This window comes from Beta vulgaris, chromosome 9 (genome assembly GCF_026745355.1).
Source record: "Beta vulgaris subsp. vulgaris cultivar EL10 chromosome 9, EL10.2, whole genome shotgun sequence".
NCBI lineage: Eukaryota > Viridiplantae > Streptophyta > Magnoliopsida > Caryophyllales > Amaranthaceae > Beta > Beta vulgaris.
In genome coordinates this window covers 24,537,936-24,669,036 of record NC_079210.1, presented here as the reverse complement: position 1 = coordinate 24,669,036, position 131,101 = coordinate 24,537,936, and the positions used below count along the sequence as shown (strand labels likewise).

At 36.2% G+C, this 131,101-nt stretch overlaps 5 protein-coding genes across 25 annotated transcripts in view; 2 read left to right on the top strand and 3 right to left on the bottom strand.

Annotated features, from left to right (window-relative positions):
* Window positions 1-11,504: 11,504 nt before the first annotated feature.
* LOC125493342 (uncharacterized) lies at window positions 11,505-70,780 on the bottom strand. 16 transcript variants are annotated; one of them, XR_008967527.1, is made up of 6 exons: window positions 69,995-70,780; window positions 69,345-69,445; window positions 66,803-66,943; window positions 49,235-49,264; window positions 12,460-12,519; window positions 11,511-12,172 (listed from the first exon to the last, which is right to left on the bottom strand). XR_008967527.1 is itself a non-coding variant. In XM_057391713.1 (3 exons), exons 1-3 carry the CDS (start codon window positions 67,303-67,305, stop codon window positions 12,463-12,465), a joined length of 480 nt encoding a protein of 159 aa, XP_057247696.1. In that variant the 5' UTR covers window positions 67,306-68,040; the 3' UTR covers window positions 12,238-12,462. The 16 variants fall into 16 exon arrangements, 7 of the variants coding, with proteins under 7 accessions (XP_057247696.1, XP_057247695.1, XP_057247697.1 ...); XR_008967526.1 differs by lacking the exon at window positions 49,235-49,264 and having other exon boundaries at window positions 69,995-70,776; XR_008967525.1 differs by lacking the exon at window positions 11,511-12,172 and having other exon boundaries at window positions 12,238-12,519; window positions 69,995-70,772.
* On the top strand, window positions 56,896-58,001 carry LOC125493542 (uncharacterized). The gene is made up of 2 exons (XM_057391708.1): window positions 56,896-57,465; window positions 57,548-58,001. The coding sequence occupies exons 1-2, from the start codon at window positions 56,932-56,934 to the stop codon at window positions 57,959-57,961; spliced, it is 948 nt and encodes a 315-aa protein (XP_057247691.1). The 5' UTR covers window positions 56,896-56,931; the 3' UTR covers window positions 57,962-58,001.
* Window positions 70,781-93,438: 22,658 nt separating the features above from the next.
* On the top strand, window positions 93,439-106,433 carry LOC104902819 (wax ester synthase/diacylglycerol acyltransferase 4). The gene is made up of 5 exons (XM_010690722.4): window positions 93,439-94,002; window positions 94,110-94,685; window positions 104,532-104,885; window positions 105,246-105,383; window positions 106,065-106,433. Exons 1-5 carry the CDS (start codon window positions 93,790-93,792, stop codon window positions 106,206-106,208), a joined length of 1,425 nt encoding a protein of 474 aa, XP_010689024.2. The 5' UTR covers window positions 93,439-93,789; the 3' UTR covers window positions 106,209-106,433.
* A 6,198-nt stretch (window positions 106,434-112,631) lies between these two features.
* LOC104902817 (pentatricopeptide repeat-containing protein At5g61800) lies at window positions 112,632-117,352 on the bottom strand. 6 transcript variants are annotated; one of them, XR_008967564.1, is made up of 5 exons: window positions 116,338-117,352; window positions 114,978-115,518; window positions 114,217-114,874; window positions 112,752-114,123; window positions 112,632-112,669 (listed from the first exon to the last, which is right to left on the bottom strand). XR_008967564.1 is itself a non-coding variant. In XM_057391824.1 (5 exons), the coding sequence occupies exons 4-5, from the start codon at window positions 114,584-114,586 to the stop codon at window positions 113,000-113,002; spliced, it is 1,494 nt and encodes a 497-aa protein (XP_057247807.1). In that variant the 5' UTR covers window positions 114,587-114,874; window positions 114,978-115,184; window positions 115,252-115,518; window positions 116,338-117,352; the 3' UTR covers window positions 112,632-112,999. The 6 variants fall into 6 exon arrangements, 5 of the variants coding, with proteins under 5 accessions (XP_057247807.1, XP_048492223.1, XP_057247806.1 ...); XM_057391824.1 differs by having other exon boundaries at window positions 112,632-114,123; window positions 114,978-115,184; window positions 115,252-115,518; XM_048636266.2 differs by having other exon boundaries at window positions 112,632-114,123.
* A 4,906-nt stretch (window positions 117,353-122,258) lies between these two features.
* LOC104902815 (probable serine/threonine-protein kinase At1g54610) overlaps window positions 122,259-131,101 on the bottom strand; it is a 13,084-nt gene continuing 4,241 nt past the window's right edge. Inside the window, exons 4-8 of the mRNA XM_010690716.4 lie at window positions 130,071-130,298; window positions 127,219-127,319; window positions 124,865-124,979; window positions 122,999-123,430; window positions 122,259-122,756 (exon numbers count right to left, since the gene is read on the bottom strand). Coding sequence (XP_010689018.2) covers window positions 122,592-122,756; window positions 122,999-123,430; window positions 124,865-124,979; window positions 127,219-127,319; window positions 130,071-130,298 — 1,041 coding nt within the window. The 3' untranslated portion in view covers window positions 122,259-122,591. The remainder of the gene's footprint in view (window positions 122,757-122,998; window positions 123,431-124,864; window positions 124,980-127,218; window positions 127,320-130,070; window positions 130,299-131,101) is intronic.

Genomic DNA, 131,101 nt, shown 5'->3' with positions numbered 1-131,101 from the left:
TTTTTATGTATTTGTTATCTATATGTATAAATATTGTAATTATATAATGAAGGATGCAAAAACCATTGGCGGTTTCAAACTTAAATATGAGATACTCCCACTTCTTTTATTTAGTTGCTACATTGTTGGTGCGCGGTTTTCAAGACATTAACCCTTAATATCTTTTATTTCATTTAAGTTAAAATTAGAAAAATTTGATATTATGAATCTACACATCGAGATGAGTCTAACAAGACCACAATGACTATATTTTTATTTATAAAAGAATCAAAATAATCGGTCATAATTAGTGGTTCAATTTTTTTTTAAAAAAACAATGTAGCAACTAAATAAAAGCAGAGAGAGTATATAAATTGAACATTTTTTAAACTTAAATTTAAAAATTATGAAAAAAACTATAATAATGCCCATTAATTCGAAACTATCCTGGTCTATTTTAGACTTTTAGCTCATGTCAAACGCAGTCTCTCATTTTCTTATGTTTTAGGGTCAGAGAAGCTTAGTTAGTTTTGTAAATCATTCTATGCATAATTATAGTGGCACGCAAATATGCTCAAAGGTAAGAGGTTGTTTCCACTTTTTTTTTTTAACAGGAGGTTGTTTCCACTTTGTCCCAACAATTCATACTCCAATTATTAATTGTCACATAACACAACTAGAAAATAGCCAAGAGAAGAAAAAAAAAAATATATGAAAAGGCAACAATTTGCATTGCATATTTTTTAATAGTAGATAAAATAATATTAATAATAATAATAATAATAATAACAATAATAATTATGCATATAGATTGATTTAATATTATGAAGGACATTTGAATATCAATTTTTGTTATCATATATGTGACTATCATATATCTTTGCTACTATAAACTACAATACCAAAACATGTAAATAAGTCAAGGTCTTCTTTATGGGAGGTTGGCGTGTGAAAAGTTGTGTATGATATTAACTTTGTTCGATTTTTTTTTATCAAAAGATAAAGGAATCTTACTTGAAACAGAACATAGTAGACTAGTGGAAAAACACGCAAGGGTTCCGGTCAAAAGGGCCTTAAAGATTGTGTTTTTGGTTAGCAACCCTTCAGCAAAAGAGAAGGGTTGTGGTTTAGGGCAAAAAATCGTAGCCTTTCATTTGTCAAAAGGGCTACCGTTGAATAAAAACTGCAGCCCTTCGTTATCAAAGGGGTTGTAGTTTACGTTGTGGTCTAACTATTTTAAGTAAAAATAACTTTATATGATATAAATTTAAAGTGAGTTCTATTTAGATATATAAGTTCAGATATTACAAAATACTATAAGATAGAACAAGTTAAATTAAGGATAGATCAAATAATTCGAACAATACAATATTATTAAGGTTCAATAGATTCAGATAAGATGGGATAATATCAAGAAAATTAAAGTAAGTTAGATAATATAATTATAAAAGTTCATAATTAGATAGTGTAAGCTCGAATAAGATAAATTATTTCGGTTAAAAAAATGCCTGGGTGGAATTAAACATACCCCGAGTTCAAAAATTCACTTTAACAATTCATAGTTTTTTATTTACAAAATTTTGTACATCTAACCTGTTTCATATGTATAATTACTATTTACCAAATGAAATAAATATATATATGCCTTTTCAATCTTTTATGGAATTAAGAAAATATATATTCAATCTATGCATTTTAACGTGTCATCATCTTATTAAAACAAAAAATAATTGCATGTATGTATTAAACTGTAAGATAATTTCATTTGAAAATCATAAGATATATTTTTTTGGTATTTTTTGGTATTTTTTGATAACTAATCATAATTAGCAAACTAATTATATTATTAACAGCAAATTATATTAATAATGAAGGTTAGTGTGTTAATTATTTTTTAACTAACGACGTCTAAATGGTTAGATTTTACAGGTCATTTAACCCTTTAGGGTCAGATTTGAGGTCGGAATTTGCAAAAAAGACCTGATAAGCCCCAATTTGCGTGCACTGACCTACGTGTCATAAAAATAGCCCTCTCAACGTTTAACGGGTCATTTCAACCTTAAAGGATCAGATTCAAGGTCGGAATTTGTAAAAAAATGACTCGATTAGCCTCGTTTAACATTCCCGACCGGATTAGTCAAAGATAAAAAAAAAACAAATTAAACAATAAATCACATGCAAAGCACGTGACCAGAATTACCTACAATAACAGGTCATCCGGTAACCGGGTCCATTTTTGGAAGATCAGGTGCATAGTTGGGATCGTTCATGGATTATGCAAAGTTGGGACTGTTTTTGGAAGACCGGCCATAGTTCGGATTGTTTGTGTTAATTTTTCCTAATTTTTATTACTAATTTGGTTATTAAAAGACGTAAAATATATTAAAAGGATGGACGAATGGGTGATGAATTGGATGTAGCACCACCCAAATATAATCCAATGTGCCACCAGCTCCATCCATATTCTTTCCATCTATTTACTATGATTTTCATCCGCTTTAGAAATTTGGTTAAAATAGATAATCTATACAAATATATTAAAAGGTGTGCGTAACAACGTCGATGCGTCACATGTCACCCTCCTCCTGCCATCAGAATTTTGCCACGTGTCCGTTAACCAACAAAGTCAAGTGGTTATTATTTAAAAAATAAATATGCTGAAGCCTGGGTTTGAACCCCTGACCTTATGTAAGGGTTTTCAATGAATCACCATCTCATCTAACATCTTTTAGTGATCCATGTTTCCACAAAATTACAAATATGTGTTGTAATTAGTTAATGTTATTAAACATATCCCTTGCATCCTTAAAAATAAATAAATTTGCGTGTTCATTAAAATTAATTATGTATGCATGATACCATTTGAAGAGCAGTGTTGACCACTACAGTACTACCCCTAGGGAGTTTTAGTTCATGTAATCTATGTACAATAAAAAAATTAGAAATTGCGTAATATAGGGTTTTATCCCGAAACCTCAAGTATATATACTAAAGTTTTAACCACTATGCTAAGTTGTATTTATTGTCATTATCATAATGTATTATATTAATAAATGAAATTTTTTCTTACCCGGGGCATAGCCCGGGCCTTATAACTAGTTGAATATCAAAAATAGATTTCTCGTGCAAATTTGCACAGATCTAGAAGTTAGGAAATTGTTTAGATCTCCATGAGAAAAAAAAAGGCAACTATTAGGTTAAATAAATTTAGTAGGTGTTTATAATATTTCCTTTCTGCAATTATTAAAGAATAAAATAAATTAGGTAACTCTTTAGATTTCAATCAAGATCAATTTGATCATTAATGGGCATAATCACCTAGAACTAATATACAACCAAGATAACTAGGTTTATTCCGTCACACAAAATTTTCAAATGTATAGAAATCGTAAGATTACTTTATTGAAGTAGTAGCATATTAACTAAACTTGACATGCTAAATTTCTTTAAATATAAGTAATATTAAGATCATGATATTTGTATTGGAAGTAAATAATATCTTTAATACTCCATTTGTCCTAAAGATAGGCGATAGGTTATATCAGGGTATATCATAATTTAATTAATTAATAGATCTGATAGAAGATAGTGAGACATATTTGTTAGAATGAGAGAGTGTGTGAGACATTAAGATTTTAGTAGTGGTAAGAAGTTGTTTTGACATTGCCACAATTTAATATTCAATATACCTAGAGAACATGATAAATACAAAATGAAAATTAACATAATGCAAGATGATGAAAAACACGATGAAAATTCAAAAATATTTTAAATAGAAGGATCATTCATACATTAAAAGTGTAATTAATATTATGATGCGACAAAAGAAATTGCAAAGTGTTAAGATTGTTCTAAAGCAAAGGACGTATTAAAAATTATTTTACATTATTTTCAATTTAAAAGACCGCAAAACAAGTAAATATAACGAAAATAATATGATGTGACTTTTGTGACATATCATTGAATTCTCATTTTTGTACAATCATTCTCTTGAATGGTACAGTATAACAATATTATATTATGGATAATGCATGTTAGAATTTTTAGTACAAATAGTGGTGGCCTGGTGGGTGGTCTAGTGCAGTGTAGTGGTGGTGCAAGACAATAAGAGAGAAGAGTTAAGCGGGACTGCAAAAAGGGGGAGTAAAGTGGTTCATGATTCAATGTATGTAGCGGTGCAAATTATGATTTTATATGAGCCTCTAAATAAAGCAATGGGCAGAGTGAAATCTTCTTCAGTCTACTCTTTCTTAAAAAAAGCTGGTCACAACTCAAATATTTTACCATGACATTAGCTATATGAGTCACACAACGCATGAGTCATAAGCCTATTTAAATATATTCTTAATATAAGATAATATTATAAAAACTTTAAATCACGAGCTAATGTTCGAAAAAATTTCATGCATTTTGATGCATTTTTTTGTTTTATATACGTATTTATATATCATGATTACAAGGTTTTCAAACTTTAAAATATTGTAACAATAATTTTTTATAAATAATGGAAATTATTATTTTACACTTTATATTCTCTGAATTTTGAAGTTCAAACGCATGGATTAATAATTATGGATTCATAAAGTTGGAATAAAAAGAACTACTTATTAAAAAATAAATTCTCGTGTATTATGCATGGGTCCAAATCATATCTACATAAAAACTACTATATTAAAAAAACAATTGAAATCAACCTAATTGACCCAAACAACTCTTAATTACCCTAATTAATGATAATTAAATTAGAATTAACTAATTGATCAAATTCCCACACCACCCTACCCTTTTAAAGCATTTTAATAGAAAAAGTAGTTTTGGAAGGTCAAAGTGTCGCTTAATATCATCTTGAAACACTACTCGGATTAAAAGTCAAGATTTTGTATTGTTTTTTAAGATCACGCTCAAAAATTGGCCCAAAAATAAAGTATTGGTACTCATTTTGACAGGCTTCTCAAAATTCGGCCCAAAAATGGTGCACGATTGCTCCCGCTGAAGGCCAAAATCGGCCATATGTGGTTATCTCTAATCACATACCCAAATTTGATGTACGTAGTGGTGCTTATTTTTATAGGCTTCTCAAAATCCGCACCTCTTAAGGATGCTTGGAGGCGGATTTTCAAAAAAAAAATAATTTTAAAGGTCAAAAGTGTCGTTTAAAATTACCTTAAAACTTGTGCACAAAATTGTCGTTTGGTTACTTATTTTGATCGACTTTTTGAAATTCGCGTTCATAAAGAGAGCTCCATGGCGTCTGTTTTTAAAAAAAGTCGTTTTCAAAGTCAGTATCCCCTTGAAATATGTGTCTCAGATTGCATGAAAGGAAGGACTCACAAATAAGAAAAAAAAATTAGATTTTCCAACTGGAATATATATATATATATATATATATATATATATATATATATATATATATATATGTATATATAAAAGAGTAACTTTTCAAGAACATAGGGAGCTCTTCCAGATTTTGAGAGTATAGATTACGCGACGTATGATTGTCATGTCATCATTTTTTTTTATAAAAATAGAGTTGTACATATATTTAAATACATATAAGGAGCTTTAGATAAGCGAAAATTAAAGGTTGGTTTTGAGTGAACAACCTAAACTATTATATTATGTAAATTATGTATACTTTTTGCTACGTAATTCGGAATATTATAATTTTTGTACCATGGGATAGTGCTCAAAATATGCTTCGAAATAAGGTACATTTACAACATAGTTTTCACAACTTTTGAAGTATAGAGTGCCGCGTGGGATTGTCATTTTTTTTAAAAAAAAATAGAGTTCTACATATATTTAAATACATATAAGAAGTCTTGGATAAGTGGAAATTAGAGTTTCGTTTTGAATGCAAAATCTAAATTATTATATTATGTAAATTATGTATAATTTTTGTTACCTAATTCATAATATTATAATTTTTGTACTATTGGATAGTCAACATATGTTTTGAAATAAGATTCATATACAATAGTTTTACAATTCATGAAATAGAGAGTACAAGTATTTGAGATTGCCATAGCATTAGTTTATATTTTAATTATTTGAAAAAATAGAATTCTATAGATATTTAAATGCATAAAAGAGTTATGGATAGGGAAGGATTAGATTTTCTTTTGCATAAACAACCTAAATTATTATGTTATGTAAATTTTATTTAACTTTTTCTATCTAATTCAAAACATTATAATTTTTTTAATTTACCATTGAAAAGTGATGCTTGAAATATGCTTCAAAACAAGATCTATTTACAGCATAGTCTTATAACTCATGAAAATATATTAAATTTGATGAAATGTAAGACATTATTCAGTCTTTATATTATTTTGGATAAATATAATAATAGCTATAAGTATCAAGTATAGTATATTATATGTAATTATAACATGTGATTATAGGTCCCATTTACAAAATTAAACATATTATCTTTCAAAACCTCAACCTTACTCAACTAAACCAAAATAATATAGAATTGCAACAAAATTTATTAAGGAAACTCTATTGTTACAACAAAAACTAAATCTATAGCGATAAAGTTACATAAGCATGCCATGTCATTATTTTTAATTTTTTTAGAAAATAATATTCAACATAGATATAAATACATATAAGATTTTTTGTATAAGTGAAGATTATAACTTGATTTTAAATAAACAACCTTAAATATTATACTATTTAAATTGAATAAAACTTTTGCTACGTAATTCGCATTAGTATAACTTTTTTTTACCATTAGAGAGTGCTAGAAATATGCTTCGAAACAAGATCCATATACAATATAGTTTTACAATTATGAAAATATATTTATTTTGATGAACAGTAACATATTTTATTCTTTACTTTGAATACATATAAAAATAACTATTAAAGTAGCGTATTGTATGTGACAATAGTAATTATGTCTTTCAAAATCATAATTTTAAAATTGAGTTATAAAGATGAAAAATTCATATCTATAGATTTTAACGTATAGCATTCCATGATGGCATTACACAAAAAATCAAATGAAAGTTTGTCATCGAGATTGCAGAGTTATTATGCAATTGACTAATTATTGACTAACTATTTGGAAATCAAGGTTCGTGTTTCTAGACTATTTTAGGTCATATATCATAAAAAAGGGATAAGTTTGATAAGTCTTGATATGGTCATAATGAATGAAGAGATATTTTTTTTCTCTCTCAAATAGTATCTTCGATTATTAGTAGAGGTTAGTTTTATATGTAATTAATTTTATTCATGATAAATCATTATGATCTTCTTTTTGACTTTCTCATCTTCCATTCTATATGAGCTATTGTTTACATGCTATATTAAAAGTTGAAGTTATGGCTATCACTCATTTTTTTCTTTATTCTTTCGGTCCTGCATCTATTAAATTATTACCCTTTAATTTCTTAAAGTATCATTTGGGAATTATTCATGTTTAAACTGTGTTAGCTATTTTTAGATATACCTATTATTGGGATACCATTTAATAATATACTTAGCTATAATATTCAATTGAATATTAAAAATTATCAAATTTATATATCGCAATAAGAAATCTAGAAATTACAGTATAATGACAAATACTTTGTTCGTTCTTTTTCTACTGCAACAATTGTTATGAGCATGGTTTCTAAGGACATAAAAAATGGATAGTTTAGTATAGAGGTACCCATTTAGTTAACTAGAGTAGGGGATAAATAAATCCTTAATAAAGTAAATGCAACTTTATGACGTAATTTGGGTAATTAAGGGTGGTTTTACTAACAGAAAGTAAAGGCAATATTGTCAACCGTGGAATGGTTCCAAAAGACGAAACTACCCAAAGCGGTAATTATTGTTGTAATAGAAAGAGAACGGTGGAAGTATGTAAATACAAGATGTTGAAAAATCTCATGTGACAGCAACATAAAATCAACAATAATATTGAATTTTTTTTTGGAAAAGAATAAAATAAACAACAACCATAAAATACACGGGCTTCATAACTAGTGTTATTTTTATTAAAAAATAGATGTGATATGAGTTGTGGGGTATTTTTTTATCGATCACTGTAATATAAGGGAAGAGGGGATGAGTATGTGTCCACCTAAATTACAAATATACCATCAAATTAAAACAATCAAACTCATTTTTACGAATTTTTTTAAAGAAAACAAGGCCAAATTACGTGATTGCTCTATAAATATCAAGGCGTTTCTCAACTTTATTAATTTCTTTTGTTAGTTAAAAACAAAGACGTGGATAGATTAGTTTTGCGATTTAACTTTCTATTTAGTTTCGCATGCACCACTTCCACATAACACTAGTAGAGATAAAGAGTGGCTCAAAAGGATATAACTATATAAGAAAACTAATATAATCATAGTGGGATCATACCAAAAATGAATGTGCTCAAGATAATTAAGGAAATAGTTCATAATAGTCTAGCACGAAGAGAGTGCTCCCTAATAGTATGATAAACATTGTAATATTTATAAGGATCTTGTTAACGGACGCCTCGGAGCGCTAGATAAGAAATATATTATTGTACTTAATTACTCATATTTATACAAAATAATAGAATAATGTATGATTCCAATGCAAAGCATTTAATGTTTTTCAAAAGGAAAGGGGAAAATATTTAATTCAAATGCAAAGCATTTAAATGCATTGCATTGGAATTATACATTATTATATTATTATATATAAATATGAGTAGTTAAATATATCAATATGTTTCTTATCTAGCGCCCCCGGGGCGTCCGTTAGCTTTTGTCTGTTTATAATAGCTATGCACTGGGTATATCTAATAATGAAGGTAATGTTCTTAAATTATGAGAAAATATATTCAGCGATACCTTTTAAAATACACTTTTTTTTATAAGTACATTTTCAAATGTTATTTCTGGCTCACAAGTATCTTAACAGACATTCTGATTGTTAGGTGATACCTTACTTTGGTTTTCGAACCTTCATACTCTGACGACTTTCAATTTCATGTGCACTTTATATTTTATCATGAATGAAATACTTCCTCCGTTTCTTTTTACTTGCAGTAATTTGACTTTTGCACTATTTACAAACTCCACTTAGTTTATCTTTGGTGATTATAATTAAGGAGAAACATATCCAGGATCTTGTTAGCTTCGTCTCAATGTTTATTTTCCAAATATCTACTTGTTATAATTTTTAATTATCGGTAATCAAAAATATTGATGGTTGAAGTTATGCATTGACAGACGTGAAAGACAAACGATTGCAAGTAAAAAGAAACAAAGCAAGTATTAAGACATTAATTTCGAAAACTAATTGATCATGTCGTCGCACCACGAAACATCAACCTACATGATCCATCATAATAACGTAATACGAACTAGGAAAATTGACAGGCGTTGTCTAAACTAAGGATTATTTCTGAGCACTACTATCTTTGAGGTATGTTTTATGAAAATGGTCCCAGTTAATAGGTGTATACACAAATTTTGAGTCAAAATAAATAAGACAGTAGACAAAGTAACAAAGAAATTTATTTCAATAAATGTATTGAGTATAATCTCTGTAAATAGTTTATAATAAAATATAAACTAAGTTCTCTAATTTTGTTCCGTAGCTGGATAATGACATGTGTTGATGTCGGCGTGACGTTGAGTGTAGGATACATTTTGTCAACGTCAACTGAGTTTGAGTGTGGGATATGATGACGTTTTATCAATGTCAACCCGTGTTTGAGTCTATTCGAATGAGGGGTGACAAAGCTTGAATCTTAATCTAATATGTTTGAGTGTATCTGAATAGTTGGCACAAATATGTTGCGCTTGTTGACTATTTGTAGATAGAACTCCAAGAGAATTTTATGACCTCTTGAGAATAATGATTTTTGGGAAAATTCCTCAGGTACCCTTGAGGTTTGACGTAATTCTCAAATTATCCCTCACATTTGGGTCTAAAATACCCTTACTAATGACGGAAGGTTAACACCGTTAATTTTTTTCCTCTCCCCTCTCCATCTTCATCTTCTTCATCTCTCCTCCCATCTTCTTCACCACTCATATCCTCTTCTTCTCTGACTTTGTGCCACAAACGCCACCAGAAAACCACCACACCACCTAGGCACCCTCAACGGTGCACCGCCAGAACAACAGCACCCCCTTGGAGCACTGTTAGATCCCTGCTTGCCTCCTTCTTCTTTCTCTTTCGCCCTGCTTGCTTGAGGTTCTACGACTTGCAAGAGGGGCGATTCGCGGCGACGGCAGAATGACAAGGAGGAGGCAACAACTGCGAGAAGAGCTTAGTGGTGCTGGTGGTCTCCGAAGAGGAAAGAGAGTTCGGCGAGAGTGGTGGGAGATGACGGGATGAGCAGCAAAAAGGGGGGAGGTGGGGTGGCTAGTACTGCAACTTGGCGGCACTGTGGCAGTGTAGGTGGTGTTTACCGGTGGGGTTGCAGTTAGATGGTGGTACATGTGGTGAATGAGGTTGTTTTGGGTACCAAAAAAAAGAGAGGATTGTGGGAGGAGAAAGAAAAAATTCCGAGGTTTAGAATGTCACAAATGGAGGATGGTGGGAGGGTAGTGAGAAAATTGGGGAGAGAAGGGGGAAAACCTTAAGACGTTAGGGTTCCGTCCTTAATAAGGGTATTTTAGACCCAAACACAAACCTCAGGGTATCTGAGGAATTCCCCAAATATGAGGGGTAATTTGGGAATTACGCCAAACCTCAGGGGCACCTAAGGAATTTCCCATGATTTTTTAGTCCCCCATGAATAAAGGGAGTGAGGTCTATTTATAGGGAATGGAGATCCCCTCACGGACTTGGTAATTTATAGTTTGTGCCCGTTTATGACTTGGAAGTCTTTTTTTTTTTTTTACCTTTGCCATTTCACCATTCTATTTGGACGATAATATTGACTGAGCTAAATAGTTGACAACCCCAATTATATTTGTTTGATTTAATTTGGATATTTTATTTAGGTAGGCTAAATTAACTAAATGGGGCTAATTATACTTGTTTTAACTCAATAATAATCAATATATATTAATGTAAAATACTAATAAATTTTTAGTGTCTACAAATTACCGCCTTAAGATCAGTCATGAACACGACTTGTTGTGTATTAGTATGACGAGGTCTCGACAAATTTGAGTTCGGCTTGGTAACTAGGTGACAATCACCGTGTTGCAAGGATTTGTTGCCGAGAGTCACGAACTACCTACAAGTCTATTAAGTCTTAAACTTGGAAAAATAATCATAATCGAATAAGTAATAGGTTTTTTTTACCCAAGTGCATAAATACACATGACTTGTGTTTAATGTGCATATTAGCAGACAAATTTCCAGCTACCGTTTTCAATTCGTGGCAAAAAATTATCGAGAGCACCTCAATCTATTTGTCTTTGTTTACATACCAAGACGGCAAGACATTGGGTTTGATTTGCAGCATAGAAAATCAATTTCAACGAACTTTTGTAAATCAAGGTAATACACCTTATCTTCCTGTTTCTTTACTGCACAACTTTCGAACAATTTGATAGCAATAATAATTACCTTATAAATGATTTATTTAAATGGAAAGGTGTAGTGAATTAATTAAGACAGAGATAATACATCCATGAGTACATAAGGCGCAACTTGTGACGGAACATGACATTTCCATCGTTGCTCAACACCAAAAGGAATGACTCTCGCGAGGTGACGAGCCACACAATTGCCATCCCTACACACATGCAACCAATCCACAGAGACAAAATTTCTACTAATAAACAAGACATCCTCCAAAATCGAATCTAAGTCAGAAAAGTAAATGGCCCCTCTAGAAAGTCTGGAGACCAAGTTCTGACAAACAGTCTCAAATATAACCCGAGAGTGATGATGATTATGGGCTAATCTTGCTGCAAATAGGAGAGCCTTCCACTCAGCCACTTCAGGAGGCCACGAAGCAGACCACGTCGGGTAGCAGACCACAAGACATGTCTTGAGTTGTTCCTTGCCACTCCCCCAAGCCCAACCTAGTCGTCATCACCCACAATAGCATCAGAGTTAATTTTAATTACCCCTACGCTAGCCCCAAGCCCCCAACCATTTTCTCGAGCTCGTGGAACTTTTAGTACGAGCTGCTTCATAAATCCGCACATTATATGCCCCGTAATCTACAGCCAACTTGCGAGCTCTCTCAACTAGGACATTGTTTTCTATGGGATTATTGGCGAAGAGGCTTTGGTTCCTGCAATACCACAAAAACCAAGCCAAGAAACACATGCCTTTAACTCTCTCTGTAACACCCCAGAATTTCAAAGCGGAAAAGAAAGAAATAATAATAATAGAATTATAAGACGATGGCGGAAACATCGTCTTCTGGGAATATCACTACTATAAGAAATGCGTTTAAATATCTAAGGGATAGAACCAACATAAATAAATAGTAAAAATAAATTAACTTAATTAGATTGATAACCAAAAGAGAAAACAAACTCTTAAATTAAGTAAGAGTCTAGGCCTAAAACATCTAACATTTTAATGCTCGCATCTCAACCCGAGCCCAAAACCAAATAAGATTCTCATCAACATAACCTGCAAAAAAAAAAATACAACAATACAATCAGTAGGGGGTAACTAACAGCTCTCCCAGCTCAATTAGGATCCACGTAGGAGTTATCAAGTATTAATAAATAAGTCTCAATATAATCAACATAAAATATCAAATTGAACCAAATAACAGCCAAACAACAACTAACAGTTTAACATGCTTAGACGAAGTAAATCCTAAATATTAAACTTAATATAAGAATACAAGATCAATAACATAAGCCTCAAAAATAATAATACAAAATAATATAATAGGTTTTGAGAAAGAGCCGAATGCAAGTGGATCGCAACCCACTTCCTAAGGTTTGTTAGCTCAAAATCTCCAAACAGCCTATGGGCTTACGTTCTCTACAGCATGTGTCTAAGAATGGCCAAACTCCCGATGCAGGATAGCACCAGCTCAGTACTTCCCAACTTCTCAGATGACAATAATTAACCCAGGTAATACCCCTAAATCGCAACCTAGGTGGTTGGCATGTTCTTCACCGGGGACTACATCTATCCCACCGGATATCTTAATCTCAATAAAATATTTTCACAAATAAATACAATAATATATTCATCAAATATAAATAATAAGGATGCCCTTCAGGCCTTACACCCAAAATCAACAGAAACTAGGATATCAATTCAAGAGTCTCAATTCAACAATATTTATTCTTCTCAAAGTAATAGTAGTTATAATACTAACAAAAATCATTTCACCCAACTAAAAAGAATAAACCAACATTAAAACATACTTATACACCAAAAACACAATATAGTCAAATACTCCAACTACTACACTCTCGTTGTCTGAGTTTGGGTACAAGGTTAATTACAACGTTAGTTATAATACTCTCGGTACATAACTGTTGGCGAAACGGTATTAAAGACAATATTATTCTCCCTCGAGTACTGTAACGTCGACAACTTAGATATTGATTTATAGAAGTACAACATTATTATACTCTTAATACAATAACCAACAATAATACCATCATAATATAAGAAAGACACCAACAATGTAAATATGAGTAATATAGCATTTAACTCACGTAGGCATATAAGCATAGTTTTACATAATCATTACAAATTTTCATCTGCTAGTTGCTACTTATACCCGCAAAGATATTCAATAAGGTGAACTATGTTTTTATTTTAATAATAAGTAGAAGAAAAATAAAAAAATATATAAGTAGAATGTAGAACTCATAGCAGAACTTGATTCACATCCATTCTTCTTCATCACCAAGTGTAACACGTTAGAATACATAAAAATATGAAAAAAGCCAATCATGCTTCTAACAACTCTACTACACTATCATGTAATACACACATAGCTAGAGGAGCAAGGATACAATATCATCTCAAAACCAGCGATCCAAAGGAAGTAGAATGACAGCCTAGAAGTAATTGAGTTCCCTACACCTTGACTTAGTTTCTCCTATTAACACTTCACTTAAATAATAATTCTAGATACCAAAACTAGCCACGAAGATCATGTGTTTGCCTTACGAGTTATACTTCATGTAATATTTGTAATAACAATAATTGCTGCCAACTCTCAAATTACAGAGATAACAAAGTTGAACATACAAACCATACACACAAAGGAAACATGAACTCTACATGAACAATACCTATAACTTAAAATCATATGGTTATACATCATCGTATTTATCAAATTACAAAAAAAATAATATAATTCATAGAAAAAAATGACAACAACATATAACAACCCACCCAAGTTCCTAAGATGAACACTAACCCAACGTAGTATTAAAACTAGATAAATCCTAAGCAGAATCTAATCGTATTAGGATTCCCGTTAGTTACCTGGATTTTAGGTGAAAAACAAATACTAGAATGGTGGAGAAAGAAGAGAATAACATGGCTCCCGAAAACTCCAAGAAAACAGGATGACTCGTCTGCTTGAAATGCAAATGTTCTCCAACATCTATAAAAACTAATGACACCAGAAGCAAGATCTCTCCGAGTAGATGAATTTCAACTAGTCACACGTCCAATTCCGATAAGAGACGAAGGAGGCATGGGGCAAATAAGATGGGTGTGCAGAAATGGCCGAAAATGCGAGAAGGGAGAAAGTCTCTTTTGCATTCTCTCTAAGGTTGGCGTGAAGGGAGGTTTTTTTTTGGGCAACAATATAATGTGATTGATTATATCATTAAGCAAAGGTTCAATTGCATTAAGATGGGTTAATGGGGGATGACTCTTCACCTTTTGGTGGTTACAAAGAGGGATAGAAGATGCTAATACTACGCTTAATACTCCTCCTCTAAATTTTGGACAACATAATAAAGATATGGGCTTGCAAAATAATTCGTTACATTAGTTGACCCAAATTATATACAATGCTTAGAAACTAAAATCGAACGCTACTTAAATTTATAGAACTATTAGCTATATGATAAAATAAATACCCACATTATATATATAACTAATGAAATGACTAAATATATATATATATATATATAACTAATGAAATGACTAAATATATATATATATATATATATATATATATATATATATATATATATATATATATATATATATATTATATATATATATATATATATATATATATATATATATATATAAACTTTAAATTAATAATCACAACAACACAATACAATATAAATAATTATACACTTTCAAAATAGATTTTAATAACAAATTATTTTATTTTACCAGGAAATATCAGTTTAATGTAAACAACGCCAAAAGTTAAGAGTGAAAATTACGGGGTGTTACACTCTCTGTATCCTCTTTGTCCCAGCCTTCCAGCACTTCTAACTAGGAGACTTGACTAGTAGCAGGGACCAGGTCAGCAAGGCCATTGCTCTCCCACACCTCGTGAGCAGCACATGCTGTTGTTTCAAATTCAGTGTGGCAGATAGGATACATGAAATCTTCAATTAAGTGACGAGACTTTAGGAGAGATCGGACTGGAAGTGTTGAAGTGCAAATTCGCCAACAGAAGTGACGAATTTTAGGTGACACATCTAAGCTCCATAGTTTAACCCATGATTGATGGAAATTATCAAAAATGCAAGCTTTACCCACCATATATGCTGTCTTAATAGAGTAATTCCCATCTTTTGTAAACACCCATGAAATTTTATCTCTAAGCAAACGCTCACAAATGGGGATAGCTAGTATAGCTTGCGCATCGTTCTCCTCAAAATTGTTTAAAATCAAATCTTCCCTCCACATCTTAGTCTCTCTGTCATCCAGATCACTCGCATATACAACATCAGCCACTAGAGCACCCTGAAAAAATAGCTACCATCCTTAAGACCCAAGGTTCTTCCCAGACTCTAATTTTCGACCCATCACCAACACACTAAAGGATCCCTTCTTTCAAAAGAGATTTAGTACCCCAAATGCTTCTCCACGCATAGCTACCAATTGCACCTAAGGAAGAGGAGAGAAAGGACGAGTTCGAGAAATACGTTGCACACATCACCCTACTAAAGAGAGATTCGATGGATTGAACTAGTCTCCAAGCCTGCCGCTCTAAGAGGGCTTCATTAAACACACCAAGATTGCGAAATAACCCAGGCCCCCTAAACACTTCGGAGTGCATAGGGAATCCCAACTCTTCCAATGCATCTTACGTTTAGTACCCGTCTGTCCCCACCATAATCTAGCCATGGTTGAATGGATCGACTGCATAACATTGCCAGGAACTTTATACACACCCTTCAAATAAGTAGGAATAGCTTGGTCAGCAACTTTGAGTAGTACCTCCTTACCATCACAAGAGAGTACTTTTTCTTTCCAACCCTGCAGCTTTTTCCAGACACGATCCTTCATATCCGCAAAGAAGACTTTCTTCGAACGACCAGCAACAGTAGGCACCCCCAAGAATTTTCGATGTCTGTCTACATGTCTTATCTTTAAAAACTCCGTCAGCTCCTATTTCTGCACATCACATACACCTTTGCTAAAGGAAATATCAGAGTTTTCAATATTGATTTTTTGCCCGGATGTAGCTTCATATTTATTGAGAATATCAACTATAGTTTTGCATTCCTGTTGGGTGGCTCTAGCAAAAAGCAAACTGTCATCAACGAACAATAGATGAGAAATTCCAGGACCATTCTGAGTAGCTCTGACCCCATGAATTTGTTTTCTAAAGAAGCTTTAGTCAATAGAGAAGAAAGGGCATCAGCAACCAGAACAAATAAGTAGGGGAATATAGGGTCCCCTTGTTTGAGACCCCGAGAAGTGATAATAGACCCTCAAACATTACCATTCACCACAAAGAAGTACCTAACTGAAGACACGCACTCCATCATCACCTCAACCCAAGCCTTCGCAAACCCCATCTTCAGCAAAAGAGACTTAAAATCCTCCACTCCACTTTGTCATACGCCTTACTTATATCTAATTTTATGGCAACTGAATCCCTACGACCCCGAAATTTATGCTTCATAGAATAAAAGATCTCAAGAGCAATAAGAGCGTTGTCTGTAATCAGGCTCTCGGGAACAAAAGCACTCTGGTTCTCCGAGACAATCTCAAGTAAAATTATTTTGAGCCTATTAACCAATACTTTTGAAGCAAGCTTATAAATAATATTACAGAGACTAAGGGGACAGAATTCAGAGGCAAGAGTAGGAGATTTAACCTTTGGGATCAAGGCCACATTTTTAGAATTGATACCATCCGAAGGACGGGTCCCATGAATAATACCAAGCACCGCAACCATGACATCATCCTCGACAATGTGCCATAATTTTTGGTAGAAAATAGCATGCATTTCGTCAAGGCCCAGGGTCTTGCACATATGCATCTGATTAAGAGCATTCCAGACCTCCTCCTTCGTACCATTTCGAACTAACAAATCTTCATCTCATTTGTAACCCTCGTGTCCAAAGAATGGAGCACCTCGTTAATACTAGTCACTTGAGGGAAACAATAGCAACAAGGACCCATAATAGTCACAAATTACCGGCTCCATGTCATCCTCATCTTTTTTTGACACACCGTTGCTGTCATATAAACCATGGATGTAATCATGACATTTTCTTTGGGACTTTATATAATTGATTTAATTTACAGCGCTAAGACTCTTCATCAGTGTTAACATCACAAATTAAAAGGTAAACTTTTTATCCTTCTCAGTAATAAATAATCCCTCTATTTTTTTTACCTTCTCACTTTCATATGTGCGTCTCCAGTTGCACATTTTTGAGCTTAAATATCTCTCATTATATATTGGTAAAAATTATTACGATGGAATATTAATAAAGTATTGATTGAGATGAATTAAACAAGATCCCACATGACTATATTTTTTCTTGTAAATTGAAAAAAAAAATGAGAAGATTCAACATGCTAGTCGTGATGAACCAAATAATTAAAGATGACACTTTTGGAGCGCAATAGAAGGCAATAAAAAAACACACAAAAGTGTTCGTCATGATGAGTCAGTAATGAACCCATCGAAGTTGTTAGGTCAGCGTGTTAGTTGTGATAAACCTATCAATTAAGGATGACACTTTTGGAGTGTTCGTCGGCGACGATCATGTAATCGACATATTTGAATTTTGATTTTTTCTATTCTCTATTACTCATTCCTTTCTATTTTTCTTTGAGGATGGTGTTCATTAAAGAGTTCAATGATGATAAACACTCCTACATTGCTGTTGTTGATCACGAAAGAGATCATGGCCCCAGATTTGGCACTATTATTATAATCTTACAAAGGATTAAGCACAGCGGAAGAGGCTGTGGTCGAGCTAACCCGAACTATTACAATCACACGCACCAAACTACATTGGAAAGTGTTGAACTATTAACATGATACGGTTCCTTATTGGGAATCCAATATGGAAACAACTTTCATTAACATAACTTTGCTTTAACTCGGGGGAAAGAGAACGCGTTGGAGGAGACAAATAAAGCTTACACTCCGATAGTGGGGGGTCGTCAGCCAACCATTTGCTTTACTTTTGTCCAATAACTGCGACTTCCAGAGTTCATTTTTCGCTGATTAAATAAGCAATTTACAAGTATCACATTACCGGATATATCGCTCAATTATCACCCCACAAAGCAATGGACATGTTTCCCTGTGGGGCCCCGAAGATTCACAGTCCGCAGGGAACTATTCGTGTCAACTCATTCATCGACTCAGATAAGGCTACTTTCCCCTTTAAGATTTCTTTCGATCATCATTAATAACACAATCAAATCATTCTTAGAACTCATTCATAGTTCTAGTAAAACTAGACATCCTTTGCATAATAAACCAACCATATTAGAAGACGTCACTTTAGAGAACTATAATCACATGTCATAGTACATTCATACGTATTTCAAGTTCAATATATTTATGCATTTAGGTTCGACTCAATTCCAATCATAAAACTTATTTACCACAACGAATAAACAATTATATTCGGTGAAACATCAATAATAGTGAAAAAAGGTGTCTCAGTTAGAATTAACTAACGAGAGTTACTAAAGAAGCTAAACATAACTCATACTTTTGCATATAAAAATTTATATTCATCTACATTTCATGACTATCAATCTAAATTCATCTCAACAACAATATTGGTAGTGGTTATGGAACAACCACAAGACTCACAATAGGTCTCTCAGCTAGAATTAACTAGCAAGAGTTAACTAAAACTCTACAACTCAAGGTTCATTAAATGAATATTAATGCAAAGTAGCCAAATATGGTTCAAGTTATACTATTAGTTAGTTCCAATTAACATAATTAATAATAAACTATTAACGAACCAAACTTATGATTACATAAAGTAAGTTGAGCTCATATTTAATAGATTACTACATAAACTTATAATAGAGACTTCATCAAGGTACTTATGAACTTACACTTACTTACGCGTTCAAGCTCATGGCTTACTTGTAATAGAACACTAATTAAACCATATTACTTTATTACATTGAAATCCCTTTTTAAACATGATCTCAATAATCTAGTTCATAATTAAATAAACTATAACCAATAATCTCCATAGTATTATCAACTGTTGACCCTTGAGTTTTAAAGATGACCTAACCACAAAAGACATAGTATATTTTATTTATGTTGTTGCAAGGTAATTCATGCTTGAGCAAAGAGAATACTTGGTTGAAGATTAAAACGGAGAATTAATCAAGATCGAAGTAACGAAGTTCGAGTGGTGAAGAATCAAGCATGGAATGAAGATTAGAATACATTAGAGTGTATTTATTATCTTCATGTTAAGGTTGAGTAAAAGCTTAATTAAGTTCGTGGTGAATTCTCAAAGGAACTTGATTCCGTTCCCATGAAAGGAACAGACCTGGCACTATAGGAACAAGGTTAGGGAACAAGACTTAAAACTGGTTTAGGAACTCCTAAGAGTCTCTAAAGTTGTGCGCCTAACTCAAATATGCGCCCAATATATTTGTTAAGAGTTTTTAGGGTTGTTTTAACTAAGATCCACTATTTTAGGAATTTAGTTTAAGTTTGTTAGGAAAAGATTTTAAAAAGATTTTCTTATTTTAATTTAACCGATTTTCAAATCTTATCTTTTCATCTTTTATCTTTTATATTTTATTTAAAATATTTTGTTTTCAAAAATAATATCTTTCCGGTTTTTAAAATGTTTCGGTTTTAAAAATATAAAACTGTTTTTCTGTTTTTATTAAAGATATTTTGAAAAAGATATATTTCCTAAAAACTAGCTAAAGTATTTAATTAATTTATTTCCTAAAAATTGGATTGCACGCCTAAAGCTACTGTTACACGATTTATGTAGTTAGTGGATTTATGTAGTTTACTTCTAATTCCGCAAAAAGTATAGCTTATTCTCTCACTATAATTCACCCCCTCTTATAGTGCTCATATTATACAACAATTGGTATCAGAGCAGGAACTCTAAAAATCAGGAAACCCTGTTGAGTTCAAGATCTTGAAAAATATGCATACTAGAGAGAAACTGGAAGAAGGGTACTCTACGTAGAGGCCACCAATGTTCAATGGTAAGTTCTACACTAGTGGAAGAACAGAATGAAGATCTTCATCAAAGCCGACAATTACCAGGTATGGAGAGTTATAGAGGTAGGTGATTTTGAAGTCACTACCACTAATGACAAGAATGAGGTAATTCCTAAATCTATATCTGATTTTGATAAAGCAGATTTCGAAAAAATGGAAATTAATGCTCTTGCTATAAAACTGCTTCATTGTGGTCTTGGACCTCATGAACACAATCGTGTCATGGGATGCAAAACCGCAAAACAATTTTGGGATCTTCTTGAAGTCACTCATGAAGGTACGAGTGAAGTTAAGAGATCAAAAATAGATCTTTTGATGAACCAATATGAACTGTTTCAAATGAAATCAAAAGAGTCTATCCAAGACAAGTTTACACGCTTTACTAATATTATTAATGAGCTAACATCTCTTGGAAAAGTGATTACATCTGAGGAACAGGTACGAAAGGTCCTAAGGAGCCTTCCTAGGGATCGATGGATGGTTAAGGTAACTGCCTTACAGGTAACTAAGGACTTTACGAAGTTCAATCTGGAACAACTTGCTGGTTCCCTTATGACTCATGAGTTGCAATTGGACAATGAGAATGGAGACATGTCCAAGCAAAAATCAATAGCCTTAAAAGCTGATGAAAGTGAAGACTCAAAAACTGATGAAGAAGAATCCGCTCTCATGGTCCGAAAATTCAAAAGAATGTTTAGGAACATGAAGAATGGAGACTACAAAGGTAAGAATAAAAAATATTCTAACAAACTTGTTTGTCATAAGTGTGGCAGCTCTAGCACTTCATCAAGGAAGTCCCCAATGGGAACAAGAAAAAGGCAAAGGAAGGGAACGAAGCAGAGATAGGAACAAGGAATACAAAAGTTCCTATACTCGATCTGATATGAAGAAAGCTATGGTTGTTGCATGGGGAGACTCTGACTCCAAAGAAGAAGATGATCCTCAACCAAATGAGGAGACTGCAAACTTCTGTCTTATGGCTCTTGACAATTCCGAATCTGACGAAGAGATTGAATCTCTTGAGGTTGGAGTGAGGGGGAACAACACATGGTACCTAGACAGTGGTTGTTCTAAGCATATGACTGGAGATAAATCAAGATTTCTCTCACTCTCAGCCTATAATGGTGGAAGTGTGACTTTTGGTGACAACAAGAAAGGTAACATAGTTGCCATGGGCAAAGTTGGTAAGTCATCGTCACATTCCATAGATAATGTTTTCTAGTTGATGGTTAAAGCATAACTTGTTAAGTATTTCCCAATTCTGTATAAGGGAACTGTGTGAAGTTTAATAGTGAAAAATGTTTAATTGTCAACAATAGCACAAAGGATTCATTTTGGAAGGAACAAGAAAGGGAACACATATGTTGTGGATCTCAACCTTGTTCCCAAAAACAATTACATGCCTTAGTGTTATTGATGATGATTCATTTTATGGCACAAGCGTCTAGGTCATGCTAGCTTTCTTTGCTTGACAAACTTCGTTCTAAAGAACTAGTTTTAGGTTTACCTTCATAAGTTTCATTTAGATCATGTTTGTGATGCATGCGCAAAGGATAAGCATGTTAGGTCCTCTTTCAAGTCCAAAATGTGGAAGTACCACAAGACCTTAGAGTTAATTCATATGGATTTATGTGGACCTATGAGGATACAAAGTAGGAGTGGAAAGAAATATGTGTTGGTAATTGTACATGACTTCTCTAGATTTACTTGGGTTATTTTTCTTTCTAGCAAGGACGAGACTTATGATGAGTTCCTTGTCTTTGCAAAGAAAGTTCAAAATTTGAGTGGTCATAAATTGCTACACCTTAGATCCGACCATGGCAAAGAATTTGAAAACTTTAAGTTTGATGACTTTAGTAGAGACAATGGTTAGATCACAATTTCTCACCCCTAGAACACCTCAACAAAATGGTGTTGTTGAAAGGAAGAATAGAACACTAGAAGAAATGGCTAGGACTATGTTGATAGCTAGTGGTCTTCCTAAAACTTTTGGGCGAAGCTGTGAATACTGCTTGTCATATTATAAATCGTGCCATGGTAGACCTTTATTAAATAAAACTCCTATGAGCTGTATTTTGGTAAAAAGCCCAATATTACATATTTCAGAACATTTGGATGTAAATGTTTTGTTCATAATAATGGGAAACAAAATTTGGAAAATTTGATGCTAGAAGTGAAGAAGCTGTATTCTTAGGATATCTTCTAGTAGCAAGCTTATAGAGTTTATAATAAAAGGTCTATGTGTGTAGAAGAAAGTGTGCATGTTATTTTTGATGAAACAGATAAATTTGATGCAAGCACACAGGTTGATGATGACTTCGAAATAGGATTAGCAAAAGATCAAGTCTTATTGATGAGACTTTGGAAGACGAAGTCATGGGAACAAAGCCAAGGGAACAACATCCTGTTCCTGTTCCCAATGAGGAAGAAGAAGAACTAGGTGATGATACACAAGTGAATGAATCCACTATTGTTGAACCTGGTTCCCAAGTACAGGGAAATGAAGATGATCAAGGAAACCAAGTTTCCATCCAGGATTTCCAACCAAAGCCTTGGAAAACTCATCGTTCCCATCCTGTGGAACTCAATAATCAGTGACATAAACAAGGGAACTCAAACGAGATCTCAATTGAAAAATTTTGTGCTTTTCATGCTTTTCTTTCTATGTTGGAACCTAGGAACATGAAGAAGCTCTCACTGATGCTGATTGGATCGTAGCATGCAGGATGAACTTCATCAATTTGAAAGAAACAAAGTTTGGCACCTTGAACCTAAACCTAAACAAACAAGGTTATTGGTTTAAATGGGTGTTTAGAAACAAATTGATGAGTTCGGAACCATAATAAGAAACAAGGCCAGGTTAGTTGTGAAAGGATACAATCAACAGGAAGGATATATTATGAAGAAACTTTTGCTCCGTTGCAAGATTGGAAGCAATTAGAATTTTCATAGCATTTGCTGCTTCATGGGTTTTAAATTGTATCAAATGGATGTAAAATGTGCTTTTCTAAATGGTTATCTTAATGAGGAGGTATTTGTAGAACAACCTCCAGGTTTTGAAAGTAAAGAATTTCCTAATCATGTCTTTAAGCTTGACAAAGCTCTTTATGGGTTAAAGCAAGCTCCAAGAGCATGGTATGAAAGACTTTCTAAGTTCCTTCTTGAAAATGAGTTTAAAAGAGGAAAATTGGATCGAACCTTGTTTTTAAAATCAAAAGGAAAACATTTATTAGTTGTTCAAATATATGTTGATGATATTATATTTGGTGCCACTAATGAATCTTTGTGCAAGGACTTTGCTAATCTCATGAGTAAAGAATTTGAAATGAGTATGATGGGGGAGCTCAACTTCTTCTTGGGGTTGCAAATCAAGCAAACAGAAGAAGGAATCTACATCCATCAACAAAAGTACATAAAGGAACTATTGAAAAAGTATGGTTTGGAAGCATCCAAAGTAAATCATACACCTATGGGAATTCAACCAGATTGGATGAAGATTCTATAGGAAAGTGTGGATCAAACCAAGTATCGAGGTATGATTGGCTCATTACTATATCTAACTGCAAGTCGTCCTGATATTGCTTTCAGTGTAGGGTTATGTGCAAGGTTTCAAGCCAATCCAAAGGAATCTCATCTCACAGCTGTGAAGAGAATCCTAAGATACCTCAAGGGAACAGATGATTTAAGCCTATTCTATTCGAGAAGTGATACCTTTGAATTAAAGGATTTGCGGATGCTGACTATGCAGGAGATCTGGTCAATAGGAAGAGTACATCAGGTATGGTTCAGTTCCTTAGTCATAGTTTAGTTTCTTGGAGCACCAAGAAGCAAAACACAGTTGCTTTATCTACAGCTGAGGCTGAATATGTTGCAGCAGCAGCATGTTGTTCCCAAATGCTATGGATAAAACAACAACTACGTGACTATGGAATTTACTTTGAATGTGTTCCCATCTATTGTGATAATACTAGTGCTATTAGTATTTCTAAAGATCCCGTCATCATTCAAGAGTCAAACACATCCATATTAGGCATCACTTTCTGAAAGATAATGTTGAAAAGGGTCTTATTAAAATGGAATTCTGTGAGACTGAACGTCAAATTGCAGACATTTTGACAAAGCCCTTAAATAGAGATAGGTTTGAGAAATTGAGACTTGAACTTGGCTTAATCAAGTTGAAATGATTGCTACATATTCCCCTTTGTATTAATTCTTTGGCATTATGTTGGGATGTGCATATTCGATGTTTTTATTTGCTTAAATACATCACAATTCTTATATGATTATTTCATGTGTATAAGTAAAAATGTCTGAAAACTGCTCACCAATGTCCAATAATATTCCCCTTATTGTTCATAAAACAATTCTATGCCTTAAGTGTTGACAAAGGATTAAAAAGAATTAATGGTGTTCCAAAGTAGCAAAATTTCTTGTTTCCATTCATTGTTCCCAAACGCTGTTCCCAGCGTATTAAGTTTAGATTTTTTTTTCAAAATTCGAAAAACCAAAAATATTCTGTTCAGATTTTTTCTCCTAAAAATCTGATTTTTCCATCATATCTCTCAAGTTAGTTGAAGATATTTTTTTAATTAGTAGAAGATTTTTTTTCTTCAAAAACGTGTACTATACACGGTTTTTATATTTTTTTTCTTTCCTTAAACCAAAAAATTAACTTTTTTTTCTTCTCATAAAACCGAAAATCCCTCACAAAACATGAACCAACAAAAATACTTCTCACTCTCTCTCCTCCCACAAAGCCGAAAAACCCTCTCCTTCCTCATAAATTGAATCACCTACCACCATGGATATTCTCCAATTCTACAAGAATTCTAAGAAAAGGAAAACAATGAGAACGTTGAAATGGAGGTTGGAAGATCACATGCAACAAGTGAGGGGGAATCGATGTTCCTGAGAGAGGAACAACAAATTGCTCGAAAAAATCCACGGCATACTAGGTATGTTATGGACTTTATTTATGTTTCTTGGTGAAAAGAGTAAATTTTCGTCAATTGCTCAATATGATCAAGTTTCAAGGTTGGGAGCATCTTTTGTGAATTGTTATGGAAATAGTTTATTCCTAAATTATGGACGAATTTTGTGAAAACTTTTCCATGATGAAGAAGGAAATTGTTCCACTTTGGTAAAGGGAACCAAATTGATTTTAATGCTAAAATTTTGGGTAAATTGCTTGGTGTTCCGTGAGAGGAACTGATGTTTATTTAAGAAACAACGTGGATCCATCCATTTTCGGATATCTCTTTTGATCAATTGATTGTTAATATGGTGGTCAAAAGGGAAAAACATTTCTTGATCATAATCTTCTTTCTCCCTATCACAAAATTTTATTTCACATCCTAAAAAAAGCCTTATTGCATCGTCTTTCTAAACGTGCTCAAGTTAGCATGTTGGATTTAATTTATATTCATTGTTTAGCCTCTCATAAACACATAAACTTTCCCTCTTTAATGATTCAACACATGAGTCATTGTATTGAAAATGGTTTTGTTGTTGTATGAGCTCTTATAACCGAAATCTCTTAAGTTCAATGTGAAAATTTCGGGAACTCAACCATTGGTGTATCACGGGAAATATGTTGAATGTGCGTGCCTTGAATAATTGAATGTTTGTGTTGTGAATGGGAAGTAATCAAGGGAAGGGCTAACTTGATATGATGAGGATGATGAAGTATATGATGAAGTGGAAGAAGAAGAAGAAAAAGAATTGAAGAGAAGAAAACAGAAAAAGGAAAAAGAAAAAGAAAAGAAAATCGAAAAAAAAAAGAAGAAGCTAAGAAGAAAGGGAAGAAGGTGGTTGAAGAGGTGGTGAAACCGGTTACAAAACACTAGAACTAGTCAAGAGTTCAAAACATGAAAGTGCTTAATTTTCCTTTGCTTGATCGCAGTGAAAGTTTTGAGGAAGATGAAGTTAGGTGATTGATAGGAAGATTATGAATCTAACCTACCTCCTTCTAGGGAACCGACTCCTGTTCCATGGAAACCAATCCTCCTTTTCCTCCATCTCCACAAAAATCTGCCTCACCTCTACCTAGCACCACAAAATGATCCTATCCCTCCCTCTACCTCAAAACCCTCCTGTTCTGTTCCTAAAGTAAGGAAACAGTGTGTTCCCATTCAGAGGAACAACCTGCTGTTCCCAAACCTAAGGAACAAACAGCCGAACCAATCCTTCTCAAATGCTCCCTCGTCTTCTCAAAATCCTACCATTGGTTCTACATATCTCTAGCTCATGCTAGAAGATTGGATTTTTGTTTCTTGGTTATGGGTCATTCGGAAGCAATGATGGAGTTTGCTACGGAAGCTAAGGATTTAAATGGGTTGTAAAGGGGTAATGCACAAAGTTGACAAAGCCTTGGAGGACAACAAGTGATCATGGTCGTTGGTGAACTTTCTTCCTCCATCAAGTATGAACTCTTATTGAAGTTGGAAGATTGTGCTCAAGGGAATGATCATATGGCCGAAAATCATCAAGGTGATGGCAACTTCATGATGTGGTGGAAGAAATCGAGCAACCTCCCTCTCCTAAACCATAAACCTCTTCTAGTTTAGTTTTTTTTGTGTGGGAACATGAACTTTTTAATATTTGTCTTTTCTATCTTTCTCCTTTAATCATGCTACAATGGAACTTGTTAATTTGATAATTCTAAGTTAATCTTTTTGCATGTGTGCGTCTACATGAATGGCTAATATTCTTGGATTGCGGTTTTTGAGAGTTGAATGCTTTATTTGCTTATTTCTCACAAGTTTGGTGGTGTGATGTGTTTAGTGAATAATATTCATCTTTTTGAAATCGTGGACTAATGTTTTTGAAGATGCCAAAGGGGGAAAGATAACGGCAATCAGAGTAAATTTTTTTTTGTCATGATTATGTTCTCATATTTCTCTTTACAAAATAAAATAAGATCTAACGAGTCTATAATATTAATTTAACTTGGTTACATACTTTGTTAAAATTATTTTATATGACTTATGTTATTATTTTATTATATATGCCTTTTGTTGTCATCTTCAAAAAGGGGGAAATTGTTGACCCTTGAGTTTTGAAGATGACCTAACCACAAAAGACATAGTATATTTTATTTATGTTGTTGCAAGGTAATTCATGCTCGAGCTAAGAGAATACTTGATTGAAGATTAAACGGAGAATTAATCAAGATCGAAGTAAAGATGTTCGAGATGTGAAGAATCAAGCATGGAATGAAGATTAGAATACATTAGGGTATTTATTAATCTTCTGTTAAGGTTGAGTAAAAGCTTAATTAAGTTCGTGGTGAATTCTCAAAGGAACTTGGTTCTGTTCCCATGAAAGGAACAGACCTGGCACTATAGGAACAAGGTTAGGAACAAGACTTAAAACTGTTTAGGAACTCCTAAGAGTCTCTAATATTGTGCGCCTAATAAATATGCGCCCAATATATTGTTAGAGTTTTTAGGGTTGTTTAACTAAGATCCACTATTTTAGGAATTTAGTTTAAGTTTGTTAGGAAAAGATTTTAAAAAGATTTTCTGATTTTAATTAACGATTTTCAAATCTTATCTTTTATCTTTTATTTTTATTTAAAAGATTTTGTTTTCAAAAATAATATTTTCCGGTTTTTAAAATGTTTCGGTTTTTAAAATATAAAACTGTTTTTCCGTTTTATAAAGATATTTTGAAAAAGATATTTTTCCTAAAAACTAGCTAAAGTATTTAATTATTTATTTCCTAAAAATTGATTGCACGCCTAAAGCTACTGCTACACGTTTATGTAGTTAGTGGATTTAGTGGCTTAGTTAATTATCCTCCAAGTATTTAATTAAATTAAATGAGTTTAATTATTCTTCAAGTTTTGTAAAACCACGTAATTGTATGTTACTCTTCTCTTATGAAGTGAAGTAGTGGATTAGTGGATTATTTACTTGACATGAATATTTAATATATTTAATTAAATTAATTAACATCATGGAGATCATGGATAATGGTTAATTAGTGGTGATAATGTCTTGTCTTAATTGTCTATAAATAGGCGCCTAATTCATTTGAACAAAGTGTGTCTGACTTTTATTAGTCACACCAAGTGTGTCTGACTTAGCTAATTGTCTTAGTTATCTAAAAGAGTCAGTGCCTTTTCCTTAAGAGAATTCATACTTACATTAATCGAGTTTATTACTCTTCCATTGTTTTACAAAGTGTATTTTTGAGAAAAGGGTTTGAGTGAACTCTTGTAAGTGTGAGAAGCTTTGAGTGAAGCAAGAGAAAGAGAAAGAGAAAGAGAAAGGAACTTCGAGTGAAGTTTGAGAGGAACGTCAGTTGTGGGAACTGTCGTTGGGAACTTGAGTTGAGTGACTTAAGTTGAGAATCGAGAGAAAATAATAGGTTGTAATCAGAGTTGTTTTGGCCTATTGTAGTAGAAAGTTGTTTAAAATCCCTTGTGGTCGAGGTTGTTTCTTCCTACTAGGCCTAGGAAGTTTTTCCTCGCTAAATCTCTCGTGTTCCCATTGTTTGTTCCCAAGTTTACTTTTAATTCCGCAAAAAGTATAACTTATTCTCTCACTATAATTCACCCCCCCTCTTATAGTGCTCATATTATACAACAATTGGTATCAGAGCAGGAACTCTAAAAATTAGGAAACCCTGTTGAGTTCAAGATCTTGAAAAATATGAATACTAGAGAGAAACTGGAAGAAGGGTACTCTACGTAGAGGCCACCAATGTTCAATGGTAAGTTCTACGCCTACTGGAAGAACATAATGGAGATCTTTATCAAAGCCGACAATTACCAGGTATGGAGAGTTATAGAGGTAGGTGATGTTGAAGTCACTACCACTAATGACAAGAATGAGGTAATTCCTAAATCTATATCTGATTTTGATAAAGCAGATTCGAAAAAATGGAAATTAATGCTCTTGCTATAAACTGCTATTGTGGTCTTGGACCTCATGAACACAATCGTGTCATGGGATGCAAAACCGCAAAACAAATTTGGGATCTTCTTGAAGTCACTCATGAAGGTACGAGTGAAGTTAAGAGATCAAAAATAGATCTTTTGATGAACCATTTGAACTGTTTCAAATGAAATCAAAAGAGTCTATCCAAGACATGTTTACACGCTTTACTAATATTATTAATGACCTAACATCTCTTGGAAAAGTGATTACATTTGAGGAACAGGTACGAAAGGTCCTAAGGAGCCTTCCTAGGATCGATGGATGGCTAAGGTAACTGCCTTACAGGAAACTAAGGACTTTACGAAGTTCAATCTGGAACAACTTGCTGGTTCCCTTATGACTCATGAGTTGCAATTGGACAATGAGAATGGAGACATGTCCAAGCAAAAATCAATAGCCTTAAAAGCTGATGAAAGTGAAGACTTAGAAACTGATTTAGAATAATCCGCTCTCATGGTCCGAAAATTCAAAAGAATGTTTAGGAACATGAAGAATGGAGACTACAAAGGTAAGAATAAAAAATATTCAAACAAACTTGTTTGTCATAAGTGTGGCAGCTCTGAGCACTTCATCAAGGAATGTCCCGGCCAATGAGTGTGTATTTAGTAAGGATGCTCATAAGGTTTATTGTGATGTAATTGGTGATTAGGGATAGTAATTGAGAGTTAACTCTTCACCTTCAACCGTTACAATTTTTGGGTCTTTATATCCCATCTATGAAGGCAAAATAGAATGTCACGAAAATCAGAAAATAGAGCATTTGGAATTAGGAGAGACGTAGTTGAAGAATTTCTCTCATGGCTGCCACGGAAACTCAATGTAAGTTTTCCAATCAATTCAAATTTATACCTGTTTCGGGTAAAAACTCGTAAGATGGGGGATGAATCGAGATTAGAAGTCGATGATTAATGGTGGTGATCAATCACTCGGGAATGAAGTGAGCCCTGCAAAAAGAGAGTTAGACTACCCCTGGGGTGTATTCGGGATCGCCCCTTCGACGACCAAGTCAGTTGATTTCTTTAATTGGTAAGTGTGAAGTGGTTTGTCTAGAATTCATTAACTCAATAAATGAGGATCTATAGGTGTTGAAATATGTGAAAGAATGACCCTGCTAGGCTGACACAAGATCTGAGATGAGTGGGACCCATTGGGAGGGGCTTGCCAGGCCGACATAGGGTTTGAGAGCAAGTGGGTCCCACTAAGAACTTCTTGGGCCCAAACATTAGCCCCATGCAAAATATGTGGGAGAAGGCTTCCCTGAAGTCACGTGTTTTGCGAAATACCCAGTTTTGCCCTCCTTATAGAGGTACCTTTAGAGGCATAGCCTATCTCGAGGGACGCTGGACCTCGAGAGCCGATGAGATGTGACTCGAGATGGCGCAGGGGTTAATAAGCCCCAAGGACTTCGAAGGGATTGATAACACCTCACTCGAGACTACTCAGGGGCTAATGAGCCCCAAGTAACTCAAGGGGTGATGAGACCTTGCTCGAGATTACCTAGGGGCTGTTAAGCCCCAAGTAACTCGAGGGGTGCTAAGACCTCGCTCAAGATTACCTAGGGGCTAATGAGCCCCAATTAACTCGAGGGATACTGAGACCTCGCTTGAGATTACTTAGAGGCTAATGAGCCCGAAGTAACTTGAGGGGTGCTAAAACCTTGCTCGAGATTACCTAGGGGCTAATGAGCCCCAAGTAACACGAGGGGTGCTAAGACCTCGCTCGAGATTACATAGGGTTTAATGAGCCCCAAGTAGCTCGAGGCATGCTAAGACCTCCCTCGAGATTACCTAGGGGCTAATGAGCCCTAAGTAACTCGAGGGGTGCTGAGACCTCGCTCGAAATTACTTAGGGGCTAATGAGCCCTAAGTAACTCGAGGGGTGCTAAGTCCTCGCTCGAGATTACCTAGGGACTAATGAGCCCCAAGTAATTCGAGGGGTGCTGAGACCTCGATCGAGATTACCTAGGGGCTAATGAGTGCTAAGTAACATGACGGGTGCTAATGCCTCGCTCGAGATTACATAGGGGCTGATGAGCCCCAAGAAACTCGAGGGGTCTTGACACCGTAGCACTTGACAGGCGCCAACTCAGTAGTTGTGGTGACCCTGGATTATCCTTCACTTGATTTGGGTGAAGTGCCTAACTGTAGGTCTTTAGATTTGATCGCGTCCAATCATCCTGTTGGGCCGACACGGGTTGAACAACGACTAAGGGAAGATGCTCCGGTTAGGGACGACTCTTCGGAGTTTTCTTTGTGCCTGGTCCTTGGACCCAGCTGAATTCGGTCAACTTTAGTGAGCCATGGTGGACTAGCTTGGGCAGCTGGTGAACTTTGGTATGCCATGAGGCCCAGTCGGAACACCTTTTCGAGAGCTTTTCAAGCCCGTCAGATGTCAACCGCCACTTTCAAGGTGGTCTTATATAATGAGGGTAAAGTACTTTATTTTGTCTCATTTACACTTTGATTTTCTTGGGATTCTCTGATTCACCTAAAATATCATCTCGAGAGCCTTAGAGGTCGACATTCGTACTTCGAATCGGGAGAGGATTTTTAGGACCTTCCAACCAAGGTACGACTTCCTCCTTTTGCTTCTTTAATTAGTTTCAAATGGACCCTCCTAGATGGAGCATGTTGATGAATGATGGGGCCCCGTCGTCTAGCTCAGGGACCCTCCTGCTCCACTCGAACCACTCTTTGATGGGGTTTTAATAAATGGGGTTCCCGTGGTGTCCGTGGCATTTGACTGTTCTGACCCATCTCAGGTGCTCGATGCCTTACCGTGCTCGAGCGACGGTATTTTTGTTCTTTCTGATGGGGGGAGGGGGGAGGAGTTAAACAACCCCCCCCCCCCACATATTGTCACCATTGCTCGACCCCGGGCCATTAGGAGTTACTTAGACGATCTTCTCCATAGTCAGGTAGTTCGCATAATGGAGGGGAGCAGTGAGGATTACTCCCTTGGCCCGAGCACGAGTGGTAGGGAAGAAGAAGCTCAATCTCAGCCAAGGGGCATAACACGTTTTCACATTCGAGGTCCCTTCATGCAATTTCTAGGGGACAAGCTTCGTTTTCTTGATAGTTTGTACTGGATTCCACATCCGTACGCCTTGTACATTCCAGAGCCTACTGAGACCCTGTGCATCCCTCTGACGGGTTGCATAGCTCTTTACATGGCCTACCTCGAACTAGGTTTGAGATTTCCTCTTCATCCATTCATAGTCGAGGTACTCCAATTATACAGCCTTGCCCTTTGCTGACTCATGCCTAATAGGGTAGGCTCGATGGTGGGCTTTCTTGCCATTTGCGTCATGATGGACATGGAACCCTCCTTAACTTTGTGTTGGAATATGATGAAGCTGGTAGTCATGTTTGCGACTTCAAACGGAGATGGATGGTGGAGTTTCCAGGCCCTCTCCCCTTACAAGGTCGTGGGACAATACACTCAAATCAACAATAATTCTGAACCGAGTTTATGTATGTTTACCAGGCCGAGCAATGGGATTTCCCTATCATTCCCTGCTTGAAGGGTCGAACTTGGGTTTGAACAAATATGTGTCTCGAATGACCGAGGATGAGGCCAGGGTGGCCATCTATTGTAAGACTATCACCTCGATCGTCAATGGTGATCGAAAGCAAATCCCTCAATATTGGAAACGCGGCGCGGAGGATCTGAGTGACGAGCACTTTCTGTCGACAATGGGGTTGAGCCCCGCCTATCCCCAGGGTAGGGATCTTTTTGATAGGTATTCCATCGGATGCTTTTTGTTAGATTACTAACTTGATTTCTTTTGCTATAGTATTGCCTGCCAAGAACTCAACGAAGAGAAGCGTCTTACAGCAAACCAGCGGGTGCAAGATCAGATTTGATAGCGTGTGTCGAGGGGAGACACTCGGGTTCCTCGAGCCCCCAAGGTAATACTTTTCCCCTTTGTCTTTTCTTTATCTTCATTGTTTTGATTCTTGACCCTCTTGCTTGCAGGATACCTAGAAGAGACCTAAAACTCGACCCGTACTGCATCGGCCATCATTACTCTTCAGAGGGGTTGGAGACCAAAGGAAGATCATTGCGGACTACGCTCCTCGATCGAGGGGGGGAGGGATCATCCAAATCTTGAGAGACAGGGAAGGTGTCCCCTCCTTGAGAGGAGAATTCTCCCGCTCGTAGAAAGAGGAAAAACTTAGACCCAGAGCCTGCCACGTAGCCTTTTACGGAGCTGTCCGGGATAGAGAAGGCTAATCGCTTCGACTCGGCCGTGAAGCGTTTCCTCACCAAAGTGGACATCGAGGTCTGCCGAAACCTGACCGAGGAGGAGGAGGTGGAAGCTCTACACTTTTCTTGGATCGATGTAAGTGCTGCTGATACTTCTTTCGTTTGTTTAAGTTATGATTTGGAGCTAACTTTTGATCCTGTTTCAGCATTTGATCAGGATGGCTGTAATGAGCCATCGACACACGATTGGTTTTCGTAGGCTTCGAGAGGATTTGGCTGACTAGACGAAGCTTACTTTGGATCGCAAGCTTCAAATCGACAGGCTCGAGAAGGAGCTGGCTGCGGAAAAGAAGAAGCTTGTCGATGATAAGGCTCTATGGGATCAAAAGATAAAAGATTTTGTGAGCCAAAGGGATTCGGTCAAGCGCTTGTATGATGCCTCCAAGGGCGAGACTTCGAAAGCCAGAGAGCTTATCATCTAGGAGTGGAAAGACTTTCAGGTTGGTAAGGACTCTGCTGCTGATATGGGGCTGCTCGGGGACGAGGTTGCTACTGAGGTTACCTTAGGCAAGCTTCGAGAGACTTTGGGTAAGGCACACCCAACAGTCGACTGGAGCGCGATCGAGGCGAAGTACAACTCGATCATTGCCGCCGGGCTCGAGGCTGACACCCTGCTTGATATCGAGGGAATTCTGATGGATGAAGTACAGAATACCGAGGCGGGAGAGATGGTTGAAGAGGAGGATCCCAAGGAGCAGGTTGATTCGAGTGCCTCCATATCCCTTGATTCTGATGACACCTCGAGCACTTCGACCAGCGACTCTTTGAGTAGCTCTGACGAGTCCCTTAGTCGATTTTGCCTTTTGCCTTTTGCCCATTTTGTACTAAGTCAAGTCCATGGTGGCTTTTAGCATGTAAATTTGCTCAATGAATGAAATTTTTGACTTTTTCAGTATTTTGCCTCGTTTTGTTTTTCTCGCTATGTTTTCAACTTTTACTTTGTGCCTTGGTCGATATAATATTCTTAATCGAGACATGATACCTTCGAGCTTCGACAGCCCTCCGGGGCGTTTACCATGCCTGGTTATTGTATCTTGAGGCGCGTGAGGAGCGCGTGGCGCGTGCCGGCGTGCCTTGGACAACATGTGTGGCCCAATGAGGGGGATGAATTTATTGTAATCTTGGGAACCGCGGTCTTACTTCCTTATAAGTACGGAACCGGGTCATTCTTAGAACTCACAATCTCATTTATCTTCTTCTCTCTCTACTTTATTTCGACCATCAACCCTATTCTTCATCTCGAGAGCCGATGTCTCAGCCCTTGATAACTGCCGAAGCACTTCGAGCGACTAAATGCCGCTAGCTAGCCAAGTAAAGCTCGAGTGCTGCTCCCCCTTCGACAGGGGGAAAAATTTCTCGAAGGTCGTCCTCTATGAAGGGCCTCCTTCAAACGATGCTATTTAAACTGAGGGAGGAAACTTTCCCTCAACTGCGCTTGTCCTCGGTGGCCCTTCTGGGTCGAAGGGCGCCCCTCCCTCGAGGAAGAGGTCGTGGACGGAGGAACCCTTCCGGGTGCCTTAGCCCTATCGAGGGCTCAAATGGCCTAGAGGTTTGATAAGGCCTTGGAGCATTTGATGACGGAAGTTAATAAGAAGGCCTGTCCGGCCTACAAGGGTCAAGAGATCGAGGCTGTTAGGGAAGCCCTGGTCGAGGTAACCTCGCATTGTTGTATATTTCTTTGTGCTTTGTTTGTAACAACTCGATACTAACTTGTGTTTCTTTGTAATAGTTCTTGATCAGGGTATGGACTCTAGCTCGACGGTCCCAACCTGGGAAAACCGTTGATAGTTTGACGGGGGAGATGTCCCCTGGTGAGAAGTTCTCCTTGGTCAACCGCCTCCGGATTCCTGAGCTGAGGCTCTCGGAGGTCGAGGAGGTCATTAAAAAGGGCCATAAGTCATTCGAGGAGAAGGTGGCTGACCTCGAGCAGTCCACTGAGGATCTCACAAAGCAAAGGAACTCAGCCAGTAAAATATGGCGGGAGGCCGTCAAGGATTGCAAGAGGGCCCAAGTGAAGGCAAACAAGGCCAATAAGAGGCTACAGAAGCAATTACCGAAGCTCGCGACTGTCGAACCTGATTATCAATAATTGGAAGCTTTCCCAGGAAGGGAGGACCTTCCTAGAAGATGCATCACTACAGGCTTTCGAGATAGGCCATGCTGAGGCCCTGTAGAAGGTGGGGGTCATTCCGGAGAAGGTGTCCCCTGGTCTCTCCTGGGCTGAAGTGGAGGAAGGCGTTAGGGCACTTTCCTAAGAGGATGCGAGAGATAGTATTGAGGCCCCTAAAGTCGAGGACCAGGCTCTTGCCCATGGTAACCTCGAGGGCTGATTACGGCACCGACTTCCCGCTTCTTTGCAGCGGGCATCAAGCTCCTGCTTCTTAGCTGTCAGGATCGAGCTCCTGATATCTTCTTCTTTTCTTTTGCTCGCTTCGTCTTCTCGGTTGCCTCCTACTAGGGTTAATGTTGAATCCTTAAGCTTTCTTGCTTGCCTTAGATTTTTTTCTTAGCTTGTAATGTAGCTACTTCGATGCCTTGTATCTCGATTAATGGAATAAAACTCTATTCTCTGCACTTTGCCTTTTTTCTGTTTTAAGTTTGTGCCTCTGATATTTGGTAACCTCTATGCTTTAAACTAGACTCGATGGTCATACATCTTTTTACAACTTGATTCGATAGTCGTTTCATAAGACCAATAATTGCTAAGTAATCTTTACATAAGTTAGTTTGAATTAGTGCCCACAAAAGGCTAAGTGATTCTTTACAACAGCTATAAATCAATGCTCAAAGAGGCTAACTGATTTTTTTACAAGACTTATAAAATCAATGCAAAAAAACAAGTGATTTTACAAAAGCTGAGCTTTAACTAGCATGGTATGCCCCTAAACTCGAGGGATAAACTTAAACATAGAACTTATGAAGATTGTCCGCGTTCCATGGTCGAGGGAGCAGGCGCCCTTCTTGATCTTCGAGGTGGTAAGTACCTGATCGAACCACTGAAGTGACTTTGTAAGGTCCCTCCCAGTTGGGTTTCAACTTGCCAAGTTGAGGCTCTCGACCCATGGCTTCGAATTTCATTAAGATCCAGTCATTGACTTGAAATGGTCGATGCTTGACCCGACGATTGAATAGCGGCATCAGCTTGAGTTTGTAGGATATAGCTTTCAGGAGGGAGTTGCCTTGAGTTTATGGGAGTAGGTCGAGGTTGCCCTTCTTTTCTTCTTCGTTGATGTTGTAATCATAGAAGGTTATCCTGGGAGATGGAATGCCAACTTCGACGGGTAGCACAACCTCACTTCCATACACCAAGTTGAATGATGTTGTCTAGTTGCTTCCCGGACTATTGTTCTCGTCGACCACAGGATGCGCGATAGGTCGTCGATCCATGAACCTTTGGCTCCTTTGAGCATGGTTTTTAATTCCTTCAAGACTACTTTGTTTGCTACTTTTGCTTGTCCGTTAGTCTGAGGTCGACTGGCGCTAAAGAATCTGGTTTCGATGCCGAATCTGGAGCAGTACTCTCGTGTTGGTCCGCTATTGAATTGGCAGCCATTATTTGATATCACGACATGAGGAACCCCAAATCTGGTGATCAAGTTTTGCCAGATGAATTACTGGACTTGTTTATCCGTGATGGAGGCTAGAGGTGCAGCCTCAACCCACTTTGTGAAGTAATCGACGGCTACCAAGAGAAATGGTAGGGGAGCTTGAATGGTATTCAAGGAGCTAGCAGCTTGATGAGGAAGGTTGCCATGCATCTGGCAGTCTCTGCATTTTTGGACCATCTTCGAGGCGTCCTCTCTCATGGTGGGCCAATAGTACCCTACTCCAAGAGCCTTAGTTGTGATGGTTCTAGCTCCCTGGTGACTTCCGCATGCCGCTTGATGTATTTTTCGAAGGACATAGTCCCCCTCGTGGGGAGTCAAGATGTGAAGTAGGGGGTGGGTGAATGATTTCTTGTATAGTTGTCCCGCGTGATATGTGCACCATCGGGGTCGCCTCTGCACTTTTTTTGCCTCAAGCTCATCTTGGGGCAGGACAACATCCCTGGAAAAGGATATGATTTTATCCATCCAAGTAGGGCTTCTATCGAGGGTGCCTACCCCTTATTGATGCTTGGAGCCTTGAGGACTTCCCACTTGATTGGCCGGGGCGAGAGATCCTCGGCTGAGCTAGCCACCCTCGATAGTGCGTCAGCTTACTGGTTCTCATATCGAGGGATGTGAGTGATGGTCAAGGGGGTTAGATCAACAATTTCTTTTTTAACTTTCTTCAGATACATCTTCATGTTGTCTTCCTTGGCCTCGAATTCCCCTGTCACTTGCCCGACAATAAGCTGGGAGTCAGAGTGAGCTTTGAGTTTTTTGAGCCCCATGTGTCTTGCATAGCTGGATCCCAAACAGTAGTGCCTCGTATTCGGCCTCATTATTCGAGGCGGTAAAGTCGGACTTGGTTGCATACTCTGTTCTATTTCTTTGTGGGTCCAAGACCAATAGTCCGGCACCACACATGATCTTCGGTGACGATCCATCGACAAATAGTTCCCAGAAGCCTTCTTCTGTAGGCTCGGTCCTGGAGGTGCATTCCACGATGAAGTCTGCCAGTGCCTGGGCTTTAATAGTGCCGTGAGGTTCGAATTCGATGCCGAAGTCTGATAGTTAGCTGGACCAGTCCGTCACCCTGCTAGACTGATTCCTTCCTTCGATGACTTTTCATATGGGTTGGCTCGTGAGGAATTTTATGGGATGAGCCTGAAAGTAAGGCTTGAGCTTGCGAGTGGCGAGGACAAGGGCGAAGATCATTTCTCAATTGGAAGGTACTTGGCTTCTGTGCCTCGAAGGGTGTGGCTTATGAAGTATATAGGATGTTGCTTCTTTTCGCGCTCAGCGGCCAAGACGGTGCTGAGGGAGTGATCTGATATGGCCAGATAGACGAAGTGTGTCTCTCCCTGCAAGGGGGGGGGGACAAGCTTGGGGAGGCTAGCCAAATCGGCTTTGAGCTGTTAAAACGCTTCTTCTACAACATCATCCTAGTCGAATGTCGACTATTTTAGCGTCCTAGTGTTGCCATGCAACCGGTTAGGCACCAGACTTCTTTGACAGTTTGAGGGATTTTCATCTGGAAGATGCCTTGAATTCTGTTAGGGTTAGCTTCTATGCCCCTTTCATCTACGAGGAAGCCAAAACACTTCCCGGCGTTTACCCCAAAGGTGCACTTCTTTGGATTGAGCTTCATGTTGTGCGTGCGTAGGGTAGAAATTTTTTCTCTCAGGTCTGAGATATGATCTTCCATCTGCTTGCTTTTGACGATCTTATCATCGACATAGACTTCTACGTTACACCCTATTTTCTTTTCGAACATCTTGTTTACGAACCGCTGATAAGTTGCCTCGACATTCTTGAGGCCAAAGGGCATCACTTTGTAACAGTAGATGCCCGGTGTGGTGGTGAAAGCTGTAAGTACTTGGTCTTCTTTAGCCATGGGGATCTAGTGATACCCGACATTAGCGTCCATGAAGCTGAAGAGCGCATGCCCGGCTGTCGAGTCGACTAGCCTATCAATCCTAGGGAGGGGAAAATCATCTTTTGGACAGGCCTTGTTTAGATATGTGAAATCGACACACATTTTCCAGGCCCCAGATGATTTACGGACTAGGACTACGTTGGCCAACCATTCGGTATACTGTCATTCTCTGATGAAACCCGCAGCTGATAACTTCTTGACTTCTTCGGCTGTGGTAGTGCGTCTTTCGACACCTTGATGTCTTAACTTTTGCTTAACCGGTAGATGCCTTTCTCGGATGTTTAGACGGTGGACCATGAGATGGGGGTCGATGCTTGGCATATCGTCGATGGTATACGCAAACACATCTAGGAATTCTCCAATAACTTCCTTAATTTGGGCACTTATGCCGCAAGGGATTTGTTTACCGATGCGAACTGCTCAACCTTTCTTTTCATGATGCATAATTCTTCATCCTTATATGCCGGTCGAGGCCTCTCGTACCGCTTGGGATTTTCGGACACATAGAGCGCCATGACAAGAAGGGGCTCCTTTGGCTCTGGATGCTTCCTCTTTCAAGGGGTTTCTTCTTTTTCTTGACTTTTTAGGCTGTTTATGTAACACTGTCGGGTTGACTTTTGATCACCGAATAGTCGAGTGACCTTTCCGTCATCCCCTTCGAACTACACTAGCAGCTGATACGTAGAAATAATAGCTTTGACTTTGTTGAGGGTTGGCCGTCCAATGATGACATTGCAAGGTAGGCTTGTGTCCCATTCGATTTGGGAGTTTGACTGAGCCCAATGGATGGATGGATTATCCTCCGAATCCAAACAAGGGATGGTTGATGGGCTTTAGGTCGGCTTCCCGATACTTCTATTTCGTTATGCAGTCCATTGTTATGATGTCCGCGGAGCTCCCGTTGTCGATCAATACTCGACCCACCCTGAGATTAGCAATTTTCATTTCGACGACCAGTGGATCATCGTGTGGGGTTTGGATCGGTCGATAACTATCTTTAAATGTCATTGTAGGACAAGCGGTCATGGTCGGGAGGTCAATCTCGTGTTTCACGGTGTAGTGGTGTTTCTTTCGAGAGCGGCTGGTTAAGCTAGCCTCCCGAAGTTTACCCTCCAGCAATGACATTTATGTACCTAACCGTCTTATCGCTCCAGGATTCTTTTTCATTACGAGGCTCTTTCTTCTTTTCCTTTGGGTCCTTTAGATACCAATTTAATGGCCTTCGTCGGCCAGCTTGTCCAATGCCCTCTTCAAATCTCTACAGTCACGAGTGGTGTGGCCACAATCATGATGGTACTCGCACTAGAGCCTCTTATCCCTTCTATTGACAATAATTCTGATTGGGTTGGGCTTTGATAGAGTGTACTTCTCCTTAATGTTGAGGTAGATTTCTCTTCTGTTGAGATTGTATCAAGGGTCATGTCCATTGTCATCCGAGTGAGGTTTGTTATATCTCTCCTTTCGAGGGACGTCCCTTGGGGCGTCCGCTTGAGGAACATATTCGTGTTTTCCTTTATTGAAGCTGGCTTCTTCGTGCGTTTTGCAAATGTCGGAAGCTTGGATGAACTTTTGAGCGAGATTCATCGCTTCAGAGAATCTAGAGGCCTCGCTTTCCGCGACTTTGAGCTTGAACCTGCTCGAGGGGTAAAGTTCGAGATGCTGGAGGTCAGAGACCTTCAAAGACTCCTCGTTGAATCTCTTAATGTATTCCGCTTTAGAAATGGATGCTTATCTTTAGACTCATCTGAGCTTTAAACGCTGATAGGTGGTCGATGGGATCGGTGGCTCCCCCATAGTGCTCGATCGGTGGTACCTTCACTTTACGAGGGTTAAGGGTCTGCATAATTCCCTCGTTAAAGGGGGTGATGAAGCCTAAGTTGCCCATTTGGGCTTCAGACTCCTTGTCGGGCTCATAGCTACTTGATTCTTACTCGCTTTCCCTGTTGTCCTTCTTCTACTGTCGAGGCTCCCTCCGTTCCCGGCTAGGGTTTGGGGGAACCTCTCCTTCCTTCGATTGTTGCCGTCGCTCATTTAGGACCTCGCGGGTATCCCGTGTTCCATTCCTCAGATGACGTTCATTAATGACACGTCTTGCATCCCCTGTATTGGGGGGAGCTCGAGCGGACGTCTGAGGAGCTCGAGTAGAATTCGGTGGATCGAGTGTGATAACCTGAGGTTGGACGTCGAGATGGCTTGTTCGAGGCTGTCCTAGGAGCACTCGAGGGACGGGGGGCCTGGTTGATGTCCCCTCCCCCCCGTTCTGAAAGTTAAACATGATGGCCTTGAGGCTTCGCTCGAGATTATCACTGAGCTGATCTAAGAGCTGCTGGAAGTCTTGCTGGGCGACAGGGTTAGGACTTGGTTGTTCAAATCGAGGGGGCTCGACTCGAGGCAAGACTACTCTCTGTCGAGGCTTCCTAGAGTTAACAGCACTGCTCGCCTCTCGAGGGTGGACCTCCTCGAGGACGTGCGGGTGTCAGGACGACAAGATGGGGGCCTAACGAGGGTCCTCCGCCATTTCGTCAGCTATGTCGAGGGACGGTGTCTCCCCGTGGTGTGATGAGCTCGGGGCTCTTCGTCGCATTCTCCAAATGTTGGCCATGACTTTTTGTTCAATGTCCCCACAGACGACACCAACCTGTTTCGGGTAAAAACTTGTAAGATGGGCGATGAATTGAGATTAGGATCGATAATCAATGGTGGCGACCGGTCACTGACGTGAGCCCTGCAAAAACAAGAGTTAGACTACCCAGGGGGTGTATCCGGGATTGCCCCTCCGACGATCAAGTTAGTTAATTTCTTTAATTGGTAAGTCTGAAGTGGTTTGTCTAGAATTCACTACCTCAATAAATGGGGATCTGATCCCTATTTATAGGCGTTGGAATAAGTGAAAGAATGCTTTGCCAGGCTGGCACAAGATCCAAGACGAGCGGGACCCACTGGGGGGCTTGCCAGACCAACATATGGGTTGAGAGCAAGTGGGGCCCACTAAGAACCTATTGGCCCCAAAGAATACCTTTCATGGATTTACATGGTTATATGTATTTTTATAATTATCCTTCAGTTGGTATCAGAGCCGACCATGTTAGATTCATGAATTGTGTTAGCATTTTAATGGCGAAAAAATGTGACTTTATTTTTTACATGCTTTTGTTGCAATTTTGTTTTCAATTTTTATCTTGTGGAGCGATTCAGTTATCTAATACTGTCTTATCGCATTAACTCAAGCTTCCCATGTTTTTCGTATATAAGGTGTTCATTTTTTGAGTAGCAATATTTCTCACATGTCGGTTTTATCTTTCTTGGGTTTTAACGGCTTGCTATTGGAAATTTGATTTGTTACAAAGGGTAATTATGTCTTTTGTGCTGTATGGAGTCCTTTCTCCCCTTTTATTGACACCAAGTACAACAAGTATTTTTGCTTTCCTTGCTTTGTGGTTTGCGGTCCCCAGTTTGGTTTAATTTTTTTAAAAAACTTAATCTCCTCAATTTCATATGGGTAATGTCGTACTGCCTTACTACGAGCATGCTTTGTTTTCTTTGCTCAATTGGTTCGTCATCCCATATTTTTTTTAAGTAATTTGTTTTTGATATTGGAGGAGTTGTGAGACAATGAAAGTGAGACTAATGCACTTATGTTAAGCAATGTGTTAGTATTACTTTTGTTTTTCCATATCAAGTATTGCTTATTGTGCTTTTAATTGGATACGTAAAAACTAGTTTTAATAAAACTTCTTTCTATTAGTAATTTCGAGCATGTCAATCTATAAAGCCCCTACAATTTGTTATCATACCTGTTGTTTGGTGTAAAGATTTCATATCATAAAGAAATTCAAATAATAGAAATATAATATTTTCGATTGAGTTAATTAAAATAAAATATTCACCAAAGTGATCCCTATTGTGTAAATTACTCATAAGAAAATGTTATATGTTAGGTGTATGTATGTCGATGCGAGTATTTACCGGCCCAAAGGAAGGAAAATATTTGGCCAGATTGTATATATACTTGTGATGATAAACATGTAAACAGTTATAAGGCCAAATATGTGAGTTATAAACCAACCCAAAGGTGAGTTTATTTTCTTACATACATTATTATTAGTGTTTGTTCATTAAAACAAGAGTACCTCTAGCAGTTAATATTTTTGTCCAAAGAGTCGATGTTAATGGTGCATTTGGTATCTTGTGATGGGTTATTTTATTATTAAATTCTAGTATGATTGAATTTCAGTTTATTATGAGTATATATATTTATATTTGTTGTCTTGTTCTCTTTACAACTAATTTTACTACCTAGTCTGCTAATCTGAATTCAATTCCAGTCATTTATGGCACTAGCTTTAAGGAATTGAAGGACAATGTTTAGATAATTTTGGGCTGCATGGATCTAGACATTGCTTTAAGAGTAGACTCTCATTCTCTTACAGACACTAGTTCTCTTGATGAGAAAAAATATTATGAGAAGTGGGATAGCTCGAATCGCATAAGTCTTATGATCATAAAGTGTGGTATTCCAGAAACATTTAGGGGTGCAGTATCCGATGAGGTTAGTGCCAAGGATTTCCTTGCCGAAATTGAAAACGGTTCGCAAAAAGCGATAAGGCGGAAATAAGCATGCTATTGAGCAACTTAACTTCCAAAGAGTATAAAGGCAAAGGAAATATAAGGGAGTACACCATGGAAATGTCTCATATTATTTCAAGGCTCAAGGTCCTAAAGATCTAGATATCGAAAGATATTCTCATGCATTTGGTTTTGAACTCTCTTCCAAACAAAAGTTTTGAATCATTTAAGGTCAGTTACAACTACTAAAAGGAGAAGTGGTCTCTTAACGAGCTCACTTCATTTTGTGTCAAGAGGAAGAGAGGTTGAAACAAAACAAGACTGAAAGTGCTCACTTGACAAGCACCTCTAAAAAAAGGGCAAAAAAGAGGAAATTTGGTGCTTATAATAATGAAGCTGCTAAGGGCCTAATACAAAAGAAACAAAAGGAAGGTGAAACCATTTGTTTCTTCTGTAAAAAGCCTGTCCATATGAAGAAGGATTGTACCAAATATCAAGCCTGGAAGGTTAAAAAGGGTATGATTCTTTCTTTGGTTTGTTCAGAGAACAATTTAGCTTCAGTACCTAGAAACACATGGTGGTTAGATTCCGGTGCAACTACTAACATCAGCGTTTCAATGCAGGGTTGTTTGAGCCACCGCAAGCCAAGTGATGTTGAGAGATACATCTATGTGAGAGATGGCAAGTGGGCGGAGGTTGAAGCTATTGGGCATTTTAGATTGTTATGTCTTCTGGTTTCTATTTGGATTTAAAATACTCTTTTATCGTACCGTCTTTTAGGCGGAATTTGATTTCTGTTTCTTATTTGGACAAGTTGGGTTATTATTGTTCTTTTGGAAACTATCAAGTTACATTGTCTTTGAATTTAAGTTTGGTAGGAACTGGTTCATTTATAGTTTATCAAAATCTTTATATGCTTGATACAATAGTTCATCATCAAGAAAATTTGAATGTTGAATCCCGAGGTACTAAGCGAAAAATTGATAATGCACAATCAAGAGCATTATGGCACAAGCGATTAGGACACATCTCTAAAAATATAGTTGAAAGATTTGTGTCTGATGGGATACGTGATTCCAATGATTTTGCAGATTTTAAGGTAGTGCATTAAAGGAAAACAAACTAAACATAAGAGATTGGGTGCATATAGAGCTACGAATGTCTTAGAACTCATACATTGATATTTGTGTAGACCTGGCCATCGGATCGGATTTGGACTGGATCAATTCAGATCGGACTATTTTCGGATCAAGTTATATTCGGACCGAATTCAGACCGGACCGGACCATTTCGGATAGGACCGAAATTCGGATTATGTTTCGGATCATCATCGGATCGAGCAAGATCATATCGAATCATTCGGATTTCGAATGAGTTTTGGATCAAGATTATTTCGGACCGGGCCAGATCATTTCAGATTTGGACTAAGGTTCGGACCGTCTAGTTCGGACCCAGATCGGACCACGGATCGGATATTTCAGACTGGATTTTCGGATCAGGACCAACTTTGCCAGGTCTATATTTGTGGACCATTTCCTACTCCTTCATGGAATGGTCAACAATATTTTGTGTCATTCATAGACGATTACTCTAGATATGCATATTTATTTCTTATACATGAAAAATATCAAGTCTTCGACGTGTTCAAATCATATAAGGCTGAAGATGAAAATTAACTCAACAAACGCATTAAGAAAGTCAAATCTGACCGTGTTGGTGAATATTACGATAGGTATGACGGTTCAGGTGAACAACATCCAAGACCTTTTTGTCAAATACATAGAGGAATGTGGGATCGTCCCTCAATACATCATGCCAGGTTCACCTAGAATGAATGGTGTAGCTGAAAGGCAAAATAGGACCCTTAAAGATATGGTAAGAAGTATGATATGTCATTCTATCTTACCTGAATCACTCTGGGGTGAGGCATTAAAGACTGCAACTTACATTCTAAATCGACTACCAACTAAAGCAGCTGCTAAAACACCTTATGAGCTTTGGACAGGAAGAAAACCTAGTCTCAAGCACTTTTGTGTGTGGGGTTGTCTAGTTGAAGCGCAAGCTTATAGGCCACATGAAAAGAAATTGGACCCCTTTCTACAAGCTGCTACTTTATTGGTTATTCAGAACGATGTAGGGGCTATAATTTTTTTAATCCCAAGGAAAACAAAATTTTCGAGATAGAAACTGTGACATTTTTTGAGGATGTCGAGTTTGGGGGAAGAAATAAGGTTAGAGACATTGTCTTCGAGGAAGAAACGATATCAATTCCGAAATCGTTTCATACAGATGTTACTTATGAAACTATCCAAGAACCTCAACAAGAAAATGTTGTAAATTCTCCTAAACCAAATTGAAGATTTTGCTCATAATGAGCGAACTCACCATCCTCAAGAGCATGTAGAGCAAGAACAAATGCCTTTGCGACAATCCACTAGAGAAAGGACAAGTGCAATTTCAGGTGATTATATTTTATTTCTCTAGGAACATGAGGAAGATAGTGGTTTGTTGGAAGATGATCCTATCAACTTTCCGAAAAGCCATGGGAAGTTCCAATTCGAAAAAGTGGATCATAGCAATGAATGAAGACTACAAGTCTATGCAAGATAACAAAATATGGGAACTTGTCCCATTACCTGAAGGTGCAAAACCTAGTGGTTGTAAATGGATTTTTAAAACCAAAAGTGATTCTAAATGTAATTTGGAGAGGTATAAGCCTCGTCTTGTAGCTAAAGGTTATACGCAAAAGGAAGGGATTGACTATAAAGAGACCTTTTCTCCAGTTTCATCAAAGGACTCTTTTAGGATAATCATTGCTCTTGTTGCGCAGTTTGATTTAGAGCTTCATCAAATGGATGTGAAAACAACGTTTCTCAATGGTGACATTGATGAAACAATCTACATGGTGCAACAAGAAAATTTTGCATTTAGAGATCCAAATAAAACGGTTTGCAAATTGAGATAAATCCATCTATGGCTTAAAACGGGCGTCTCGTCAATGGTACCACAAGTTTGATGACATCATTCTCTCATTTGGTTTTGATATAATGATGTAGATGATTGTGTGTATCATAAGTTCAGTGGGAGCAAGATGACTTTCTTGGTCTTATATGTGGATGATATTTTGCTTGCCACAAATGATAAAGGTATGCTTCATGAAACCAAGAGATTTTTGTCAAAACACTTTGAAATGAAAGATCTTGGTGAGGCCTCTTTTATGTTAGGAATTGAGATACTCAGTGAGAAATCACAAGGTATTCTAAAGTTATAACAAAAGAACTTTATCGATTAAATGTTAACAACAATTGGCATACAAGATTGTAGATCACGAGATACCGCTATCTCTAAAGGAGACAAATTTAGTCTCAACCAGTGCCCTAAAACTAATCTGAAAATTCAAGAGATGCAAAAGATTCCATATGCATCAATTGTAGGGAGTCTAATGTATGCCAAAGTTTGTACGCTTCCAAATATAGCGTACATTGTTGGAGTGTTGGGTAGATATATTAGCAATCCAGGAATGGATCACTGGAAAGCATCCAAAAAGGTTATGAGATACTTGAAGAGAACAAGAGATTATATGCTCACTTATAAGAGATCAAACCATTTGGAGATCATTGGATACTCCAACTCTGATTTTGCGAGATGCGAGGACTCTAGTAGATCTACTTCTGGATATGTTTATCTACTAGCAGGTGGTGCCATATGTTAGAGAAGTGTTAAGCAAGGTATAATAGCCACTTCTACCATTGAGGCAGAATTCATAGCATGTTTTGAGGCATCAAATCATGGAATATGGCTACGTAATTTTGTCACACGGCTGGGAATCATAAACAAGGTTGAGAAGACAATCAAGTTATTTCGTGACAATAAGTCTGCAATGCTGTATTCCAATAATAATAAGAGCTCGACTAAATCAAAGAACTTCAAGGTTAAGTATCGAGCTGTTAAAAAAAGAGTTCAGAATAAAGAGATTTCTATAGAAAATATAGGGGTAAACTCCATGTTAGTAGATCATTTAAGCAAAGGTCTCACTACAGAGGTTTTCTATGAGCTTATTGCTCACTTAAGAGTCTTAGAGATTGAGGAGTCTCGAGTTTAGTGGGAGTTTGTCAAATAAGTTGCACATTAGACAATATGTGTATGCCGTATGGTTATTTTGTATTTTTCTGATCAGAAATAAAGTTGATTACACTAGTATAAAAAACAGCTTTTGCTACTTATGAAATGCTTTGGTTGATTAATCAAACCGAGCATTTGTGATACAAATGCTCGTGTTGATTAGCCAACCGGAGCATTTTATACCAAATGCTCCGGTTGGCTAATCAACACGAGCATTTGTATCACAAATGCTCGGGTTGATCAACGGAGCATTTGCATAATTAGGCGCAAAAGTTGTTATTTTCTAATGTTATCAGCCCTCCCAAAGTAAAGTCCCACCTCCCAAGTCTTCTATCAGTTATCACTCCTAACTACGTACAAGTCGCCTCCCCCTCCCAAAGGCCCAAGTCCTTCGCATCCTCTACCACTCAGCCGTCCTCCGTCGTCCCTCCCTCCCTCCGCTGGATTCAATTGGAACTCCCTTCGCACAAGTCCCTGTCTGTCGTTCGAAGTCTGCCGCCGTTCGAAATTCCTGGCCGCAGTTCAATCGAGTTCGAAGTCTCTCGCCGTTGCTGCTTCCACCACAGTTCACCGCCGTTGCTCCTTTTCAATCGAAATTCCTGGCCGTTCACCGCCGTTCGAAATTCCTGGTCGCAGTTCAATCGAGCAATTGTTCCTTCAGGTTTTTTTTCTCTCTCTCCAAAAATTTATGTGAAACACCCTAATTTAGCAATTTTCAATGTGCTTCTAATTATTTAAATTGCGCCTAGTTTGCACAATTCATTCAATTTATTTGCTACATGTTCCTCTGAATTTTTTTTTTTTCTATAAATGCAAGTATTCATCGCAAGAGTCAATTTTTATTAGATTTGAAGAGGTTGTTTCGGAAGAGTTAATTGTATTGATTAAGAAAGGTTGGCTGTTGGGTATATAATTTTCTCAATGCTGAACTTTAAACTGTTTAGTGAGGGTAAAAGTTCTTTATATATTTTTTGTTGCTGTATGAACCAGGGAACTTTAAGCGAGTAGTTGTTTTTCATCTTTTATGACGAGTTGAATTGAACATATATGACAATCACAAGGCAAAACGAGAGAGAACATGTCCTGTAGAGTGTATACTAATGAACGAGAGCCACCTGCAGCAAGAACAAGAATCTAATACACTAGCATAAATGCTTGCATTTCTCAAGTGAAAAGTGGAAGGTGGCTGAAGTTTCTGCATTAAAATTTATTTTGTTTTGTACAATCTAACCTGTGTGTATGAGTGGGATGGGGTGTTGAATCTAACCTGTTGTAATTGTTAATCGAGGTGTCAAAGCTGTCAAGAAATTGTATTCATTAAAAAAAAAGAGCTTATGTGAAACACCTATAGTATCTTATGTGAAACACCCTAATTTATTATAAGCCAAATATTTAGAAGTTTGGTGTACACCTATAGTATCTTATGTGAAACACCCTCATTTATTTTCAATGTGTTTCTAATTATTCAAATTGCGCCTAGACACTACTCAAGATTAAACCAAGACACTAACAACATCAACACGTACAATATACAATAACAAAAAGAGCTTGAACAATCAGGTTCTACCCTAATTTAGCCCCCCTCAAAAAAGAAAATAATGCAATTAGACTATCACATCACAAAGAACTTAAATCTTCCAAAACGTTATGATTAGATTTCCGTCACACATAGGAAATTCATTCGGCAGAACAGTTGTGGCACTCAAATGATAACTTGATATAGATGTTATGTTACAAAAAGTAATAGTTGATAAGTCAATGAGAAGCACAAACCAGAGATGGTGTTATGAACTTTTTTCTGAATTTATTTTACCTCCCATCTAAATGTCGACAGTCACTTTACCACCTCATTAACTAACTCAAATGGCGTTTATCAAGGTTGTCCAGATTAGGATCCTAATTTAGATTGGTGAAGTACTCATGATTCGATTTCAAGATCAGAGTCACTAGTTGAATCCTAAAAGTACCTTTTAAGACACAAATTTGAACATAATTAAACCAAAATCTTTGAAAACAAATATGTTATAAAAAATCTCAGAGATGAAATTTCAAAAAGATATACGGAATTTTATTAGTAGGGGATGAATGACTACTTCTTTTGTCTGCTAAAGTCGTTGCTAATATCAATCCTCTCCTTTTGGTTATAATGCTCAGGGTGCCTACATATCTTACACCCCATCTGTGTCTACTTGCTTCCGCGCGCTCTCTCTCTCGGTCTCTCATATGTTAGTTGTGCTCCCTCTTACTCTTATGTAAAATTAGTTAGCATCTTTGTTTAAATGATTTACTTGTATGTTAATTTTGAATCATTAAGAATGCTTTAAGAATCAAGGACTGGACTTTATTCAAAAGTTTGTTTTTATTATGCACAATTAAAGTATCATCATAATCATATGCCTAGATACCCATCCAAGACTTACTCATTAGGAGTAAGTCTTGGATAGTCCCCGTTTTGGACTGTTCTTGGACGTTTGATCTCACTTAGGTGGTAAATGTATTTTTCTTTTCGTTTCTATGGAAAATCACGGCTACTCATTTCCCTAATTTGTTCTCTAGGTGCATATGTAGATAAGTAATTACCTACATTGTGTACTTGGAGAACTGTAGGGAAATGCTGCCGGATTTTCCATAGAATCGAGAAGATGACGTACATTTACTAGTGGGATTAAACGTCAAAGGATGGGTTAGGTTGGAGTGATAAGGACCTTTGAAAGACATGCATATATTCATGCTATAAATGTTCTTTTGAATTTGCATCTTCATATTGTTTAATACTTAAATGATTGACAATGTATTATTATATGTGTTTAATTAGTTGTTAAAGGTCTGTTTGAATGGCGAAAGATCGTTCGTGGATGTATGGTAACATTGATTCGTCGAAATTTGTGGATGGGGTACTGGAATTTTGTGAGTCTGCCTTAAAACATCAAGCTAGGACGGGGGCTTTGGGATTTTATTGTCCTTGTGTTAAGTGTAGTAATGTGTTCAAAGTCAATGGTATTGAGTTGCTTAGGGAGCATGTACTTCGTAATGGGTTTAGGCCTGAATACCATGTGTGGATTTGGCATGGTGAGGAAGGAGTGTATGAAGGGAATTCTTGTGCAAATCATGTCCATGAGCAAGAAGACGCGTCTGAGGAAATGGAGTATGATACTGAGGACAAGATTGATGATGATGACAATGATCATGTGGATGAGATGATGGATGGTGTCGAGGATGATTTAGGACAACATTCTCGTGTTTTTGAGTCTTTGACACAGGCAGCACAAAAGCCACTTTATCCTGGTTGTAAAAAATTTACCAAACTTTCTGCCGTGTTGACACTTTTCAACATTAAGTCAAAGGGAAATTGGACCGATATTAGTTTCACTTCCCTGTTAGAAGTGTTAAGTGAGATGTTTCCCGATGACAATGAACTTCCAAAGTCGACTTATTATGCTAGAAAGCTTATGTGTCCCTTTGGCTTAGAGTACAAGAAGATACATGCTTGTCCAAATGACTGCGTGTTATATAGGAATGAATATGACAATTTCGATGAGTGTCCACGGTGCGGGAAGTCACGTTACAAGCGTAAAGGGGCTGGAGGTTCGAAAGGACCCCCAGCTAAGGTGTTGTGGTATCTTCCAATAATACCTAGATTCAAGCGGTTGTTTTCCATAAAAAAAGATGCAAAAAATCTAAGGTGGCATGCAGACGGAAGGAAGAAAGATAGTTTGTTGAAGCATCCAGCAGATTCTCCTGAGTGGAAGAGTATTAATAGATTGCATAAGGCATTTGGGAATGAAGATCGTAATTTGAGGCTTGGACTATGTACAAGATGGGATGAATCCATTCGGAAGTATGAGCTCTTTGCATAGTACATGGCCTGTGCTTTTAGTTATATATAACTTGCCTCCTTGGTTGTGTATGAAACGCAAGTACATGATGTTGTCGCTACTAATCTCGGGTCCTAAACAGCCCGGAAATGACATAGATGTCTATCTTGCACCACTTATCGATGATCTCAAAAAGCTATGGGATGAAGGGGTTTCTGTGTTTGATGCTCATGCTAATGAGATGTTCACCTTGCGTGCAATGCTTTTCTGCACCATTAACGATTTCCGGCGTACGGTAACTTATCTGGGTATAAGAATAAAGGTAAGAAAGCATGTCCGATATGTATGGATGACATGGAATCCACATTCATTCCTAATTGCAAACATGTCTACATGCCCCACCGAAAGTTCTTACGACCCGACCACCCGTTTCGTAAGAAGAAGAAGGCATTTTATGGGTCTGTTGAAGAGGGTGTAGCTCGTAGACCATTGACTGGTAAAGAGGTTTATGAGCAACTAAAGGGTGTTGAAACGATCTTTGGTAAAACAATGAAAGAGGAGAAAGGATTATGGAAAAAGGAGTCTATCTTTTGGACACTCCCCTACTGGAAAGACCTAAAGGTTAGACATTGTCTCGACGTCATGCATATAGAAAAAAATGTATGCGATGCTATTCTTGGAACGCTTATGAATATTCCCAATAAGACAAAGGATAACAAGGCCTCACGATTGTACTTGGAAGAAAAAGGAGTTCGGCCAGAATTGTGGCCCCAGGACAAGAAAGGTAAGAAGAGGAAGAAATCTGAAAAAGAAACAAATATTGAGGAAGACAAGAAGGGAAAGAATCAGAAGAAAACAGAAATCTCGAGAAAGTTAAGGTTAAAAAGAAATCTCAAAAAAAGTCGACAATAGAAATTATTTGCCTCCAGCTTGTTATACGTTGTCCAAGGAAGAGAAGCGGATTTTTTGTGAGCTTTGTATGGCATTAAGGTCCCGTCGGGTACTCATCTAATATGAAAAGATTTGTATCTTTGAATGGCGAGTTAAAATAGGGTTTATGAAATCTCATGATTGCCATGTTATGATGCAAGTACTTTTACCGATTGCTATTCGTGGGATACTACCAAAACATGTGAGGTATGCTATTACTGAACTATGCTCATTTTTCAACACGATATGTAGCAAAGTGCTTGATCCGACAAGACTTGATGCTCTTCAAGCTGATGTGGTAGAGACTCTTTGTAAGTTTGAAATGTATTTCCCACCTGCATTCTTTGACATAATGGTTCATCTTATCGTCCATCTAGTTCGTGAAATAAAGCTTTGTGGTCCAGTGTTTTTGAGGTGGTGTTATCCTTTTGAAAGACGAATGGGTACTTTACAAGATAAAGTGAGGAATCCTGCACAACCTGAAGCTAGTATCATTCAAGGCACCGTGGGCGATGAAGTTGGTAATTTTGTAGCCGAGTATTTGGCTAGTGCTGAACCTATCGGACTTCCTACATCTCGACATGATGGAAGACTTGGAGGCCACGGTACGATTGGCTCAAAATTAGTCACACCTCCAAGGGATAGGCGCCTACAAGCACACTTATATGTGTTGCATCACGTTGCAGCAGTGCATCCGTATTTGGCTGAGCATATGGAGGTGCTACGGGCTGAAAATCCTTCCAAAGGGGATAGGGCATTGATGCAGTTGCACAATAAGACGTTTATTGATTGGTTTCATGATCGAGTAATATGTCAACAACAAGATGATGTATCTGAAACTATTAAGTGGTTAGCATTTGGTCCTCGTGAAGCTGTCAACAAATATGAGGGGTATGATATCAACGGATTTACATTTTGGAGTGAAGGTCAAGATGAAAAGTCATCATCACTACAAAATAGTGGTGTTTCTGTTTTGGCGTCATCTACATTTTATGCGAGCGCTAAGGATCGGAATCCAGTGGATGCCAAATTGTTATACTATGGGCGAATTCAAGAAATATGGGAGCTTAACTACTCTAGTTTTAAGGTTGGTCTGTTCTGTTGCAAATGGATAGGTAATAATCGGCGTTTTGTAAGAAACGATGACCCTTGTGGATTCACTCTTGTAGACTTGGGTCATTTGCGTGAAAGTGACGAGCCATTTATACTTGCAACACATGCTAAGCAAGTATTCTATGTAAGAGACCCGCTGATCATAAGTGGTGTATTGTTGTACCGGGAAAAAGAAGTATCCTTGGCATTGGCGATGTTGATGATGAGGAAGAATATGATGCTTTTGAGGATAGCCCGCCTTTCATCAATCCCAAAATCGATGTAACATGCGATGCAGATGTCGACACAAATTATATGCGTGTAGATCACACGGAAGGGATACTTGTCGACTTCTGAGAATGATATATTCACGAGGTATTATATGTACAAGTTTATGAATGTCTTTTATTATTTGGGAGATATGAAACATATTTTTGTGGTTCATATTCTCATATTATATATTTTCTATCTTTGAATCTCGTTACTTTGAAGTTTTCATATGATACTTTATATAATGAGTTTGTTTGAGTTTTTGACGTTGACACCTTTGATTTTTAAAGAACCTCTTTAGTTTCCTAGTAAAGCATATGTACATCATATATAAACAAGTGATAACAAGCTATCAATTGACTGCAGGTCATGTGTAGCTGCTTGCTTTTTTTGTTTGATGCCCTACTACATTTGGTCTTCTAGCTGTCACAAATCCAATTAGCTTACAGTCACTCTAGCGTTCTAGCATCCAGTTCGCAGGTAACACATTATTACTCATTGAAACTGCTTTTTTTTATTATTATTGTTGATTTATAATGGTCTATTTTGTTTTTCCTGATTTTAAACCATTATTGTTATTATTAATTAAAGTTGAACATAATTGGCCTAAGAGATATAGCCTTCACCTAAAGAAATTTGTTAACCTTTTATTCTAGAAGGATTCCTATCCATTCAAAACCGAGGCTCTGACAGAATTGTGAAGATACGAAGCCATATACTTCTGTCGTCTTCTTTTGTTACTCTTTCCATAGTTTGTAGTACAGGGTCATGCAAGTTCCTTAAGCTGCAATATGCTGTTTTACAAAAATTATAGACTTGTAAATGCTGTAGTTGATGCTGGATGATAATTGTCATGCCACACCATGTGTTACCCTGTACGCGACTAAAATAAAGTACACTAATTGTGGGTTGCCTGGTTCTGATTCTCAATGTACTTGTCTCAAGCTATAAAATGGCTAAAAGGGGAACATAGGTCTTCTGGATCATATTAGGTTTTCCATTAATGTGCCTTTTCTTCGCCAGGTTAGAGCTTATGCACGCTTCCAACTGGATCTGTTTAGTCCTATGTTCCTGGGTTGGGTACATAGGTTGAGCTCATCACTCCTGTATTTTAGCAATTTTATGAAATAACCACTCCAAAGTCATCACGAGTAGCAGGAGTGCACGAGACATGAGTAGTTACGAGGCAGGAGGGTGGGAAGAATTAGAGAAGAAGATATTCATGTTGGGAATTGTGACTCATATGAAAGGAATCGACACTTGTGCAATGTGTGAACATTGCTACAATTGCAACTGTAAATTCAACTCCTGTATTTTAGCAATTTTATGAAATAACCTCTCTTTTCCTAATATTCATACAAGCATCAGACCCTTGTGTTAAGCATCAATATTTATGAGGGGCACTTCTGGTAGGCGGTAGTAGAATTTTAATTAACTTGCGAGTAGCTTGGAGCATATGATGTTGTTAGAGGAAAAACTCTATATAGAGAGCATATTAGGAAAAGAGAGGTATGCTGAAAATTATTGAGAGTTTGTTATTAGTTTGTTCTACATTTTGGGAGAGCAAGTCTCATGCTTGTAACTATCCTCTATATTGTTTCTTTCCAGTTTTCAGATTTAGCAATCAAATTCTTCTACTTCCTTGCTTTGGAATCTGTCCAGTTTTCGGAAGCCTATTTATCTGCACCAATATGCAATACTCTCAAGTCTCAATATTTTAAACTATGACATGTTTACCTCAATTCTAAACCCAGATAGAAAACTAAAAAAAAAAAATGGTGATCAGGTCAAGACAATTCTTGGTTGCAATCTGAATTGGCTCTGAAGCATGTTTGCGCAACAAATCAACCTCGCCCACCAACACTGTTGACCTATCATAGACAATTACCTGAAGAATTGTATCATCCAAGCAAGATACTGTCCCAAACCATTCAGTATTAGCAGCAGCACCTCCTAGAGGAGTATGGGCAGTAACACAGATCCCGTACTTCTGACAGAATTTCACTAGTGAATCACGTTGGAAATAAGGATGTGTTTCAATCTGGTTCACAGCAGGCTTGATTTTGGAATATGCTAAGCAATCTCTTGTCAGAAAGACATCATAGTTGCTGCACGTAATTCGTTTAGTAATTAGTTTAATGTTAATCAGGGAAGTGCTAGTGTCTACATCCTAGTGTCCCACCATCAACCAACAAAAAATTCACATCTTTGGGATTGCAATTTCTAGGTAGTGAATAGAAGAAAGTTATCCAGAAAATTGCGTAGTAACTTAGTAGTATTGGGAGAGATCTTGGCCTCTCGAAAGCCTAGAAACTATCTTGTATTTCCTTTTGATTCAATCAAACTCACCTCATCTCTCTGTGAATCTTGTTGAGCTTTTCTCTGTGCGAGTAAGAATTCTACCAGTAAGAATCCTCACTCACCCACCTGCACTCCTTCCTACTGCCCACTGCCACTCCCTGCACTCACTGATTCCCCCTCCCTCAAACACCCTCAAACACCCACTGCCCTGCAAATAATCCCCTCACTGCCCCCACTGCCACTCCTGCACTCACTGCCTCCCCTCCCTCAAACACCCCCACTCACCCACTGCACTCCTTCCCACTGCCCACTGCCCTCCCTGCACTCACTCCTCCTCTCCCTCAAAGACCCTCACTCACCCAACTGCACTCACTGCATTTCCTCCCACTGCCTGCACTCACTGCCTTCCCCTCCCTCACACACCCACCTACTTGTATTTTTAATAGTCTATTGTTGTATGTAGTATACTAGAACCATAACTCTCTGTCCTTTTTTTAAAAAACTGAATTTTTATGACCTCTTTGTGCAGAAGCTAATCTCACATTAGACATTCAAGATGACAGATTATGAGAAATATAGAGAAAAGAGGATAGCGGAAAATAAATTGAAAATGCAAGAAATGGGGATTTGTTCTGCCGCATATGAAACTCAATCAAAAAAGGGCACAAAACGCAAATGCAGGAGTAAGGAGGATGATATTGAGAATGCTGAAATGAAGCGTGATGATGATGCTGAGTATGATCCAGAGGTGGAGGATAAAGGTGAGATGGAAGAGGATAAAGGTGAGATGGAAGAGGATAAAGGTGAGATGGAAGAGGATAAAGGTGAGGAGGAGACCGATACTACAACCCGTACCGCAAGTGAAATTGTGAGTCACAATCCAAAAAAGAAAAGAGGGCGAGGTCCCACAAAAGGACTTAAAAACAAGGAACCCATGCACCTTGAATACGATAAATTTGGTCAACCATGTGGTAAGTGGCGTCATATGTATGGGCAACAAGTTGGCCTTTGCATGCGCAAACTTTCCATTTTAACAACATGGAAAGAGGTGACGGAGGGTATGAAGAAGGCATTGTGGGAAGATACAGTGGTAAGTTTATAAGAGTTCACAATTATTTGGCTGCATTTTATAACATACTTTTTATGCAACTTTTTTGTTTTTCTTTTTGTAGAATTTATTTCATATTGAACCTGATGAAGCCAAGAAGGAAGTATTTTTATCAGCTGTTGCAGAGAGATTTAGAGACTTCAAGACAAAGCTAGTGAGTGGATGGATCACTTTAAGAAGAAAAAGAACCAAGTCTAAGAAGTTGACAGAAGGAAAGGAAAAGGAGAATGAGGAAGGAGAGGAAAAGGAAAAGGAGAATGAGGAAGGAGAGGAAAAGGAAAATGAGGAGGGAGGGGAAAATGAAAAGGCATTGGAAAAGAAGCAAGGACCGGTGGAGTTGCCTTATGAGATATGGGATCACATCACAAAAGAGGATTGGGAAGCATTTGTTGCCCAAAAAACTACTCCGAAAGCAGTTGTAAGTTTTTATCTCATATTTTCCTCTAAACCAGCTGCATACCTTCCTCCTAGTTTATGATGTTATTGCTGCTACTCAAAACCATTAAAATAAATCACAATTAATATTTGGCAGATCTCTATTTATTTATATGTTATATGCAACTTTTTGGTTGTGGTGGGTGGCTCCATACTTACAGGGTGTATATAGTATATCATGTTTATTGACAGACATACTACTAAACTGCTCCTTAGCTGGTAAAACCTTTGGTAGCGGTGTATAAGATTTGAGTTGAAACCTGTTTGCATTAGTTTGGCTTTTTATCGATTTTTTTTTGTGGCACAAAGGGAGAGGGGTAGTATTGTAACCTGGTTATAAATGCGCTCTACCATCCTCCTCTCTCATGTTCCATAGAGAACTTCGTTTTACTACTTCATTCAGGTCCCAATCTTAAAATGTTAAGCAGCACGAATTCAAGTCTTAAAATTAAGATTTAACTGGTGCGACGTTAAGTGAAGTGACTAACATTCTGGTTCAGGTTCACTTCATGATAGATAGATCAAGGAAATTCAGTGCAGCTCAGACTCTAGTAGATACAGACTGTAATTGATTGATTAAGATCCAGGTAAAATTGACCTGAATTCAAGTTTAGCCAATTACCATACCAATCTACAGCATAACCCAAAACAAATCTACAAAATGCTGATATCAGACATGTAAATCTGTATTTCTATAATTGGACAGGTAGATTTGATTATCTAGAAAAAAAAGTCCTAGCACTAGACTGTAAAGCTTGATGTGATTCACTTATTTAATACAGACACACAAGGTGATTATAGTGATTTTTTGGGTCAAGTTTCTTTTATTTTTGGGCACTATGTCAGGTTCGTTGTAAGTTGTAAGCTATTATATTCATTGGATTTATTCATGTGTTTTGGTATTACAGGATGAGTGAGCTGACTGCTGAGTAAATATGATGAACATTAACTTGATGACTCCTATTCTCGTTATAGTCAGAGCGCATCCATGAATTTGCAAGTAGTGCTGACACTTATCTTAGTTCAGATTATTTTATGGTTTCATCCATGATTATTGTTAGCAATTCTCCAGCCACCCTGCCACCCTCCGTCTACCCCCCTGCCACCCCCCGTGCCACCCCTGCCAGCCCCCTTCCACCACACTGCCACCCTCCTGCAACCCTCTTGCCAGCCCACTGCCACCCTCCTGCCAGCCCCCCTGCCAACCACCCTTCCACCCCCTGCCACCCTCCTTTTACCCCCTGCCACCCCCCTTCCACCCCCCATGTACATTTATGAAAATTGTGTTTTGTCATGAGCCAACTAGTCAATTTTTTTTATATTAATATGCCTTTATTGACTATAGTTACCTTTAATTTATATATTTTATATTGATTCTACAGGAAAAGCGCGCTAAAGCTTATATAAGTTCAGGAAAGAAGAAGTTTTATCATCATATGGGTCCTAAAACTTATGAGCAGAGTAGAAAGGAGTGGCTTGAAGTAGATGGTTTTTACCCAAGCATTTAGCTCATCGTCGGGGGAACTTCTAGCTTCTACAATTACGACAAAGAAGATTGATCGAGTTGCCGATTGGTATTGTTCACTTCATAGTCGAGATGCAAGTGGGAGAAGAACCATTTCTGATCCGGGAACGAAGAAGATAGCCGATGTTGTGTTAGTATTTAGTGTCACTTCATTTGAGTTTAGTTTTTCAGTTTCCAACTAACCGTTTTCTTATGTGTTCCTTCTTTCACTAGCTTGGATGGAAGACAAAGAGGTTACAGGCGAGTTTGTTCCCAAAGCGAACAAGGATGCCTTGTATATGGTACTAGGTAAGGATCATGATGGACGCGTGAAAGGGAAAGGAGGGGTACGACTAGGCTTAAAAAAGTTTACGGTGAAGAGTACTCCGCAACAAGATCAAGCTCAATTTCTAATGCATCACAAGATATGGAGCGCAAAATGAAATCTGCAATAGAGGAGCTTGAGAAGAAGATGAAGAATCAATTCAGTGCCATCTTGGAACACATGGGATTACCTAGCTTTGACGAGCTCAATATCACTCCTGGGACAAATTAAGCCAGCAAGATCCTCAGACACTTAAAGAGACACTCAGAGAAGTACCTGGTTCGATACCAATCCTCCACTACTTGATCCCCCGATACCTGATTTAGAGGTAAAAAAATAATTACTTTTTCAGTTTCTTTTCTAACAAAATTTATTATATCATGTTGTTAAAGTTTGATGTAGCCAATTATGTTTTAAATAGGAGGAGACACATTGTGATCTTTTACTTCCCAAATCAAAAGATGGGGAGTTGGTTGTGGTAGCTTATGGTCGGGCACAACCATCGAGAGTGGGCCAAACATCGCATTTGCTGTCGGTAGAAATTTTTATTTTAATGTGTCTGTAGACACCATTATATGTGGATTTGAAGATTTCTCACTGCCGGTCCCTAGGGCGGATTGGAGCCTCTTTGTTCTTAATGACGCAGAGGGTAGTTTTGTGTTATGGCCTCGTGCTTGGGTGCGATTTACAGATGAGGTAAAATATATGTGACTAAGCATGATGATAGTGATATAAAAGTTTTGCCCAACTCAAAAATATATGCACATTATGAAGTTGATTTGTAGTTTTTTCCTTTATCTGTTCAATTTGTTGTTTATAATCACCATACGCTTTATAGATATTTTATTTCCTCTCCTTTTCATAAAACTGGCATGAAAACATACCAAATGATCTTTTCAATATGTTTTTTTGTGTCTTTTTGTTTCTAAATAGGCTTTGAAGACAAAAAAGGCAAAAAATGTGAGAAATTTGGATGTGAACAAAGAGGTTTCGCAAGGAAACCGTTCAAAATCGAATGAGGTGGACTCAAAAGCTAACAGTAACAAGGCGAAATCACAACCTATTCTTGCAATTGAAGGAAAGATTTCATCCAAGGGCTCATCTCCTGATGCAACACCAAAAGGAACGCCACTTGTGTGTGATGAGCAAGTGATCAGTCTCTTAGCAAGTCATGTCTTTGGCTACATGCTCGGGTTAGCAACTTGCCGATTCTTCCCCAATAAAGGTTGATTTGGAGAAGTCTCAATTCCATTACCTAGGTGAAGATTCGGCTACTTGGGTATATAAAGTGGATATTCGGGAATTCCTCTGTGGAGCGATGTTAAATATATCCATATTACAAGTCTTCATGAGGTTATATATAATTAAAGTAACTACTTCAATATTTTGTTAGTTGTTGACGGTTTTCATTCTAACTTTACTTGATTATTCTTTTAGTGCACTTTACGAAGATTTACTTGGATGTGATTCTGTTTCGAAAGTTGGGTGGTTATGTCCACAAGAGATTCGTGATGCCAATTGCTTGCACAACCATGCAGAAGCAAATGAGTACATTGAACGGAGTATTAGACAATGTGTTCGATCGGGAGATAAGTATATTATGCTCCATACATTGAAGAGTATGTTTTAGTACTAATTGATAATGTCTTTTCATAATGCTATTTTGGATAAATATTATTGGTACAAATATGTTATATATATATATATATATAATATATATATAATATATATATATATATATATATATATATATATATATATATATATATATATATATATATATATGATTGTTGAATTTAAATTTTTATTATTAGTCTTCATTGGATGCTTTTGGTGATATCTCCTTCAAATCATACAATATACCATTTTGATTCTGTGCGTCAAGAACCACCCCGAGGCTTACTAGTCAAAAGCATATTGAATAGGTATTGTTATATTTTCATTTTCTTTTAAGTCTTCATTAACATGCATGACATTGTTGTCACTATTATAAAATGTGGTGTTGTAGTGTGATGAAGAAACTGCGTGGTTCTGGTCCCAGAAGAGCCACACTTCCTCAATGGAAATCAGTGAAGGTAAGTAAATGATTTCGGTTGTCATCTATCTTTAAGTTATTAGTCTCCCTAGATTTATTGATCAGAATTTTGAGAATTATTTTTTGATTATGTTTTTGAATTTAGTGTGCACAACAACATGACGGGTTGCTTGCGGCTATTATGTGATGAGGTTTATGTACGATATAATTTCTTCTTGCACGGAATTTGATGATCTAGAGAAGGTTTGTAACATTTCATCCCCTTACAAACTATGACTTGAAATCATCGTAGTAATCCTAAAACAACATGTTAGAGTAGATTATAAGCAAAAATTACATGTTATGGTATATAAATGGATAAATTGGATCCAAAATGATCTAAAACGAACTTGATATGACCTTTACTTGCACAAAATTGATTAGAACGATCAACTTTTACTTTTGATCATCCTAGTAATCCTAAAACAACATATTAGAGTAGATGCTAAACTAAAATTACATGATGTGGTATGAAATGGATGCATTGGACCCGAACGGGCTAAATTGACCTTCTAAAGGGATTTACTTACTCAAAATTGACTTGAACGATCAACTTTAACTTGTAATTATCCTAATAATCCCAAAACAACTTATTAGAATAGATTGTAAGCTAAAAATACATGATATGGAATGAAAAGGATATAATTAATGGCAAAACGACCTAATAACGGATAAATTTTGACATATATATTATTGTCTTTGCTCTTATTAGATTTACAGCACGTCAAAGGAGGAGTCATTCACTATTGAGGAAATCAATGAAGTTCGAGACAAGTTTGCTTCCTTCCTTACCGATAGTTGTCTTTGATTTTGATATGTATGTAGTCACTTATGATGTAAACACATGCATACTTTGAATTTAGAGTAGTATTTTGTAATTCAATTCTACACTTCATATAATATAATTTTAATTTGAAAGTTAATTTGTTGGATTATTGAATTTCTGTATGCAATTTGTTGGATATACTTTGGATGAATATTGTATAGCAATGAGGAGGGCACGAGGTGGAGAATTGTAACTGCGTGCGCAATATATTTGTAACAGCTGTAGAAATCATATTTGAAAACGGTGCTAATTTTATAAAAAAAAAAAAATTAAAAGAACAAATGCTCCGGTTGTTAGCAAAAAACGGAGCACTTGATGGGACAAATGCTCCGGTTATTAGCTAAAAACCGGAGCATTTGACAAATTTTGAAGGCAAAAAATGTACAAATGCTCCGGTTTTTAAGACAACCGGAGCATTTGTTATTTGTCCAATTGCTCGTATGACATCTGCTACGCGTTAAAAACGGAGCATTTGAAGGGTTTTTAACCGGAGCATTTGATGTTTTTTGTACTAGTGTTATTCGGCTTTATATGTGTTATGAACAATTAAGTTATTTATGGTTGATTAAAGTGCGAAAGGGCTAGTTGAAAATCGACATGTAGAAACCACCTTCATGTGATTTTCATGCTACACATGCATTTCATGATTGATCTATGTCATTTGGTTGCATTAGTATCAGTGATCATTGGTGGTAAAGTTATTATTGAAATAACCAAGCTGCAATGGTCCTATATTGATGTGGCTAATGGCCTGGACAAGGTTGATGCGGATATGCAAAGTTTATGATGATTAAATATTTGAGCTTATAAGGAACAACACATTTGATTAGGATGCATATATAGCCCAGTGGGAGATTGTTAGAATAAAATTATAGGGCCACATCTGTTACTAATTAGAATGTGATAATCATCATATAAATAATCCAAGTAAAGTGGTCTATAAATAATTTAATATGACTTAAAGCTGTAATTATCATGAAATAATTATAGTGTAGATACCGGAGCAATATCACTAATTTGGTTACGAGTCAAATTAGAAATATTGCATTAAAGTGATTTTATTAGATTGCGGTTATGGCCCTAGTGTGTATTTAGTAAGGATGCTCACAAGGTTTATTGTGATGTAATGGGTGATAAAGGGAGAGTAATCGAGAGTTAACTCTTCACCTTCAACCGTTATAATTTTTGGGTCTTTATATCTCATTTATGAAGGTTCAATAGAGTATCACGAAAATCAAAAAATATTACACTGGAAAGTCATAATAGAGCATTTGGAATTAGGAGAGACGTAGTTGAAGAATTTCTCTCATGGCTGCCATGGAAAATCAATGTAAGTTTTCCAATCAATTCAAATTTATACCTTTCATGGATTTACATGGTTATATGTATTTTCATGATTATTAATCTCCTTCAGGAAACACAGAAAGAGGATATAGAATATGATATAGAGAAGGCGTACGACGCCATTGATACACACAACTGCTATAAAAAAAATGATAATAGGTTCTTTTTTGTGATGGTGAAGAAGGTGAGAAGAGAGTGAGTGTTGGTGTTGCAGCAAAGGAAGAGCATTTTCGATTTTGTCGACATAGCTCCGCAGAACTCGTCGAAGCTGAGAGACTAAATCTTGGAGAAGAAGAGGAGTATTTGTGGGCCCACTTGGCACTTGCAAAATAGAAGAAGCACACACGTTGGTGAGGAAAATGGAGGTTGGAAAACGAGAGAGAAAATGGAGAAATGAAGATGGAGAGACTTGAGAATGGAAGAAGAGATGCTGGTGAAGTAAATTTATTAATTGGAAAGGCTTTAACGAGCCAAGCCCGAATAACATTTGGTTGGTCATGGGCTCGACTCGGCTAGTGAGCTCGACGAGCTTGGGGGAGCCGAGCTCGGCTCAAGCTCGTGATTAGTTTTTTTTTTCTGGAGCTCGGCTCGTGAGCTCGATTAGGCTCGAGCTCATTTACAAGCTCGACTAGAACTCGGGTTTGATTATGGTCTCAAGCTCGTTTGGGAAATTTATTTTTCTAAAAATCTGTATATACCTTAGTTGAGTTAATATTCTATAATAAATACTTAATATAATTTTTAATATATAAATAATTTTTAATATAAAATATTTTTTTTCGGTTTTTTCACCAGGTACCCCTGTTGTTTTTCAAAATTCATGGGGTACCCCTAATTTATTTAAAAATGCCCCAAGTACCCAAACTATTTCAATAAAATTCACGAAATACTCTTAATGACTAACGGTGTTAAGTTTTCGTTAGTCATTAACCCTAATTGACCCCTCAAACCCCTTTAACCCTAATTAAGTAACTAAATCCTAACTTCTAACCCTACCCTAACCCTAAACTTTACCTTCAAACCCTAACCCACGACCACCCAACCGCCACCACCCCACCACCACCCAACCACTACCATCTCCCCTCCCCCCCCCCCCCCCCGTTGCCCCGCAACAAACCCTTTCCCACCACCCCCAGCAGACCCCCTCCGCCACTCCTCTTCCTCCTGCAGGAAATCCAGCACAACATCGTCATCAAATGCGCATCTTCTGGTGTGCGAAACCATGAGAATCAGCGCCAATTTGGCTCCACCAGAGAATTCTCTGTTGTAAATTCCACCAACTCAAAATTCTGTAAACAATTTTGCTTCATTTTTTCATTTCTGTTTTTTTTGCTCTGGAATTTTAATTTTGAAGTTATAATTCCACTAATTGAATTAAGGATGCAACTTTTAGAACTTCAACGAATTCAATTGATTGAACTTCAATAGTTGTGCTGCTCTTGTTGTTGTTGGTGTTGATGTTGTGCCGATGAGGGGACAGGGTTGCTGCGGGGGAGGGTAGAGGGGGATGTTGTGGGGGTGGAGGAGGGGGTATGTTGTAGGCTGCGGGCTATGATGTGGGGGAGGGGTAAGGAGATGGTGGTGGTTGGGTGATGGTGGGGCTAGGGTTTGTAGTTAGGGGTTTAAGGTTAGGTTAGGGTTTGGAGTTAGAGGGGTTAGGGTTAGGGTAGGCTTAAAAGTTATGTTTTAGTTAGTTTTCAGGCTAACTAGGATTTAATTAGGATTTAATTAGGGTTAGTTTAGTTAATTAACCCTAATAACTAACGAAAACTTAACACCGTTAGTGATTAAGGGCATTTTGTGAATTTGATTGAAATAGTAAGTGTACCTGGTGCATTTTAAAAAAGCAGGGGTACCTCATGAATTTTGAAAAACCACAGGAGTACCTGGTGAAAAACGAAATTTTTTTAATTTAAAATATTTTTTAGTATAAAATAATAATCGAGTTGTTCAAGAGCTTTTTGAGCCAAGCTTTACTTAGCTCAGCTTGGCTTGTTTAAGTCTCAAGTCGAGCCCGAACTCGAGCTGGGCTTTGACCAAGCAGAGTCCGAACTGTCTGTGAGCTTTTCATGCTCATTATCACCCCTAGCTACAACCATCAATAAAATTATTGATACAAGGACCATAAAACAATGAAAAGTTGAATGCAGAGCTCTGTAAAGAGTTTTATTGTTGTTGGGAGTTTTTAGATATAGTTACGGAGAGTAGCTTGAAGAGAGAGAATAGATGAGAAAGAGTTGAGAGCTAGTTGGAAAGCCATATATCATTGTACATGCTCTTGTAGGTTAAAGACCTCTTGAATTTGTAGAGGAATATGAAGAACTACAGATGCTTAGACATTATGATGAAAATAAGAAAAAGAGAAGTTTTTTTTTACAAACTTAGCCGGTAACCAGCCATATGGGACCACTCTTGTAAACTATGACAAAAAATTTGGTTTGTCGTGAGCTATTCTATAGTAATTCCATCCCTCCCTTTTTGCACAAAATCATTGCATGCATGGCATATCTTCTGATCCACTTCATTAACCAGAGGATTAGTTTTGTCCTTGCCTCCATCAACACATTATTGAAAATCTCACAACAATTATTTAGTAGCATACCAGACTTAGAAGCAGAACTAAAACCATGCGCATGGACCAGTGACAAATTGGTATGTCTTGCAAGTATTTGAAGGCATCTTCATTAAGAGCCTTGATCTTATCCATTGTAATCTTGAAATGGTGTTGTGACAAGTAATGAAAACATGAATATTAAACATTTGCACTTTATGCAACCAATGAAAGAAGGAAAATAAGATTAAAATAAAAACCTTTGTTGATGATCTTGCCTTCCAGAATTGTTCTTTGTATATTTCACTGAAGAGTTTGGCTTTAAAGTTAGTCCAAAAGTGCCTACAACAATACCTTGTGTCTGCTGAATGCATTACCCTTCTAAAGGCATCAATAAGACCCTACATTGTAGACAAAAACAGTAATTAAAATGTCGGAGTATTATGCAAATACTAAAGAATTGAGTTAGAAGGGAAGATACTTTAAAATAATTTTGTCTATCTGACATGTAAGTGAACTCATCTTGTTCATGGATCCAAGTAACTGAATCAGCCACTGATATGATGTCATTCCTTAGGAGCTCTAGGAACCAAGATAGGGTTTCAGAAAATTTTGTCTCAACAAAAGCCCAAGCAACTGGGTAAATGTTGTTTTTTCCATCTTTACCTACTACTGTGAGGAGAATGCCAGAGTAGGGGCCTCTCAAGTGTGCTCCATCCACACCAATGATAGGCCTGCTACCTCCAATATTGTAAGCAAACATAAAGCCTCTGAAATAGAGGAGGATTTTTTATGCCTTCAACCTTGATCACAGTTGTGCTCCCTGTGTTGTATTTTCTAATTGATGCTGCATAGTCCCATACTCTACTGTACTCCACACTTGCATCCCTAAAGACCATTTTTAAAGCTCTCCCTAGCATAATAAACCTTATAGTATCCTATTTCACATTTCACCTCTTGCCCTTTTCATGAAAGCCTTGAGATTCCAAGCTGGATAATCTTTTTCAGTCTCCAAATACCTCTCTGTTGGATACTGGGAACTGGACTTTGAGGTTATGATGTTGATGACCACAAAGGTGTTCCGGCCTAAAGCTCTTTATCTGCCAAGAATCTCCCCCTTTAGTTTTTTTTTGAATGTATCTTAAACCTACACTTCCTTTTTTGCTTACAACTGCACCTAAGAATCCTAGCTTTCTTCAATGGATAAGCACATCTTTTGGCACAATAAACTAAGATCCTAGTGTGGTTGTTATGCAAAAAGTAGTAGTTATATCCCTGCTCTATAGCATGATGCCTTATAGCTTTCCTCAAAATCTAGGGAGATGGGAACCTCAAGCCTTTACTTAGCACTATCTTACCATTGAAGTCTACTTCTGGGTTGAAAAGAGGGTAATGAGGTCTTTCATCATCTGAGCCTATGACACTCACAACCTCACCATCACTATCATTCAACTCCACATCATTTCCAATATCACAATCCCTACCATCTCCATCCTCATCCTCCTTATCACCCCCCTCAGATTTTTGCTTACCGTTCAACCCACCTAAACCCCTCGTAATAACCTCCCTCAGGTTATGATCAACAAATTCTAATAAATCATCAACCTGTTTGTCCTCAAAACCCTCATCACTCAGCAAAACATCACTATCTTCATCATCTGGTCCCTCTAATTCTTCATCTGACTGCTCATACTGCTCACTCACAGGAGGTTCAAATTGAAGGGGTTCAGTCTCTAAGGTAGCAGTGTTAGGGGGTTCAGTGTGAGAGGGTGTTATTGAAGGGTGTTCAACCTCATTAGGCGTTTTCTTTTTGGTTCAGATGGTGGGCAACTTGGGTCTTCTGTTATGGAGGTTTGAAGAGATGTTTTCAATTATTTGGGATAATGTTTGAAGAGAGTTATAAGAAATATGAGTTATTTAGTCTTGGTACACATTTTCAGATCTAGGGTTTGGGGTCTCTTTGGTGACTATGCTATCATGTGGGCCCCCCACTAGTGTTTGACGAGTCATGAAAATACCTCCCTTGGTTGGCACCTACAAACACTCCCCTGCCTTAACTAGATTGTAACAACCGTTCGTCCGAGCTGCTAGCGAAACACACTCAGCATCCATTAACTAAAATTAACTCCTAAATAAATTACTTCGCAGCGGAAAAATATCCTTAAATACACGAATAACGCGACTAAATTTCCAAATATCATATACGATGTATTATCATTAAGAACTATTCTTGAATCAACTATCTAAAATATAAATTCAATCCTTAATCCACAATGACACCTTAATCTTGTTCCACTTCTATTTCGAGCTCACAACACCAAACCTGCAAATTCAGAGAAGAAATAAAAAACAAACAAAATTCCAAAATGAGTGAAAAACTCGTAAACTTTACTCCAACCCATTATAAACATTTTACTTGTCAAATCATTTCTTTTCGTTACAATGCTAGCATCACTCATTCTCTTAAGCAAATCAGTGCCAAGTACATGATTAGGATAAACGCTGCTTCCAAGGTTCGTTATGGAGCCCAGTAATACTACCCCCAACGTTTGTTATGGAGCGTAGCCGACCATAACAGGTCAAAAGAATAAACATCCTCCACCCATACCTTGCCCACTTTCTATTTTTAGTTTATAAACTAAGCTAGCAAAACATTTGCGCATTCATGTTTTCCAATAATATTTCCACAATCAGCACATTCATAACTATGGCCACAGTACAAACTTATTTATCAAAAACAGAATAAAGAGATCCATACACAGAAGGGCATGAGTAAATGATTTTACTGAACATAAAATTTACCTCATACGCGATCCATTCTTTAGCCCCGACATATAAAGACTTTGAGAACTTCATAACTCCATCAACTCTCTTGAATTCTATAACATTCCTCCACAATAAATCTGAATAACAATGACAAGAATAATTACTAAATATTCTCACAAAATCACAATGAAGAACTCACTTTCTTAATCACACTAAATATTAGCTCCTACCTAAACTGATTTTATCAATATAAACTAAAATCACCACATCATTCATCACCAAAGAAATCCAAAATTGATTAAGCAACACTAATTCGACTTTCATATCATAAACTGATTCTAAAACTCAGCATCCTAACATCAAGTTTAAATCCAAATGAAACTTTCACCTGAACTGATGAACCATCATCAAAATTACAACAAGAAAAGTAAATTACAAATCTTGAACATATTTTCTTTTAAAAACCCATGAACTAAACTATAACCTAAATTTATTTTGCAAAGAATCAAAGAAAAACTTAGGTGTTGATAGAATTTAGAAAATAAATACAACACAACACCTAACATCAACCACCACAACAAGAAATAACTATAACAATAACACTAACATGAACAACAACAGCCCAACACACAAGAAAGCAACGACAACCACACAACAACAAGAAAATGACAGAGCAGAGCACGAACCCATCAACGACAGTGATGCCGACGAGAAGAGGAGAACGACGCTGCGGCGCAAGTAGAGGAAAACGAGAAGAGAGCAGCAGTATGACACACACATCCTAGCAACACCGCGCACACATCAGCACGAACAACGCGAACAACAACATCAACAACGCCAAGGAGGCTACCGTGCAACATAGGAGAGGAGAAAGCTCCGGCGAGACAGGATGGTGGCGCGGGCGACGATCATCGGGTCTGGGGTAGGACAACGAACGAAATAGGGGAGACGCGAACCCTGAGGAGAGCAAAAGGAGGGCAACAGCAGCGACAGGGTTGTAGTGGTTCGACGTGGCTTCAACAACTCACAGACAACGGAGGAGGCAAGCAACGGTGAGCAAGAGGGACGGACATAAGTTAGGTTCCAACGGGTTGGGGTTTTCAGTTTTGGGGTTTAGGGTTTTGAGAGAAATGTCGAGGCAAAGAAGGGATTTGGTGTTTTGGGTCTTATCGAACCGAAACCAAAAAGAGAAAAGAATGTTTGGGGTTTATCTTCCAAAACCAACCGACAAGGGAAAATGAAATGGAAAACCGGCTTTGACTTTCAATTCTGGCAATATACCACTCAATTAATTGCACATAAAACTCAAAATATAAAATAATAATAACTTTATAAAATTAAAAGTTACATTATAAACACAATAAAAATAAAAATCATACTCCAAGCTCAAATAAAATAAGAATATTCGAGACATAATTAACTTAGTAAATATAATCAGCTTTTAGATAAACGCCTTAAAAATAGGGCTATTACATAAATTCTCTTACTCTCTCTCATTTCCTTGTGCGTACATGGAAAAAGAACTTCACTTTATTATTTTCGAGTCCTAATTGTTGATTCTCCTTTATCCTCATTTTTTGGCAATTCATAAAATTTATTGATAGCCAAAAAACGGTTTACAAAATAAGGAGTTAAAGCAACATGCTGCCTTAATACCAGCTACACCACAAACCACACATCAAAGAATTAGCTTAAGCATTTCCTGATCATTGCATCTACAAGAAACTCTTAAAATGATGTACTTAACAAGAATACTAGGACTCGTTAGAGAATTTTATAAAGTTTGCTATTCTTCTACAACCAAATTGCATAGACACACTCAGTAAACAACATCACATACACCTTATCTTTTTTTTACTTCTAGCCTTCTTAATAGCAATAGCTAATTCCTTCACAGCATCTATTTAAGGTTGACAGTTGACAAAACTCAACACCTGGGCTAAAGTCCAAGTTCCACTGGTTCACCCTGGTTGAAGTTGATAATCTGTTAAGTAATGAAAGCCAAATAATGAATTTGCTCTTTGAAGTTGCTTTGTCATTACACACCATCCTTCTCCAGTCCACCCTTACACAATCTTCTTGAAGCTTCTTGTATGTTTTCTTGATAGTGAAAGATTATTGAGAACTAACCGTAACTCCATCCTCCAACTCTCACTAGAAGATCTCGAACTGCAATAATAATCTTCCTAAGTATTTAAGATATGTATGTACTACTCACAATAACATCTTGCTCATTACTTCTCTTTATGTAGTAGGCATTTACCAGCCTTACCCAAAGGTTATCTTGTTTAAAAGCTATAGCCACAATAATTTTAAGATAGAAGCTTTGTTCCAAAGAAAAATATCCACCACATTCAAACACCCAACAGTTTTGGGATGTTGAATGTAAGACTAAGCCACGGGAGCCTTCCTAGAATTATCAACAACACCTGTCCAAAGGAATCTTCTATAAATTATTTCCACAACTTTGATCAATTTCTTAGGAAGAGGAGAAATTTGAGCCTAATAATTTTGCATACTCCCAAGAATAGACTTCACTAGCTAAATTTTGCCAGCATAAGAAAGAAAGTGTGCCATCCATCCTTGAGCCCATGTAATGATCTTGTATATCAGAGGCTTACACGGAGAAAAATTAAGCTTCTTAGCTACTAGAGGCACACAAAGTTACCTAAAAGGCAGGGAACCAATAAGAATTTGGATACTAGTAGAAGCCACCTCCTGAGTAATGCTAGAGAAGTAAATACAACTCTTTTCATTGCTTGCTTTCCAAACCAAGAGCCTTGGAGAATTTATGAAAAGCTTCCATCATTTTCCCAACTGAACGATGATCTGCTCTAGCAAACATGAGAAAATCATCTACAAACATTAAGTGAGTGAGCTCAACTCTCTTAGACTTAGGATGGTAGTTAAAGTCAAGATTACAACGAATTACTCCCAAACACCTACTAAGATATTCCATACCTAGAGCAAACAAAAAAGGAGACAATGGATCAGCTTTTCTTACACCTTTCTTAGCAAGGAAAGGAATAGTAGTAATTCCATTTAATAAGATTGAGTAAGACACAGATTGCACACTTGCAATCACCCATTTAATAAACTGAAAAGGAAAACCCAACTCCTTCATCATACTCTCCAAAAAACCCATTCTACAAAGTCATATGCTTTCCTAATGTCAACTTTAATGACACATCTAGGAAACATATGACTTCAATTATAACCTCTAATCAACTCAGTAGCCAGAAATATATTATCTACAATTCGTCTACCAGAAATAAATCTAGTTTAAGAGCAACTCACCACCTCACTAATAACCTGTCGAAGTCTACTAGTTAGGATCTTAGAGATCAATTTGTAGACTATAGAACAACATGCTATATATCTGTAGCCTTTTGCAAAGATGACATTTTCCACTTTTGGAACTAAGGTAATAGCAATGCTATTTACAGGCTTGTGAAAGAATGCAGTATCAAAGAACTCCATAACACAATCATACACATCTTTTTTAATAATGTGACTACTTTTTTAAAGAAAACAACATTGAATCCATCCAAGCCTGATGCCTTAGTGTCATCAATAGAAGCTAAGGCTTGATTAATCTCGTATGTGGTTACATGTTGAGTTAATAACTCACAGGCCTGTTGAGCCAATCTAGGACCATTTTTGACCATCCTCAGATCAATAGCCTCCAACTTATTGCTTGATTTCATTTTGAATGTCTTGAGTTTCAGTCAACACTACTCCTTGAGGTTTATGAAGCAAAGAAATCTTATTTCTAGCATTTCTCACTTTGACAGTTGTAAAAAAAAAAAAATGGAGTTGGAATCTCCCGTAGATAGCCAATTTATTTTGGATTTTTGGATCAAAATGCTCTCATCGTTGTGAGATTACTTCTTTAACTGCTCCAGAGTTTCCTTTTCTTCAACTTGTAAAGTTTCCTCAGAATGCAAATCAGGCAATGCTTGTATAGCACCAAGTTTTTTTCCTAAGATCCTCCACTTTATACTTAAGGGCATGCTTAACAGCCTTCAACTTCTCAAGAGCATTCTTCATTTTATAATTGCAACAAGTAGAATCACGACACAACAAGAATCCGCTCCTTTGCCGATGGAGTTTACCGACGGCCAATATATCCGTCGGTAAATTCACATTTACCGACGCATTTGACCGACGGACAAAATTACCGACGAAAAAAAGAATTTACTGACGGATCTTGAAAAACCGACGCAAATTACCGACGATTTATAATTATACTGACGGATCTGCCGTCGGTAAATTTGTACTAATTTTTTTAAAAATAAAATGCTGTCTTTTAGCCTTCCTTTTATCTCTCTCTCTCTCTCAAAATAACTCTTTCTTCCTCTCTCTCTCCTCTCATGGTTTCTTCCCCCCTCTCTCTCCTCTCATGATTTCTCCTCTCTCTCTGTTCTCACGGTTTCTTCCTCTCTCCTCTCACAGTTTCTCCTCTCTCTCCTCTCACGGTTTCTCCTCTCTCTCCTCACGGGGTCTCCGTCTAGGTAAATTCGGCATTGAAATTTAACCCAAATTTCGGGAATTGGGGGTTGTGAGTTGGGCTGGGTTGGGGTAGCGCAGTTGTGCGGGGTTGGAGTTAGGGTGGGGTTGTGAGTTGGGCTGGGTTGGGGTTGCGCGGTTGTGTGGGGGTGGGGTGGGGTTGGGGTAGGGTTGCGGGTTGTGGGTAGGGTTGTTTAGGGTTTTTAGGTGGGTGGGTTCGTGGGTGGTTTGGGTTTTTGGGTGGGTGGGTCCTTGGGTGGTTAGTGTTTTTGGGTGGTTTGGGTGGGTGGGGTTAATTTTCAGATTTATTATCATAATTTATTTTATTTAATTATTATCATCATTTTTTGTATGCATTTGGTGTGTAATTTATTTTGATTCAGTTATTGTATGGTTTACGTTTATTTTTTTCTGATATATGTCTTTGTTTTTTTAATATTTTTGGTTGCATAATTTGATTCTTGAAGATTGAAGCTCAAGATAGAAGATCTAGAAATTTAGTTATTTTATTTAGAATTTTTTTTGTTTTTTTGTTTCAGATTTATCATATTTTAATTTTATTTATTTGTATTTGATTTTAAGTATATCATATATTTTTTTATTAGATTTATCAAAGTTATTGTATTCTTTTTGGAAGCACATATGTAATGTTTTACAAATTGATAAATCAAATGTTTATTTTTATTTCATTGTAGATGTACAAAGTCTTGATTTTATTTTAATTGCATTATTTATTCTATCAAATATTACGGAAAAGAATTTTTTTTAAAAAAACATACGGATTAAATTTACCGACGCTTTAAACCGTCGGTATTGATAATTTGTTACAGTTTCTCCGTCGGTAACTAAAGTTAACCAACGGTAACTGTTATTGACGGTTAATCCATCGGTAATGTCTGAATTACCGACGACTAAATATCCGACGGCCAGTTACCGACGGATGGCCGTGGGTAATAAGGTTACCGTCGGACACCGCGTTTTTACTAACAGATTTTAACCGTCGGAAAAGGGTGATTTTCTTGTTGTGTGAGCTCTTTGCACTACTTCAATAAACCCATCTTGATCTGCTAGAAAATTGAGAAACCTAAATTGTCTCCCCCCTTCATTCCAGAGCAAATAAAAGAGGAGTGTGGTCTAAAACACCACAAGGAAGATACTTTAGAACAACATCAGCATAGAGAGTAATTCAAGCACAATTGACTATATCTTTATCAATTATACTTGATGTTATATCCATACCAAGACCCTTATTATTCCAAGAATAAAAGGCACCAGCAGAGGGAGCTTCATCCAATTATCCACCATAAAGTTGCTAAAGTTAATGGTTTCAGCATGACTCACATCAGACCCATGTAATATGTCAACAACATGACTCACAACATTGTAGTCTCCCATCATGATAGAAGGCGTCTAAATTTTGAATAAAATTACCATGCTTTGACCAAAGATTATTCTTCCTGTCCTGAATTGTGTGAAGCCTATAAACAACAACAAAGTGAAACATATGAGAGCCATTACTAGCTTGGACTTCAACAGTGATCAATTATTCTGAAGAGAACTTAACCACCACTTTAGCTTCACTCTTCACCCAACCTAACCAAACTCTACCTCTAGGAGAAGCATCATAGTTCCAAACCCAGCTCCACTTATAACCCAATTTCTTCTGAATTTTCATTTTATTATGAAGCCTGACCCTTGTTTCCAGCAATGCACAAATGGTAACATGTTAGAGTGAAGAAATTTTTTAATTCCCTTCACTTTGAAGGGGTCATCCATACCCCTTACGTTCTAACTTGTAACAATCATCATGACAAATAGGGGTTAGGTCCTCTATCCTTATTAGCTAGTAGCTAAAGTAGAAAACTTTTGAAAACGAGATAAGTAAGGCTTCCAAAGAAAAATACAAAAGAAAAAAAACAAAAAAAGTCAAAAATATCGAGTTGGAAGTACTTGGTTGGATTATATGAAAGGAGAAATGAGATGAAAGCAAATGAAATTGGTTATAATTGTGTTAAAATTTAATACATTGTGTGGGTTGCTTTCAAAGTTGTAGTAATATTTAACTTCCTTGAGCACCACATTCCCAAATATTCACCACACCTACTATCATGAGCCCCATTACAACCTTCAATGAGTCATATAATTTGTTTGCATGTAAAGTCACGTTGTAATACCCCATATTTTCAAGTATTTATTTATTAATTAAAATATTTATTTTTTAAAATAATATTTTAAGCAAAGGGTATTTTAGCAATTTCACTCGTTTCAAATTATTTTGGCGGAAGATGGCGCCAAAATTGGATTTGTTAAACTTTTGGTTTTAAATCCTAGTCAAAATTATTCAAAAAATCGAAAAAAAAAAATTTAGGCCATTATTTTTGACGGGATTGTGAAGTAAATGGGGGAGTTTTGTTTTCCAAATTTATGATGAAGGTTACAAATCTTGGTTTAATCTTCTAATATATGGTGAAGGTTACAAACTCTTTAATTTTCAAAATTAAGTACTCTACCTATTCTACTCCTATAAATACCCCCACCTTTAGCCATCTTTTCCACACAAAAACTTTGGGAATCCATACTTCAAGGTTCTTCTTTCTCTTCTTATCTATTCTAGTTTTATATTTCTTATTCAAGTTCTAATTCTCTTTGGGTTAAGAAAAGAAAAAGATTTTCCATGTTTCTTACTCAAAAATATTATGCTCATGATAGGTTATTCATGTTTACATTCATGATTAAGTTCATGTCATAAGTTACTTATTAGATTTTTATTATTGGTTTGTTAGGAGATCGTTCAAGATTAAGACTAAGTGGAGATACTAGTATACTTTTTGTGCAAGATCAAGGTACGTTATGTAGCTAGATCTTTTAAAATGTGGTTTATATGATAAAGTTGTTTATTGATTTTATTGGTTGGATTGGTTTAGAAATTTGGTTTAAAATGGTTACAATGTTTTATTATTCACTCTTGAAAGTGAAAAGAAGGAATGATATTATCAATCATTTTATATAGAAGTTTTGTTATCCCTTTTTGGAAAATTAAATTATTTTTACAAGGAAAGGTTGATTGGTTTTTATGAACTTTGAATGTTCAAAAAGTTGTTTATGAGGAAAGGAGGTTTATTCATGACTTACAAGTCATATTATTATTATTTCCGCTTGATTAATATCAAGAGATTCAAAGTCCACTTGTTGGCAATTATAGTTACCCCTTGATATAGCTCCGTGATGGGATGACTAGCTTGGGGGTGTGCACACTTAGCAAAATAGAAGGGGAGATAAGAAGAGGAATTGTTTTCAGGATTATTTTTAATCCAAGTTGTTTGGAAAGAGTTTATTCAAAAAGTTATTCTTGAATTACTATTCAAGTGTTTGGAAAATTTGTTCTGATTGTTCTTGAATTATTATTCAAGTGTTTGGAAGAGTTTGTTCTTAAAATGTTATTCTTGAATTATTATTAAGTGTTTGAAAATAGTTTATTCTTAAAGAGTTATTCTTGAATTTTGTTATGGAGTTTTCGAAATGAAAATTTTTGACGAACTAACAAATGTGTTACTTATCTAGTACATTTCGTACTCAGTTTTATACTGACGCGTATTTTCTTTTTCCTATTTGACTTTGCCCTATTTACCTTTTTGGTAAGCAGATTTGCAGGTGAATTTTGGATGTGCATGGGAGCATACTAGGAAGGGGATCTTCACCTAGATTAGATGTTTCATTTATTTTGAGTTTTGAGACAATATTTACTTTTATTAATAAAGAAGTATTATTATTTTTGGTTAAAGTCTTCCGCTGCAAGTTATTTTGGTTAGTTAGTAGTTGGTTGCCGAAAGCGTGGTAGTCACGTGGCAGTAATACTCCTAAATTACTCAAATATTTATTTATTAAATTATTTATTTAAAAGTGAGTAATTTGGGGGTGTTACACACGTAATGTGGAGAGATGACACAAGCTTATGAACTAACTTGGTGAAGTTTGACAATGAGTGTTATTAATCACCCTTCAAGCACATGAGTGTGAGAGTTGGGATGGGAGGTGAGGGTTGGATAAAAGCAGTCATTTAACTACTTGGAGAGTGTTCTACAAATGAGTGGAGAATCCCCTTGTGAGATCCTTCTCATTGATTTTTAGTGCATGTCTAGTGGCCTCTTTTAATTCTTATCCTTGACTAGTGCTTATCTGCTGAGCTTTAGAGATTGTGATTTGTGGTGTGCTTGGATTCGGTCTATAGTCACTTAAGTGTTTTTGCAATGATTTATGTTGGGGTGAAACGATTATTATTTCCTTGAACTCTTGATTTTCAAACAAGTTTTGTTTAAGGACAAGCAAAAGTCTAGCTTGGGGAGTTTGATATATCTATTTTATATAGAGTTTTTACCCCCATCCCTCATTGATTATTGGTCTTAATTGCGCTCTTTAGAGCCATTTTTAATTAGTATTAATGGGCTCCTTGTAGTGTGTTCGTAGTTTCAGGTTGATTGGTGTAGGAATTAGCATGTTTTGGTGCATTTTCTACTCATTAATACAACTACAAGAGATGATGTATTTTTAGGAGCACGATCATTTTATTTGAGTAGGACTCTACAATTCAAGAGTTTTCCAATGAGTGGTCACTTGCTTAATTCCGACAAATAACACAAAAGTTATGACACTTTGAAGATTGGAATTTGGACGTCATAGACCTAACGACCGCCCAGTCGGGTGATATCTGCCCCAAACGGTTGGGCGACTTGACTTAGCCACATTTTGAGCTTGAAAAAGGAGTAAGCAAAGTTTCCTTATGGGTCTGATCGGGCGGCATCCGCTCGGGTTGGTCGGGCGAGACGACAACTCTATCGGGCGTGGCGAGTGATTATGGTACCTAACAACCCCCTAGTCGGGCAGATTTCTCCCGGGTTGGTCAGGCGGGGCTGTTTTAAAGGAATTTGAAGCGCGGGTTCCGCTGACTCTTAATTTCATATAAATACTTATCCTTTTAGGCTGGAAACACTATGTTTTCTCATTATAATTTCAGTCTTTAGTTTTCAAAGCACAATTTTAGTTACTCAAGAATCCTAGTATTAATTTTTTCCCAATTTGAATTTTCAATAGAAACTTTGGTTTTGCAAGATTAGTTCTGCAATTGGTATTTCTTCTCTTCTCTTATTATTCTTATTCAATCCTTGATTTTTAATTCACCATGTTTTCTTATTTCATCGTGAGTAGGCTTTCCCCAATTATGATCGAGTAATTTATTTCTAGACTTTAGGAGATCCATGAACATTTTATGAAGGGATGTCTATAAAGTATTGATTTTTTATGATGTTTGTTGATTCCTATTTATTGTATTATCTCTATTCAATCCGATTTGGCAGATTTGATTGTTATAGTATTGTAATATTAGGTTATGTGTCGAGAGGTATAAACTTGATATTAAGGGTAGTTTCAATAGGTAGAGTTGGTATTAATAAATTATGAGAGCATGTTAATATCATTTTATGGTTAATTTCGACTCGAGAGAGCAAATCAACCTGTTTGACTACGTTACTCATTATTGATTGTTATGTTTCATCCTGGAATATTGCTCATCACCTTAGGCTTTTTAGTATTGATATTCTTGATATAGTTATTGTCTAGTTTAGTATAGTTACAAACAAACACTTGTTTCCTATAATCTAGATTTGATCGACAATTAGGAAAAAGAACAATGTTTCCCTATGGATTCGACCCTACATCCCTCACTACTATTTGTTAGAGGACTTTAGGATTACTTTTAATTAGGTGGTACAACTTTAGCATGTTAGGTTACAATTTGCAAAGAGGATTGCTAAGAATAAAGAGGAAAATTATTATAGGGATTGATGTCTAACTGAGATTGAAATTATTAACTTGGCAACATTCATCTCCTGAGGCGGGGCATTCAGGCTTTCCAATGGAAGGTTATGAGGTTGGATGTTACAAGATTTATTAGAAATTGTCACATTTGTCATGTTCTAAACCTGATAATGTAGAAAGTCCTAGCCTCTAACAACCTCTTCCAATCCCTGAAGAAGTTTGGTATGACATATGTATGGCTTTCATCAGTGTCCTTCCCATGTCTAGTGATAAATTTTTTTATCTTTGTGGTACACAAACTCAGCAAATGCACATTTTATACCTCTTTCTCACCCATTCACTACAGTTCAGATTACCCAAGCTTATCTAGATAATGTTCTTAAGCTTTATGGGTGGCCTAGGAGTATAGTCAGTGATAGAGATTCAATTTTTCATAGCAAATTTCGGAAAGCTTTGTTCTCCGTTTATGGCATTGAATTCAACAGGTCATCGGCGTATCACCCTCAGACACATGGACAAGCTGAGATAGTGAATAAAGGCTTGGAGATATATTTTAGATGCATGAGTGGAGATAATCCTAAAAACTAGAGTTTTTGGCTACCCTTAGCTAAGTCGTGGTATAACACACTTCCACTTTTCTACTCAGCTCACTCCCTATGACGTAGTGTAAAACCATCCACCTCCTCTCCATCTACCCTATCCTGTAGGGGAGTCTCTGAATGAAGTGGTTGATAGAAGCTTGCTCATAAGAGAAGCTATGATCAATGAGTTAAAGTATCACCGGACTCGAGCTCAGCCCAGGATGAAAAATCAGAGTAAAAAAACACATATCTGATAGAATGTTTTAGATAGGAGATTGGTATGGATAAAGTTGCAAGCTTACAGACAACACAGTCTTCAATTACATAGATCTAATCAGAAGCTGGCTCAAAAGAATTATGTTCCTTTCCAAGTTGTGGCTAAAATAGGCCAGGTTGCTTATAAGTTATCACCACCAGCAGATTCTCAAATACATGATGTTTTTCATGTATCTTAATTAAAAATTCATGCATACTCCCAGTAGCGATTCATATTGCTAGTTAGTTACAATACCGTCAATCAACTTCTACTGAGGTTCAACCTCAAGCCATCTTACAAGGAGATTTGTGAAGCATCATAATAGATTTCTCACTCAATACTTAGTTTTTTGGGAAGGCTTTGCGGAACATGAAGCTTCCTAGGAGAATGATGAGTCTTTTAAAGCTAAATATCCTGATTTCAATACTATACATACTTGAAGTCAAGTCTTTTATAGGGCGGGGGGGGGGGGTGTGGGGGAAGTATGTTGAAGGATAAAATGTAATTAGCCGTAAAATGTAAAGTTCATTGATTTTGGCGGGAACACATAAACTATTTTTTAGCTCCTTATTACAAGGAAGTTAGTTAGAGCTTGTTTTCTGTTTGTTAGAGCCCAGTATTTATATATTGAAGCAAATACTTTGTAAGAATCAATCATGAAAATAACAATTCTCCTCTCCTTCTATCTTAATATCTCTCTCTTCTCTCAATTTTGATTCTCTATCTTCTCTGTTCTTCTCTCTATTTCTCTTTCTTTCATTAAAGCTCATTCACTTGATTATGAAATTCTGCACAAAAAAGGCCAAGATAATGTGGCTACTGATGCACTTTCTAGAGTCAAGGGTGCTAAAGTACTTTGTTTAGCTTTGGTAGTGATTGATACAGATTTACTCATTCGCAAAGCAGCGTAGCCAAGGCAGCAACCTTGTCGAGTAAGTCCCCAAAAGGACCTCGGAGAAGTATCGAGCAAAGTTATCACTTAGATTTCAACTTGGTTACAATTATTGAAGAATTACAAGATTTACCAAGTTATGAGGGTTACAGGTGCAAGGAGGACTACTAAGAAAAAAGGACAAAATAATTATATGGCCTGATATCCAACTGGGATTGAAATTATTAACTTGGCAACATGCATCTCTTAATAGGGACATTTAGGCATTTTCTTAAATGGTATCAGCTTGGATGTTAGAAGATTCATTAGCAATTGTCACAATTGTCAAGTTCTAAACATCATAATGCAGTAAGCACTGGCCTCTAACAACATCTTCCTATGCTTGAAGAAGTTTAGTATGACATATGTATTTATTTCATCACTGGTCTTCCCATGTCTTATGGTAAAAAGTTTATCTTTGTGGTAGACAAACTCGGCAAATATGCACATTTTATACCCCTTGCTCACCCATTCACTGCAGTTCAGATTGCCCAAGCTTAACTGGATAATGTTCATAAGCTTCATGGGTGGTCTAGGAGTATAGTCTGTGATAGAGATTCAATTTTTCTTAGCAAATTTTAGAAAGCTTTGTTCCCCATCTACTGAATTTAATATCTCTTCGGCTTATCACTTTAAGACACAGAGACAAACTAAGACAGTGAATAAATGCTTCTAGACATATTTGAGATGCATGAGTGGAGATAATCCTCAAAACTGGAGTTTTTGGGTGCTCTTAACTAAGTGGTGGTATAACACATTTCCACTCTTCTACTCAACTCATTCCCTATGAGGTAAGTGTATAACCATCCACCTCCTCTCCGTCTAACCTATCTTGTAGGAGAATCTCTAAATGATAAGTTTTGACAGAAGCTTGCTCAAAAGAGAAGCTATGATCAATGAGTTAAAGTATCATCTGACTAGAGCTTAGACTACGATGAAAAAATAGACTAATAAACACAAATGTGATAGGGAGTTTTAGATAGGAGATTAAGTATGGCTTAAGTTGCAAGCTTACAGACAACATACTCTTCAACATATATCTATCACAAGCTGGCTCAAAAGAATTATCGTATTTTCCAAGTTGTGGCTAATATAGGCCAGGTTGCTTATAAGTTTTCATTACTAGCAGATACTCAAATACATGATATTTTTCATGTATCTCAATCAAATAAATTTCAACCAAGAACCCTTGGGTCCAATGGTATGACTTTCTATCTCCCACATGGGAGACAAAGGTTCAAATCTGTGTCGAAGCAAAATTTCAATAATGTTGGGGGTTGGGACCTCGGGGGGAAGGGGTTTTGGGGCTTGTAGGGCCTATGAGTGAGTGTCCCTATGCGAGGGAAGCCCAGAGGAATTTCATCTTACCACGGGTTGGTTGCATACTCCTAGTACCGGTTCATATTCCTAGTTGGTTGCAAGGTCAATCATATTCTACTGAGATTCGTCCTAAAGCCATCTTAAAAGGAGATTTGTGGAGCATTATAATAGAGTTATCACTCAATACTTACTTCTTTGGAAAGGCTTTGTGGAACATGAAGCTTCCTGGGACAATGCTGAGTCTTTTGAAGCTAAAATATCCCGATGTCATTACTACAAAAACCTGAGGTCAAGTCTTTTATAGGGGGAAAATTATATTAGAGGATGAAATGTAATTAGATGTAAATGTAAAGTTTGTTGATTTTGGCGGGAAAACATAAACTATTTTTTTAGCTCCTTATTACAACAAAGTGAGTTAGAGTTTGTTTTCTGTTTGTTAGAGCCCGGTTTTTAAATATTGGAGCTAATACGTTGTATGACTCCATCATGAAAATAACAATTATCCTCTCCTTCTATCTTAATATCTCTCTCTTCTCTCAATTATGATTCTATTTCTTCTATGTTCTTCTCTCTTGTTAAAGGACCAACTCAACGAAAAGATTAAACTAATGGTTGGAGTCCCAAGAATAGTTTTATACTCTATCACGCCCGCTTAGCGAGAGCCCATTGGGCTTGAAGAGTGGATTCAGCACATGCCTCCCTCATACCTGGCGCTAAATATTCGACTTAGAAAGGAGGGTTGGATGAGATTTCAACCTGCGACCTTTATGTCACGCTGGCTTAGATAACATGTCAAAGGGCCAACTCATCCAAAAATTTTAAGCTAATGGTTGGAGTCCCAAGAACAATTTCATAAACAGCCATGAATGACGTTTGTTGAGTTTTAAGGAAAAGAAAGAAAGGACTTGATGAATTAATATTAGCATTTTTCGCGCCTTTGGTTTTCTCTCAGCGCACGATAAGAACACCCATTCTTATCCTACATCATCGCCATGGCAGGGAAATCGAAATCAAAATCAAAGAATTCTCAAAGTAAAAACAACTAGAAAGTGAAGGAAAATGGTCCTCTGAGTCCTATCAGTGGTTAGAAACAAAAAAATCCATGGATGAACTCCATGGAATTGTTGCGTTGGAGATTCAAGAATCTGGGTCTGAAATTCATATTTCGCCCAAAAGTTCATTAAAGGATCTTGAGCAACAAAAGAAAGATCAAATGACGTTATCAGAGTGGTTAACAATCATGAAGAAAACACAAAGCAGATTGGAGGCCATGAATTCAGGTATTCTACAATCGCGCCAATTACTCTCTGAATATGATAAAGTTCAAGACCCTGTGTCTAATCTAAAATGTCAATCACATATTAAAATTGATCTTGATGACGTTAAAGATGAATTCAATAATGGAATTGTTCAGTGGTTTGCTCTATTGTTGGTGTCAACCCCCCTTTCCCTGTAATGGATGGATTTGTGTGTCGAATTTGGGCAAAAAATGGGATAGATAAAGTAGTAATGGTGAATAAAGGAATTTTCATGATTAGATTTCATATTGAAGAACAAAGAGATAAAATCTTGATGGAAGGATTTCATTTCTTTGATCGGAAACCATTGATAATGAAAAATGGCATTCGGACATGGACTTTCAGAAGAAGGAATTAAAAATAGTTCCAATGTGGGTACAATTTACCTGCTTTGGACCTGAAGTACTAGGGTGAAAGATGCTTGTTCAAATTGGTGGTTGGGATTGGAAAACCAATTAGGTTAGACTAATCCACCGTTAATAAGGATAGGTTATTATATGCTAGAGTCATGATTGAAGCGCAGATGAATCAAGAATTTCCGGATTCGATTCGATTCAATTTGAGAATGAAAATGGATGCATGGTTAGGCAAAAAAATCATGTATTAGTGGAAGCTAGTTAGTTGTGGATCTTGTCGTAGAGTAGGGCATACTGTAGCTGAATGTAAGAAGCAAGTGAAATAGGTTCAATAGAAGTGGGTGGCAAAACAGAAGGTGGTGAAGAAAGACCATGAAGGTTTCCAGAAAGTTACAACTAGTCCAGGACCATCTCAGACACACCCTAAAGAAGTGACTGTGAACAACAGTTTTGCAGTCCTGGAACTTATGCAGGAAAAGGAAATGAATGAGGCAAATGTAGATCAGGTTCAAAATGAGGATGACCATGGTTGGGAGGTGGAGCCTCCCACTATGGATGGGTAGTGTTATAAGTTGGAATGTGAAAGGGATAAACAATAGGAAAAAAAATAAAATGACGTGAGAAATTTTATATTTGCTCACAATATTAGATTGTTTGGCCTTCTAAAAACTAAGATAAAACCTCCTGCTCTAGGTTATTTTTATCTTAATGTATGTCCTGCACTACTACAATTTTGAGCAAATAACATATCTATCTTAACGGTTAATTTAACAAGTGTTATCTTTGACCTAAATTAACATTTTATTAAGAAAAGTGTTATCTTAAGTTGGCGAAATGGTCAATATAGAAAACTAGACTTAACACTTACAAAATACATGTTATCTTTTCTCCTCACTATTTGATTTAGTATCTCTCACCTAACACTTTTATCACTTAACAGTTATCTTTTGTAATTTTTCGGTTAAAAATAAATTATAATATGCTATCTCTTAATAACCATAATTTACCCACCCCGATAGAAAACCGCAATAATTCCAAACTTCCCCCACAATCTGCAACTGCAACCACCTCCTATATGCTCTCTCGTTGTTCTCATTATCTCTCTAAATAGCTGTTAGCTTACTCCATATTCTTCTCCTTAGCCTTTTTTTTTAATATATGCATGCTCGTGAAACATATTGAAGCATTTCAACGAGGAACCATCTTCTTCTCCTTGTTTAGTCTTTTATTTAATCTATGCATGCTCTAGAAATATATTAAAACATTTCAACGAGAAATAACCAAATTCAAGATGAAGACTTCCTATCCAAAAAAAATGTTCAAGGTGAAAAATTAATCAAATGGTGTTTTCAACCACGTACCAAAAGAGATAAGTTCATATGTTTGTTAATTCTAAATTTCTGGATCTACAATTTCAATCATCGTTTAGAAATTTTATTAATTTAATCAAATGGTAAATCTGAAATGAAATGGTGTTTAGATATTCTAAGAATTAATCAAATGGTTTCTTTTAGATATTTTAAGAATTAATCAATGGTGTTTTCCATCACCAACATGATGTTATTTAGATCATTAGTTCATTTTTTCTTCAGGTGTATTATGTACTCAAATCAATTTCTTTTTTAAAGTTGCATTTGATTTTAAGTTTCCTTATCGAGTTTTTTTTAAGTATTTATTCTGCATGATAAATCAAAGGAGTCACCCGCCAATCCCGTAAGTCTTGTTTGTAGTTCTCTTAATTTTTTTATGTTTCTGTCTATTTATTCTGATTGTTTTAATTTTTTTATGTTAATTACATTGATAACGATTATTGCGTATTTTATTGTTGTTTTCTTTGGTTGGCTTTGTTTGTTGTTGCAGATCTAGTTGAAGAACTTTTTTAGTGAAGTTGAGAACAAATGAATTGGTCGGACGTACTTGTGATTTCATGTATCTAGATTTTGCTTATAGATGTAAATACTAAATAATGCAGTTGAAATAGATGTATGCATTTGCACCATAAATATGTTCTATTAGAAATGAGATTGGTTGCTCGAATTGCAAGAATGTGTTATTGTTAATATTGTTACATCAATGTATTTTTGTATTTTGTTGTGTATTACAAGCGTACTTGGAAATTAATTTTCTTTTGAAAAGAACATATGCAAAAATAATGGTAGATATGAATGTTATTTTCTTTAACATAAATTATTATATTTTTAAAAAATGAAGAAGCCAAAGATAACAGTGGGCAACTATAGGAGTTTAGTTTTTGTGGAGCATACATAACACTTTTACTAAAGAGATGTTATATTTGCCTATAAAGACATAATACCTATTTCAAAGAGATGTTATCTTTGCCTACACATGTAGTTAACAGTTGTAAGTTATAACTGTTATCTTTGCTATACCCAAAATAACACCATCAACAAATGTTATATTTACTTTACATTATACTCACTTGGAAAACGCCTCAAAAGTGTTATGTAAAGCATTAATTAATAGTTAGCTTTGCCCTTTTTTGTAGTAATGCTGGTTGGTGCATAACCACCAATAATGTGTGGCATGGTAATAGGAGAGTTATCATTTGCTGGTACCCCACTTCAGTTCATGTATCTATTAGGTTGTGTACTAGGTAACTTATTCATGCCCAAGTGGTGAATGGTATCAGGAAGTTCCTTTGCACTTTTGTTAATGGTTTGAATGACAAGAAGGGTAGGGAAAGTATCTGGAGTGATTTTAAGGGTTTAAACTCACCTGATCTACCATGGATCATTCTAGGTGATTTAAGCCATTATGAAAATGGATGATATAATTGGTCAACAAGCTAGAAGTAGAGAGATTGTGGATATGCAGGATTGTATGGAGTTTTGTAAGATGGAGGAGTTGAAAATTATGGGCAGTAGTATACGTGGAACAACAAGCAAGAGGGTGCAAATAGGATTTTTTGTAAGTTGGATAGAGTGATGGTAAAGGAAAAGTGGATTGAGGAGTGGCTTACAGTTGAAGTGTTGATTCATCCAGAAGGGGAATTTGATCATTTCCCTTTGGTGTTAAAATCTTTCAATTATGAGCACAAAAGGAAATCTTTCCGGTTCTTCAATATGTGGTGTCAAGCTGAGAAGTTTGAAGGAATTGTTTCACAAGTGTGGCATCAACAAGCTACATGGAGTCAAATGTTTCAAGTTGCCAGCAAGTTAAAATTGCTGAAAAAAGACTTGAAGAAGCTTAATGTGGAGCAGTTTGATGATGTTTCTATCAGGAATTTACAAGCTCATCAAGAGATGGTAGAAGCCCAAACTCAACTGCATAAGTATCCTAACAGCCTTGATTGCAGAGCTCAGGAACACGAGGCAAGATTGAACTATATAGAAGCTCATAAGATTTATAGTTCTTCCTGGGCCAGATAGCTACAATGAAATGGCTTTTAGATGGGGATGATAATACCAAGTACTTCCATTAGAGTATCTAGGTAAGGAGAATCCAGAATAGGATAATATTATCAAGAAAGTTGAGGTTCATGGGCTCAGAACTCTACTGAAGTGGTGGGAGCATTCCTTGATTTCTATCATGGTTTACTAGGTAGCAGAAGTTCCACTAGCAAGGTGAAGCAAGCTATCATTGATAAAGGTAGTGTTCTTAGTCTTGAACAACAACAAGCCTTGAATCTTAATTTTTCTGGAGAAGAAATAAAAGAGGCCTTGTTTTCCATCCACAATGATAAATCACCTCGGATTGATGGATATTCTAGCTTCTTTTTCAAGAAGAGTTGGAGCATTATTGGCTCTTATGTGATTGCTGCAATCCATGAGTTTTTCAGATCTGGATTTTTTTTAAAAGAAATTAATGTGACAACCATCACAATGATTCCTAAAGTTCTTAGTCTTGCTGTTGTGGGTGATTATAGGCCAATAACATGTTGTTCAGTGCTTTACAAAACAATTACTAAACTGTTAAATCATCACAATCAAAGGCACACAAGAGAACAACACAAAGCACATGGATCATAGATTTTAGCCATGGGATACAAACTATAAAACAAGCTGAACCGTTAGATTGTCATTTAATCTCTCAAGTCTTCCATTCTCCACCCGCAAATTAGATCTTAGGGAAGGGAGTAGGATGAGCATCCTACACCTTCCCCTAAGCGACGTCGTTTCATTAGTTTTAGGGGAGCCAAAAATTTGGCTCGCTTTTGGCAGTATTTTTGAATGTGGGTCAGCTCCCCCATGTCAAACTTTTGTACTTTGTTACTTACATCACTCACTCATGCACTCTTTTTCTCTCTCATTTAATTTTCAAGAACCATTTCAATTCTCTCTCTCATTTATTTTGTTCTTCATTTATTTCTCCCTGATTTTCATTCATTTCCATCATAAATTCCCAAAAGTTGGTATTTGGTTTTATTTTCTGTTTTACATTTTTAAAACTTTGCATGTTTTATGTACTCAATTTGTAAAATGAAGGATATAAGTGGAAATGATGGAATTTCAATTGATGATGTTATACCTTCTAATGCAATGGGAGATTTAGGTGATGGAGGAGAAAGAGAAGAAGATGAATTACCAGGAAATTCTGGTATTTATTTGTTGAAGCAATTTTTTAATGTACAAATGCATATGGTTTGTTGTACAATAATATACGAGTGCACATTTTGTATTTTTTAGTGATCAAAGTAATGACCATCAGCGTACATTGTGATTTATCCTTATTGCGTTGTTTGTGGTACCTTTTTTTGATTACTAGCTCCACCAACAGTTTTATGTACTACCTTGCATATACTCTTTGTTGAGATTCATGTACATTAACTGGTTTATAATCATTATGTTATGTGTTGACTTTTTGTTTTAATACCCATATTGAGGTTTTTTTTTCGTTTGTGTCTATAGAATATGCTGAGTCTGAGACATCTGAATTGATACTCAAAGAGGTTGCTAATGACGAAGAAGCTTACAAATTATACAATGACCATGCCTTTAAATGTGGATTTGGGATTCGCAAGGCCAAAGTTTGTTGTAGATATGATACAAAGACCATTAGGAACGATTTTTAGTTATGCATGCATGTTAATGTACATTTAGTCATACACATTGAACATTAACGCAACTGTAATGTGCATAGAACAAGGTCAGCTCTATAAAATAACTTGAACATCCAGTCATAACAGCATTGTACATTCAGGCTTAGTAATTGAATAATCTTGCTAGAACATGTACATTGAGTCATATCCAGTGAAATTCAATCAAAGAATAAGGTATACATTTTGAGTTATAACCAGTGAACAATGTCCTATATAAAATACCTTGAACATTCAGTCATAACAACATTGTACATTTAAGCATAGAAATTGAACAATCTTGCTATAATAACATTGTACATTGAGTCATAACCAATGAAATTCAATAAAACAATATTCTACATTGAGTCATATCCAGTGAACAAATTGAATTTCATCACTTTGAATTGTGGCACCTAGAGCACTATGAGGTATGAGACTATAATTGTACATATTGAATTTCATCAGTGAACAAACATCAACACACCAATGTACAAAGAAACAAAGATTGCAAATTACTCACTTGACATCAACTTCAGGAATTAGGTTACTCTCAGCTGGGGGGTTGTCATTGTACATTTTGATTTTGTTAATAAACAACCACGAAACCAAGAATGTACAAAGAAACATAATAGAATAAAAGGGTGGTCAATGGTATTTCTTCACTTTTGTGTTCTTGCAACCCAAAAAAAAACCTAAATTTAGTAACTAGAGGACGAAATTTAAAAAACGAAATCATTAAACATGGAAGGATGAGAAAATTACTCAATTGTTGGGATATTGAACGAAATTTGGGGTATTGAATGAACTATTTGCAAAATTTATGACTAATTTTTGGGATGGTGGAAGATAATTACAGTGGATTAGAAATATAGAGGTTATGGAGTTTTTGAATTTTTTGGAGAGAGAAAATGTAGAGGGAAGTGAAATGATGGAGGTTGAGTGTGGGAAAGTGAGAAGTGGGATTGTAATTTACCCACATTTAGGTGAATAGTAAATGTCAAATCAATTACCTTTTGCATTTTCCATCTGTACACTAGAAGTCAATGTTATTTGGCTGTCAAATCAATTACTTTTTGCATGTTCATTGGTGCATTTTGTTTTTCTTACCTTGCGTTTTGGAGCTGCCTACACATCATTCCAACATCTCCTTATTGTTCTCCACCATCTCTCTCCTTTAAACGACCCATCTTCCACCCAAAACCCTACCTAAACTCCCACTTTTTTTCCTCTCTTTCTCATTGCTCCTCCCTCCATCTTCCTCTCTGGCTCACTCCACCAAAATTCGACCACCACCATGCAGCCTTCGCCGCTGGCACGCCTCCTTATATCGTTGCTCTCGTTCTCCCTGCTCTCCGCTAGCTCACCCGCCTCTCTTTTTCTCTGTTTTCTTGCTAAATTTCTCTTTTTTGCATATTATAGCTTGAATTTCTCATAATTTTGTGAGGAAGATGATGGCAATTTTATGCTGTTAAAATTTGCTTCAAGATTGTAATTTGTGAGTCGATTTTCATTATTGTTCAACTAAATTGGCAGATTGACTGTACATGCTCCATCTATATTTTTTTACTTGCAATGTTGCAAGATTTTTCGAAGTTTTAATTTTAGAATGTTTGGATTTTTCATTTTTTCAAGTTAGAATTTGTTCGTATTTCGTTTATTTTACATGCTTGAATTATGTTCGGTTTTTTCTTGATATAGCTTCCGATTTGATTTTTGTTTTTGTTAATTTTTTTCATTTATTTTTTCAGGTTTGAACTATGGTTGTTTCTATTTTTATTGCTTTGAGTTTTGCTTTTTTCATCTTTTTATTTATTATTTATGTTCACATTTTTGTTTTGTAGATAGGAAGGTCTTGTATGGAGATGGAGATGTGCCTCTAAATCTGGAGGAGTAGAACAGTAGAAGACTTAGTTATTTGAGAATTGAAAATATTTTAAATATACATTTACACTTTGTAGTTGGTGTTTAATATATATATTGTAAATAATATTCAATAAAATCTGTCTTCTTTACAGTATATAAGTTCTCTTGATTTAGTATATACTAGCAATTTATGCACGCGATGCGTGCTTTAGTTATTTTCTTTGTTGGTTATTTATTCAAAGTAACTCTTTAAATTTTTTCTTTCCAAGCCAACTTTCTATAGCTTTTGAATAACATCAGTACTTCTTGATTTAGCTATTTTATGAGTAAATAATTCAAAATCAATGAAGCACGTATAATGCACAAGGCAATAAGAAATTATATATCACTAACCTTTTGGTGTTTTTTAACATAAAGTGGGAGTTGAAACTACGTGATGGTTCGATAATGTTACTTTAGATAAAGAGTCTTATTTTATTGATAAAAAATATAAGTTTCTAAATACATTATAAATCATCATCAATTACATACTATATTATTGTCGATAAAGTATTTCAATAACAAACTTCTAATTTTGTTTATGGCCTTTTCTAATCAATGTATAATCATATATGTGTCATTTTAAATATATGGTAAATTTCCTTATGTAAAATTATTTTGTCAATTTTATGTTGATTGTGGTGACATTGAATTGTTCGGTAATTTCCTTTTATAAAATAGTTTTGTTAATTTTTTGTTCATATGCATTGATTGTACTGACTTTGAGTTGTTTAGGAGTGTTGTTTAAACTTATTTTCTTAAAATATAATTTATTTAACAGGGGTAAAAATGTGATTTCAGATGGGGACACCGTTGCTCCCATCTTCCTAGCATTTTTGGCACGCGATGCGTGCGTGCATAGATTTTAGCATTTATTTTGGGCACACGTAAGTGTTTAAAAAGATGATATCATTCACTTATGCTTAATTATAATTTTATGCGCAGCATAATGTGGAATAAAAAATGTCATCTTTGAATTGACATGTTTAACATCTATAATTGTTAAAAAACTATACTAAAGTCGCTGAAAAGAAAATTATTAAATCATCTACCAAATTTTACAGTGACGGTATTGAACAGTTAAAAATCTGATTTAAAAAGATAATAACATCTACAAAAGAACCTTAATAATTTACATCACTATCAAAATAATTTCAGATAAAAAAAACATGTCCATTTGTATATAAATACATAAGATTGTCAACGCACGCATCGCGTGCATATGCAACTAGTATATATATAGGTTAACAAAGACTTAGATGCCAAAGAATTGGACGACATTAATAAACATAACAATAAATATGGTAAGGAATTGGATGATATCTGTAAAAACCAGATAAGATGCCGGGGGTAGGAAAACAGGCTGTGGAATCGAAGTCATGGCAACAAATAACTGTCCCTGGTTAACGACATTCATTGTGATCACCAAACAAAGCTGCCTACGACTTTAAGGCCACAATAATATTAAATTGGCTGAATTCATACTGCCCCACAACCAGCGCCCAATTGAAGTACATTTATGGATCAATGCGTAACTGCAAATGCAAAATAAAAGTATGGGAAAAACACCCAACTGCTAGTTGTCACGGTTGAGCTAAGTAATAACCTTAGAATTTGACCTGGATAATTTAATATAGGAATTAGAAAATACTCTACTTTCTACATTGTGAAAAGAGAACAAAATGCAAAATAAAAGTATGGGAAAAACACCCAACTGCTAGTTGTCACGGTTGAGCTAAGTAATAACCTTAGAATTTGACCTGGATAATTTAATAGGGTTATGCTATATGCAGCCCTTAGGGCTGCATATAAGACATAAATACATTGCTTAAAATGGAAATTAGTTGTCAATTTATGACAAAAGTTTGCATTAATTTATGTAATAAATGATCAATTAATGCTCGTTTTTTCCATATTTAGCTTCTTATATGCAGCCCTTAGGGCTGCATTTAGCTTTTCCCAATTTAATATAGGAATTAGAAAATACTCTACTTTCTACATTGTGAAAAGAGAACAAAATACTACTGTAATTTTTTTGGGGTTGGGGGGGGGGGGGGGGACTGTACAAATGTGGAAGCTTTTATATGAGTAACAGATCTGTAAAATTACTCCAGCTCAATAATTTGTAGGTATTTTAATTAGAATAATGGAACTAAAATATAAATTCGAAAGAAATATTTAGAAGGAAGTAAATATTCAAGTTGAGCTATGGACTATAAATATTTCATACTTTGGTTTATCCAGAATTGTATACCATAAATCAAATTGGCAAAATTTCCTTTGTGCTATGTATATTTCCTTCAGCTTCACCTGAAAAACCTTCAAAGAGATCATATTCTTCTGTCCTCCCAAAGCTTAAGGTCTAACGAGTACTACTACTACAAGTCTACAACTACCAACACTACGAGCATTAGAACTGATTTCCAACATCAAAACTCAAAAACCAATCGAAGTTGGTCTTGCATTCAAACAAGAAAAAATGGGTTCCAAGTTACAGATAAAAACAGAATACAAAGATGAAGATACAGAAGATGAACCTGTGTCTCCTACAGGGCAATACTTCAACAGCAAGACCATGTCAGTTCGTGTCCTTGGAATTTTGGAGTCCGAAATTTCTATTGATACTTCCTGCGCTGTTCCACTACTACAAGAGCTCTTTCTTCCCATCAATCCAAGATTTTCATCCATTATGGTAATTTTCTCACTCTTGGTAGCTTCTTGTGTTCATTGTTCAAGAGTCTGAATCTAGTTTTCACTGAAGATAATAATAATTTTGAATCGATGTTGAATATAACACAGGTATCTGATAAGAAAGGTGTAAAAAAATGGAAACGAGTGGAGGTGAACCTTCCGGATCATGTCAATATTCCAAACTTCCCAGAGGGGTTGTCTCCAGAAGCATACGATGACTATTTTGATGAATATCTGACTGAAATTGCAATGAAGCCACTACCAAGTGACAGGCCATTGTGGGATATTCACTTGATAACATACCCAACAAGCAAAGCAGCTGGACACCTTATCTTCAAGCTTCACCATGCACTTGGTGATGGCTTCTCTCTCATGGGAGCACTTCTTTCTTGCATGCAACGAGCTGATAATCCTTCTATGCCATTAACATTTCCAATGCTTCAACCAACTTCAAAAGCTAACAGCAAACCTGTGGATGATGTTGGCTGTCTGCCAAAAACCTTGTCTGTAACCTACAATACAACCTGTGATTTTGGATGGAGTTTTCTCAAGAGTAGTTTAATTGCTGATGATAAGACACCAATTCGATCTGGGGGTGACGGCGTTGAATTCCATCCAGTACAGATCTCTACAATCGCATTGTCGCTGGATCAAATCAAACAAATCAAAACCAATATAGGAGCGGTAACAGATTCTACTCATTTCTAATTGTATCATCTTTTATTTTTTTATTACCAGCAAAAAAAATCCCTACTTCACTTCTTTTCATTCAACAAGGGGGAGGGTGGCAAATTTGAAAGGTTCTTTTAAATGTTGCTGCCACATTAACTCTCGCTTCCCCCACACCATCAAATGAGACATTAAATAATAAAAATGTTGATTTCAAGATTCGAACTCATGACCTTTCATTTAATATGTTAATGCATTAAACAACTACACTACAATCTACAATACTCATGTTGGTTTTTGTGAGGGAAAAAATTATTTAAAAACAAGATATACTCATGTTGGTCTTTGTGAGGGAAAAAATTAAAGACTTCAAATGTACATTGGTAAATTATCCAGGCTTATCATCCGGGACAAGAACTAGTTGGTTTTTTAAAAATTGTTCTCCTTTTTTCAGAAGATAGCTTATTTTTTGTGAAATTAAACTTAATTTTGCTGAGCTTATTTTTTTGCTCAACTTAAACTTGTTTTTAGTAATTAAACTAATTTTTATGAAATTGAACTTCATGTTGCTAAACTTGACTTAAATCTGCTAAGCTCAAGTGCTCAACTTACTTATGTTAGAAACTTGTTTTAATAAGTTAGAGAAAAACAGAGCCTTAAACGACGCAAAAGTATGTTTGATATTTTTGAAAGAAATAAGGAACCTGTTTGTCAGTCTTATGATTTATGCCTTTCTGGTTCAAAGTTAGGCTACTAATCTTAAAAGTTCAAACGTCAGAAATGCAGTAGGGATTCATTTTTTTTTTTTTTTTTTTTTTTTTTTTGTTTTGAGGATGAGATTCAGTAGTAGTTATATAGCCGAATAGAAGGGCACCTAAGACTAGTTGACTATAGTACTTTGCAGGAAATATCAGAATTTAGAACCTTTATTTTAAGACAAAAAAAAATCTTAAGACTACGACCATTCGACCACCTTGAGAGTAGTGTAGCCTTGGGGTTCTTTTCCTCCGCAATTTACATGAAGAATGATAAATGTCTAATCAGTAGATATTTACCAAATATTTAACATCTACTCCCTCTGTTTTTAAAAAAAGTCTTTGTTATTGTTACTATACAACAGCCTAAAACTGCCATCACTAGCAGCACAGACTTAGAGAAATAGCACGAACCCAGGAAAAATTTTCTTTGTGTGTATTGAACTGATCAGGAAGCACTGATTTTATAAGAGAAAATCAGGCCAAAAAAGGAACGCAGTAAATAGGGAGGATATTATGGGATTGCCATTAATTTCAAAAAGTTAGTTAAGTTTATTCCCCAACGCAACGCCCATGGCCCAGGATGCGCGCGTGTGATAGCAAGCCCAAACCAAACATGATATCCAACCATAAAAGCATCTCAAGTACCAATTCAATAATTAGAAGGGAGGAAGAAATATAAAAACAAGGAAGTATTCCCTCCCACAATCAATGTGAGACAATATAATAAAAGAAGCTAAAACTTTTCAAGCCTTAATTCCAACAATTACATATACCAATGAGAATCAATTTGCGTGGGGTATAGGATGGGTAAAGTAAAAAAGAGAAAGGGTTAAGATAAATAAACAAATAAAAAAAGGATTAGAGTAGGAGAGAAAAATGGTGTAAAATTGAATTAATAATGTAATGGTGGACCATATGATAAGGACATGAGAGGGTAAAAAGGGGAAAAAAATCCAAATAAGGAATAAAGTAAAAGAGGGAAGATCTTTAGGAAATTAAACGCACTTAAACGAAAAGATGGAAAATCTTTAGGCAACGGAGGGAGTATGTGACAGCACACAAGTGACACACATGTCATAATATTGTTTGTTCACAAAAAAAATTACTTTTGCAATTTTTTAACTTGTATATCTCAAAATATATACTTTAAAAAAATAAAAAATATACCAATATTCATATATTTTTATTCTCTACAAATAGACATCCATTTTGATATAATTTCATCATATTTTTATTTTACCCTTCTCTATCAAACGTAATGAAATTATATCAAAATGGATGTCTATTTATAGAGAATAAAGATATATGAACATTGGTGTATTTTTTTTTTTTTTAAACATATTTTTTGAGATATACAAATTTAAAAATTGCAAAAGTAATATTTTTATGGACAAACAATATCATGAGTCATGACATGTGTGCCCCCTTGTGTGGTGCCACATGGATGTTAGATGTTTCTAAATCTCTAACTGTTAGACATTTATCATTCCTCCAATTTACCCATGATGAAATTCATACAAATTAGCCCAACGGTTAGTTATATGCACGGAAATTTAAAGACAACCATAAGAGGTGGCCAGGGTAGAAATACTCCCTCCGTCCTATAATATAGTGCTTGTTTCTTTTTTACACGGCCTCCAAGACGTAACTTTGACCTTTGATATCTTTAATTTCGTAATAATAAAAAATATAAAAAGTTAATATTATGAAACTACATATTGAGACGAATCTAAGAAGATCCTACATGAATATGTTTTTTTATATATACAAATGAGAATATTCGATCAAAGATTTTAAAGTTTGACCCACCAAAAATGAAGTAGGCACTATATTATGGGACGGAGAGAGTAGTATAATAGGTGTGGCAATAACATAAGAATTAGGCCCCTTTTTTTGGACTACTCGAACCTTAATCGAAACGAACTGATCTGAAATGAGCTTAACATAATAAAGTAATTGAACCTGTTGGAACCCAAGGGAACACTCAAGAAGGGGGGGGGGGGTTGAATTGAGTGGTGAAATCTAATCGATTTTCGCAAAAATCCTTTAACAGCTCAGTGCCAGGCTCTGAGCTGAACACTCGAAAATTACTAATTTGCGTTTTTGCGAATAATAAACTTAAAAGATATTAGATTTGACACAAGATATAACGTGGTTCAATCTCACCTCTGAGATCTACGTCCACAAGAAACAAAAACTCTTTTATTTCTTTGAATCCTAAAATATCAAACTCTTGATACAATACGATTCCCCTCACTACTAACTCTAGTAATGACTCCCAACACTTAACTCTAAGTGTTGACACTCTCTATAATATGAAAGTTACAGAAAAGAACGATCCTCAAAGATGTGCTTCTTAGTCAAGCAAATAGAGGACAATTACAATTGTGAAATAGTAACTTAAACCTAACCGCTCAGTGCCAAGGAAATAGTTTTCAGCTTTTTAATTAGACTCGATTTATCTCTCTGAAAACGTGAGATTTAAAAGTAAATTCTGATTCCCTTTTATAATACTTGTTTAGGACGAAAATCACTTAAAAATATCTTTATCTTTTAATCCTTGATTTAAGGGATAAACTTTATCTTTTTCTATCTTTATCTTTTAAACAAACAAAGATAAGCTTTCCATCTAGATTTTCTTTTTCAACTCAAAGTCTGTTTATATCTAAACATTATTTTTCCAAATCCTTTTTAGAAAATCAGAAAACATGTTTTAATAAAACTCTGTTTTATAAAAATCTTTTTATTAAAAACACGGTTTTTACTCAAAACGATTTTTTATCAAAATCTTTTTCAAAAATTCGTTTTATATAAAAACACGGTTTATAAAATCTTTTTCAAAACTTGTTTTTATCAAAATCTTTTCAATACACGTTTTTATCAAAATCTTTTATAAAACTTGTTTTTATTAAAATCTTTTATACACGCAATTTTTTAGAAAAATCTTTTTCTTTAAAAACTCGTTTTCCTAATCCCTTTTGATTTCTGATTTTGAAAACTTATTTCCTTTTTATATAGAAATATAATTTTAATATAATTATTTACTTTCTTAACTCAAAGAAGATAATAATTATATTAACTTTATATTTCTATATTGAGCACATTGCATATTACTAAGCATATTACATTTTAATCTCAAGTTACTATTCTAAGAAATTATAAACTTGAACTTCATTCTTGATTCTTCTTTTCTTCAAAGTCTTCGTTTATCAATTTCTTTCTTCATGCATCTGTTGCAACTGTTACATACTTTCACACTAAAATATATTATATTAATTTTCATCATCAAAACATAATATGTGCATAAAACATAACATGTACATGCACAACAATTTTCCCCTTTTTGATGATGACAAACCATGAATATAATATTGTTAAATAAACATTTGTTCCCCCTTAAAGTATGCATATATTCTTTTGTTCCCCCTCAAAGAATGCATGGATTATTCACCCTTTATAGAACCTATCCGTACATCAGATTAATAGCATTCAATTATTCACTTTTGTCCCACATGCTCATTTATATTCAATTCACATTAGCTCAACCTAGGATATCATCAAGACACAAAGTCAATATTATATACCTTCTTTTCCCCCTTTTGTCATTCTCAAAAAGTACATAAAGACAAACAAGCATTCACATAGTCAGAAGAGTTTAAAATAACCCAGTAGCTCAACTATTTAAGCTAGTGATGCTGGTGCTACAACAAACACCAATTCACAATCTCCAAGATAATCCAAAATAACATCCAAAAAGCATCAAAACAGTTTCACAAAAACCGACATGTTTTTCCAAAAACTACAAGGAATATACAAAAGTACATAGTAGGACTAGGATAAAAGGAAAAGTGTTTATATTGGTGATAACCTCAAAAGCCTGAAATATATTGGTGAGCCACAGACTATATGGATAATACTGAGAGGTGATAGACAAAATTTTCATATGGCGAATCATAAGATGTGGAAGGCTAATCGGTATCTCGTTAGTTAACAACCACATAAGTACCTGATCCATTATCAGACATTCCCCTCTATTTTCAATCTTGGGAAGAATAGATTTAGTAATCAAGTTTCGAAGGATTTTGTGTTTGGCTGAGATTCTAAAAGAAACTTAACGACATAATTACCTAACCACTGTGTGGGAAAGATCCGACCATATAGAACCCTTGGAGAACTTGCAGATTCCGAAACTCCTGGTTGTTTAGAGGAGGTGGGCTGACCGGAACTCACCCCTTTCCGTTTGCGAGAGTGAGAGGCGTCAGGAGGTGTAGCAGCGGAAGTGCTCGGAGATCGCGTAGGAAGGCAAGGAGAAGTCGCGGACGGTTTTTTCTGGGCCGATCTTGTGGCGGGTTTTGGAACGGGGTTTTTTTTTTTTTTTTTTCCGGGGCCGGAATCTTTTCAGGTGGAGTTTTCTCGGTTTTTTCTGGGCCGGATTTTTCTTGACCGGAGGTTTTTGCGGTTCGATAGTTTTTTGAGCCGGAGGTTTTTTTTTTTTTTTTTTTTTTGAGAGGTGGGGTTTTGGTCGGTGATTTTGGGAGAGGCGGTGCGGTGATGACGGTGGATCTGGAGAAGAAGTGGCAGCGGTGGTGGGTTTCTTGGGGAACCGCCTGGTGGTCTTCCTTCCCATGGTTAGGGTTTGGAGGTGAGGAGGGAGAGAGAGAATGGGGAGGTTTTGAGAACTTGAAATGGGTTAAAGGGGGACCGGTTTTTTTTTTTTTTTTTAATTGGTAGGGGGATGGTGTTTGGCTTAAGTTCACTAGCTACTTCTAATGCCTTGCATATATTTTAAAACAATTTTGAACACAATTTTTTGAAAAAGTTTTATAATTTTGACAAAACAACATCAATGGATATTTTAGAAAACATGATACTTTTGGAATTTTTCATAGAATTTTTCTAGAGCAACTTAGGTGTCAGTTATCAGGACAGCATCAATAGCCTTTTCAGGAGTCTTGGATTAAATCAAAAATCTGACTTAGTGTAGATAGAATCTTTCGAACTCTTAAGCATGTAAAGGGGGCAAATAAGCACACAAATCAACTAAGTACTAGAAATCAATCCCAAAGCTAATCTAAGTTTTTTCAAATCTTTCACGAGCAAGTGGTTTAGTGAAAATATCAGCTATTTGGTCTTCAGTACAAATAAATTCAAGGGCTTCCTTTTTCTACATGATTACTTGTTTGTTTTAGGAACCCATATTTGCTTGGGTCCCTTTTTCTTACGTTGAGCATCTAGTATGTCTTTCCTAACCCAGATTTGAGTAACATGTTTGACATTCTTTGCAATTCGATTTTTCTTTTTGTTGCAGTCGTCAATTAGATGACCATTATTACCACAAAAATTGCAAATTAGATATTCAGGAAGGCCACGTATTTTCTCTTTCGAAAGTCTCTTTCGAAGGTTCTGGCACTGAGCCTGGCACTGGGTTGCTGGTCAGTATATCCTAATCCAGTTTTGTTCATGTTGTTTGTGGTGCAAGTTAAGTAATTTAGAGCATTCATCCCATTAGTCCATTTTTCGTGCATCTTTCGAGCAATAGAAAGTTGTGATTCCAAAAATTCAACTGAGGTATTTAAATCACTACTTCTTTTTCGGGAAGTCTCTAAGTCTCTTTTAACTTTATCCAACTCTTCTCTTATTTTGCATCACTAGGCAGCATAGTGGAACAATTCTAGATTGTTGTCTTGAGTTCTTAAGATCATTCAACTCGTGATTTAATTTTCAATTTGTTCCTCAAGACTAGATTTTTCAGCTTGGAACTCAGTGACTGGCACTGAGTATTTACGAGATTATCAACTAGAGTCTTTTCTTGTTTTGTGTGTTTATCTCTAAGTCTTTCTCGTCAATCCTTTTCATCAGAGTTTTTTTTTCTTTAAGTAATTCCTTATATTCTGTTTCTAATCCAATTTTTAGCCTGTCAAATTTTTTATTTCCTTTTTATGTTATCAAAATTATCATTCATGTTTTGACAATCATCAATTACGTTTTCAAGCAATATGACAAGCTTACTTTTGGAAAGAAGATGAATTGAAGGTTTTAAAGAAGTTAGACTTACCTCACTGTCTTCTTCCTCTTCAAGAGGGTTCGAACTTTTAGCCATCAAGCATAGATGTGAGTCGTCATGGCTCAGTGCCGTCTTCAGAGTTGTCTGTACAGCATTCAGACATAATTTTGCTTCGTGGCTCTGAGCCTGGCACTGATCCTCGTCAGAATCCGAGTCTCCCCAGACTGCTGCGATCATGGCTTTCTTGTACTCCTTCTTGACTGCTCCCGTTTTTCTCTAGGCTTTTCTTCATCCCACAGAGGGCATTCTTTAATCCTGTGATCATACTCACCACACTTGAAACAACCAGAGTTAGTAGCACTTTTCTTAGGGTTAGAAGTAGTGCCTTTACCTTTGAAGTTTCCACTTCTCCTGAAGTTGTTCTCTCTGTTCTCTTTTAAGAAATTTTGAAACTTTCTAGTTAGAGACGCTACTTCTTCATCACTTTCACTATCATCCGTTTCTACTTCAGTTTTTAAGGCCAACCCTTTATTCTTTGGTTCATTTGATTTAGGATCTAAAACAAGTTCATGGTCATTAAAGAACCAATTAGTTGTTCTAGTGAGAGTTTTGTTAGATCTTTAGCCTCTTGAATAGCAGTGATTTTGGGAAGCCATTTATTAGTCAAACTTCTTAACACTTTTCTAACTAAATCTTCAAAAGAATATATTTTTCCTAAGGATCTTAGTTCATTAGTTATTAGTGTGAATATGGTAAACATATCTTTAATAGATTCTCCTTATTCATTGTGAACAATTCATATTCATGGACTAGTAAATCTATCCTAGACTGTTTTACCTCGTTTGTACCTTCATGGGCCAATTCCAATGTGTCCCAAATTTCCTTAGCAGTGGTGCACGCCGAGATTCTTGAATATTCATCAGGTCCAATTCCAGATTGGAGAATACTCATAGCTTTGAAATTCTTTTCGGCCTTTCCATAGTCAACAGAATTTACTCATCTTCCTCCTTGTCGATCAGGTTTCCTTCATCATCTTTGTTTTGAATAGGAAGAGGTCCAGTCTTTATGATTCTCCAGCATTGAAAGTCAGAACCTTGAATGTAGATCCTCATCCTAGTCTTCCACCATCCATAATCTTTCCCATTGAAAATTGGACACCTGGAATACTTGTCACGAAAGTCATCTTGTGTGTTCATGATTTCTATTCTCTAGATGTGAGTCTTACGAGAATAGCCTGCTCTGATACCACTTGTTGGAACCCAAGGGAACACTCAAGAAGGGGGGGTTGAATTGAGTGGTGAAATCTAATCGATTTTCGCAAAAATCCTTTACAGCTCAGTGCCAGGCTCTGAGCTGAACACTCGAAAATTCTAATTTGCGTTTTTGCGAATAATAAACTTAAAAGATATTAGATTTGACACAAGATATAACGTGGTTCAATCTCACCTCTGAGATCTACGTCCACAAGAAACAAAAACTCTTTTATTTCTTTGAATCCTAAAATATCAAACTCTTGATACAATACGATTCCCCTCACTACTAACCTAGTAATGACTCCCAACACTTAACTCTAAGTGTTGACACTCTCTATAATATGAAAGTTACAGAAAAGAACGATCCTCAAAGATGTGCTTCTTAGTCAAGCAAATAGAGGACAATTACAATTGTGAAATAGTAACTTAAACCTAACCGCTCAGTGCCAAGGAAATAGTTTTCAGCTTTTTAATTAGACTCGATTTATCTCTCTGAAAACGTGAGATTTAAAAGTAATTCTGATTCCCTTTTATAATACTTGTTTAGGACGAAAATCACTTAAAAATATCTTTATCTTTTAATCCTTGATTTAAGGGATAAACTTTATCTTTTTCTATCTTTATCTTTTAAACAACAAAGATAAGTTTCCATCTAGATTTTCTTTTTCAACTCAAAGTCTGTTTATATCTAAACATTATTTTTCCAAATCCTTTTTAGAAAATCAGAAAACATGTTTTAATAAAACTCTGTTTTATAAAAATCTTTTTATTAAAAACACGGTTTTTACTCAAAACGATTTTTTATCAAAATCTTTTTCAAAAATTCGTTTTATATAAAAACACGGTTTATAAAATCTTTTTCAAAACTTGTTTTTATCAAAATCTTTTCAATACACGTTTTTATCAAAATCTTTATAAAACTTGTTTTTATTAAAATCTTTTATACACGCAATTTTTTAGAAAATCTTTTTCTTTAAAAACTCGTTTTCCTAATCCTTTTTATTTCTGATTTTGAAAACTTATTTCCTTTTTATATAGAAATATAATTTTAATATAATTATTTACTTTCTTAACTCAAAGAAGATAATAATTATATTAACTTTATATTTCTATATTGAGCACATTGCATATTACTAAGCATATTACATTTTAATCTAAAGTTACTATTCTAAGAAATTATAAACTTGAACTTCATTCTTGATTTTTCTTTTCTTCAAAGTCTTCGTTTATCAATTTCCTTCTTCATGCATCTGTTGCAACTGTTACATACTTTCACACTAAAATATATTATATTAATTTTCATCATCAAAACATAATATGTGCATAAAACATAACATGTACATGCACAACAGAACCGAAAATAATTCCAAAAGAACAAGTCCTAAAAGACATACACTCCATTCCCGTAACATCTTTTGAGTTTATGCATATAGATTAAGGTTATTACATCAGTATTCAGAATTGATAAATTATACTTTCTCCCTTTATTTAAATATTTACAATATATTTATTTTGGAATGTTTTTACAATACTTGCAACATTACTGTTTTAGGTAAAGTGTTATACAACAAAAGCCTTAAGTAGTTCATTATTTGAGCACCGTGTTTCACTCTCTCTCCTTCTCCTTGATTCATGTTGTATTTACAAATGTTACAAGTATTAAGAAACGGATGAAGTATCGCAGTAATGTTTTAAACTCACAACTCAAAAAACACAGTGACAGATAGTAAGCAATATAAGATATTTACAGTTACACAGATGCTTATATTGAAATGGAGTTGGAAATTATTTTTTTACTCCTAAAATAGAAACCAGGATGCAACTAATGAATAATTTACTCCTGCAGACAATAAATGATGTGCTTACTGGCATAATTTTCTTTGGAACGCGATTATACATGCAAGCAACAGGCAGAGATTTTTGCAATTCTGAATCAACAGCACTAGTGCTGCTCAACACTAGAAACATCGATGGTTACAAGTCCATACACGAAATGGTGAAAAATGACTCTGAAACAAAATGGGGAAACCAGTTTGCTTTTATGCACGTCGCACTTCCTGCCTTAATCGATAATAAATCTTCGACCCCCCTTGAATTTATCTCTGAAGCAAAGGAAATCATTAAGAGGAAGAAAAATTCTTTGGGTGTCTATCTCACTGGTCAGAGCCTGGAGCTTATAAGGAAATGTAGAGGTCCTGAGGTGCGTTACTTATCATACTTAACTATGTTAACACTGTCTTGTTCGAACTTTTTTATGACTATGCTTCACTGAATAACTCATCCATGTATAACAGTATAAGGTCATAGATTATAGAGGAAAGATCAAAGGAGAAAAGAAACATAATAGACGAGGTGTATTAGTATATACATTTCTTGGCTAATACCCATCTGCTGCTCTACTAATCTAATTCCTCCACCCTTTTCATATTATTACTATTATGTTTTTCTCTTTGACTGAAAAAAAAAAAAAGATGTATTATCTGATGGGTATAAACATTTAAAGCTATTTAATTTGCAATTACACTTACAGAAATCCTTAAAGTGTCTGCTAATTTTTCAGGTGGCAGCTCAGTTTATCCATAGTACATTGCAAAAATCAACGATGACAGTCTCAAGTATGATTGGTCCAGTGGAAAAAATGGCCTTAGCAAATCATGAATGCAAAGGATTGTATTTCATGGTCGTTGGCGTCCCTCAGGTAAGTTAGCAAAGGAAGAGGGGTCACAGATTGCTGAGATCACTCATAAGTAGTAACTGATCTCTTTTTCTTATACAACCATGACCCATGAGGTGGGGAGGTGGGGAGGGGATAAGGGGATCCCTCAGCAGTAGCGGAGCCAGCAGGGGGACATGGGGACAGGTGTTCTGGCCTCTGGGTAGCAATCAACCCTGTGTTACATTACACTTATTGAGGTGGTAAAGACTCAAGAGGAAAGGGAGTAGGGAGAGGGGAATCATATCACACATCAATTTCGCTATCTTTCACAAAAGCTTATAAACGCATATTATCCATCCCCTGAATTAACTTCCATTTTCCTTTTCACTTCCGTCGTCCCAACATATAAGAGATCCTTTTTGGGGCAACTCGTAAAAGGATCCTTCATAATTTTATAGTTAATAACATACAAATCATCTCATGTGCTTGAGCGACCCACATCACTACTATCACATACCCACAAAGATAGAACTACTGTTTCATTACCACATTAATTATTCTCAATGAAACTACAGACAAATCCCATAATCAATTTACTTGAGCACTAATTTATATATTTTTTAAAAATTCTATTTTATCGACAAGAATACACAAATATATATACTGAATATAAAATTTAAGAGCATATATTGATACTGTACTGATAGTTTTATATATTTGCAGAGCCTAACGATAACAGTTCTAAGTTACATGCGGACAATAAGGATTGCAATAGGCGTGGAAAAAGGCTATATAGATGAGCAGAAGTTCAAATCATGCATAGAGAATGCTTTTCAGCTTATATACAAAGCAGCCGTTAAAAACTAACACCTATGATGAATGATGACAGAGAATTAGCTTTGGATGTATTATGTATACTGGCAAGGAAGTATTTTTTTTTCTCAAAAGAATAAAAATTTCGTTCTTATCGATGAGAATAGGAAGCAAAAGAAGATGCTTACTGTTTCATTTATGTAAAACTGCATTAATATTCTTATTAAATTGTTGCAAGGAACTCATCATTTCCATGAAACATTCCCAAGTTTTTGTGAAGTTTATTTGGTTCTTAAAAGATGATGTTAGGTATGTCTATATAGTTTTGATGATGATAATAATAATATATGCTTAATGTGTATGGTTGTAACAATGGTCCGAGAAAGATTATCAAGAATCAAAGTCAATGAAAGGGTTGAAGACTTTGAAGAAATGGAAGCTCAAGATATTATTACGTGTTTAGTTATTCTTATGCAAATATAAAATATTAGAACTTTGTGATAAATTTTTTGCTAAAGATAAAAATGTGAAATTAGAATGATTGTTATTTTCTTAGAGTTAAGGAAATAGATAATCATATTGATTTCATATCTCTACATTAAAAAGAAATACTAGTTCGAAATTTAAGACTATCAAAGAAAACATTTTTGATAAAGTTTTTATAAAAAACCGATTTGTAAAAGGATTTTAGAAAAACCGAGTTAAAGATGTAAAAATCGAATTTAAGAAAACGTTTTTGGAAAATAATTTCGAAAATAAAAGAGGTGTTAGTAAAGATAAAAGGTAAACTGATTTGGTCATCAAGTTTTAGATAAACATTGGTTTGAGAAAACTTATCTTATAAGGGTTAAAGATAAAGATGAAGTTATAAGAAGATAAAGATTGTTTTCTTAAAGAAAAAAATTTGAGGATTGTTAAACATCGCCCTGAAATTACTTAAAATCGCCCAAAATATATTTTTATAGACCATTTTACCATTTCCTCTTTTCTACACTACCCACCACCCCACCACCACCAACCTACTGTCATTTCACCTTCTCCTCTTTTCCCACCACCCACATCCCACCACACCTACCTTCCCTCTCCTCTTTTCCACACCACCCCCCACCCCCACCATCACCACCTACCTTCCCACTACCACCGTCGACCTCCACGCCATCACCTAACGTCCTCCACCGCATCCACCATGGGTTGAAATTTTTTTATATCGGCGAACGTCCGGCCAGGACGTTCAGCCCATGGGGCGATCGTCCGACCAGGACGTTCATCCCATGGGGCGATCGTCCGACCAGGACGTTCATCCCATGGGGCGAACGTCCGGCCAGGACGTTCGCGCCATGGGCAGAACGTCCTGGCCGGACGATTACCCCATGGGCTGAACGTCCTGGCTGGACGTTCGCCGATATAAAAAAATTTCAACGGCGGGAACAACACAAGAGAAGAGGAAGGTAAAGGGGAGGCTGGTGGGTGGCGGTGGTGCAGCAGGTGGTGGGGTCGTTTGATATTGAGGAAGAAGATATAGAGGGTTGGGTTTGATATTGAGGAAGAAGAAACTGATATTCTGGGTGGGGGTTTGATATTGAGGATGAAAGAGAAAGAATGAGGTAAGAAGGGTGGTTGTGGGTGGCGGTGGTGCAGCAGGTGGTGGTGCAGGTGGTTGATGATGGGGCTTTGATTTAGGAAAAAAAAAGGTTTAAAATGTAATTTCAATTTTTTTTGGGCGATTTTAAGTACTTTATGGGCGACGTATAGAATTTGAGAAAAGGTTTATCCCTTAATCTTAGGGGTAATAGATAGTCATAACTTAGAGAAGGATTTTCGATCATAATATAAGCTATAAAAGGGATTAAAACTCAGTTTCATAACTTATGTTTTCAGAGAAAAATATTGGAGATTTCGAGAACTGAAAACTATTTCCTAAGGCACAGAGTATGGCACAGAGTAAAGCACAGAGTTATAGTCAGTTTAGATAACTATTCAACGTTTGTAATCGTCCTCTAATTTGCTTGAATAAGAAGCACGCTTTTGAGGATTTATTCTTTCTATAATTTCATTAATTATAAAGAGTGGCAACACTTAGAGTTAAGTGTTGGGGAGCACTACTAGAGTTAGTAGTGGAGGAATCATATTGTATCAAGAGTTTGATATTCTATGATTCAAATAATAAAAGAGGTTGTTTGTGTAGACGTAGATCTCATAGGTAAGATTGAACCACGTTATTTCTGGTGTTTATTATTTGAATTCATTGATTTCATATTGTGTTATGAGTTAGTTTTCGCAAAAACACAAATCGTAGAATTTACGAGTGAATAACAATGTGTTAGGCACAATGCTATAGTAGAGATTTTGCGAAAAGCGGTTAGATTTTGTCACTCAATTCAACCCCCTCCCCTTCTCAAGTATCACCTTGTGCTCCAACAAGTGGTATCAGAGCAGGCTATTCTCGAAAGACTAATCTCTAGAGAATAGAAGTCATGAATATGCAAGATGACTCTCGAGATAGACACTCAAAGTGTCTAATTTTTAACGGAAAAGACTACTGATGGTGGAAGGTGAGGATGAGGATCTACATTTCAGGATCATACTAAAGTTATAAGGAAAGGATCGATCCTTATCCAAACCAAAGATGTTGAAGGAAAAATGGTCGACAAGGATGAAGACAACTATGACTCACTCAACTATGCAAAGGCTGAGAAAACCTACAAGGCAATGAGTATTCTCCAATTCGGAATTGGACCTGATGAATAATCTAGACTCTCGGCTTGCACTATTGCAAAAGAAATATAGGACACACTGGAGTTGGCCCATGCATGAAGGTACGAATGAGGTAAAACAATCTAGAATAGATTTGCTTGTCCAACAATATGAATTGTTTACTATGAATAAAGACGAATCTATTAAAAGAGATGTTCACTAGATTCACACTTATCACTAATGAATTACGTTCTCTAGGCAAAACTTACACTTTTGAAGATCTAGTAAGAAAAGTGTTGAGAAGTTTAACAAAATCGTTGGCTTCCCAAAATAACTGTTATCCAAGAGGCTAAAGATTTGACTAAACTCTCATTAGAATAACTAATTGGCTCATTAATGACTCATGAATTGGTTTTAGATTCCAAAACTAATGAACCAAAAAATAAAGGTCTAGCCTTAAAAACTGAAATGGAAATTGAAGATAGTGATAGTGATATGATGTTCCACTTCTCACCATAAGATTTCAGAATTTTCTCAAGAAAAACAGAAACAATAATCCCAAAAGAAGTGGGAATTCCAAAGGTAAGGGCGCCACTTCTAACTATAAGAAAAGTACTACTAACTTTGGTTGTTTCAAGTGTGGAGAGATCAATCACTGGATTAAAGAATGTACCCTATGGGATAATGAAAATCCCAAGGAAAAACAGGATCAATCTAAGAAAGAATTCAAGAAAGCAATGATAACTGGCGTCTGGGGAGATTCGGGTTCTAATGAAGAATAATTAGAGGTACAGTGCCATTAGGCAAAACTTCTGAATGTTGTCCAGACATCACTGAAAAATGCAGATTGATCATCATTGGACCTTTCTCCATTTTTCTTCTTTGATTTCCAACACTCAGATTTAATATGACCCTTCACATGACAATAGTTACAGTTTTGCAAGAATTCTTTTTACCATGAGCAACCAAAGCATTTGTGGGAGCAGAATTATGAGATTTATTAACCAATTTATTGTCAATTAAATCTCTCTGAGTTAATGCCTCCTTAACATCCTGCAAACTCAAATCACCTTTACTATATAATAAGGTATCTCGAAAATGCTCATACAAAATGTGGTAAAGAACACAACAACCTAATAGTCATATCCTCATCATCAATCTCACCATCGATGTTTCGCAAATCTATAATTATAGAGAAGAATTCATCTAAATGAGACTCAAGCGGTTTACATTTTTCTAGACTGAGATCATGAAGTCTAGATTTCAGTAGTAGACGGTTGGTCACGGATTTTGTCATATAAAGTGACTCCAACTTCAACCACAAACCCGCAACAGTCGTCTCTTTGGCAACCTCTCTCAAAACTTCATTAGATAGACTTAAATGAATCGCTGAGAGTGCCTTCAAATCCATATCCTCCCACTGATCATCTGTCATGTCCGAAGGTTTTTTGGATGCACCTACCAGAGCCTTGTAACAACCACTTTGAACCAGGATGGTTTTCATCTTTAATTGACATAGGCCAAAATTTACTTGCCTATCAAATTTCTTAATATTGAATTTCATCGATATAATCAAAAAATCAAACTTGTTCTATAAACACCTAAGATCTTAAACAACCAAGCTCTTAATACCAATTTGTTAGAAAATAGGATATTGTAGTTTGATTAATGCGGAACAGAAAATCAATGAATTAATAAAGGTGAGAAAATAATAAAAATGAACAAACAAATAACACAAGGATTTACGTGGTTCAGTCAAATTTGACCTACGTCCACAGGTGGGGGATTAGAGCTTCTTCACTATAATGGAGAAAAACAGAGAGAATAATACAAGGAGTCCTAAATTCTATTAGAGACTAAAAGTGTTTCATAAGTTGTGTCTGAATAATAAACACCAAGAGGTCCTTTTATAACATAAGAAACCTCGCACAAAAAACCCTAGAATATACTCCGCACAAAATCCTAAAATAAGAAAAAACTTATTCGAAAACGGATCTCGCAAAACGCGTGTCGCGGTGGCTATCGCGAGTCGCGATGGCTCTCGGCAGTTCTTCGTAAAACGGCGTAACTTTCTCGTTTCTAAGCGGAATATGGCATATGACCTATCGTTGGAAAGCACTTTGAACAAGTTATCACCTCCAATTTGAATCACATCAAAACCATTTATATATTGAGAGATATGTGAATTCAAAGTTGGCCTTATACCATTCACAAGATTTCAGGTCATAAATAACATTCATTTTTACTAGAGTCTCAAACGAATTCAATAAATTTTCCACAGTCGAAGAAACCTAACAGAACAATGCGGCACCAAAAAGTTGGATTCTTTTATATATAGGAATTGTGTGCACGTGTGCGCATGCGAGTCAAAGTCTTTATTTTTTTATAAAGGTAAGGAAAAAGAAGATTAGGAGACCCTCCGCACGAGGGGAGCTCCAACCTTATCGTTTACAAGGATTGAATGAAAAGCTGATTGAGTACAATTTTCAATACAAAAACTAGAATCTATTAGATGACCAACATTGGTAATCCAATCTGCTGCTTTGTTAGCTTCCCGATAGACATGTCGAATAGTCCAAAAAGAAAAGGAGCGGAGAGAAGTCTGGATATCCTAAATGATGTGGGCAATCTGCAAGGGGGCGACCAAACGCCTTTGATGGATTTGATAATCATGAGGTTATCTCCTTCGTTGTGGAGATGAGTAATAGCTTGCTCAGTGGCGAGTCTGACTGCATGCTGAAAGGCGGTAGCTTCTGCCACCGAAACTGAAGAAGTACCCAGGTTTAAAGCTGCGGCTTTGACTAAGTTGGCGTCGGAATCTCGGATAATAAAGTTGTTGCTGCTGAAGAATCACGAAGAGAACCGTCGAAGTTGAGTTTATTTAATTGCTTGTGAAGCGAACAAAATAATAAGTAATGATCCATAACTTTACAGTAAATCTTTATAAAATAAGCTTTACTGATAAACATAGGTTTCAATTTAGAGCTTTTCAAATATGAAGTCTATCACTTAGGTAGATTCAGGAAAAAAATCCCATTGCAAATACTCCCTCCGTTTCATTTTAATCTACACACTTTGACATTTTACACTATTCACAAATTTCACTTTGACCATCATTTGTAATTTATACACGGATGAAAACATAATCATGTAACATCTTGTTAGATTTATCATAACATGTATTTAGTAATATGTACTTTTTATAATTTTTACAAATACAAAACTAAAAATATGTCCTCAAAATTTTACATTAGCACGCGTGCAAAGTATAAATATGTAGAATAAAATGAAACAAAGGGAGTATTTGTTGCAGCTGCTTTAGGTTTAAAGCCTAGAATAGCACCATTTATAGTGTAACAAATAAAAGTATTAGAGTAATTACGGAAACCAATTGCACTGCAGTGCTATGTCGGACATGGATTACAAAGGAGGTACCCATTGCAATCAGAACATTGTAGATCTACGTTTCTTTGAGGCGAATTAGGTTCATTTTCAATATTTTCATGTTAATTTCATCTACCGTAATAACTTTGATATGCGTTTATTGAGGCCTTTTCTTGGCTGAACTTCTATTCCTCGCCCCAAAATTACTTAAAATTGCCCTCAAAAAAAGTTGAAATTACAAGTAGACTTGGGGTGATTTTAAGTAATTTTGGGGCGATGTTTAACAATTCCGTTCCCTGAAGGGAGCCCCATAGAGAGAACAAGTTCAGCAGTAAAGATACCTGTTGGCCCTGCTCCCAATGTGATTTTTACTTCTAGAAAGGCATCCAGCTCAAAAGGTGTCAAATGACAATTTCTTTAGCATGTTTCCTCACTAGCTGAATTCAGGATACATAACATCAGCAAGCCCACTACACTAGAAGCAAGAGCAATTCAAAAATGTCATGGAATCATACTGACCGCTGTAAGCTCTAGTTGTTCTGTGGTGATTTAAGATTTTATTTACTGATTTGATCTCCCCACTCATTCAGTACAGTACTAAACTTTGCTTCATCATATTCCAAACCAACATATCTTGTAGAATAATATCCTGTTGCATCTGCGGAATACAGATTCTTTGATTGTTCCATTCTGGTGTAATTGATGAACCAAGAAATGAAAATAATCATCAACCAATACTTCTTCCACATCCATATTTTGTAGATTTGTTATAGTGAAACTTCAGATTGATGGTTTACCAGACCACTCAAAATTATATATATCTCATCCTTTTGAGGATGTGAACTATCACCAGCTATAAACTCATGAGTAGTGTCATTCAGCTTGATCAAACTACAAGAAGCATTCTTCTTGATCCTTCTAGTCTTTATGGAGCTCCGAGTTTTCGCAACATCATCCCACATATCAGAATTAGCATAAATGTCAACCATTACTGAGTAAAGCCCACTATCTTCAGGGTTCAACTTCTGTACATGCTTAGCTGCTTCTTCAGCAACTTCAACCATGCCATATGTTCTACAGCCAGCAAGCAAAGCTCCCCAGATAAAGATGTCACCCTGCATTGGCATATGTTCTATCAGTTCTAATACTTCTCCAACACAACCAGCACGTCCAAACAAATCAGCCATGCAACCATAGTGCTTTAGTTCTCGATGAACCCCGTATACAGATTCCATATCTCGAAAAATTTTACGTGCTTCACAAACGAGACCTGCATGACTGCATCCAACCAAAACTCCCAAAACACTAACATCATCTGGTCGAACTCCACCCTTAATCATCCTCGAGAAGTAATCCAAGCATGCCCTTCCGTGGCCATGCACAGCAAGCCCCATCAACAAAGCATTCCATGAGAACAAATTCTTCTCAGCGCTTGATTCAAATATATTTATGGCGTTCTCGATGCAGCCACACTTGGCATAAAAGTCCACCAAGCCAGTTAATAAGAATGAATCCACTTTAAGTCCATTCTGGATTATATAGTCATGAACTGCTCTGCCTTGCTCCAAATCTCCAAGTTGTGCACAGGCAGAAAGAACAGAGACCAGAGCAATGTTGTCTGGACGAATTCCAGATGATGAACGTAGCAAGCTATTGAAGAGGTCAATGGCCTCTTGGCATTCCCCCATATGGGCATAACCAGCAATCAGAGTACCCCATGAGACTGCATCACGAATAGACATTTTATCAAAGAGCAGACGTGCTCGTTCAATGTTTCCAGCCTTCATGAAGCCATCAATCAACGCATTATAGGATATTATATCTTTATGGCCACTCTCTTCAAATAACAAGCAAGCATCACTGAGACGATCCAATATAGCATAGACGTGAACTATGGAATTGAGAACAAATAAGTCAGAACTGAAGCCAGACTTCAAGGTCAGGGAATGAAGGGCAGCAGCAATTGAAGGGACACGAAGATTACCAGAGGCCTTAATGGCAAAAGGATAAGTGTGAAAGTCAGGAGAAACTAGAACACGGCGCATTTTTATGAAGAGTATGAGGGCTGACGCAGGAGCATGAAAGAGGTTCTCAACTCGCATCATTGTGTTGTAGCAAAAAGTGGTCGGTGATCTTATAATGTTGAACACTGAAACAGCGTAGTTTTTCATACTTGAAGACGCTGCACCACGATTTGAAGCAGCAAGCCGGGCAATTGTAAACAGAACATTTGGAAGAAGAAAGCAGGGATATAGAGTGAGGGTGCCTGTGGTAATGGCATTGGCATGAATCTGATGGAGCTGGGGAAAGGTTTTGCAATGCCTCAATAAATCTAATATGAAGTATTTAGCCATTGACAAGATAATCCTCCCAGCAGAGCTTCTTTCTTATGTCCATTTCATTTTTTTCACATAGTTCAATTTTGATGACAAGTCACACTTCATTCAAGAAACAAGCACCAAAACTTACACAAGGATGAATCTCCAAAACTGATCCAAAAGTAAATCTGCAAATGCAATTTGCATACTGTTTTGACCCGGCCAAAGCAAAGCTATGTGTATCTTAATACAGCACTGGCCACTTCAATCATATTGAATATCTGAACTCTCCTTATATAAAAAAGATATAGAAGATGCATATACCTGAAACCACATTTAGAAAATAAAATTCAATTAAAACATCATACAACTTGTGGTGAGATATTAACCACAATTTTATTGACTCGCTAAGTTAAGAAGGTCTCACAAACAGAAAGTGTCTTCTACAAAATTTTAAGATTTTGTAGTTCCTTCCTCTATTATACCCTTTTCTTCTATTCCTTCTTCTTTTTTTGATGCCTACACTTGTCATGAACTTTCTCATTTACGTACTGCTGATCTTGTTAGCCTAGCAAATGTGTTGTCTACTGTTGAGCCTTTTTCTTATGCTCAAGCTAACAATGACCCGAAGTGGCTGGAAGATACAAATAAAGAATTAGAAGCCCTGGAAAAGAATGGTACATGGGAAATTGTGGATTTACCTTCTAATACCAAGCGTGTAGGCTGTAACTAGATGCTTGAAACAAAATTCACTCCTCATGATTGTGGTGAGAGATGCAAAGGGCGATTGGTTGTAGGGGTGATAAGCAGATCAAAAGCAAAAATTACAAATTTACATACATTCAGTCAAGTTGCTAAGTTCACTACAACTGGTGATTGTTGTTGCCACAACTGTGATTGTCGTTGCAGCTCCTCGTGACATGGAACTTCACATTGTTGTTGTTGTTTTTATGAGAGAGGGCGAGGCCCTAATAAGAGAAACTCAGCTGGTTAGTTTGTTTATGCGTAGCTGGCAGGTTGTTATACATTCAGATAGAATTAGTTAGAGTTAGTTTTTAGCTTTTCCTACAATGTAATACTTAGTAGTTAGTATAAATAGATCTTCTTGCTGTAATCATCAATTGAGTTGATCATTAATAAGATTTTTACAGAGAAACTTTCTCTCTTTTATCTCATTCATGATTCAAATTACTTTTCCGTTTCTTTTTACTCGCTACACTTCTCATTTCACGGACTCCTAGGCGATTTTTGGAGAAGAGAGAGGTAGAGAGTAAAAAGAAAAGAGACCCATGTGGGAGGAGAGAGATAAAGAGAGTTTATTGCCCAAAAAAGAAGTGTAGCAAGTAATATGAAACTTCCCATAATGGAAAGTGTAGCGAGTAAAAAGAAACGGAGGAAGTATCTCCATTTCTCACATGTAGAAGCCTTGAATCCACCGACATTCTAAATATCATCCTCTCATTACCCACAAAGGCCACATTCTAAATATCATCCTCTCAGTGAAGATTCAAGCAGAACAGCATACATAAATCTGAATGTACCAAATCAAAGAACAGAACTTCACTGAACAAAATTTTCTTAAGTACAAATGTTTACCACCGTTTTTCTCTAAATAATACTACTAATAAGTATGCAATCTTTTTTTTCCTGCAAATACACAACTAATCATCACAAATGCTCCAAATTAACTCTTTTTAACATACTTTCTCAACGTAAAACATATATAACAGAAAATAGCTCAACAAAAAAATTACATATTATCATCATAAAAGCACAAAAACAATTACCAAGAATCAAGATACTCTCCCGATTAAGCTATAATCTGTTTCCCGCTCTTTCTCTCTCCTCTGAAGCTGCATCTCCTTTCAGTTCTGAGACTCTAGAAGGTTAAAACGCATCGTTTTAGTTGGAGTTATTCTAGTATCAATCCCAGTCAAAACGCACCGTTTAGGTCATTGGGCCACCATTGGGCTACCACTGGGCCATACCGGCCCATCGCTGAGTTTCAATTCTAGGGTTTTCAATTCTGAAATTGTACTACTATAAATATATGCTACACTGCAACTTAAGTTCTCAGCATGTGTCGCAGATTAAAAAAAAACTTTATTTCTCACATTGATTTTGTGTTTGAAATTTTGTACTTTATTTCTCTCTCTAGAATTTATCGATGATAGAGGATGAAGATGATGAGTTATGATGGAATGACGATGGTTTTATTACCATCGAACGATGCATCCGCTACGTTCTTACTGATTCATCCTCTATTTACTAATTCTTTTTAGTTTTTGAGAGTGGAAAAATATAATTAATTAGGAAAAAGATTTGAGATGAGATTTGTTATTTTCATGTCTAAGCATCTGAAATTTTTACTTTTTTTTTTTCTTTGTATCGATCCGTTATCCAAATATCGTAAAATATTTTTATGGGTTCCACGAGATTTTAACTGTATAAATTTTTTTTGAATGTGAGAAATATAACTATACAATTCGTGAGAAAACAAACAAAAGGTCAATGGTGAAATAATATATATGAAAAATTGTTCATAAATTTCATTGTTTTTTTTTTATTCTGTTTTTGAAAACCTATAAATCAAGGATGGTGAATTTGTATTTTATTATTAAAGTTATAAAAGGGTTTACTATTTCTGATTTCCTATTCCTCTTCCCTTAACTTGAGGGAGAAACAAATACTTCATCTGTTTTTATTTATTTTGACCATTTTATTTATGCAGAGGGAGAAAGGGGAAACAAATATAATACTATTATTTTTTGTTGTAGCAAATAAAAAAAAGCAGCGCTTGGAAAATGTAGCAAATAACTAAAAGGAGAGGGAGTACCATTTTATTTATGCAGTTTTTGTAATTAAATGAAATAATTTTTTTGTATGTTAAAAATAGAAAAAAAAAAATATAAGTTAAAGTTGATTTTTAGAAATAGTAATGTTATAATTATTAACAAATATAGCATACAAAATTACTGAATTTGTTATAAGAAGGAACTAAATGTTGCTCTTGGTAATATTTTCGTAAGTTAGTCTAATTAAAGAATTATAATAGTCCACATTTGTCAAAAATTTGGTTGGTTAGTTTTTGAGGAGTGGGTTAAACAAGTATCTTGTTTTTATATATTTTATAGGAAAATGATATACACAGCCCTAAGGGCTATGTATAAGGTGCTTAAAATAGAAATAAAATATTGAATCAAGCATTTATTACCTCAATTGATGTGAAAATGTGTCTTGAATTCTTAAACTGTTTCCATTTACAGTAATGTATTTAATGCGTATATGTAGCCCTAAGGGCTACATATAACATTACCCTATTTTATATAGTTTTTCCATTTAGACATAGTTGCATTATTTGCATAGTATTTACTATTCACATTTTACACTTTGATTATCTTTGGTGGTTTATATTTTAAGGAAAACATAGACATATAATAGATTCGTCTCTCTATATATTTTTTTTAATATTAACTTTTTATAACATGGTTGCTAAATACAACCTCACTTTACTCATACAACCCTACAAAATATCTTAAATGCCTTTTGCCTCAAAACCCATTTCTCTCTCTAACTACTCTCTCCACTCCTCTCTCTCCATCTTCCTATTCGCCTCTTCAGATTTCCATAGATGAATCACGAGTTTAAAAACCAACTGTCAAGGACTTTATAGCATACTATGAACCAGTAACTTGAAGAAACAACATTAGCCACCTGGAAAATTCACACAATCTGCACAAGATTCCTTGCGAAATTGTATAATATCAGAAGTGAAGAATTACAAAGGCAAGGTGCACCTGGAAAATTCACACAATCTGCACAACATTAACCCAGTACCAATTGAATCCTCTCTCTCCATCTTCCTCTTCGCCTCAAAACCCATCCTTATCACGAGTATTTCGTGCAAGGTGCACGAAACGGATTCAATTGTTTCGTGCAGATTGCACGAAACGGAATCAACTGTTTCGTGTAGTCTACACGAAACGGAATCAATTGTTTCGTGTAGTCTACACGAAACAGACTAATCATGCATTACGAATCATAATTACGAAAAAAAATCCACAACTTGAATCATAATTACGAAAAAAAATTCACAACTTACATCAGATTGAAATTCGATTGGGTCAAAATTATGGTCTATTGAATATCAAATTAAAATTTGTAGAATGAAGTTTTTTATATCTAACATTTAGAGAGGAGGGAATATTTTTAGAGAGTGAAAGGGTTTTTTTGGAAAGAATATGATAATAAGGGTTTTTTAGGGTTTTTTTAAGGCTGCGTTAGTGAAGTGAGGCTGCGTTTAGCAGCCCCCAAAGAATTTTTACTCATTGATAATTGAAGATATTAACGTTTGAAATCATGCATCGGCAAGCGTAAAAATATGAAACGGTGTACTACTTTTACACGGAGAAACTATTAATTGGATTGAATAAAACTGAGTTAAGTTCTTATTCATTATCGTTTTGTAGTTTAGTTTTAAAAAGACTGAATTAAAAACAAGAATATGGAAACCATAAAAATGTTGGTTGTAATTGTTGTAAGTTTTCAAAATTAACATGTCACTATAAGTATTATAGGACTATTCTAAGTTGAGGGATTCTCAAATAATCGACTTGACTCAAGCCTTGTTTGGCAGAGGTGGGCATGGGTCGGGCCTGTTCACGGGCTCGGCCCGCGGGCTTGAGTAAATGGCAGGTCGGGCCGGACCCGGGACCATGAGTGGCGGGTTTGAGCGGGTCGGGCTTGAAATTTCAAAAATTTGTCCACGGCCTGGCCCAGGCCCACGGGCTCGCGGGCCGGCCCATGCTTTATGTTGTATTTTTGACAGTTTTAGGGTAAAAAACAATGGAAAGAAGCGTTCGGCCCGCGGGCCACATAACGGACAACCGGTCGGGCCCAAATCGTGCCGGTTCGGCCCATGCCCACCTCTTGGCACTAACGTTTTATGTAGCGGTTAGCGGTGTAAGAATATCAAAATGCTACTTAAGAAAATTATAAGTGTTTGGTAAGGTAGTGGTTGTAGTAGCGACTAGCGAGTAGCATGTAGAGTAGATTATAGGTGGCGGTTGTGGAACGTTAATACAAGTAGCATTTGAGATTTAGAGGTAGCGGTCTAACAAATAAATAGTAATATATAATAGCATAATGTAGAATTATTAACCAATGTTTTTTATTTCATTTTTCTTTTACTGGTTATTAATTGTTTTATTTTAAGGCAATTTAATGTTTATTTTACAATAGCAAAGATATAATGTAAATATTTATTTTAAATATTTTACAAGCATTTTAGTTAAAATAGGTAATATAAATTTTTCGAGGGTTGAATATTTTCTTAAATTTCTACATTTCTTTGAGGAGTTAAGTCGTATATTCCTTTTTGTGTAACTTCTTTGAAAAAATAAATATTGAATTTAACTATTAAACGAACATATGAAATTATTGTACTTTCTTCGTTTTTTTACATGTTACACTTTTCAAATTACGGACTCCTAGGTAATTTTTGGAGAGGAGAGAGATAGAGAGAAAGAAAACAAAATGGTCTCATGTGAACATGTGATAGGAGAGAAATAGAGAGAAGTTATTGCCCAAAATAAAAGTGTAACATCTAATTTGAAATTTCTTAAAAGTGTAACATGTAAAAAAACCGGAGGAAGTAGTTCATTTCAATGTCATTTATTATCTTTTACATTTTCAACAACTACTTTTGTCAAACACTCTTAATTAAATAACTACTTTAATCGCTGACAGGTATTAGTAGACAGCTGACAGCTATCCCCAATACAACCGCTAAAAGCCACTAAAACCTGTTAGTTTTGCCAAACACGCCCTCAATTATCCTACCTACTTATAATGAATGGAAATATTAGGGTGGTATTGATTTGTGATGAGTTAATATTTTTGGGTAAAAGAGGAGTTTTCCTTTGTTTAGAAGTAAGGTCGGGATAATAAAATAGGCCTTTCGAATTCGACCAATTCATCCAAAATAATGATTTACAATTTTTATGGATCATTTGCATCAAATTCGGACCACGTTATTAGATTAAAGATTAAAAAGTTGAAGAATTGAACATTATGAAATACTTCCTCCATTTCTTAGTAAGTGTAACATAGATAGTGCGAGAATACCAAAGAATGTAGAGGGATAAAGTTGAGACCACAATAAAGTAGAGTAATTTGAGTGATGAAGCAAACAAAATTGCAGTCCCCTCTCTTTTTTGGTGGCATATTTGTAATAACATTGACTTTTTATACCATTTTGAACTAAGTTGAACTTATTTTGACTATTCAAAATAAGTAAAGTGTTGCACTTATTAAAAAACGGAGGTAGTGTACATTTTTTTATTTAGCTTTGTTCCTCTAAGCGCATTTCTAGTGATAATTCTAATTCATATTTAACTTGTATATATAATGTCACGTCGATGGTCGAAGTAGCAGCACTTTTGAGCTACATATAGTATAAGTTATGATCTCACATGGCAAAATGTTAGCCTAAAATTTATAGGATTTTTTAACTAGAATAATACAAACTTTTGGCGGTTCGCTCGCAATAATACAAATTTTGGATTATTTTTTAATGATACAAACTTCACACTATAATTCTTGCAGTAGGTCAAGTTGACCTGTGACTTGTAAAACATGTAAATTTTGTATCATAGAAAATCTTCTTCTCTTCCTTCTCCTCCCCCACCCTTGCCCACCCGAAAATGGCCGCTTCTTGGGCCTTCAGCAAAACCTTAACGCATCACTCTGGTTTGAATTAGCATCAATTAAGATCGTTCTCGCAACATTAGAGCAATATCTTCTTCCCTTCACCACCACCATTGCGTAGCATAACTCAGCTTTGGGGCTCGAGCTAATTTCTTCTACGTGAATTCTAATGAAGATGACGGTGTCGCCACCGTTACCACTGTCATTTTTCCTCTCTCCATAGCATAAAAGTACCTCTAAAATTCTCAATTTTGGAACCACAAAAAATTACGATTTACAGAAGAAAAAAAAATTAACAAAAAACAAAAGAAATAAAAAAACAAAAGGTTAGATCCAAAATTTCTCATGTTAATTGTCAAAAAACCGAAGGCATAGAAATAAGAGCAATAGCTCAAACAACGCAACACTCAGATGACGGAAACATCAAACCTATCAGCAACACAAGACAAGTTGCTGGTGAAGTGGGGGGGGAGGGGACTGGGGGTGGTCTCTGGTTGCAGGTGTGGGAGAAAATTGTTTTTTTTTTTAACAAATTTAAACAACCAATGACATGGTGACAAGTGCCTCATTTGACCTATTTATCACATCCGATTTTGTCTTGCTCTAGGAATTTCGGTGTAAAGTTTATATTATAAAAAAAAATTCAAACGTTGTATTATTGTAAGCGAACCAGCGAAAACTTGTATTATTCTAGTTAAAAAATCCAATTTTATATTCATCTACGTCTAACTATATTGCTCAACAAATTAAGCTATATATTGCTTTGTCGAACCAATTCCATCTTACTTCCCCAAAAGCGAATTTGGATGGGTATCTCACCCCAACATTTCAATACTTCTCCATCGAATTCAAATCACAAGTTTCCGGATCCAAAATTTCTGATTGAATAGCATATTCTATTTGCACAACTACAATAAGTGCTCTCCCAACCAACAACTCGCACAAGTCAACCTACCAAACTACAAGGTTAGGTTCACTGAAACTCTTAAGACTAGGTAGATGGTAAGAGGCAATGCATCAACATAAGATCTAATTATGTTTAAGAAAGATAAGCCAAGTACAGTTCAAATAAAGTAACTCGAATCGATGAAATAGGGAGTGGGAAGAAGTCGGAAGAGAAGTTGCTTGAAGACTTGCAATTTACTTCTAGTAATAATATGATCATTACTTAGCGAGACTAATATTACCGAAATAGATATACATGTATACAATTTCCTCATCACCACCCAACATGTGCAATGGTGTACGTGTATTTACATGAAGCCTGAGTGAAACTTGACCTATGTTGGTGTATTTCTTAGCTTAGACCACGCAGATTGCTATCAGAGCATTATCACCTAGCCAACAACCTGCTATGCTTGGACTTATCATGACGAGCACGACGAGCTGCATCCTGAATCCTGCGATCATGCTCTTTGAGCATCCGGTCAAGATCTTTTGAGGGATGGAGTAATGGGCCAGACAAGTGAATTCTGTCACCGTCAGGTGCAAAACTATGCTGGATAAAAGAAAACAGAGAAGAATATACAAATTAGACGTGAAAAAAACATACTTCAAGATACTACAATAATTTCACTCTTCAGTTTTGAGACTAAGTTAGGAGCCAAGAGATGGCTATAATCTTTTTTATCTATGGAGGTCCACATCCAGCCATATATAATGAATGTTTATTATTCTGCACTTTTATGCTCAAGCAAGATATTTGACTTGATATCACACAGGAAATGCCTGAAAACTCACCGGTGCTGGTCTCCTAACACGTGTTTTTTCTTCAAGCTGATGCCAATCCTCTTCTCTTTCTCCCTGCAAATCATTAATAGGTCCTGAATATCTTTCTGCTGCATCAAGAGCCTTTTTATTTTGTGGAAAGCCAAATCTTCGACGATTATCTTCAACAGCCGAACTCCTACTTGGTGCTGGACTAGATAAAGTTGTTAAATTGGGTGGCCTTGAAAATGATGGGGGATCATTCAGTTTCCTATCACCATTTGACCATCCACTAGCACGAGTTAAAGGTCCTGAATATACGCCTCTCTGATGAAGGCGGTCAAAGATCTCTTTACTCACTTCTTTGACAGCTTCTGAATTACGTGTAGAACCAGAAGTAGATTCCTCTTGACGAGATCTGGAAGACTCAATTTGAGGCTTTGATTGGGATTGGCTCTTCTTTCTCTGAAATGAGTTATAATATAGTTCAGCAAATACACATATCGTGTAGTCCAGCAACAACTCCGAAGAAATAACATCCAAAAGAAAGTAAAAAACAAGAAAAAGTCAAGAGATCATAGAGCTAGTTACCTTTCCAAAGAATATATGCACACAACATGATTTGTTAATATAGTATATCTTGTAACCCAAAATAATATAATCTTGCATAATTAGAGAGCGCATTATTTAATTTTAAAGTATTCAGTATGTGAAGGTTGTTCGAAACTTGAAAATCCTGTAGTTGTCAAGGATATTCAAAATAAAGCCATTTGGAAGTAAGGTCATCCACATTCAGAAAGAAATTCTTAGTCCTAAAAGTTAATGTCATGCTAAGTGACTATATAAGTATTATGGTAACATCCCACCCTTCACAAGAAAAAAAAAAAGGGACCAACATAACAAGTAATGTTATGGGTATGGGCGTATGGCCCTCATTTCCCTTTCCATTTACTTCCACCAATAAAGATGATGCAGTCAATGACAAAGACGTCTTGTATTAAGGGGGAAGAAAATAAAAGGCATGACCATATTTGGAAATGACGTGAGTGAATAAAACTAGAATATTAGGACCTACAACTAATCTAATTCCCTTCTTAGGACATGTACCACGCGTAATTTCAGTTGGACTGTTGTAAAATTGTTCAATCCCATGCATTATCTGTTGAGTATTGAAAGAACAATTAGTAACTTAGTAGGATATAAATAACAATAGTGACACTCAAGTTATTACCATTGGAATAATTCCTTGGTTTAAGGGCTACTAGTTTATATAAGGATAATTGTCAACAAGTTAGTTACAGAGACTGGACGTTTTAGTGCAATTAGAGAATTGCTGATTTGGTGAGTAAATGTTTGTTTAACAAAGAACTGGCTCATATATGACTATTAGATGTAACGAAATTTGCAACTGGTGTAATCAACGATTTATGATGATTTAGATGGAAGAAGTCAGAGGTGTGTGTCTCAAAGACACAATCTCAACCTCAACGGAAGAGCAAATCGAGAGTTGATGTCATGTAAAAGGTCTTGACTCTTTCTTGAGAAAGCTGCGGATGAGGCCTTAGTGAGGATGACGCCAAAAATAGTTAAATAGAGAGAAATTAGTTATTAGAGTTAGTGTAATTGTGAGTCCTTGGACTATCTACCATTTGTGAATGGAGTCTAATAGAAAGGGGCTCAGCACGTTAAATATTTGTTATTCTTATTCACAGGTATGTAAGATTATGCTTCTTTGTGGGATTTGAAGGATTCATTCTATCACCCTATAAGAGTAAGTGTTTGTAAATTAAGCAATCAGCTCACATTGCGCAAGATAGTACTCAGCTACGGAGTAACACAATTATCTATGGAATTAAATCACATGCTTCACACTCAAGCGCAAATAAAGAGCCACTCTACCTGCAATGATGATAGAAATTTGGCATTAACCTTGGCCGATACAGTAGCACCAGTTTCTTGTGCGACTTGTCTTCCTTGGTCAACCCTATCTCGCCTGCTTGCCAAAGCTTGTCGCCTACAATAGTAACAGAGAATACATTACTGACACAAATAATAGACTTAATACCTTCAAAAACGTTGTTTGGGGGGTGTTGTGGAGATACTGTATATTGCTAACTATATATGTGAAATCAATTTATACAGAAATAAATAAATAAAAACTTGGCTGTCCAATTATCATAGGGTGAGACAGAATTAAGACTACAACATAACATGGTGCATCAGAGGAGATTGAGAAAAGCCGAAAACTGCATAAGTAAGCTCAAGTTAAGATACAACTATCGTTAAGTATCAATCCTCTAAAAACCAAGGGTAAAACTTGCATGCCAAACATAACCTACACCAGACAATGACATTCCACGGAAGGCCTAGAGGAAAAGAGGGGGGTTCAGTAAATTATTAAGCACAGAATTGCTGATGGGCAACGTGGCGAAACGGTTGGAAGAATAACATTGTTATATATCTGTTTTTACATGTTTAAGAAGTTATCATTCTTACGAAATTGTTTGGGAAGATAACTTCAAATGTTGAGACTCTTCCCACTTAAGCAATACTTGGGTCCATTTAAAGAAGACAAGGCACAGGTAAGAAAAGTCAGTTTTTCAAAAAAGAAAAGTTATATATAAAACCAAAAGCATGGCAGCTCAAGAAACTAGTTTAGAGACTCTTGGAGAAAGACAAGTCAGAAAAAAAAACCTTGTGAAACACTTTAACAGGTGGGTGTTGCATTGTTGCACTATCCACATATTCCTTTTTTGACCTTCTTTAATAATTTATACATAAGGAAAAACATGGTAATGTGGGATCTTGTTAGATAAGTCTCGTACATAGTTTCATAATATCAATTTTCTATAATTTTTACTTAAACATAGTTATAGATATTAATGTTTGGGTATGACAAATAAAAAAAAAGGAGGAAGTACTTAAAAATTAAAATGCATAGGATAATAACTTTTTATTTCGTTTTTTTAGCATGATTCTACTTGGAGGTGGACGTACGCTTCATAAGTTTTCCAGCACGTACTTGTTGGCTTTAACACTATATGTAGCAACGAAGTCATAGGACTTTGAAACTGATCCGATCCAAATGATCAATCAATGCAAAATCCCTTTTGTTGACTTGCGGGCCAAAGATCCATGCCTTTAGCTAAATTTCAGCAATCTAGGACCCATGATCTGGAAAGAGTTGACTATTCTCTTCTCACTTTTACTAAAATTAGGAGTCTAATAACGGAAGTTTCAAATAAACATTTATCAGAAGAAAATGTAATTCTGATATAATGTAATTTCTGGTCCAAAGAGAGTTTCTCGACAACGCATTTGGTGTTCTGAGAACTTCTAATTTCAGTTCAAAGTTTCCTAGTATCTTCTTCATTGTGCTATAATAAGAGGCAAATGTAATATTAGAAGATCAAATTTCAAATTTAAGCTTATAAAAAAGTTATTTTTCTCCCAAAAAACTATCCTCTTTACTCTCCTAGTGAGAGGTTCATTTATACTTGAATCCTTTTAGTATATTTAGTTAGTGAAAGTTCCTCGAGGTTGGATGAGGAAGAGTGTAAACATTGTGTTTAAGTAATATTCATCTACTTAGATTCTCTAAGTGCTCCACAATCAAGGTTGATTCATATCCTTTTCTTTGTTTTCAGTTTTTTCAAACACAGAAACCAAAAGACAGCATTTGTTTGGGAAAGCATACGCTTACAGCTTGTTAGAGCAAAACTGAGGCTTACAGCTTAAATCAAAACTGTGGAAACCGTTTCTCAACCCATTTCCTGAAAACAGTTACTGCATGGTCCTCTGTCAGTGCCCCCATTACAAGAAAGTGAAATACCAATTTGCTGCAGAAGGATAGTTAATAATTGTTGTAAGTTGAGGGAACAATGGACAGAGAACATGCCATAAATGCTGGTTTCGTGGACTACAATGCATCTCCATCGCACAACATGCCATAAATGCTGGTTTCGTGGACTACAATGCATCTCCATCGCACATCCAAAAACCATGCCTCCAAGAGTTCTCAAATATTGAGATGTATATAAATCATGTTCTCTGTTAACTCTTGAGTCAACACAAGACTATTACAATTGTTTTTTTCCAGCTCTATTCACCAAGTTTGCTTTTCAATCTAGGGTTGGGGTAAGGTGATTCTCTAAATCATTAAAAAACATGGATAGCTTATCCAGAAAAGATACTATATTGACAAAGTACCCAATTGCAATGCAATACAAAGAGCTTCAAAGAATGAGAAGTACCTTCTAATTTCTTCCTCACGCCTTCTTGCATCTATCTCTTTGCTAGGAGGATATTTAGGCAAGTTTGAGGGATCACAAGCAACAGGCTTACACGTAAAAAACTGCAAATTGAAAAAATTCTGATAATATCAAGAACCGAAAAAGAGAAACAGTGGCACAAACTACCAACTAGAAAGAAGTAAACGTTTACATGTGAGCTCTATAAAGAAACAAAGCAATGTTGAGAGATAATCACAACCAAGCCCTACTAAGTACTAACCATATATAAGACAAAAGGCAGGGGAGCACAGAGAAAGATGAAGTAAGATCTGCAGCACTTTCAGGCAAAGGGATCAAAATCTCAGACCACCATGTTATTTTTGTTACTTTTAGTTCGAGACAACAGAATTTGAACTTGTTTTACGCTTCTTCTATTGCACAAAATAGCCTAACACTTCTAGCCTTATCTCATATCAGATATAAGCATTACCTTCTAATGTTGGAGAGAGAAAAGTGGGCCATTATTTATGTAGGAGAAAGAGAGTGCGATGTTTATTTAATATAGAAGAGAGATGGTGATTTATTATACTAATACAGGAGAGAGAATCACTCGGAACCATGCATAACGTGGGTATATTAAAATTCCAACTTTAGCTCCTTGAGGTAGCAAAACAATCCAACTTCAGTAATCCGAGGTTAACGGAGTAAAATATTCGTCGGGACCACATGTATAGGACAAAAATGGATGTATTAAAATCCTGCGCTCATGTCTTAAATCATTAGAACACAAACAATCTTAACTTCAGAACCCTTGCCAATAACTTTCTAAACTGTGTTCCAACAATTTACTAAAGTGAAAACATGATTTCAACACATTATCCTGATGGAAATTTAACACTGTAGGCACTCAAGCCACTAAAGTTGGATTATTTTCCAATCTTAGGGTACTAAAGTTGGAATTTGAAAAGATCAAGGTATTAAATTTGGATTAGGCTAAACCTGGAATATGACAAGGTCAGGGTACTAAACTTCAATTAGGCTAAACCTCAGGAGTCAGGACACTAAAGTTTGAATATAACAAGGTCAAGGAAATTTAACACATTATCCTAATGGAAATTTAACACTGTAGGCACTCAAGCCCCAGGAAAAAAAATGCGCTCGCGGTCGCGTTCACGTTGTCGCGGGAATGGCTTGTAACGGCGAAATAGAACGTTTCGAGGCCGACGCGGCGTGAATTTTTTTTAAAAATTCACATTAATATGTTTTAACCTTATTTGCATTTTTATAGTTTATGAAGCATTATTACAATAATATAATCAAATCTAATAGAATATCATGTTTCCTCAACTATATAATTAAATCATAAAAAAAAATTGGCCAATGTTTGAAAAGAACGGATGTAACGGGGATAAAATCGTTCTAACGCGGCGAGTTCGTGTTACGGAACGGACAACGCGGCGAAGTACATGAATTTTATTATGGCGTTCCGTAACGGGATCTCGCGGAACGGCAAATCCAAAATCCGTTACAGAACGGCCGTTCTGTAACGGAACGGGAGAGTTTTAATTCCCTGCTCAAGCCACTAAAGTTGGATCGTTTTCTAATCTTAGGGTACTAAAGTTGGAATTTGAAAAGATCAAGGCACCAAATTTGGATTAGGCTATATCTGTAATATGATAAGGCCAGGTTACTAAACTTCAATTTGGCTAAATCTGTAATATGATAAGGTCAGGTTACTAAACTTCAATTTGGCTAAACCTCAGGAGTTAGGACACTAAAGTTGGAATATAACAAGGTCAAGGCACTAAGTTAGAATATGAAAAAGGTCAGGGCACTTCATATTGCTTTCACACCTACATTGAGCATTTTGACACTTTCAATCCACCATGGCAAGTCGAAGACATGGAACTTCACCTCCCAACCTTCTCTAGCAACAGTCCTTCGTCCAGATAATAATAATCTTTAGCTGAACTTCTGCAATTTGCACCTTTAAATCTGGAGACCTTATGCCTTGAGTCTCATCAGCCTTAGCGAAAAATCTGGCTGAACATAGAATGAGTTGCCACCTTGCTTAAAATTGCCATCTGCATTCTGTTCTGCAGAATAGAGCACAACCAGTCTTGCCTCCGAGCCTGGTGTTTATCCCTTCTCTGCCTGCCCCCAACACCCCCCCCCCCCCAAGCAGCCAAAACACATATATCCAGTATGCTTTAAATGTTCATCTACACTATCACTCGGTCATTCACCTCGCTAACAGTCAAGGAAACTTGAGAATTAATATATCAACTGAAAGAGACATTACTAACAGGGTAAGTCGTTGTATCTCGACCTGCCTTAACGATAACTTCTCCAACTTTCCCCTACTCTCCATTGCATGCAGCAGAGACATAAGAACTTACAAGTAAACCCCTCTTTGTTTAACTAATAAGTACACGGCTAATGATTTCACCATAGGAGAGTTAAGTATTGAAAGTCGACCAACGGTCAACCAAAAAAATGAGAAACCCTCGATTTAAGTCATATTTACAGATAAAATTGATGTAGTGCACACATCATTTGACAGAATTATACTCATTTAAAAGACAGATGAACTTGACATGCTACACCAACTAGCATTTCGGGGCTTATAATTGAATTGTAAACGTTACTGATAGACTTCAAGGATGTACTGAAATTCCTGCTCAGAAGGAAAGCTGGAGCAGCACAGGGGTAAATATCAATGACACAATTCTCAACCTAACAGATCTTCTATTTCAATTTCCAGTATGATAGCAAACAGGTTATACCTTGACCCAGTTACCAGATCTCTAATTTCCATTACCAGAAAACAAAAGAACAGATCCAAATTACTTCATCGATAGATGTTTATATACCTCACTTTCAAGAGCAGAAGCAGCAGTTCCACGAGAAGCAGGATCTATAGATAGTAAAGTCTCGATAAGAGCCAATGCAGGAGCAGATAAGTCCTGAAATCTCTCAGTAACACATCCATGATAAGGTCGTTGAGGTTTGAAAGCTGTTGAATGTGGTAACTTCGATTTTTCCCAATATTCTTCAGGTGGAGAGCCACAAAGTTTGAAGATTTTGTGCAATTGTTCAACCTAAAAACATATCCAACTTATATAAAAGTTCCAAGGCAAAAACGTTTCAGAAAATGGAAAGCTTAAGTTATAAAATAGACACAAAATTCAAGTCCATTGGTCTCAACCTATTCTCTTAACCTGTCAATTGATTCACATAATAAAAATGTTTCAGCTGCTTGACATCTTTCATCTTAGCATTAGGTATTCACAATGCACTCCTGATAATATGTAGGTACAAGAAAAAAACACTAGACATTCACAAGGTTCAAGTCCTTTTGTTTCACCTATTCTCCCAGCCAGTAATCAATAGATTCACATATTAATTATTTTAGTTGTTTGTCATTTTTCATCTTAGTATTCTGTTTTTATCATGCACTTCTAAATATATATATGTACAAGAAAAAAGCAACTTAAATGGACAAGAATAAAAAAAAATTATATAAACCCTATATATTTATCAAATTAATGATGTAGACAATGCCGATTACAACTAATATGATAGGTCAGTTGCATGAGCCAAGCTTCTATCACCAGTGGTCATCCACTACGATCCAAGATTTTGTCTCCAATGGTCGTCCACAGAAATCCTTAGCCTTTTTCCTCTATTATGTCGTATGTTAAATGCTCTTACAAACCAAATTTCTTCAAATCATTGGCCACTGCTAAGACTCAAATTCACTAGCTGCTCACCAAGCCAAATAATGTAGGAAATAAAGCAATAAAGGATAGATAGTTGTATTGATTGATCACCAATGCTTACAACCCCTTTACTTTTCGAGAGGTAAACGACTCTCCCACTGATTTAGTCACTCACTCAATTC

Bases quoted from the DNA above. Each gene is read 5' to 3' on its own strand.
- LOC125493542 (XM_057391708.1), top strand. From the start codon at position 56,932: ATGACAGATTATGAGAAATATAGAGAAAAGAGGATAGCGGAAAATAAA. The intron at 57,466-57,547 runs GTAAGTTTATAA...TTCTTTTTGTAG, and splicing joins CATTGTGGGAAGATACAGTG to AATTTATTTCATATTGAACC.
- LOC125493342 (XM_057391709.1), bottom strand. From the start codon at position 67,305: ATGTTTGCTTACAATATTGGAGGTAGCAGGCCTATCATTGGTGTGGAT. The intron at 66,944-67,023 runs GTATCTTCCCTT...TCTACAATGTAG, and splicing joins ATAGACAAAATTATTTTAAA to GGTCTTATTGATGCCTTTAG.
- LOC104902819 (XM_010690722.4), top strand. From the start codon at position 93,790: ATGGGTTCCAAGTTACAGATAAAAACAGAATACAAAGATGAAGATACA. The intron at 94,003-94,109 runs GTAATTTTCTCA...AATATAACACAG, and splicing joins CAAGATTTTCATCCATTATG to GTATCTGATAAGAAAGGTGT. The intron at 105,384-106,064 runs GTAAGTTAGCAA...ATATATTTGCAG, and splicing joins TGGTCGTTGGCGTCCCTCAG to AGCCTAACGATAACAGTTCT.
- LOC104902817 (XM_048636266.2), bottom strand. From the start codon at position 114,586: ATGGCTAAATACTTCATATTAGATTTATTGAGGCATTGCAAAACCTTT. The intron at 114,124-114,216 runs GTAATCTTCGTG...TCAATTCCATAG, and splicing joins TTTTGCCATTAAGGCCTCTG to TTCACGTCTATGCTATATTG.